This window comes from Lepisosteus oculatus, chromosome 10 (assembly GCF_040954835.1).
Source record: "Lepisosteus oculatus isolate fLepOcu1 chromosome 10, fLepOcu1.hap2, whole genome shotgun sequence".
In the NCBI taxonomy this organism is placed as follows: domain Eukaryota; kingdom Metazoa; phylum Chordata; class Actinopteri; order Semionotiformes; family Lepisosteidae; genus Lepisosteus; species Lepisosteus oculatus.
Genome location: NC_090705.1, coordinates 25,619,577 through 25,763,755, shown reverse-complemented (window position 1 = coordinate 25,763,755; position 144,179 = coordinate 25,619,577). Strand labels below are relative to the sequence as shown.

The following is a 144,179-nucleotide window of genomic DNA, read 5'->3' as shown; positions in this document are numbered from 1 at the left end:
TCTGCATAGGGCCCTAGAACTGCTACGTGACAGTAGTATTAGAATAAGTGTTTTTTCAGCAATGATTATGAAGAAAGGAATTTGTAAAGAACATGTAGAATTGAGACACAATTTAATAGAAACGGTATTGCTTTTCTAAAACTGCCTGAAGAGGGAAATTAAATGTGAAAAATCTACAGCAAGCAGATCTAAAAAGAACAATAGAGTGGTCTCATTATACATTACAAATTGTCTTTTTCTTAACACCTTAATCGTCATAGCCAGGATGACACAGAATTTTAGCTTTCTAATAAAGATCTTCTACTGACATAGCTTAGCATAGTGGGTAATTCTCTAGGCCAGTGGTTCTCAAAGCGTGGTCCACGGACCATCAGTGGTCTGGGAGCGAGTGCTAGGTGATCCGCGGGCTGACCTAATCATCTTTCTTAAAGCAAGTCTAAGCTGTTTAAGTCTGAGGAAAGAATATTGTAGTGTCCTCTATGAAGGGGCTCCCCCTAGGAGCACTGCTAAGAACTGCAAGCTGTAAATAGTGGGAGGAGGGAGTTGTGTGTTGGTTCTAGGTTTGGGGGTTTCACCAGCCATTAAAGGGACTGTGCGTGTCAGTAATTGCACGAGCACCAGCCTAGTCGTAGGCTTGGCTGGCTTGAGGGTCTGCCGAAAGGGCAAAGTTTCCATTCATTCTCCTTGGATGTACCCTTCTGTTGCCTTTGTGTTTTAATGAAGCTTGACTTATGCCAGACCACCTTGCCTCTTCATTCTCCCCATCAGCGCCTATTGTTTCAGTGTTTTAGTTTTATGCATCAAGAATGAAATGATGTCACACATTGAAAATGAGACAGTTTGGCAGCGATGTCCTTGCCGCTGTGCAGCAGTGTATTGTTGTTAGTGATGTGAGGGTCGGCTTTTTTTTATCCGCACCTGCCGACCCGATTTAAAATGATAAAAGAACTGACCTGAAGCTGGTCTGAACCCACTCCATTATAAATCACACCATTCATTTAATCAACATTAATTGAAACAGCATATCCAGATTCCTTGTTTGTACAAACTAAAGTAGCCTTGTTTTGTGACTGTCATTAGTGTAAAGTGCTTCACCATCGATGCAGATAACAATCTGTGCTTTTTTCTTGAGTTGTGCTGACTAGCTTGCCAAACTTCTTGCACCTGGCTCTTTTGTCCCTCTCTCTTCTTTATTGTTATCTCACTGTTCTGGAGTTGTGTCCTGATCTGCTCTAACGAGGTTGCCATTATGTTTTTTTCATTGTAATACACTGTTGTCTGTTTGCTTATGTTTTCTTCCACTTTGCCTTGTAATTACAACCAATTAGGGCTTAAATATGACGTCAATCAAATCAAATCACTTTAATCTAACATACAAATGATCGGTTTTCTGCAATATTTTGCTTTTGGTCATATATCAACCCGCACCTACCAGACCTTATCTAAAATCTTTTTTTTTAACCCAAGTCAACCCACGCATCACTAGTAACCATAATTGCATGGTTACACTGTTTACTTTTTGATATGTGAGTGTTCGACCGTTGCACTTACTATTGTTCATATTGTTTTGTTCTTACTTTTAAATATCTTACATTGAATTTGAATGTTTAAAGTGTAATTTAAAAAGCAGTCAAAGCAGAAGGGTTATTATGGATCACTGGCTCAAATCTGGGACTCTAAAACACAAATATAGCGATGATAGTGACAGCACAAGTGTGAGCAAGATGCAGAATAAAAGTGAAAATGCGAGTGAGGTAATTTGTGAACAATACCAGCAGTGCTGTATCTCTAATTCCAACAGCTTGATAAATGTGATGTGCAAGGAAGCAGAAGGTATGCTACTGTAGATGTGATCTTCATCTGCTTCTGGACAGGAGACTAAAGTTGTCCAGCTTGGATCCGGATATCACTTCTCTGATTGCTCAACAAAAGTAGCTCCATTCTTCACATTAACTTTTTAAGCAATAAAAACATTTGCAAAATATGCAGGTTTGTTTGTAAAAATATTAGTACTTTTCATAAAATTTAGTTCAATATTTGTTATTTTTAGTACATTAATAGGTGATTATTTTTGCAGGGTAAAAGGTGGACATAGGCATACAGTAGGTGGTAGTAGTTCAGGTGGGTAGCTGCGTCAGCATGTGTAGGCTGCAAAGGAACAAGTAATAGGTTTATTCCATCCTTAAAAAAAGAAGAAAGAGAACACCACGTTTCGGCCGTGGAGCCTTCTTCAGGTGTCACAGATACCATGTCACAGATGAGGTGGACCACCTACTTTATGCAGAATAATTTTGGTTTCGGTGGTCTTTCTGATGTATAATCCGTAACCAACCGCATTCCTTTGGTGCTTCCTTACCACCCTAACACACTTCCTATCCCCAGGACCATTAACCACAACTTTTCCATCCTACAGGATGATCCCTCCATTGGGGCCCTCTTTTCTGATCGCCCTATCATCTCATATCGCCGACCACCTAATCTGCGTAACCTCCTTGTTCACAGCTCCCTTGACCGCCCTCAACAACCATCCACACCAGGCACTTTCCCTTGCAACAGAGCTCGCTGTATCACCTGCAAGTACACATCCACCACCACACTCATTCAAGGCCCCTCAGGACAATTCCGGATCACCCAGACAGCATCTTGTACCTCCAGCAACCTTATTTACTGTATCTCTTGCAGTAAATGCCCAGCCATCTACATTGGAGAAACAGGAAGGAGACTCGGAGACCGCTTCAGAGAACACGTCAGGGCTGTGAAGATTAAAGATCTCTCCAAGCCCATTGTTTCTCATTTCACCTCTGACGGCCACGACAACTCTAATCTCTCCGTCTGTGTTCTCAAATATGGTTTTCCGATCTCATACATCAGAAAGACCACTGAAACCAAAATTATTCTGCATAAAGTAGGTGGTCCACCTCATCTGTGACATGGTATAAGTGGACCATAGAACTTTGAGAGCCACTGCTCTAGTCACATACTTCAGCACAGAATCAGAACTTCCTTCCTCAGAGTCAGAGGAGAAGAACTGGGTGCTGTGACCAAATTAGGCATTCATCTCCCAGTGAGAATTTTTAAAAATGTATTAGATTCTGTATCATCCTCACCATGATGATCAAATGTCTTACTTTGGATGAGTTTACAGTCAGTGTTTACTGTATATTACCCAACTTTAATTAAACAATTATTCCAAACTAGTGATTAATAAAAATAAATTTAAAAAAGTAATTGCATTTTTACCTGTCTTTCAAGTGTACGAATGTTGATTGGGACAATTCCATACAATAATAAGCATTATTATTTTATAATAATAATTTATAATAAAAATATAATTTTATTTCAGACTTTTTTAATCTAATTTTGATTAAAATCTTTTGTAATCCCCGAGTGACTGATCAGCCATTTGAGTCACAGCAAATGATTCACATATTTTGCTCTAGTATTGATTTACTAGATTTATTAAAATGTTTTAATAAAATTATTACTAATTAGCAGCTGTATCACCCTGCAACTCACAACTGGTAACCCCCTGAAGCTAAGCAGGTATGAGCTTGGTCAGTACCTGGATAGGAGACCTCCTGGGAAACTTAAGGTTGCATTAAAGGTTGAAAAGGTTTTAGTGGGGCCAGCAGGGGGCACTCATTCTGTGGTCTATGTGGGTCCTAATGTCCCAGTATAGTGACAGGGACACTATACTGTCAAAAGGCGCCATCCTTCAGATGAAACGTGAAACCAAGGTCCTGACTCTCTGTGGTCATTAAAAAACCCAGGTTGTTTCTCAAAAAGAGTAGGGGTGTAACCCCAGCGTCCTGGCCAAATTTCCCATTGGCCCTTACCAATCATGGCCTCCTAATAATCCCCATCTATGAATTGGCTTCATTACTCTGTTCTCCTCCCCACTAATAGCTGATGTGTGGTGAGTGTTCTGGCACACTATGGCTGCCGTTGCATCATCCAGGTGAATGCTGCATATTGGTGGTGGTGGTGGTGGAGGGGAGTCCCCATTTCTTGTAAAGAGCTTTGAGTGGAGTGTCCAGAAAAGCACTACATAAGTCTAAGCTATTATTAATTATTATTATTAATAAAAATGCATGTTGTGTTTCTTGGAACCCATGTGTGAATATCACCATTGACCTGAGTGATACATTCCTAGTAGTTATAAGATACTCACTGGGTTTACTTTACCACTTTCTAATTGTTTCAGTATATGCATACAGATGCAGCCATTCAAAATGGGTGAGGTATTTCGCGGCATACCCCTGTGGGCGTGTCGCGGTGTCACGCGGTATCACGTGGTGTCACGTATCATTTGACGCTCTGCCAGAAACTATCCGGCGTCGCCTTGTAAAACCGCCAGGGGGAGCTTAACCTCTCATGTACAGCATTTGAGTTTTTAATTTTGAACTGTGTATTACAGCATGTTAATCATCAGTCATTAAAATGTTGGTATATTTTATGAAAGCAAGAATGCTCAGTTGGACAAAAGTACACAACCTACCTTTATCAGAAATATTAATGCATCAAAGCCTTTACCGAAGATATTACTAATAGTATTAATAATGGATGACTTTGGACAAGCTGTATACTCAAAGTATAATTTCTTTAGCACATTTGTACAAGCACTTGGAATCTGTCCAAGCCATACTTTGTCAGGCATTTTGTTTTACTTCAACGGGCATAAAAACTTCCTTGCTTTTAACAGGGCGTTTCATAATTTCTAACTACAAAAATGATTTAAAATGCGACACTTATCATTCAACTAGAGCTCAAAATATCACAAGGATCCTCAAGAGCACAGCAAAGACTGTATTAAAAGATACTTGTATGTATCAACGCTTTCTTTTCCGTATACCAGATTTTATGGAACCACTTCAGAAGGGTGTCAGCCAGTCAGATTCCAGGAATCGGTACTTTAAAGGAAAAATACACACCGGTATTCCATTTCTCCATAACGATTTTAAGCATCGAAGTATTGAACTAGCATGTGAAATAGCGTGTGAAAAAGTGGTAGTTTTAAGGTTTTCTGCTAATATAATATGGAATCGCATATCTAAAGAATTTAATAACGATATGATTATATTCTAGGTCATTTTTGATAACAATGAATAGTCACCTTCTTCCCTTCTGACAACGGTCCCTGCTTCTGCTTCCTGCTTCTATTGTGTGTGTGTGTGCAATAGAGTAAATTTTTATAGAGAAATGGAGGCTGGACAGTATGCGTTACAATATAAACATTTATATTGATTTAAATCGTGTTCTGATTTAAATCGCAAACGCGTGTTTAATTATGTGTTTTTTAATCATAATCAGGCTAATGCAACATAAATTGATACAGTATCTTTGTCTTCTAAGTATCTTAATAAACTTTCAGCATAGCTTTCTACCCGTTTAGATTTATATTTCTTGGGATTTTGGGATCAAACGTGGAAGGATTAGATTGTAATCGTTTTTATTTGTCAAATACGTGATTGTATTTCTGAATGTTATGTTACACCTACAGTAGTTCACTTAAATACATCGAATTAAGAAAGTTATGTGTAGCACTTTAGATCTTTTTTTCTGAACCAGGGAAAATCCGATCATGTTTCTCTATAACAATAATAAAAAACTTTATTTTACATATCACCTTTAAAAGTGGCATCTCAAAGCAGTACAGTAGATCGAAAAATAGTTAAAAGTGACCAAAGTAAATACCAGACAAACGCAAACGCGTTTTTAATAAAATGCTTTTATTCATTCAGCATAGAGTGAGAGGGGCATCCAGCAGAGAGAGACACACACACCGGTTTCCATTGACAAAATTGTTTTTTTCAATTCCTCTTGTCTAACAGGAATGTTTTGTTTGTGGACAGACTGTTAGACTAGAGGAAAAGAGCGCCTCCTTCTACGAAGCATTTCGTTGATCCGATCACGAATTATTTTCCAGTCGCATGTTAGTTGTTATTCAGGAAGTTAAAAAAAACACTTGAATTATTTATCCTGTCTCTCGAAATAAAGTTATTTTTCAAGCAATGCAACAAACGTCGGGCAATGTGTTTTTTTTAATCCAACATTGACAGCCACATCTTAAATCTTGTCAGTCAGGTCTTTTTTTCTCTGTTTGAATTGTGGTTTACACAAAGCACGACTTTAAAAGCTAGAAAGACAGGTTTCGATTCACATTAGCTGGCGAGCCTTGTTAACAAAAAAACTAATAATAATGTAACATGCCACTGTTTGTTCATGAACAAAGTTATACTGAGATTTCCTTAGATACGCGATTAAAAAAAAAATTTGGATCCCCGGCGGAACACATTCCATAAGAATCAGCGCTTTTACAGTATATATCGCCTTTAAAGGTGGCTTCTCAAAAACGCTTTACAGGATAAAAACAACAAGAACAGCAACAACAACAATATTGTATTTCATTGGACTTTGAAAACCAAGTAATAACTTAACTATACGCGCAAACGTTTCATATGTTGCTGTTGTGATACATGCCTGTGGAGTGTATCTTATTTGCCTTGAGTCCTGGTTATCTCTCTCCCCCTCCCCCCCTCTCTCCCTCAATTCAATTCAATTCAAGGTGTTTTATTTGCATGACAGATGGGTACAATCAGTGTTGGGTATGTATATTTTGATATTTACACCCGGCGCGGCACCGAGGGAGCGTCTGCATTTATAACTTAGTTTTTAAAATTAGTCAAGCAATATGAAGCATCTCCTTTTACTTTTAAGTCCCTTAAATACATTGAGCACAGCTTTCTCACCACTTAAGATTGCTTTTTGATACCATCCTTACACAAAGCAGAAACTTTCCGATGACTTACAGTACAAGTGGGAAGATTACAGATTTTAATCGTCTTTAATTTTGTTACGTTATACGTTTTAGGAACATTTCATCTAAACAAACACCACAAAACTATTCTCGATTGTATTTCTGAATGTTATGTTACACCTACAGTAGTTCACTGCTTTAAATACATCGAATTAAGAAAGTTATGTGTAGCTTTAGATCTTTTTTTCTGAACCAGGGAAAATCTGATCATGTTTCTCTATAACAATAATAAAAAACTTTATTTTGCATATCACCTTTAAAAGTGGTAGTACCTTTTTTAGTACTATATTTTTGTATTATATTCCCTATTAATCAAACTCTAAGAGTATGTATCGGCTTGTCAGTCAGGTCTTTTTTCTCTATTTGAATTGTGGTTTACACATCGCACGACTTTAAAAGCTAGAAAGACAGGTTTCGATTCACATTAGCTGGCGAGCTAAAAAAAACAGACAATACCCATGGAGGGGGAGGTCAAGCCAGAGAGAGAGTTTTTTACCCTCTGTCTAAAAACCCAAATAACCCGGGGCAGAGACTCCGGGGGGATCATTGCGTAATTTTTGAGAATCGATTCACCATGTCTTTCACATGGTCATAAAAGAGATTGATTTAGGAACATAAACATATTACCATATGAAAACTGTACTGTATACAGTATGTATATGTATATTTAATGTCTTAACTGTGCCCGTTTAAGTATTGAATATTCATATCTAATTTTACCACTGAAGGGAATTCTTAGTAGCTGAGCATAAAAAGAATAGGAGCATACTGCAACGCGTCTGAAGGCCATAAACGATATTAATTTTGGAACATAAACATACAGTATATGGCTGGTCTCGGTACTTTAAAGAAAACATACACGAAACATGGTTCCATTATGACCAGAATCGGTCTTGAGATATTTTTAACTTGATTTACAATATTTGAGAGGTATGTCTTAACACCGATACTACAGTGCGTAAATACTGCTCACGTATATGTTTCTAGGTTTATATTATGCATTTCATACGGTCAAATTACTTTTGAGCAACTAATAAGAAGCGGGAAACGGTATGCGTTTTAGTTTTGTTTTGTGCTGGGACTCTGCTATTAACAATATCGCCGTGGATTGATTAGAGATATCAAGTACATATAAGTCATTTAATTAAATGTAGTTCGTCTTGTAAAAATGTTACGAGTACATCATCTATCAACAATTACACAGGTTCTGTTTCCATATTGCGGATTTTGGTTACGTAATATTATTTTCTAAATTTCACGTTGTGAATATATGATTTGGGCAAACAGAGCCGCAAAGAAGTACATTATGGTTGTTGTTGTTGTTGTTGTTTTTTGCAGTTTTATCTAGAACAAGCGATGCTTAAACCTTTGTCTGATTCTTGTGAAACTATCCACACGACAGTTACAGTACCTAGGAGTTGACTTCAGTGATGTCACTGATGGGATGTTTCTAAAAATCCATCCTCTGTAAAACGTCTTCTCTAGTTGTCCTGCATATGTATTCGCTAATGAAGCTGTGTGTTCTGAGCCTGGATCTCTACATTTCTGTATGAACCAGCTTAGAGAGCTAAAGACAGCTTGTGTTTAAATTGAGTGTAAGGCAATTTATGCTTCTAAAGTCATGGTCAGCATTTATTATTGTACTGTGCTGTAAACTTGTTCTGTGCCTAGTCACATTATTTTATAGCGTTTTTATAGCGTTATTAAATCCGGTGGCGCTGTGTGTTAGTTTCCTGACTCCCATGTCACGTGGTCTGTGATTGAATCCCATGGAACTATGACTTTATTTTTTAACAAACATTTCTTTGAAAAAATGAAACGTTTTCCTTGGTCAGAGATTAAATAAAACCTCACTTGCACCAAACAAATTTATATTTCTAAATATCACAATATGATCAAATTTAAGTCTTTTTAATAACAATGAATAGTCACCTATGCGTTACAAAATAAACATTTATATTGATTTGAATCGCGTTTTGATTTAAATCGTAAACGCGTGTTTAAATATATGTGTTTAAAAGCGATATACTGTATAAAAGCGCTGATTCTTATGGAGTGTGTTCCCCTGGGGATTCAAAAAAAATTCTTTTTTAATCGCGTATCTAAGGAAAATTGCAGTGTAACTTTGTTCATGCACAAACAGTGGCATGTTACATTATAATTTGGGTGTCTCCTCTTGCCAGAAAGTTCTAAATTGCAACGTAAATTGCAAAAATGCACTTGGAATCTGTCCAAGCCCTCCTACGAAAATTATTTAAACTGCGACACTGATCATTCATCTCTAAATAAACTTTATTTTATATAGCGTTTTAAGCGAATAGGGAATTAGATTGTTCATAAACCTAATCGCTTTTTCTACATAAACACAGCGTGATTGCTCTCTGAAAATGCTTTTCCTTTATATTTAGGCTCAGATTTCAACTATAGATCGTATTATTATAAACTTTCTTGGAAAAATGTATTTTATGTAAACCATGTTTGCTATTAATTCATTTAGGGCTAAAATACGTTCATTGTCTTCCAATTGAGTCGAGTTGACATTGGAAGTTTGCCACTCCCGGACTGTTAAACCAATGCATTAGCATGTTAAAGCGATTCTATTGAGGAGCCCAGCTACCAGTTAACACTGTACTTCCTACTTTGAAAATACCTGTGAAACCGATTTAATTCGTCACAGCCAGCCCTCCCACAGAGAGTGGGGTTGTACTCGTTAATGTCTTAGCACAAAGCAGAAACTTCTTGGAAAGATTACAGATTTTAATCGTCTTTTTTCTGAACCAGGGAAAATGTGATCATGTTTCTCTATAACAATAATAAAAAAACTTTATTTTACATATCACCTTTAAAAGTGGCATCTCAAAACAATACAGTAGATGTAAACCACAGATTACAAAGTAAATACCCAGACAAAAGCAAACGCGTTTTTAATAAGATGCTTTTATTCGTTCATAATCCGACGATCTCAGGAAGACTAATGGGCGTCTGGCTTTTTTTCTGGAAAACCATAACTCTGGTCTTGTCCAGATTGACTGTCAGCGCCCAGGTCTGACAGTGCTGCTACAGCCTCTGTTCTGTGGGCGACAGCAGGACCAGTTCGTCTGCAAAGAGGAGGAACTCGATTTCTGTAATTAATGCAGATCAGTAAATCAAGGGACAAAACAGTTATTGCGCCCGGCTCCTCAATGGGCTTCGACGTGCTAATGCGTTGGTTTAACAGTCCGGGTGTGGCAATGTTTTTTATTATTGTTATCAGAAAAAAAGATCTGAAGTACTGTACCGTATACTAGTTTGTCACTCTTCTCATCCCCTCTTTGCTAAATGGCTTTTGAATCGAGTCACATGAAGACAGAGGTGAAACAGCCCTACACAGCCTTGTCGCAGTACACGAATATAATTATATCTTATTAATTTCTTGAGAGACGCGATTCTTTTAATACAGTCTTTGCTGTGCTCTAGAGGATCCTTGTGATATTTCGAGCTCTTGGTGAATGATAAGTGTCGCAGTTTAAATCATTTTCGTAGTTAGAAATTATGGAACGCTCTGTTAAAAGCAAGGGAGTTTTTATGTCCGTTGCAGTTCTTTTGCAACATGAATATAACTATATCGTTATTAATTTCTTGAGATACGCGATTCCATATTATATTCCCTTTTAATCAAATTCTAAAAGTATGCTTGTTGACTCCGTTATCACGTTAGTTAAAGACTTTGATGCTTAAAATGTTTAGGGAGAAATGGAATACTGGTGTGTATGTTTTCTTTAAAGTACCGAGACCAGCCATATACTGTATGTTTAAGTTCCAAAATTAATATCGTTTATGGACTTCACACGCGTTGCAGTATGCTCCTAATCTTTTTATGCTCAGGCACTAAGATTTCCCTTCAGAGGTAAAATTCCATATAAATATTAAATACTACAATGGACACAGTAAAGACGTTTACTGTAAATGTTTCTACGACAGACCAACAGACCACGAGTGCCCCTGTCGGTCAACCAATCACGTACCGCGGTACCCCGCGTCATCTTGCGTCACGATGCGCGACGCTGTAGCCAATTACCTCCGGTATGTGTCTGTACCGCGCACTTTGAATGGCTGCATCTGTACTAGTCATTCAATTATCTGTCGATCATTAGTAAATTAAACACTTTCACTCTCTCCCCCAAGTATATCTTTTGTTTTATATTTTCATATTGTATCATCTGAGATCTGAACATAATTAAAAAGGTTAGTCAGACAAATTTGACAGTCCTGGCCTGTGATGGGGACCTTCTGCCTTATGGATGTTCTGTTCATTCACAGAACCAGTTTCCTGGTTTTTCAGGTCTAGCCTGCTGACTAGAAGTAGAATATCTCTTCAACATGCAACGGCTACCTTCACAACAATAACAATCATCATTCATGGGGCATGGTCATATTTTTCTGTTCTTTCATTTCACTTAAATTACGTCTTTCTGAATGGTTGTTTATACAGATTAATAACCAATTTTAACTCAACTCAAATATCAAATATATAGCAGCTGGTGTTTTTCTGAATTCCCATTACATGAGATGAATATTTTGTTATCCCAAGGATGAATACTACTCAATTAAAAATCCTATTTACATTTCACAAGTACAGTAAATAACATTATTTACATCATGTATCCAATGATGTAAAACAGGCTATCTTGTTCTAAAGTCTGTATTTATTAAAATAGTAAATGCATACTAATAATTCCATAATTACCTGTCAGCGTGGTAGGCCCAAAGAATAAAATATAATATTTACTTCATACTACTACAGGTGTTCATTTCATAAGTTTTTAACTACCTCTTGCCTAGATCTGATATGTATTTTTCACAGATTAAGGTGTAAAATGAAACTCTCACTCACCAAGTGTGTTTATCACCACATCACAATTGTGAGAAAATGTACATTAGTTTTCTCAGACCCTTCTATTTAGTTTTCTTTTTGTGTCTTTGCTTTCATGCAAATACTCCAATTTTAGTTTTAAGAAACCTAATTTTTGTTGTTTTTGTCAACACTGATTAAAGTTCTGATGCATTTGTCCTCTAGCATGTACATGGTATTAAGGTTACATTTTGTATTCAAACAGTAGTATTAGAGATTTGCTTCTAAAATGCATGCATTTAGCAGTTAAAATTATCAGTCTAGAGCACATGTGCGGATTAATCTTTAATAGCACACAGGCCCTTCACAAGTGGCTTTTACACTTTGAATTCTGAGATGTTTTACACACCAGGCAAAATGCTAAACAGATTCAAAGCATGTAGTTTTAAGTACTAAGAATAAAACAAATGATAATCACTAGTACTCAATGAGTGAACATTATGTAAAAAAATCTAGTACTATTGCTGATCAGGTGCTTCTTCTTCTTCTTCTTCATAATAATAATAATAATAAAAGTACTGTATCTAATTTGATATTTCAATTTTGATCATACACAGCAATATGATGCTAATAACAAGACCGAGTAAAAACAATATTGTATTTTCTATAAGTTGCTACATCTAACACATTTGAATCACACATTTACCAGTTGATGAAATGCACACTAAAACAGCTGCACCTACTTGCTTGTTAATAGGCAGAGTGGGATATAAATATGAGCACTTCTGTTAGTGCATAACACCCAGCACCTTTCTTGAGCTACAGTACATTTGGGCTCATGACAAATGCACAAAAAATGTTTTTAGACGGTGGGAAGCAAGTACTAAAATCAGCTTGATGGCTACAAATTAGAGTAGCAATGGAGGTACAGTTAAGAGTGACAAGCGGTAAGCATATTTATTTACTGAATTTCAGAAAGTATTTTTAATGCTTCACATACTGTAGACATCTACCTTGCAATAATGCTGTCCTGCATGTCGCACCCAAACATTACTACTGTATGTACTTTGAATACTAGCTCTAACATGAGGGGACAAAGACAAAAGACAACCATTTACAATACTTTTGAACTTTGTGAGAGCTATTTATTAATTTTACACGTCGAACATACTGTACTTTTATTTTTTTTACTTTAAAGGGTCTATTTAAAACATAGCAGGAAGTGTGGCCATCACCAAGCGCAACGTATTTTTATTTGATGCTTCAACCAACTAAATGGACAAATTTCTCATGTCCCACAAGCGTAATCTTATAATCTATCAGTACAGTACAGAATCAGTCAAATCAAGGAAAGTAATGTTAAAATGAGTAAGAGAAAAGCTCCTGAGTTAAAGTATCCTGTGAAGAAAAATCCACAGACATCCATAGTGTACATCATTATGCAATCAACTATTGTCGCCAGTCTTCCAGACAGTATTCACATCACTGTTTTGCTAAAAAAACAGATTAAATGAAGCTACCATTCTAGTAACATAATGCAACACCTTGTGATCTGTTTTGAGCCATGAAGGGTTGGAAGAGGTGAATTTCATTGATGTGGGTTTTGATGTGCATTTTTGTTGATGTTTGATGTGCATCTGCACAATCTAAGGAGAGACAGAAGTAATCAATTCAAGAGCAACTATTTACAACAATCAATAACATGTAAATCTCCATATCCATTGTATATACTGTTCCAGAAACACCTCTAGCAGACATTGCAGCTACTACAATGATATCCCCAATGAAGAAGTTCATGTTAATTTTTCATATTCATGAGCAGACATGACCAATTCAAATACAAGAGCAGGTATTATCACCTGGTTGGCAATTTCATGGGTTATTTAAATAGTTCTGGCCAACAACAACAGCATTCCTAAATATTGTTTAGGAATAACTTCTCATGACTATAACTTGTTTTTAAGGACATTTTCATAGACTTTCTCATCAATCTTCTTTTTGTCTTTCCACAATTCACATAGGGAAGGCATTTTATTCTACTATTCAAAACAAGTGTACAATTGTGAGAAATTAGGATCCTGCAGAAGTGTACTATGAGAAGCTAGAGTTTGCAAAATGAATGGCTTGGAGGAAAAAAAGAAATTCACCAGAAAATGAAATTGCTTACTAATGCTAAACTAAAAACTACTGTATAAAACCAAAGCATAAAATCAGTTTGTCAAGTACTAAGAGCCTGAGAGACAGTCATTAATGCGTCATTAATGCATATGCGTAAGTATTTTTAATGATGGCCCTGAGTCACATCTTAATCATAGTGTCTAAATGCAACTACTGTAGTCATCTCATATAATTAAACCTTAAATGAGCTTCAGTCATTTTTTATATTGGATTTGAACTGCAAATTGTGAATAAATGCATTAACAGTAGTCTCCACAACTCTTTGAATTAGATTAAGTGCCACCTTCTAATACATTTAATTAACATCCAGCAACTCTTTCAAAATACCATATTTTTAAAGTGATAAGTGATGAATAATATCAATATCTTCCAGTACCTATTGTGGTATTCTAATCCCTAAAAAATTATTGTGGTTGAAAAACAGGCTTTTTCAATGTACAGCACAACATATCTGCAGTTCTCTGTGACTTGCTCTATTACTTTGATAAAGAGGCTCACGTCATACAGAAAGTTTCATACTCCCAAGCAATAAAGTACAGTATATGCTCTTTCCCAAGAACCAAACGTAAGTTTGAGTTACGTAAGTCACATATTATCTTGGTCTTGTACTTAAGTATCCTTTGAGTTTAAAGCTGTAGCAAAAATTACATGAATACATTTAATCCAATGAAATGTTATTGAAAAGGTTTCTGCATTCAATACTTAATGTTTAATATTTCCATGGACCATGATTAACCACAACACCTGCCTTCTTACCTAAAGTAACATTATGTGGTCCACAGTTAGTGTTAATCATGGTTTGTGAAATCCCAGTATTGTTCCATTCAATCAGTACCAGATTCTAAAATCATTTAAAAGATTCAATTGCTTTTCTTAGCCCAGGTTAACATTATAAAAGTTCCTTTCCTCCAATTTTAAGATGCAAATGAGGTTCTTCTTTGCTGGTGTGTATGAACTGACAGAATATCATTCCGTATTAAAAGTAAGTAAACATTCTTTTTATTTTTGTTATTAGTTATAATCCTTTCATGTAATTATTTTCTTTAATTTAAACATCTTTTAACTTTTCTAGTTCAAAATAGAAATTTGTTCTATTTGCAGATGTGAAATGTTGCAATATTGGCTCAAGCAGCTTTTTTAAGAAGCACACATCTAAAGAGGTGAAATATATGTTTCATTAAGCTACCAAAACCTTACTGAGATTAATTATTTTTCTCTAAAGAATATCAGTGTTCACGAAACGCATAAAGCAAAATTACAATTGTATAAAACCAAATATAAGTAATGTTTAGTTCATTAATGTGTCCGTGAAGCAAAGTCTATTTAGCATTCCCCACCTAAAGCCTGGTTAAAGATTTACCTCTAGTGTAATGATCTGACAATCTCCGTTTAGACTAATAACAGAAATACCCATATGTAATAAACTTTAAAAGTGAAAAAAATATCATGGCCTCACTTTGTTTGTGGATGTTGCAAAGGCACACAGTATAAAATAATAGGAACCATACACACGAGAAATGGCCATTAGGCCATTCTAACAAAATTTGTAGTCAGTTGTTAATGAATCCAAGGATTGTATCCAGTGGTATCTTGAAAGAAACTAGGGTATTAAGTGAGTAACTTGTTTCATACTCCTACAACCCTTTGGATAGAAAAGTGCCTCCTGTTCTTTGTTTTTCACATAGTTTTCAAATGTGTCCTCTGGTTCATGTTTAATTGTGAAGAAATCTGCTCATTTGACTCTACCAATGCCTTGGAAGGTTTTCAAACTGCTTTGTATTGCATCTTTTTTAACTAAAGACGTGAAATAGGGCTTTTTATTACATAGACTCAGTGTTATCTGTATAACAAAACATAATATACTCCATTCCTTTATTTGTAAAATGAATTTATTTTGCTAGATTATCAGATCAATATTGTTGCTTGTTAAATAACAACTTACCTGACAAAATATAAGATTATACTATATAAAGGTATTATAGAAGTTAACGTTTCACCATCTACATATAATATATTCAGGACTATATATTTCACTTTATTTGGATTCTTTACCTGTATACTGTATATAATATTCATTTGATAAAATGCAATTGGATACATGTCAATTGTATGCCATTTCATAATATTTTTCTACACAGGATCCAGCAAATGGTGTTAAATATTCTTTATTTTTTTGCATGCAATAAATATTTTCATAAGAAATAAAATGTTAAAGCTCTGAAAATAACTTGCCCACCGTTTAATTCATTTTGTTAAAGAAATCATATTTGCTTCTGATAGAATATTCAGTGATTTTCAAAAGTATTCAGGCCCTACCAATGGTGTCTCATTATGTAAAATTAAAAAATGTATTCAGATGCATGGAGTCAGTGACAGAAACACCTTTGGAACAATTAAAGCATCATTTCTTTTTGGATAAGTCTAACAAATTTGCACAGTGGCTTGGTGAATTTCTGCCTATACGACTTGGCAGATTTGCTCAAACTCTCTCAAGTAGATTGTGTTATGCTGTGGTGGCTAGAGTGGTGATAGACCAAAGCCCAAGTGCTTCTAAAGGTCTTTCTACAGAATCAGTGAAAGGATAGAACAGGGGATTTAGAGAGAGAGAGATATGGTGCAGGCAGGGGAAAGGAAGACAGTCTGTCAGCGGAGATCCCAGGTGAAATAGAAAAAAATGGGTGAGGTTGGAGAGCTGGTGTCATAAAAACACAAGGAAAAAACTAATAAGCTAAATATATCAAAGGTTAAAAAAAATTAAACCAAAGCGGGTGGTTAGGCTGTTGCTTGGAGAAAAAAAAGAGGAACAAATAGACTCAATAGCTGTTAAACTGTCTTAAGAGCCTAATTAGATTGTGATTTAGATTGGGAGCCTGACTGAAATAGTGTTGTTCTGGCATTCTGATCTAGTTTGAGTGACAGGTTGAGAAATTTTGGGAATGTTTCTGTGTCTAGGGGCAACAGCAGGGTGCAAGATGGTCCCAGCCCGGGCATGAGGAGACTGAGGATTGCTTATGGACAGCAGTTTTCATGTCTTTCCACAGATTCGTGTCAGGAATCAAATCATGTCTTTCCACAGATTCGTGTCAGGAATCAAATCATGATTGGGACAATCAATGACATTCACTTTCTTATTGTTAAACTCTTCTAGGGTAGCTCAGGTCTTTTGTTTTGGATCATTGTCCAGCTGAAAGCTGAATTCACTAACTGACCAAAAACATATTGAAAGTATCATGACTGCAAGCTTTAAGAAAATTGAAAACTTTTCAAGCATCTGAATGCTATTGTAAGGCACTGCACCATGCTGTTGCATAGCCAGTAAATTATGTCTAAAGCAGATATTTTCAGGATAATTACACAAGCTGCTTTATTGTGCCCCTGGCATGGATAAGGAGTGTGTATCTTAATTAAATTAGACTACAGAAGGGTGTGTCTAAAACATATTGGAGACATTTCGAGTTTTGGTGGTAAATATAATAAGTAAAATGGGTCAGATAGCATGCATTTGAACATTTTTGTGTCTAGACATCACCTATCCAACAGATGCTGTTTTGTACAGTATATCACCATTGAAAACGAGTCTCAGACTGAACCCTGAATCCGAAATACAAAATGCCAAAAACATCGATCCTGACCAAATTCATAAACATATGGGCGGCACAGTGGCATAATGGTTAGCATTGCTGCATTGCAGCTGCTGCCCAGGGTTCAACACTGGACCTTTGAGGCTAACTGCATAGAGTATTTATTGTAATACTTTCGGGTTCGGCGAGGATGGACTCAGTGACTCAGAAAGTGAAAGAGAATGAGCAAGCCCCTGAGAGAGACAAGAAAGAGAGCAACACACTGGGATCTACAGATGCAGCCATTCAAAGTGCGCAGCACAGACACGTACCGGGGGTAATTGGCTACGGCCTCGCGCGTCACGATGCAAAATACCGCAGTATGTGATTGGTTGACCGACAGGGGCACTCATGGTGCATTGGTAGGTCGTAGAGAGATTTAAATGTCTTTACTGAGCCCGTTTTAGTATTGAATATTTATATGGAATTTTACCACTGAAAGGAAATCTTAGTAGCTGAGCATAAAAAGAATAGGAGCATACTGTAACGCGTGTGAAGGCCATAAACGATATTAATTTTGGAACATAAACATACAGTATATGGCTGGTCTCGGTACTTTCAAGAAAAAATACACACCAGTATTCCATTTCTCCCTAAACATTTTAAGCATCGAAGTCTTTAACTAACGTGATACCGGAGTCAACAAGCATACTTTTAGAATTTGATTAAAAGGGAATATAATATGGAATCGCGTATCTAAAGAAATTAATAACGATATAGTTATATTCATGTACCGCAACACAAGAATAGTACACACTGTACGATGTCTGTTGATAATGTTTGTAGGGCTTTTTCAACACTCCTCACGTGACCTTGCCGGTGGCGATGTGGGTTAGGTTCCTGACTCCCAAGTCACATGTTGCATGTTTGAATCCAGCTGGAGCCATTACTTTTTTTTTTAACAAACATTTCTTTGAAAAAATAAAATGTTTCCCTGGGTCAGAGATTAAATACAACTTCACTCTCACCAAACAAATTTATATTTCTAAATATCACAACATGATCGAATTTAAGTCATTTTATTAACAATGAATAGTCACCTATGCGTTACAATATAAACATTTATATTGATTTAAATCACGTTTAAATTGCCTTTATTTAAAACCCATAAATAAAGCTGATACTGTTTAGACTTTTAATTATTTAAAACTGTATTACAGCAGCACAATGCACAATGCAACTTAAATCGCTATCTTTGTCTTCTGCGTAATAATGTTCACCTCTCTGTCCAGCAAATTAACAATAGTAATAATAAGGAACTTTATTGTATATGGTGCCTTTAAAGGTGGCTCCTCAAAGCGCTTTACAGGTTAAAAACAATAACAACAATACTGTTAGGCTGGGCAAACGATTGGGGAAATACAAAATGAGATATAATGATGTGTTCCGGGTTAGACATTAACGAAGAGCATAACACGTGTACTGTATACACTGCAAGTACAACCCCCCTCTCTGCGGGAGTGCTGGCTGTGACGAATTAAACCGGTTTCACAGGTATTTTCAAAGTAGAAGGGAGCGAGATTTCCAGCAAAAGACACCTCCCCCCCTCAAAAACCCAGTAAGTACAGTACTTAATAGTTAAGAAAGCTAGGCTCCTCAATGAAATAACTTTAACATGCTAATGCGTTGGTGTAACAGTCCGGGCGTGGCAAGCTTCTAATGTCAACTCGACTCAGCGAAGGGAACCCTTCTTTCATTGGAAGACAACGAACATATTCTAGCCCTAAATGAATTAATAGCAAACATGGTTTACATAAAATACATTTTTCCAAGAAGGTTTAGCCTTTGTCACTAATGAAACCACTAAATAAAGACATAAATACAGAAATCTTTTTAAATACATGACTTTGCTAAAATTTATTTAAAAATAAAAACGATTACAAACGCCAGCAGAGAGAGAGAACAGGGGAGGGTTGTTCGTTTTGCATAAGGGGTGGGGCTATGGAAATGAGGTTTATTTGGAAATGTGGAGTTACATGTTCTGGCTGTTTGTGAATTATCGTTGTTGAGTATAGAGTGTTGAGGTATTGATTTTGTGTAATGCTTTATGTTGAAAATTGAGGTGGATTTTGTTTATAATAAAGAGGATAAACTGGGATGGGAGGAGGGTTTGGTTTTGCATAAGGGGCGGGATTATGATATTGGAGGAATTTGAGAGGGTTTAATAGTTTGATATATTTGATTTTGTATTGTGGTTGTTATCTATGTTTTTGGTTGGTATTATGTTTATATGGTTGTTTTTGTTGGTTGGTCATTATTATGGTTATTAATAATACGATCTATAGTTGAAATCTGAGCCTAAATAAAAAGAAAAAGCATTTTCAGAGAGCAATTACGCTGTGTTTATGTAGAATAAGTGATTAGGTTTATGAGCAATCTAATTACTTATTCGTTTAAAATGCTATATAAAATAAAGTGTATTATTAATTTGCTGGACAGAGTGGTAAACATTATTATGCATAAGACAAAGATAACGATTCTGATCAGTTTAGAAATCTGTGTACGCTGTAAGGTTTTTACTTCTTAATTAAACTTTTAAAATACACTTTTTGAATAGAAAGAAATCCTCTTCCTGGTACAGTATGTATAGCAAACCAGCATGTCTTTTTTCTCCAATCAGAGGGGTGTCAGATGGTGTCAGCCAATCACCATTCTGAAGCCCTACCATAATCTCTGGTATGGGGAGACCCCAGACCCCATTCTGTCCGATAGTTTATGTAGATAGATGATAGATACTTTTATTGATCCCGTGAGGGAAATAAAGTAAATCCTTTTCATTTTAGGAAATTATTAAACGCTCGGTTAAAAGCAAAGGAGATTGTCTGTTATAGTGGACATAAAAACAAGAGTTTGCTGGCATTATATTGTAACACCCTCGCCTGGTGGTGAGGAGGAAGCACCCCTTGGCGCTCGTAATAGCGCTGGGCATGCAGGGAGTGGTAGCCAGGGAGAGTCTGAGGGTCAGCACGATGACCAGCGGCTAATCCTACCTGTGTAAATAATGTCCTAGTAGTTTTAGTGCCCTGTGTAGTCCTGTAAAAGTATAGTGTGTTGTTAGGTAATTACCACCCTAAATCTGTGTATGTGTTTCGTCAGTCTCCTCATGTGTGTGTATATCCTGTGTTTAGTTTTGTGTGGTTGTTAACAAATAAAGCTAGTGCTTGGTTGGTTAATCGCGTCTCCACTGTTCTTTAGTTCTGAAAAGAACCTGCAAATGCTACAATATCCTAGAAGACACAGACTGGCGCCAGACCGGGAGAATGCCCACAGCGTAAAAAAAATGCCTGATGACCTAGGGATTGGACAGTTTCCAAGTGCTTGTACAATCGATGGAAATGTTCAAGAAAATGTGCAAAAGAAATAAACAAAATAATCATTTATTTCTTTATCATATTGGCTAGCTAATGTCCTCTCTTTGCTAGTTAGTGGCTGTGTTTCTGCGTTGGGTAGCAACGGGTGACTGTTGAAGATATGAACAGCTTAATTTTCGTGTTAAACAATTTTTTTAAATTAAAATTAATTCTATACAGCAACAGCCGTTTCATAAAACTTTCATGCTTAAAATGTTTAGGGAGAAATGGAAGACTGGTGTGTATTTTTTCTTAAACTACCAAGACCAGCCATACACAGTACAGTTTACATACATACAGTAATGTTTATGTTCCTAAATTAATATCATTTATGACCTTCAGATGCGTTATGCTCAGCTACTAAAATTTCCCTTTAGTGGTAAAATTCCATATAAATATTCAAAACTAAGCAGATTAAAATGTGCACAGTAAAGAGATTAAATGATTAAATCTTTTCACTACCAACCAATGCACCACGAGTGCCCCTGTCGGTCATTTTGGCCAGCCAATCACTTACTGCGGTGCCCTGCGGTGGCTTGTGGGTAGTTTACCGTACCACGGGTTTGTACTGTGTCACGACCACCAGGCAGTCAAGACCAAATCGTAAGCGAGCTAATCAGCCCCAACAGCGGGTGATTATTAACACACGCCACCGCACGAGTTAAACCACCTGCGCACACTCACTGTGCGGTGCGCACTGCTATTTATACCATCTTCACCTGCTTCCCACTGCTCGGTATTGAGTCTACTCCTTGAGAGCTCTACCTGGCGTTTTTCCCTGTACCTCGTTTATTCTGGATTTTGGATTCCCCTTCTGCCTTTTCGACTTTGCACCTCGCCTCTCGCCTCGGACTGTTTGCTACCGGAGAACTTCCTGGATTACGATTCGCCTTTCGCCTTTTGACTACGACCTTGCCTCTCGTTTTGGTTTGTTCGCCTGCCTCATCTATTACCCGTGCCTGCGTCTGCACAGGATCCTTGTATCTTCCCACCAGGGATTCCTAACATACTGTGCATTTTGAATGGCTGCATCTGTACATGTTCCTAAATCAATATCTTCTATGAGCATGTGAAAGGCATGGTGAATGTGGACCAGGCCAGTATTTTGAGTTTACAGCTTGTCCAAGGTCATTCATTGTACTGTAAATACTATTAGTAAAGTAATTAGTAAATATCTTCGGTAAAGACTTTGATGGCGACAGCTCAAACATGAGAGGTTGAGCTTTATTAGCTCCACCTTGCGGAAATTTAGGATACCATTATTAGGCTGGGCAAACGATTTTTAAATTTTTTTAAAAATAAATAAAAAATTAGATATAATGATGTGTTCCTGCTTAACTTAGACATTGCACGACTTTAAAACATATAAAAACAGGTTTCGAGAGTTAAAAAACACTTTTTATGTGAGAAAAATGGGTGATTTTTCTTCCTCGTGATCAGCTCAGAATCTTTGTGTACGCTGTAAGGTTTTTACTTCTTAATTAAACGTTTAAAATACACGAATTTCATAAAGACAACACACGTTTCAAAGAGAAAAAATCCCATTCTTTTCTCTTCCTGTTGTGTGAAAGTGATCAGCAGGTCTTTTTTTCCCAATCAGAGGCTCTGAAAATAGCATACCGCCCACTGCGCTCCGTCAGAGAGGGGCGCGGCACCAAGAGAGGGAGGAGGCGCGGAGCTCAGCAGTACAGAACGAGCGTCCTGCTGCCTGGAGCGCTTATGGCAGCAATCGCGTCAGCATTTATAACTTAGTTTTTAAAATTAATCAAGCAATATGAAGCATCTCTTTTTACTTTTAAGTCACTTAATTATCATTAAGCACAGCTTTCTCACCACATAGACTACTTTTTGATACCATCCTTAGACAAAGCAGAAACTTGTTGTTCTGTCTAATGACATTACAAGTGGAAAGATTAATCGTCTTTAATTTTGTTACGTTATACATTTTAGAAACGTTTCATCCATACAAACACCACAAAACTATTCTCGATTGTATTTCTGAATGGTATGTTACACTTAGTTCACTGTTTTAAATACATCTAATTAAGAAAGTTAGGTGTTAGCATAAACTATTAGCAATCAATATTACATTTAGGACTGTAATAAGTTGTTGCACTTTCCCCCACATCTTGTAAAAATATATTTTCATTGTTCAAATATACCTTAAATCTGACTATCATATAATAAGTTAAATACAAAACTAAAGAAAAAATAGGGTTAAATATAATTCAAAATATTTTGCTAACAATGTTAACTGTTTATAAATAATAAATTGTATTAACTAAAGAGTAGGATGGCACAGTTGTTAGTATGCTTTTTGTTTTGTTTCTTTTTCATAAATACAACAGTAGTACCTGATGTCTCAGTGGCTTTCTGAGATTAAATTAAATTATGCATGCAAACCTGTGAACTAGAAAGATAACTAAGATATCCATCCATTTATGATGGTGGCAAAGTGGTTAGCATTGCTATCTTGGAGCACTGGGGTCCTAGGTTCAATTCCTGCCATCCTGTGTGTGTGGGGTTTGCATGTTCTCTCTGGGTTACATGGTTTTTCTCCATATGTGTGATATGACTCCCTCACGCACTCCAAAACATACTGGTAAGTTAATTGGTTTATGGGAAAACTGGCCCTGGTGTATGTGTGTTTGTGTCTGTCTGCCCTGTGATGGACTGGCGCTATGTCCAAGGTGTATTCTGCCTTGTGTCCGTTGCTTACTGGGATAGGCTCCAAATCCTCTGTACTGGATAAAGAGTTTAGAAATGGATGGAAGTAAAGGCACTGTGTGGATGGAACTATACACAGTGTTAGAAACCCACTATGAAATGGCAGCATCTCACTGAGAATAAAATATTTTATAGTGCTGGCTTAAGGAAACAGGCTTCCCACCTCTCTTGCACATCAGTATCCATTCGTAGTTATTTAAACAAATTGCCTCTAATTATAAACATCTTAATATGCTGGCTCTGTGTTTGCCCATTCCTTCAATGCATGTCCATCCAACACACAGTTCAATGCTAGCAACTACACAAAATCTAAAATACAATCCTCATTTCAGTATCTATGTAAACATACAGTATGTTAACTTCATCATCTTCATCAAAAGTATGCCTAACCCCATTAGAAAGTGTTCTTGTTATCAGTGTATTCCTCAGCTATCCCAAAATTATCTTCTTCTTACCAACATCTCTAGTCTTTTATCATGCAATAACTCAGCCAACACTTAAATCTCCAAAAGCTGCTTGTGTTAATTTCTTTAAATCACAAATATCATGTATAAATACTGGCCTTGTAATACTCTGCATTGTGGAATAATAGTTTATTTTAAAGGGAACTAGAGAAACTAAGAACTAGAGAAATCAAGAAAGGCTTTTTTTTCTAGAATTAATAAATGCACATCCTGTTCACTGGGCAAATGAAATCCACACTGAGTAATCTTCAATATGTTCAGAATATGACAGCGAGAATCCTATCAGGGATGCATTACACCTGTTTTCAAGTCCTTGCATTGGTTACCTATCAGGTTTCGAGTCAACTTCAAAATCCTCATCCTCATTCAGTACCTACAGTATATGGCTTATTATCTGTCTACTCCCCACCTTTGTCCATCTGACTCTGGTCTTCTAGCTGTCCTCAAGAATATCTACATTCTGTGGGTGACAGGGTCTTCTCTAGCTGCACCCCAGAGCTCTCAATTTGTATACCCAGTGATATCAGTCACGTACCCTGAGTGCATTTAAATCTAACCTCAGAACCTTTCTTTTCAGAAGACTTAGCGTCTGTATCTGCTTCATTTTCTAATTTTGGTAGCACCTCTAACTGCTTGTCTTTCTTATATGTATTTACTTTGTAATCTGTGGTCCTTTTATCTGTTTTTATATCTACTGTATTGCTTTGAGATGCCACTTTTAAAGGTGATATATAAAATAAAGTTTTTTATTATTGTTATAGAGAAACATGATCAGATTTTCCCTGGTTCAGATAAAAAGATCTAAAGTTTGTCACTCTTCTCATTCCCTTTGCTAAATAACTTTTCATACTAATCTGATCAATCTAACTGCTTTTCTGTGCTTTCTCTATCCTGCTAGATTTGCAATTATTCTGAAAATTTTCTTCTTGAAATAACTCATTTCTAAATACCTTTTTTCACTGTTAACATCTTGCAGCAACTCTGCGACAAAATATACACTTACCTCAACCTGACAGTTCATCCTGCTACCAACATTGAATAAAAAAATCTTAAGCTTTCTATATTTATGTCTATATTTAGTGGTTTCATTAGTGACAAAGGCTAAACTTTCGTGGAAAAATGTGACTTGGAAAAAAACTGACTTGCTTTAACAAAGTATGTTTACAAATCCTTTCACCTGGCAATCTACCTGAATGCCCAACTATCTGAGAAGCCCTCCGTGAAACCATGGTTGCTATTAATTCATTTAGGGCTCATTGACAGAATTGCTGGTTTTTATGCATGCTACTTTTCTGATTCCTCACTCTGTTTCATGTTTATAGAGAAGACTTTATTGATTGCGAAGGGAAATTGATGTACATGGTCATGTACATGATGAACATGTTTGCATGTTCTTTTGTAACATACACCTTTTTGTGATTTTTTTGTTTATCTAAGCAAGTATCCTGCATCCTTCTTCTGCACTATAGTCATGGCTTTTTTTCTGTTGGCTTATTTCAAAGCAACACCTGCTCCATTTCTAAAACGTTTTACTCGGGCATTTTTGTATTTTTTACACCTCTAGCACTTTAACATCCTGAATTTTCATTTGCCTTAATTTGTAGAATGAACTTGAGTTTTAGACTAAAAAAGCTTAAGTTTTCACTATCTTTTGTTTCTTGTCCTACAACTGTTATTATTGATCACCGAATTATTGTAAATGACATGACTTAATTCAGCCTTTCCTGAACGTCTATGACAGGCAGAGAGAGTGCTGTTTCTGGTGTGATCTTTTGCAGCTGACATTTCACTGTTTTAAATGAACAAGAAATCAGATTGCTCATAAATTACTTATCCTATATAAACACAGCGTAATTGCCCTCCTAAAATCCTCTTTTTCTTGTTCGTTTTGGAGACCTTGATCAAAACTGATTTTAGATGTCAGAAAGGATTTATTTTCTCTGTCTTTCCTACATTGCTTTGTCGAGATTTTAACTTTATATCTAACTTTATATCTAGGCTCAGATTTAAACTATAAATCGTACAGTAATTAATAGCAGTAAATACTGATGCTCTGCGCCCTCTTACCACTAAAATATATATGTTTTGTAGCTGGGATTAACTTTATTTCGTACACGTAGCTACAGCGATTCAGACATGGACAGTTAAATATGGCAGCAAATCAGACACCCAGAGAGGGGGGGGGGGCATCTTCTCGCCTCCATAACTAAAATGCCAAATAGGAGTGGCTTAAGCGACACACAGTCGTGTAACTGACAGTTTGAGGTAGCCTATCATGTAAATTTCACTTTGTTGCTGATAGGTTAAGCTTTCAAAACTCTGCCCCAAAGTCATGTGACTGATTTTTCGCCCTGTTTCGTTGGTTAAACGCAATGATCACAAGCACCACCATGGTAACTGGGATGTGTAGTTTTTAATTCCGTTTGAATTATAACTGTACGTACTGTCTTCATATTTGGCCAGGGCTTTAAAGAGAAGGCGCGCCAAAAAATTTCAGTGTCGTCGTCTCCGCTTTAAAGGTACCCCCATGCTGGAAGAATTTGACCTCGGAAATGTTTGCCCAGCGTACTATTATTTTATTTGCGGTATCATGAGGCGCTATGCGAGAATATACAGTATTAATACCGTAACTTGCGGTATACTACGTCAAGCGCACCGGAAAATAATGCGGTATCGCCCGCTTGTTTTGAATGGCTGCATCTGTATTCCTGTAGCTACACAGGGATAGGGAGGCAATTGGATACAAGTATAACTAGGGGTGCATAACCAGGGAACTATTTACAAGAATGCGGGTGATCTCATCCAGTTGCCAGACAAATGCGCTACACTATGTTCTTCCTGCGTTTGTGTGAATTTTGTCCAGGTAGTCTGGTTTCCTCCCACAGTCCAAATACATACCAGCAGGTTAATTGGTCCTGGTGTATGTGTACCCAGTGATGGACTGGTGTCCTGTGCAGAGTGTATCCTGTCTTGTGTCCGTTGCTTGCTGTAATAGGCTCCAGCTCCCTGTAACCTTGTATTTGATACAAAACAAAATGTAATATTGTCACTGCATATTTTTTTATTCATTTTTATGTCATGAATTAAAACAACAGAACATCAGAAGAACTACAAGGGTGAGAAAATGGTATTGATTCTATTTTTCCTTCATTATGAACTCATTTGGTTCTATTTCTTTATTATTCCATAAGCAGTTCTGGATATACTGGGACCATTCTTCACCAAATGTAAAATCCCCTTGAACTTCCCCAAAGTAGCAGTTATAAAACAGTTATTATACAGGTATTTGACAAGTGAGAGGAAACCAGAACTTTTGATGAAAATCAACCTGAACAACAGCAGAACCTGCACATTCCATAAACAGGGACACCCAGTTGGAATCTAACCTTGGAACCTGAAGTTACCAGTAGTACAAACCACCATCTTTGAAACACTCATTAGACGCTTATTAGAGAAAATACTATAATTGAATCATAGGAATACAATTGAGTTATTTTAATATATACTGATGGAAAAAATGAAACACAACACCTCCTCCTCCACAGTCTGGCCCTCCTGTCTGTGTGAAACAGGGTGAAGAGTGATTCATCCGTGAAGAGGACCTGATGCCACTGCTGATGAGTCCATACCCTGTCTGGCCCAAACCAGTTGGGTGTGATGTCTAGGAGGTGTGAGCAGAGGGCCTCTGACAGGTTGCCTTGCTCTAAGGCCAGCAACATGGATCCTCACTGTCCTGTCACTGATGTTGGCATTGTTTTCTGCCAGCACTTTCAGCAGCAGTACGGGTTGCAGATCTGAAACAATCTCTCAGATGGACCAGTCTGATGTGTCGGTCATGCTCTGGTGTGGACACTCGAAGGCAACCGGATCCTGGATGGCCGTCTGACCAGGCGGTCTGCTGAAATCTTCTCATGCAGTCCATGCCTACAGCATGCCAATGGCCCTCTCCCTTTGCTTCTGGTGACATTCGAGGCATTATGTAATGCATAGAAAAGTTACTTTTTCTTGCAGTGACCTAAGCTTTGAATTAAGGCCTTTTTAAAGGCATTGTTCCACCTGGACCTCGTTGGGTAAAAGTGCACCTAACGAGCTTTCGTGTGATTGGCAAGTTGCAATGCCTCACTGCACAAGCTACTGTATATTGCTGTTCAGAGGGCTTAAAACATATTGACAACTTTTTGTGAAAGTACATACTGTACAGTAAGCTATAACTATAGTATTCACATTCCAGAAATGTCTTTTTTTCCATCAGTGTATATATAGTGTGAAAATGCTATCCTTATTAAATACTGTATGTGTCACAGATGTCAGAAAGCACAAACCGTAGAATGACAGGAGAGTGAAAAACCCTATGCCTAGCGGCAAAATGGGGGTTAGCCCGGACTCAGCTGTTCAGGGAATGCCGTGTAGAAACCTACGCCCTCAGGTAGCGGACGTGGGGCGACCTGGTGCTAGGCGGGTCTCAGGACATCCGAACGTCAATGCTGAGCAAAGGCAGACTGAAAGACCCGGAAATATATAGCCCCAGAGAGAGAGAGAAACACCGGAAGGACAGGAAAGAACCGGAAATGAGAGACAGGACAGAGAAGGAGCACCCTCTGGCTGCACAGGGTGTGACAGTATCCCCCCCCCCCCCCCCCCTTCATGGGCGGCTCCTGACGCCCATACAAATAAATGAGCTGCACAGCACTGGGGGGAGGAAAAACCTCATTTAACTGAAAGGAAAGCTCCAGGAGTCCACGGCTGAGAGCTACCCCCTCCTCCGGGGTATAAACCTTTATTGGGTGGAGGAAGGGGGGGTCGAGTAGAGCTCCGGAGACTTCAAACAAAAAAGTACACAAGCACAAACACAACAGACATAAACCTGGGAAAGACCAGGGAGACAAACCACAAAAAAACAGATAGGAACCAAAGTTCCGAGACACGGGGAGCAGGGGGGGAGCAAATAGGAGGGGAAACCAGGAAGAGAGAAACCAAAACAGGCAAAAAACTAGAATAAAACACAAAAACCCGGGGAATAAATACCTCAGACTGGGCAATAGGCACGTTCACATTCCAATGCTGATATCAGAGTGGACAACCTGAGGAAAGCCAGACCGCAGTCCGCTCACAGACACAGATGCCCCTAGTGATATCCAGTGAAAGGAATGGAGGAACGGAAGAAAGCTCACCAAACTAACGCTGATATCCGAGTAGACAAACCCGAGGAAAGCCAGGCACAGGACCCGCTCCCAGGCACGGAAGATTGGAGTGATATCCAGCGAGAATAGAGGAACTGGAAAAAAAATGCCCGGAGAAAAAGAAAAAACTGCAGAAAAGGCACCGCTCGCGGGGTCGAAAATGGCTCAGCATTCTGTCAATGATGTCGTGAAGGCAGACTGAAAGACTCGGAAATATATAGACCCAGAGAGAGAGAGAAACACTGGAAGGACAGGAAAGAACCGGAAATGAGAGAACCGGAAATGGCTGCAGAGGGCGTGGCAGTATGTATTTCTTTGTAGAATAAAAAGATTAAAAAATGAAGACTTCAATGACAGGGAAATCACTATTAATTGTAGGTATACTAAATAGTTTCTTCACTCTTCTTTTATTTGTGATCTGTGAGCAAGCCCTTACTGAGTAATTTAAATTAATTTTTAGAACTGGTTACCAACACAAGCAAAACATTTGCAGCTCTGTTTCTTTCCTGTTACATGTGAACATTTTCTCTTTTGTCTAAGAAAAAGCACTAAGAAATAAATATAAAATATTACAGTACAGTGCTACTCTGTATGTACAGGTTTATTCATTCTGCTGTATGTAAAATGTCAGATTCCCTCAGGAGAAAAACAGAATAAATATTGATAGCAACCTCACTTACAGTACACTCCCTAATTGCCATGAAAGGGTTGTTAACCTAATTAATTCACATTCATGCTGCTTCTCTAAATCATCACCAAATTATATAAATCATTTTGCAGCTAATGCTGTATTTTAACAGGTGATACATATAATTCATTACAAATATATACACACTGAAACCATTTAAACATACTGTATGTATTAAAAAGTATAAAAGCCTTAATTAGTTTATGGTACACCCATTGGTTCATCTTATTTTATTTACACCACTACTCATTAACCAACCTTGATGACATTTTGGAACTAGTATTAAAGTTGAAATCTTTTAAAAAACATTTTAATTTCTGTCTTGGTGGTATTTGAGAAACACATGTATGAATAAAAGTGATAATGGTTAGTCCTGTGGAAAATAAAATGCATAGGGAATAAATGGAGAATGTTAAGACCCAGATGATAATTGCTTACTTAAGATATCGTTGCTATTTATTAAATTCTTAGCTCTCCTTCTGAAATTTGAATTCCAGACACAGCCAGGCTCCAATGGACACCTTAGTACATTGATTTATTTCTAGACTTTGGTGCTAAAAAAGATCAAGATGGAAAATGTGTATCTTTCTACATGCATGCCATAGAAATGAGACTGTATTCTGTATATTCATAACACATACAGATGCAGCCATTCAAAATGCGCAGTACAAAACCGTACTGCACACCACTACCCACAAGCCACTGCGTTATACCGCAGTACGTGATTGGCTGGCCAAAATGACTGACAGGGGCACTCGTGGTGCATTGGTCGTTAGTGAAAAGATTTAATCATTTAATCTCTTTACCGTGCACGTTTTAATCTGCTAAGTATTTAATATTTATATGGAATTTTACAACTAGAGGGAAATTTTAGTAGCTGAGCATTAAAAGAAGAGGAGCATAATGTGTCTGATTATCATAAACGACATTAATTTAGGAACATAAACATGTTATGTAAACTGTATATGGCTGGTATTGGTAGTTTAAAGAAAAAATACACACCAGTATTCCACTTTCTTCACTAAACATTTTAAACATTTTAAGCAGCAAATTCTTACATGTGGTTGAAGAAAGATGTGAAGATGGGGTTAAATTAAATCCTTTCTTTCTGCCTGAAGATTAGACTTCTAAGCAACAAGCTGGAGTTTATGGCAGGACAGGGGGTTAACTGATAAGGATTCCAGATGCAAGCTGGGAGAGCTAGAAAACCCCCAGGGGACGTAATCTTAACTGACCATTTGGCCAGGGTTTGTTAACTGGCCGAACACCATGACCCCCCCTTTACCATAATAACGAGTGACATCAGAAGCATCAGGAAAACCCTATATAAACTGAAAGTTTGTACTGGCACTTTGAACAATACTTTGGTTTTGATGTTTCTTGCAGGAAACAAGACTTCGGCTTTATTGTTCCTTGCATGCAATAAACTCATCTGTTTAACTTCATCTTGGGATCCAGAACCTTATTCTTTCTGGAAATGTTTTTATGTGCTCCTTCTGACAATATTAAGTTTATGTACTTTGTAAAAAGTCCTAATGTTTTAATGTTTTCTGCAAATACGCTCGTTTTCGGAGTAAACAAAAACATACTTTTAGAATTTGATTAATAGGGAATATAATTTGGAATCGCGTATCTAAATAAATGAATAATGATATAATTATTGTCATGTACTGTAGCTCAAATAGTAGTATCACACACTTTCTATAAATTTAATATGGTCAGAAGGAGCACGTAAAAACATTTCCAAAATAAACACATGTAAGACTTTGATGCTTAAAATGTTTAGGAAGAAAGTGGAATACTGGTGTGTATTTTTTCTTTAAACTACCAATACCAGCCGTATACAGTTTACATAATATGTTTATGTTCCTAAATGAATAACGTTTATGGTGGTGTATTGTAGTGTTACTTTTTGTTAATGAAAAATACCATAATTCATTATTAATACTATTAGTAATATCTTCCGTAAAGACTTTGATGCATCAAATATTTATGGATAATTAAAATATTTATGATAAAGGTGGTTGGTTGTGGTCTTTTGTCCAACTGAGCAATCTTGCTTTTATATAATATACCAACTTTTTAATGTATAATAATGAACATGCTGTATTACACAGTTTAAAATTATTGAAAGTCTAAAGAGTATACAACTTAAATTCTTAATTGGAAAAAGATTCTCCTACAGCAGTTACCGGGATTTGAAACCATGCGTTTTCTGGCGACAGCTCAAATGCTGTACATGAGAAGTTAAGCTTTACTAGCTCCACTAGGCGGTGATTCCTGATACTATTATCATGACTGCAGTATTATGCAGTATGATGCGATATGACGCATTATGAAGCGTTGTGATGCGACACACCCGACGCGTTTTACTGCAGTGTATCCCGCTTGAATGGCTGCATCTGTAAGTGAACAGAAAATTACTTGTTTGACTGGTATATTTTTGCCTCCTTCCATTAATTTATTTTATCCACAGCTCTCTGCCTTTTTTTGACAAATGGTTGTGGCCTTCACCTGTATTCATAACTAGTGTCAACAAATTTCTTTTGAAAGGATTTGTTTTCTTCAACTGATCTAATACTAATTTTTACAAATGATGTTATTCCTTGGGAATAACTTGAACATTTTATTTCACTCAGTAGTGATAGATTATCTATAAAACTGATTTATGTAGTGAGCAGGTTTAGCCTTGGATCCAGTTGTGATTAACTCTTGTCATTCAGTTTTCTGGTAGTCTGGTAGTCTCTCACATTTCAGTTGCAAGGGATTTTAAAGCAATATCTCAAAACTTGAAACTTTGAGAGACAGTTCTTTAGGTTAATAAGGTTGTTATTATAATTTGTAAGGAAATTATTTTAAAGAACAGCAACAGCTTAATTTAATTAATCTGATTAAAACAAACTAGTCTGGTCATATAAGCCTATAAGCAGTGTCATAACACTTTATACAGCTTGATGTTCAAACAAGTCTAAATAAAACAAAATATCTTTATATATTTTTGATATATAATTCCAAGTTGTTTCATAAAAATAATGTCCAGACAGGAGGGGATCCAATGATTAAGGGAGAATGTGAGGCTCCCAATGCAGTACTGACATCATTTTAGCTGTGGGAGATCCAAATTATTGTCCTCCTCTGGCAAGTGTACTTTGTGGTAACAGTTAATATCTCTCATTCCAATAATACACAGACATACACAGGAAAACACCTCATCTATGACATTCAGATAGTACGTATTGCCAAAAAGACAGAGGAAGCCATTCCCTTTGTTTTGCCAAAGATGTCAAATCGACTATGCCTTGAGTGCTTAGACAACCATGTTCCCAGATTATGCCATACTCAAGTACATGATGAACACATATGCAAGTATAGAAAGAAAGAAGAACCAGCAAGCTCATATTGCTGTAATTATTAAAATAACTGAATCAGCATATCATGGCTTCTGATAATGGTTTGTAAATTATTCAGTTGAACGCCAAATGGTAATTAATTGTGTAATTATAGATCAAAACACAAATACAGCATCTAAAAAATACTCCAGTATAAATTGGATCCTAAATTTACGACATTTGATCCTGGCTTGACCAGTTTGACCATCATGTGGAGAATATTTTAAAAACATTTTTCCATCTCAGCAATATCACTAGGCTATTGTCATGCTATTGCATCCTACTGTTGCATCCTACTTGACTTGCATCCCATTGTTACCGGAGCAACCCGAAGATTCATACGGGCTTCAACAGAGCCCGTACAATAAGGCTGGGACACCTTTCTATTAGATCAACAATTTTTCAGTCTGGCAGTCAATAAGAGTCCTAATCCACTTAATTAGCTGTATATTTAAGGCTGTTCATTCCACTGTGTTGATATTCCTACAGTACATTGAGCTACTTTGCGTTCATGCAAGTATATCCTTCAGTCTGTTTTCCTGTACATTCTCTGCTACAACTCTTCAGGGCATAGTGAAAAAAAAATTTCTCACTCATTTTTCCTCTGATGGCCAATCCGTTTTTACAGATGTTCTTTCCGAGGCTTCAGCTTGCCAGTTCACTTCTTTTTATTTTCCACTGGGAATCTCATCTCATCCAGACAGCCCACCCCTGTCTTGCTACCTTAAGACTTTTGCTGTAAGTATTAGACAGCATTTTTCCCACTGCATCATTCAGGTCTTGCTGTAAGTCTGCCTGCACCAGATCTCTCTTATATCACCCTCAAAGCTACTCTCTGCTTCTCTGTAAAAATCCAGAGTACCACCCTGAGATCTGTGCTTGGACTTCAGCTAATCACTGCTCTGTCCTAGGTTGTCTTTGACTGTAGCAGAACAGTAGTCAACACATTTGTCTTTTCTTGAATAGATCACTGCAACACCTTATTCACCAGGGTATCTACTGTAAATCCACACTGAACAAACTCCAGTATGTTCAAAATTTGACAGCCAAAATCCTGACCAGGTTGTATACAAATGATCACATTACACCTGTCTTGGAGTCCTTGCACTGGCTTCCTATCAGGTTTTGAGATGACTTCAGAATCCTCATGGTCACCTATAAGGCTCTACAAGACTAGACACCTCAGTACCTACAGTATCAGAGTTTTATTATGTGCCTAGTCCACACTTCAAAACCTTTGCTCGCCTGGCTCTGGTCTTCTACTCTATACGTCCCCCAAGCTCGTATAAAATCCATGAGTGACAGGGTCTTCTCTTATTGTAAAGTGCTTTGAGATGCTACTTTTAAATGTGCTATATAAAGTTTATTATTATTATTATTATTATTATTATTATTATTATTATTATTATTATTATTATTATTATTATTATTATTATGGTAAAGAAACAAAAACAGCCCGAGGCAGAAGTGCCAAGGTTAAAACAAACAAAACAAAAATAAAGGTATTAAGTTTTTAAAAAAAATCTGAATAGCTTTTATGATTTTATGATGTAGGGTAGAGAATTTAATTCCCACAGTGCAATGTCCTAATAACCTAAGAGAGAGACATTTCATGTAAATAAAACCTGATCCAAATAATCTAGAACCAATCATAAGCATTCCCATTGATGCTGACTAAATGCTTTCTATGCATCTTATAACACAATGGCACAGTGTCTGCAGTGAACAATTTAAGATGACAGACTTAATTTAATTAATCTGATTCAAATAAACTAGTCTGGTCATATAAGCCTATAAGCAGTGTCATAACACTTTATACAGCTTGATGTTCAAACAAGTCTAAATAAAACAAAATATCTTTATATATTTTTTATAACTGGGCAACTAGTTTAAGCAAATATACAGTTGCCTATATAGGAGAAAGACTTAAAGACACATAAGGAGATTTAATAAGTCTCCAGTAGGTACCCTGATAAAATTGAATGTCCTAACTGAGTTAAACATGGGAAATGTGAAGTTTACAGGATCTGACAGAAATTCACCTTGCTCTGCTTGAATATCTACAAAAGTAGAGGAGTCCTGAGGAGTCTCAAAGCTACTTATTGGCTAGGCCAATTGGTGTAAAATAATAATTTTGCCTAGATCCATGTAGAAGAAATTCAAGAATACATTTAGCAGTGAATAAATTCAATTCTAATAAGGTTTAATCTACAATGCAGTGTACTCAGAAACAAAAGAAACGTTGTTTAGCATGCTCATGAATATCCAACTTAGTTTCCTATTCAGCAATTTTCCTAAGATGTGATTTATGCAAATATCAGGTAATTACAGTAGAATTTTCTCTAAAGAAAGGCTTTTGAAGCCCCACCTGTTTTTTTCTCTCCGCTTAATATAATATTTATAATATGTTTATTATAAATATTTTTTTCTAATTTCCTATTAGAATGTTTATTAGAAATTCTACAAACATCTTGCTGTCTCAAATGAAAGTCCAGTATCATGATAACATAATAATCATAATAATAATAAGAATTGCTTACACTTATATAGTGCTTTTCCGGACACTCCACTCAAAGCGCTTTACGGATAATGGGGACTCTCTTCCACCACCACCAATGTGCAGCATCCACCTGGATGATGTGACAGCAGCCATAATGCGCCAGAACACTCACCATACTATCAGTGGTGAGGAGAACAGAGTGATGACACCATTTCATAGATGCCATGATTGGTAAAGGCCAATGGGAAATTTGGTCAGGACACTGGGGTTACACCCCAACTCTTTTCGAGAAATGACCACAGAGAGTCAGGACCTGACCCACATAGACCCACATAGGACCCACATAGACTGCAGAGTGAGTGCCCCCTGCTGGCCCTACTAACACCTCTTCCAGCAGTAACCTTAGTTTTTCCCAGGAGGTCACCCATACAGGTACTGACCAGGCTCACATCTTCTTTTCTATATAAAATAAAATAAAATACTTTTCTATCTATTCTCCAAATAGATAGTATGTTTGTTGGGAGAATATACTGTACATATACACGTTCCATAACAAAATCAAAACATTAGTTGTATATATTAAAAGCCAAACTCAATGTCAACAATTAATTAATATGTTGATTTAATATATTAATATATTGAATAAAGTTTTTAAATTTACCTCCTTCCCCCATCCCAAAATAACAAAGAAAAATAATCCCCATCCAAAGAGATAACCCAAATGGGAGGAGAGGAAGCATGTGTTGGGAGGGTCATAAAAAGAAGCAGAAGCACCAGTGCACTTCTCCTCAGTCAGAAAACTAAAATAAATAATTCACATCTGCCATAGAAACCCCTTCTAAACATTAACAGAGGAATAAGCACAAGGTAGATGCCACTGTAGGTAAAAGAAAAAGAATAAAGTTAATAAAATCCTTGAAAAATACTGAGCAGATATTCCTGAGCAGACACATCTCTGCTGGCTTGTTGCTGAACTGTAATCCAGTGTGATAATGCATGGAACTGACATACACAACACATTCACACCAAACAAGGATACACTCATGAAGAATATTCCCAGCAAAACAGGATGCATAAAGAAAAAAAAAGGACATCATCAGTACACATTCCATTGACTGACACACACAGATTCAAAACACTTGTACAGCACACGCTTCTAAATAATACATTAGAAAATGTGTGTGTATGTAATGATGGGTTCTTATAGGCCAGTACCATGTGCTGCCTGTGGTAGTGTTCTGTTGTCTCTCCCTTTGTCCCTCCATATCATTTGTATTCACCTTGACATCCGTGTTACAGACTCCCCCCTCCCAATACTGGCCTATGCATTTTCTTGCATGGTGTCACTGGTCTCTGATTGAATAATCGAAGCTCTAAATTTAGAAGAGTGTGCAGCTGTGTGAAGATTGTTTCCACTGACATGAGTCCTTCTGCCAAGCAAAGGGGGCTGTACTGCCTACTTTACTTTGAAAAGAGCTCTGTATATGTACTGGAGAAACTTGAAAATAAACATCTGGGCCTTGTTGTAGTTTTCAGAATAGTGATCTCATATACAGCATATTTCCCCTATGTACAGTAACCTCTTAATGATTAATCTACTATCCCGCTTAGAAACTAGAGTGGGATCTACTAGAAACCACTTAGGGTAAGTGACCTCCACTAAGATAAATTCCTATATTTGTTTTTGCCTTGAACAATCTTTTTGTTCAATGACCTTGCACTCCAGAATTTGTTACTTGGGCATTATTAATTGACCCAAATATAGTTTAGACACCAGCTTCTGAGTAGTAATCATCTAAGCATCTACATTATCAGCCATTGCTGCAATTTAGGAATCAGTATTGCCACAGACCTTTCTTTCTTTTTCTTCATAGCTAGGTAAGAGACAGGAGAAGAGTCCAGCTTCTTTCAAATTTCTGCCATCTCAGGTGGTTTCCAAGTAAAAACCAACAAAGCATCTTGCCCAAGTGCCAATTGTCATGGTTTTCCGCCTAGGTTATGTCAGTCAGCTGTGACTGGGTTTCTCTATGAATGGGTTGGCCAAGTGCCTCTGACAATACAGTGAGAATAGTTGAGTTAACCAGGACTACAGGCTACATAGTTGCAGGTAATCCCTGTAACTTGCCGAGTGCTTGCAAGGTCAAGGTTCTGTCAATGAGGAATGCACATTTTCTGTTGTTGATGCCATATCTCCTGCACAGTGCTACTGTACATAGCCTTGGATATACTGTATGAAAAGACAAGGGCGTTGAAGCAGTCTTAATTCATTTCAAGTTTGTAGCCTCAAGCCAAGATGTGAAAAATGCACAATTACTAATTCCACATATCAGATGGGTATGACAAATATATCTGTTGATTCTAAATGAATTTAAAAATATATCTTAAAAGGGGTGATAGTGACAGGAACTCTAAGTCTTGGTTTTAATTTCAGTAGACTGGTCCAGGGATCAGCAATTTAACATTTAGTACTAAATTAAATATACTGATCCACACTCCAGAAGAGACACTATGACTTCAGAGATATAAACAAAAAAAATATCTTACACTTAAGTCTCTATTTTAAACTAGATAAAAGCTTAGTTTAATGATTATGTAATCAAGAGCTCATGTTCATTCACACTTGTTTTTCTCTCCATATAAACATATAAACAAGGTCACAACTATGCATTCCTGCTCTCTAAGCAATATACAGAGACAGCCCAGCCTTATATAATGTTTTTTAGAGTTACATTATAATTTTACAACATAAACAGACAACATTTTTGTTTGACATGTAAATTACTAGATAGTACTAAAAGCCCTTTACTTAGCCCTTTAAGTAGTCATTTCATATACTGTACATACAAACTGAGTTCTTTGAAGACAAGAAGTGTCTGTATGAAATGCCTGTTTTGAACTATATTCTTTATACAAATTCAGCCATTCAAAATGTGCGAAGTATGCTGTGTTAAAATGCAGTAGGCTTGGCGCATTATACTGCATGCAAATTAGGTTATGATAATAGTATCCAGAAGCACCTGGTAAAACCAGCAGGTGGAGCTAATAAAGCTTAATGTCTCATATACAGCATTTGAGCTGTCACCAGAAAACGCCCAGTTTCGAATCCCGGTCACTGCAGAGAGACAATCTTTTTCCAATTAAGAATTTAAGTTATATACTCTTTAGACTTTTAATAATTGTAAACTGTGAATTACAGCATGTTAACCATTAAATATTAAAAAGTCAGTATATTTTATAAAAGCAAGATTGCTCAGTTGGACAAAAGTATACAACCTTACACCTTCATCATAAATAGTTTAATTATGCTGAAATATTTTATGCATCAAAGTCTTACAAAAGATATTACTAATAGTATTAATAATGAATGACCTCCCATAGGCCGTAAGTTCAATTCGTTACATTTTCTTTTTACAGCATTACGCTTTCTTTGTAACCGTCTGCATCAGTTTAACTTTATTTTTTCATTGATAAAAAGTAACACCACACTCTCTTGTTTAAGCGGATTGTTTTGTTGCTGCACAGACTGTTAAACCAGAGGAAAAGAGCACCTCTTTCTTCGAAGCATTTCGTTGATCCCATCATGTATTCATTTCCAATCATGCAAAGTAAGTTTTGAGAATCTACGATTCACCATGCCTATAATGGTTTCCCGGAGATTGCTCATAAACAATATTAATTTAGGAACATAAACATATTATGTAAACTGTATATGGCTGGTATTGGTAATACACACCAGTATTCCACTTTCTTCCTAAACATTTTAACCATCAAAGTCGTTCATTCGGTTCCATACTGTAGTTATTTTGGAAATATTTTTACAGTATGTGCTCCTTCGGACTATATTAAGTTTATATACTTTGTATATAAAGTATTGTTTTAACCTTTTCTGTGAATACTTATGTTCGTTATCGCAGTAAAAAACTACATACTTTTTAGAATTTGATTAATAGGGAATATAATATGGAATTGCTTATCTACTTAAATAATGATATAATTGTATCCTATATACTGTAGCTCAAATTCTGCTAAACTAAGAATTAGACACAAGAAGAGTATTACTGGACGATGTTGTGAGGCTCTGGTAGAATTTATCTGTAAACTGAAGAGTTATAGAGGAGACTTGTTGATTGTTGATACCTTTTTTTATGAAATAAAAAATAAGATACAATGACGTGTTCCTGCTTAACTCAAAACTTGCATGACTTTAAAAGCTGTAAAAAATGGTTTAGATAGTATATTCCATTGCAGCTGCCTTATGTAAAGCAGCTCCGTAAGGCTTGGGCTGTCAACATCCCTGTCTTATTATATTCAGTAGATGTAACGAATCCCAAAGATGAGGTATGAGGATCCTATGCAGACGAAGGAGAGGGAAGATAGTGAAACAAGCGTACAATCCAAATCGTCAGGTGAGTTCGTGGTCAAAAGACAAAAGGAAGTTCAGAAACCAAACAATACTGAGACAGGAGTACAAACCAAATCGCCAGGCAAGTTTGTGGTCAAAAAACAAATGGAGGCTCAGTAGTCGGGAGAAGTATTGCAAGAGGGGTTCAAACAAAGGCAAGGTAAGAGCTCTCCAGGAGAGGAATTACAGATGCAGCCATTCAAAGTGCGTGGTACAGACACGTACCGGAGGTAATTGGCTATGGCGTCGCGCATTTTGACGCAAGATGACGCAGGGTACCGCGGTACGTGATTGGTTGACCGACAGGGGCACTCGTGGTCCGTTGGTCTGTTGTAGAAAGATTTACAGTAAACGTCTTTACTGTGCCTGTTGTAGTATTCATATGGAATATTCATATGGAATTTTACCACTGAAGGGAAATCTTAGTGCCTCAGCATAAAAAGAATAGGAGCATACTGCAACGCGTGTGAAGGCCATAAACAATATTAATTTTGGAACATAAACATACAGTACATGGCTGGTCTTGGTACTTTAAAGAAAACATACACGGTTTCATTATGACCAGAATCGGTCTTGAGATATTTTGAACTTGATTTACAGTATTTGAGAGGTATGTCTTGACACCGATACTACGTAAATACTGCTCACGTATATGTTTCTACTTTTGAGCAACTGATAAGAAGCGCGAAATGGTATGCCCAGGGCGTTTTAGTTTCGTTTTGTGTAGGGACTCTGCTTTAACTATATCGCCATGGATTGATTAGAGATATCAAGTACATACAAGTCATTTTTTAAATGTTGTAGTTTGCCTTGTAAAAATATTACGAGTACATCATCTGTCAACAATTACACAGGTTCTGTTTCCATATTGCGGATTTTGGTTACGTAATATTATTTTCTAATTTCACGTTGTGAATATATGATTTGGGCAAACAGAGCCGCAAAGAAGTACATTATGGGTTGTTGGTTTTTTTTGCAGTTTTATCTAGAACAAGCGATGCTTAAACCTTTGTCTGATTCTTGTGAAACTATCCACACGACAGTTACCTAGGAGTTGACTTCAGTGATGTCACTGCTGGGATGATTCTAAAAATCAATCCACTGTAAAACGTCTTCTCCAGTTGTCCTGCATATGTATTCGCTAATGAAGCTGTGTGTTCTGAGCCTGGTTCTCTACATTTCTGTATGAATCAGCTTAAAGGGCTAAAGACAGCTTGTGTTTAAATTGCGTGTAAGGTAATTTGTGCTTCTAAAGTCATGGTCAGCATTTATTATTGTACTGTGCTGTAAACTTGTTCTGTGCCTAATTACATTATTTTATAGTTTTATCAAATCTGTACATTGTCTGTCGATAATGTTTCTGTAGTGCTTTTTCAGCATTCAGCATGTGACCGTGCCGGTGGCGCTGTGGGTTAGGTTCCTGACTCCTGTGTCACATGGTCTGTGATCGAATCCTATGGAATTATGACTTTATTCTTTAACAAACATTTCTTTGAAAAAATGAAACGTTTCCCTTGGTCAGAGATTAAATAAAACCTCACTCGCAACAAACAAATTTATATTTCTAAATATCACAACATGATCAAATTTAAGTCTTTTTAATAACAATGAATAGTCACCTATGCGATACAAAATAAACATTTATATTGATTTGAATCGCGTTTTGAATCGTAAACGTGTGTTTAAATATATGTGTTTAAAGGCGATATACTGTATAAAAGCGCTGATTCTTATGAAATGTGTTCCGCCGGGGATTCAAAAAATTTATTTTTTTTAATCGCGTATCTAAGGAAAATTGCAGTATAACTTTGTTAATGCACAAACAGTGGCATGTTACATTATTAATTTGGGTGTCTCTTGCCAGAAAGCTCTAAATTGCATTTTGAGTGCGTTTTTTGACTTTTTCTAAATTGCAACCCATAAATAAAGCTGATACAGTTTAGACGTACTGTATTCTAAACTGTATTACAGCAGCACATTGGACAATGCAACGTAAATTGCAAAAATGCACTTGGAATCTGTCCAAGCCCTACTAAGAAAATTGTTTAAACTGCGACACTTATCATTCATCTTTAAATAAACTTTATTTTATATAGCGTTTTAAGCGAATAGGTAATTAGATTGCTCATAAACCTAATCGCTTTTTCTACATAAACACAGCGTGATTGCTCTCTGAAAATGCTTTTTCTTTATATTTAGGCTCAGATTTCAACTATAGATCGTATTATTATAAACTTTCTTGGAAAAATGTCTCAAACCTGTCCCTGCTCCCATTGTTAGGTGTTAATGTGTTGTTAAGTATGAATTTGTACCTGTTTCCCTGAGGTCTGGCTTTTTTTCTGGAAAACCGTAACTCTGGTCTTGTCCAGATTGACTGTCGGCGCCCAGGTCTGACAGTGCTGCTCCAGCAGTGCCAGGTTCTGGTGCAGCCTCTGTTCTGTGGGCGACAACGGGACCAGGTCGTCAGCAAAGAGCAGGAACTCGATTTCCATAATTAATGCAGATCAGTAAATCAAGGGACAAAACAACTATTGCGCCCGGGTCCTCAATGGGCTTTGACGTGCTAATGCGTTGGTTTAACAGTCCGGGTGTGGCAAGCCTCTAATGTCTCCCGACTTCGGCAAAAGGCACCCGCCTTTCATTGGAAGACAATGAACACATTCTAGCCGTACATGTGAATATAGCATAAATACACCAAGGGATTGGGTGAGCTCCCATCACAAAAAAAACTGTGAACCTGCACTACAGCGACCACAGTACAGTATGGAGACCAAGACCTTTTACGGGAAGAGACGGGGTGCTTCTGCCGCCCCAGCTTCCAAAGAGAGAAGAGTAAGCAAATACAGCATACTTCATCTGAAATATGTGATTACAGCGCATATTACAAGGTATTATTGCCGTTTTGAATTTTAAATTCAATTATAATTATTTCTTCGTAGCCTGTTCTTCAAGAAAACACCGCGTGGGCGAAACGATCTTCGAAATCTACCACCAGGACAGTAAAAAAGAAAGCGGTAAGACAGAAAAAAAGAAACGTTTATTTTGACTTCTGTTCCGCGACTGATAAATACTACTGTGTGACTTTATTTCTTACATGAATTGTGTTATTTTGCCACAGGCCGTGGGTCTCTGCTCTCGGCCACTGGCCAGGGTGCCAACCTGTAGAAGCAGCACCTTTATGGAGACATTTCGGCAGCAGCTGGAGCAGTACGACGCATTACTGGGGAGGATTGGGAGGCTAGAGACACTCCTGAAAATGCAGAGGAAGGAGACAGTATGTTCCAGCAGTCAAACAGTTGAGCAGCTGTCTCCTGAAAAGTGCCTCTCCCCGCTGCGCAGGTTGCAATGCCTGGCGGAAGCTCTGCCCCCCGCAGAGCACACACCGCCTCAGGACACTCCATCCCGGCCTCTCCGCTCACCAATGCGCAGGAATTTGTTGATGCTGTCCCCACCGTCTATCTCCCCCCAGGAAGCACCGTTTACAGAGCGGAATTCACAGACGCCAGTGGGACGAATAATTCTCCCAGATATCCAACTGTTAACCATCACTCAGGAGATGGAGGGGGGGTTGTACTTGCAGTGCATCGGAATAGACGGGAAAGCAAGAGCCGACCGCTACGCTGCCCTCGTGTTTCGAAATCTTGTGACTTTACTGGGGGCGGACCACGTCTGTCAATTTCGATGGGTCCAGAGGCAAAAGTGCCTTGCCTTGCAATCTCCGGGAAACCATTAGTAGCATGGTGAATCGGAGATTCTCAACCCTTACTTCGTGGGACTGGAAAATAATTTGTGATCGGATCAACGAAATGCTTCGTAGAAGGAGGCGCTCTTTTCCTCTAGTCTAACAGTCTGTCCACAAACAAAACATTCGTGTGAGACAAGAGGAATTGAAAAAAAACAATTACTTTTGTCAATGGAAACCAGTGTGTCTCTCTTTGCTGGATGTCCCTCTCACTCTCTGCTGAATGAATAAAAGCATTTTATTAAAAACGCGTTTGCGTTTGTCTGGTATTTACTTTGGTCCCTTTTAACTGTTTTTCCATCTACTGTATTGCTTTGAGATGCCACTTTTAAAGGTGATATGAAAAATAAAGTTTTTTATTATTGTTATAGAGAAACATGATCAGATTTTCCCTGGTTCAGAAAAAAAGATCTAAAGTTCTACACCTAACTTTCTTAATTCGATGTATTTAAAGCAGTGAACTACTGTAGGTGTAACATAACATTCAGAAATACAATCGAGAATAGTTTTGTGGTGTTTATTTAGATTAAATGTTCCTAAAACGTATAACGTAACAAATTGAATGACGATTAAAATCTGTAATCTTTCCACTTGTACTGTATGTCATCGGAAAGTTTCTGCTTTGTGTAAGGATGGTATCAAAAAGTAATCTTAAGTGGTGAGAAAGCTGTGCTCAATGTACTTAAGGGATTTAAAAGTAAAAGGAGTTGCTTCATATTGCTTGACTAATTTTAAAAACTAAGTAATAAATCCAGACGTTCCCTCGGTGCCGCACCGGGTGTAAATATCAAAATATACATTCGTCCCTGGCAGAGGCCGAAGAGCGCCCAGCTGGGGTGCGCAGGGTGGGGTCTAGGAAGGCGTACAGTCTGGGCAGGTATAGATTACACTTTTCTTAAACGTATTTGAAAAATAAAAACGATTACAATCTAATCCTTCCACGTTTGATCCCAAAATCCCAAGAAAAATAAATCTAAACGGGTAGAAAGCTATGCTGAAAGTTTATTAAGATACTTAGAAGACAAAGATACTGTATCAATTTATGTTGCATTAGTCTGATTATGATGAAAAAAACACATATAATTAAACACGCGTTTGCGATTTAAATCAAAACACGATTTAAATCAATATAAATGTTTATATTGTAACGCATACTGTCCAGCCTCCATTTCTCTATAAAAATTTACTCTATTACACACACACAATAGAAGCAGGAAGCAGAAGCAGGGACCGTTGTCAGAAGGGAAGAAGGTGACTATTCATTGTTATCAAAAATGACTTAGAATCGATCATGTTGTGATATTTTGAAATATAAAAGTCAATTGATTGTCCATAATATTGCTATTCTATTTTTTCGAAGAAATGTTTGTTAAAAGAAAAGTCCAGCACCAGCTGCATTTGAACACACAACCCGTGAGTTAGTAATCGGGCATGTAGACCAGTGGGCTACAAGGGAAGTTGCATGAAGAAAGAGGCAAAACAGCCCTACATAGCCCTGTCGCAGTACACGAATATAATCATATCGTTATTAATTTCTTGAGATACGCGATTCCATATTATATTCCCTTTTAATCAAATTCTAAAAGTATGTTTGTTGACTCCGGTATCACGTTTGTTAAAGACTTCGATGCTTAAAATGTTTAGGGAGAAATGGAATACTGGTGTGTATGTTTTCTTTAAAGTACCGAGACCAGCCATATACTGTATGTTTAAATTCCAAAATTAATATTGTTTATGGCCTTCACACGCGTTGCAGTATGCTCCTATTCTTTTTATGCTCAGGCACTAAGATTTCCCTTCAGTGGTAAAATTCCATATAAATATTCAATACTTAAACGGGCACAGTTAAGACATTAAATATACATATACATACTGTATACAGTACAGTTTGCATATGGTAATATGTTTAGGTTCCTAAATCAATCTCTTTTATTTATTTCACATGCTTTTATGAGCATGTGAAAGGCATGGTGAATCGATTCTCAAAAATTACGGTACTTTGCATGATTGGAAACAAATGCGTGATTGCGAAATGCTGTGGTGTTACTTTTACAAAGAGGGTCAATGAAAAAAAGAATGTGGACCAGGGCAATACTTTGAGTTTACACTTACAGCTTGTCCAAAGTCATTCATTATTAATACTATTAGTAATATCTTCGTTAAAGACTTTGATGGCGACAGCTCAAACATGAGAGGTATTATAGGAGAATTTACAGTAACTAGCAGTATTTACCGGTAACTTGCGGTATTTACCGGAAACTCGCGGTAGACTGCGTACAACGTACCGGAAAATAATGCGGTATCGCCCGCGCATTTTGAATGGCTGCATCTGTAGTACCGAGCAACGGGAAGCGAGTTTAGATGGTTTAAATAGCGCTGCCTGCCGCATGGTAGAGCGTGTGCTGATGGATTATCACGTGCGGCGGCACTTGTTATTATGAACCCGCTGCTGGCACTGGTTGGCTCTTTTGTGGGTTGATCTCTGCTGGCTGGCGGTCATGACAGTAGAATAGAATAGAACAGAACAATTCAGGGGGATGGGAAGGAATTTTCAGTAGCATGCAATGTTGTCATTGTTAAGGAACAAGTAATAGGTTTATTCCATGCAGAAAAGAGAAGAGAAAACACAATGTTTCATCTGTGAAGCCTTCTTCAGGTGTGAGGGTCTTCAGGTCAAAATGAAATGCTAGGAATTTGTAATGTAGGGTCCTCTGAACAAATTTAACTTTGATGCAGGACAAATTTATTTACCACAAGCAATACTGTAGTGGCAGTACAGTAGCAGATTGAAGATATGGTTAAAACATTATAACTTTTTACAAAGTATATAAACTTAATATAGTCTGAAGGAGCACGTAAAAACTTTTCCAAAAAAACTACAGTATGTAACCAAATGAAAGACTTTGATGTTTAAAATGTTTAGGAAGAAAGTGGAATACTGGTGTGTATTTTTTATTTAAACTACCAATACCAGCTATATACATTTTACATAATATGTTTATGTTCCTAAAGTAATATCGTTTATGACCTTCAGATGTGTTATGCTTGTCTTCTTTTTGTGCTCAGCTACTAAAATTTCCCTTTAGCTGTCAAATTCCATATAAATATTCAATACTAAGTGTATTAAAACATGCACAGAAAAGAGATTAAATGATTACATCCTTTCACTAACAACCAATGCACCAAGAGTGCCCCTGTCAGTCATTTTGGCCAGCCAAATCACGTACCACGGTACACCGCAGTGAACTGTGGGTAATTGTACGTGGTATGGGGTTGTACTGTGCATTTTGAATGGCTGGATCTGTAAATCCTTAAATTCAACAAATATATTTTTCAATAAATAAAACACCACATTTTTAAACAATTCTAAAACTGTTCCTATTATGTTATTATTTACACATTTATAGGAGACACTGGTCGCTAATAAAGAAGAAAATCATTAGAGACATAATTACATTACTAGAAACATTAGGACAGAGTCCCCTCTGTGTGTGTAGGTAAATAACCTCTGATTTATCTGCTTTTAAAAGTTTCCAGCATCTCCAATTTATACAGTACATGATTACAGATTACAAACATAAAAAGAAAATCATGTTTCAGCTATTTTCACTCTCTCAGAATTCTAAGAAAGATTTATGAAGACATGCAATAAAGTAAATCATATTTACCTTGAGGCAGACTTGTATTGTGAAGAAGATTAACTACATTTGAGCGGTACGAGAATGTCTTATCTATCACTGAACAGAGACCATTATCCTAGTGACTCAAGGCCAATATTTTATAATTCTAAAAGAAATCCATTGGTAGGCTTTTATATTGTTTTATCTGCTGAGGTCCAGTATCTTAACTGTTACCCAGTTTGCATTGAAATTGAAGGACATCGGAGCAGAGTGTTGCTGTGTGCTGAGATGAAAGGTATGGCCTTCAATGCTGTTTCTGTTTTTCTGCAGTATTCCCAAGGCAATCTAACCCATTCTGAAAGGCAGTGATATTCCAGAAGAATTCTCCTTTAGAGGATAGACGTCAGCCTGCATGGGTGTCATGATAGCCAGTTGTAGAGCACAATCTGCCATTGATTTAAAACAATTTATCTCTAGATTAGTGAACACAAGTAACAAAATCATTGGGGTGAATCAGACCAAGCTAAATCCTCTCTGCAAAAATAGTATTCTAAAGAAGGCTAACAGCATTGAGCAGTGTGTGGAACACTTCCTCCTCTATGAATCATCACTACTCCCATCTGCCTCTGTGCCCCCAGGTGCAACACCAATACATCTAGGATATTGTTTATCCCCCCTGCAATTTCAATTTAGAATAATGTAAAGCATCCAACCATTTTCTAACCGTTTCTTCCAATTCAGGGTCACAGGAGAGCAGGAGACCCCAGTAAGCAGCATGGGCAAGGCAGGGTATACCCTGGATGGGACACCAGTCCATCATACGGGTACACACAGACACAAACATAGACATGCACAAACTCAAACCAGGGCCAATTTTCCTAGAAGCCAATTAACCTCCCTGTGTGATGTTAGACTGCGGAAGAACATACAAACTCCAAACAGAGAGCAACCCAGGTTTGGAATTGAACACAGGGTCTAAGCGCTGCAACAGCAGCAATTCTAACCACTGTTTCGCCATCATGTCCTAATGGAAAATGTTCTTTCCATTTTCCCATGGCTTTCCTCTAGGTGCTTTGGTTTCATCCCACAGTCCAAAGATATACCTGTACTCTTAGGTTAATTAGCTTACAGGAAACTTGGCCCTGGTGTGAGTGTGTACGTGTCTGTATCTGTGTTTGCCCTATGATGGACTGGCGTCCTATTCTGAGTGTGACACATCTTGCACTTTTTGCTTGCCGAGAAAAGGCTACTGCTCCCTTGCAAAGCTGAAATGGTTGGGGTGTAATAATAATACATTACACTTTCTTGTTCTTGTTCTTGTTCTTGTTGTTGTTCTTCTTCTTCTTCTTATAGGTCTTATTTGGTTCAAATGTTTAACTTTATTGAATCCTTTTACGAAAAGAGTTTTCATTACAATAAAAGACTACAATTACTGTGTAGTGTGTTTTTCACAAATGAGGAAGAACACACTTTACAAGTACATGAAAGACAATATACAGTTTTGTGCTGATATGACCACTGAGTACAAAAATAAAGTTGATAAAAATATGGAATTTCAAACAGCTTCGGAAGTAAGCCGAAGTTAATTATGTTTGGTCATGTTTTCACCATTTGTGATACTCCAGCCTCAAAATGCCATATTCACTGTTTACTTTCCTTCCATGTGCTTTGTTCTTAGCAATTCATCAAAACTGATTTTTTTAAAATGATTTAACTAAAAGATAATGATTGCTCACTATTCTCTGTTTGATTTTGAGTTCATCAGAGCATTCATCAAAAATAATGCTAAAATATTTATGTTGTGTATCCTTATTTGTGTCTTTAACTTATTTTCCATTTAATAAATGTTTTCTCACATTCCTAGATGCACATGATGACAAATATGATAAATGAAGTCTGATGGTGCCCCGCATAATATGCGCAGATTCGAAGTTATCATTTTTCAAAATATTTTACTTAATCGAACTACGATTAAAGAAATACGCGTTGCTGTAGTTATTTTAACGTTTATTTTATGACCTTTTATATGAAATAGGGGTTGATATCACTGTAGGATGAACAAGGATGGCACTGATCCAGCACGACTCCTCCCTCCGAAACCGTCAGTCAGACATACCAGAGACATAAACAAAAGTCTCACGCATTTTAACCAGATCATTCTAATCCAGCTCATCTGAGTGAAAGGATACAGTATACCGTTTACTTGTATACATCAGTGGGAGGTATATGCCAATAGGGACAAAGCTCTGACAAACAGCAGTTTTCTGGTGAAGGGATATGAAAAACTGAACAAGTCTCAAGTCTGCGATCTGAGTTACATTTTTTTTCCTGAGGTTTGTTAATTTGAGTGTTAATCCCCGTTTGCTTTATTTTTTTTTGTACTTTATTTTTTTCCTACCCGTCGGCCTTTGTATGAAGAAAGTTGATTGATATAAAGTTATTGAATCGGAAATATAATCGATTTGACTTCCCAATCCATAACCCTTTACTATTGATAGTTTGACAAAAGACGGGCTACCCTCCTTTTGGTGTACTTTAATGAGATGATGCTTTGATGGTTCTGGGACTCACAGACGGTTCCAGGGGCCAGGACAGCTTTCAGAACCAGTATGTAAAATTTTAATAAAATACAGAGACTCCACGAAGAAGGTGAGGAACGTAACAGGAGCATCTGCCGCTGGTTTTATTTTCAACTATAAAAACCCTATAGATGATTCCACCAGCTAACATGCTAGAGGAAGACAACATAGAAAAAGAAAAGGAAAACGAACAAGAGCATGATCTGCCTCAATCACCAGCGTCTACTGTCAGCCAGCAAGAATCAAAGGTAATAAATGAAGTCTCTTCTTCGGAGGAGTTTTGTTTCTACCAGAACATGTTTCATTTTCGACCTGATCAAGGGGTATTCTTCATTTTATACTCTTAGCGAATCTCTGTAGTTCCAGACTTATAAAATCAAGTAATTATTCTACAACACAGTTTTGTGGAACAGACGACTGTTTAAATTACAGATTAATATTAACTAAATAATAATACACACATAATTCTAGCGGAATCTGGTCTAAATGTTAAGCATCATACTGTATATAGACATTCTGAGTAGCAACTAAATTCGTAAACAACTAATTATGCAACACCCATCAACACGCAATCTGAATTAAAATTCAGATGAAATGAAAATTTCTCAAGATGGCATTCATATCTTTGAATTGTCTGTTAAATGGTTACAGTAAGTGCATTTGAGATAATGACATTGTTTTCCACCTTGGCATGTTATTTTTTATTCATATTGAGTCATTCTTATGTTTCCGTGTGAATAATTAGAAGCCAGACAGGAAGTCAAAGTCTAAACACAAAAGCATTTTAGATGTAAGGCTGGTTATTACACTACTTTTAAATTAGTTATTGGTCACATGTCTTATACACTATGATCCTATAGTTTGAAACAAATTGAAAAAAGTATTTACAGTGTGCTACAGCATATGAAATAGAATTAATTTTATATCTGTCATTATCAAACTGTCAGACTAGCTTTAACAACAACTTTTAAGAAAGAAATGACTGCTAGCTAACATTAGCTACAGTAGATAGGTGTTGTAATAGTTAATGAAGCTAACAGTACTATATATTTTTCTTTACTATATTACATTTCAAGTTCTTATGTAATATTTATCCAAATGGGATATCCTTATGCTTTTAATGAGTCTAGTATGTTATAATTTAATGTTAAAATATTAGGGTTCACCTTTGTATTTCAAATTATTTCAAATCAGCCCACCAAAAAAAACTTTACCAAAGGTCTCCCTGTTGGCAGTTCATGTACAGTAAGTTTCTAGTTCAGTGACAATTTTCTGGGTCACCTATAGCCTTGAGTGTGAACTACAGTATATTGCAAAAAGAGCATTGCACTAGGTAAAGTTATTGAGGATTAGATTACACTAAGAACTATTTAAATAAGTTTTGTGATATTCTTTCACCAGCATTCACTAGAGATGTGATGATCTTTTGATCTAGTGAGTCCATGAGCTAACCAGTATGTAAAACAATCATGAGATGGAAAGTTCCAGGTGTGAACTACTTCACCTAGTATTTAAGCATTTACTGTTTTGTACTACACAGTGCAGCTGACATTAAAGTATAATAGGCTGAACTAATGAACTACTAATTTGTAAAGCTGGACTCTTCTAGTACAATTGTTTAAGTTGCTAGTAAAAGTACTAAGATTAAATAAGTCAGATTCAGTCAAATAATTTAGAAACTCAGGATTTGTGACTAAACAAGGGGTTAATGTTTCTGTCTCAGCTCTTTTGTCCTGCATTTGATTTCTGGTTGTGGAGCCTTATGTGTGGAGTTTGCATATTCTCCTGTGTTCCTTTGTGTTCTCACCTGGTGCATCCTTTTCCTCCCACAGTCCAAAGACATGTTACCTGAGTTAATTGGCATCCCTGAATTGCCCTAAATGTGTGTGCACCCTGCAATGTACTGTTATTCCATCCAGGATATAATTGCATCTTGCATTCTTTGCCTGCTGGATTACACTCCAGCTCAAAGGCACCCTCTATGAATAAATCAGTTGCAGAAAATGGATATATGAGTAAAATCGAAAGGTGCCCACTTGCTCAGATGACACATAATGAGATGACCACATAACTTGCATACTATAATTTAATTTTGTAATTTGATACTGTATACTATTTTTACATTGTGCTTTTCAAAGGGCCATGAGGAATTGGTTGCTTGATATTCTTACTGTTGCCCAGACACAGTCAGGCATTCCTGTACAGTGCGTTCAATGAATAAAAGGCATGTTTTCAAGGTTCTTTTTATTCTTTTTCTCTTGTGATGAAGGATTGGTTTTCAGGATATCAAAATGACTGGTCTCCCTTTTAACAAAGGCGTTTTCACTGGCCTTTGCTAGTACTCATTTATTGCTTGTTTATTTATTGAAGTAACTTTGTCCTGAAGTAGTATTTGAAAAAGTAGGAAATCTTTAGCCAATTACAGTATTGTATAATATTCTTATCTTTCAAATTCCAGCTATATCACTGGTACAGCTTATACAAGGTCAGTTTTGTCCCTCAAACCTGTGAGGAGAATTTCACTTACCCATGCATAGAAAATTGTCTGCAGAGTATGATTCTCTGCTTAGTGTTGTTTTGGAATCACAAAGACCACGCAAATGACTCATTAAATGATGAGTTAGTGTCTCTAAGAATTTCTGAAGGAAAAACAGTCAGGGTCTTCAAAAACATGTAAGCTTGATGTATTTACTTAAAGATACAATAACAAAATTCAAAGTCAAACAAAACCAAGGTCTTTGTAATATTTTCTGTTTTTCTATTTCCTGCGTTTGTAGTGTACTGTATGTGGTTAAGATCATGGACTTGAACCATCTTCACTCCTTCAAGTACCCAAGCTGAACTGTCCAAACAAGAATAAAACCCTCAGTGACCAGTGTTTTCACATACTGGGTCTTGGATGATGTTACATAGGGGTTTAGAGGTGTGTCACTGAACATTAATCTCCTTTTCTTTTTCTTTGCGAACTGATGAATTAAGTTAGCCTACCTTAAGAAACTTTTCTAAAGTCCTGTATCATTTAAAATAAATGTCAAGGTTGTTGGTAATAAAACTTGATTCATTGTATCCCAGAGTGTCTAAATTGGATTTATGTCTGAAGTTGAAGAAAACAGAATGTCTCATTAGCTCCACATGTTCTCCAATTTAGCTTTTGTTCCCACACATATTACTGTGATTATCACGGTGGGAAGAAAGCAAATAACTTTCATATTTCTGAGCCATTTCCTTGAATGCATCAAGGTGTTTCTTGCTTCAAGCTAAAATCATGACCTGATTATGAGAACATAATATAAATATTTGGGTAACATGCTAAAATGTAATTCATTGATCCAGGCTTTAAATATAAGCTGTTATGTGTTGCTGCAGTATGTGTTGCATAGAAAGGAGTATCTGTTTAGGTTGACCTTAAACTCAGAATACTTTGCAATTGAGTCGTGTAGAGTACTGTATATTGCTGTGTATTCAATTTATAGGCTACAAATTAGCTACTGTATTGGAATCATAATATTTGCTCATCATAAATGGCATTTTTAACAGAAATTAAGAGAAAGGTTTGATTCTAAACTTACCCACTTTTACTCTCTCACAGTAGTATATATATCACTTCCTGAACACCCCTTTGCACATCACTCTCGCCACCCCTTGCGAAAATGAGAGAGGATTTTGTCAGCCTCATGCTTGCAGTTAGACTGCCATTAGGCAAATTATGCCAGACAACCTCTAATACATTCCATCTCTGTATCACACTTACTAGAATCAGACTGAACTAGTTAAAAGCTAAATTTGGTAGATTTCCTTGTGGAATATTTTTGTTATGTGCTTAAATTTACAAATCCGGTTATCTTGCAGTAGCAGTATAGAATTGTAAAAACAAATATAACAATAGCTTTTTTCTACAATATGACATTGAGTATGCTCTCAGGACAACTGCTGCATTTCCTCAAAGAAAAGAAGAGTGAATGGAAACCTTAGTATAAAAAAGAAACCTACACAGTATTTGTCATCTATTTTAGCAGCTCTAACTGCATGACCATCTTTATTCTCAGTAGTAAAGGCTCATCGGTTTTAAAAACACTGAATGCAGCCTATAATTATCTATTGATACTTCTCTTCTACTTTCAGTGGTAATACAAGGTCACAGTCTGACAAAAGACAACAGTGAAATAATTTCACTCATCATGAGTCTATCACATGAAAATATAAGAATTCCAATACTAAGGCAAAGCAATAATGTACAGAACATTTAAGAGACACTAATTGACCTAACAAGCATGTGTTTTGAAGATGGAGGGGGGGGGAACTGGATCACCAAGGGAAAACCCCACATGAACCTCAAAAGAGCATGCAAACTCCACACAGATAGCATCCCAGTTAAGATTAGGTCCCAGGACCCAAGAATTGTGAAGCAGCCATCATTGTGCTATTTCTATATATTGTTTCATAAACGTCTCAAATATATATTACATAAAATGCAGGTACTATATTCACAATAAACTTTTGCATACTCATTTACTTTTCCCTTATACTTTTTTCTCTAACCTCAAATATTTCCTAAGTAAAATGTATTATTTAGCTTTAAAAATGTAAAATAAATTATTGAAACATAACAGTGTTCTGCGGGTAATGTTGAATTTAAGGAAGGCTAATTCAGTGATCTTTCACAGAACCAATAGTTCAAATATGGTGTTTCTCGTAAGACCTGCCAGCTAGTTTATTTAAAACCTTTCCTTCACAGTAAATTGACAATGAAGACACCCACACAATGTACTACCCAGGAGGTGTGCATGTAGTGTTGAAAAGGGTCTGTTGTACAATATGGCTTAAGGCATCTTTTCTCAAGACAAGTGTGTAGTAAATCTTTAAAGAGCTCATAAGTACCTGAAATGTACCATTACAAATACCTATATTTTCATATGTTTAGATATGAAAATATGTGAATCTTCTTTTAATAATGGTTATTTCGCATTCCAAAATGTCAGTGAATTTGTGTACAATTAATGCTGTTAAATAAGTACCAATAAATTTCTGCCAAATGGCATCTGTCCGTGCAATGAATTCAGTTTGTAAAATTGGCTCAATAATAAATGGGCAATATCACAAGTGGCAAGTGATTTTATATTTGTGTGAATCAGACTTTTTGTATGAACATCACATCTGGTGAAAACTGTACATGCACAGTTTTAAAAATAGACTTTATTCTGGTGTGTCATTATGTTCTATAGATTATAATAGTACATGTGTTTTGTGTCCAAAACATAGCAAAGCATTCATAATTTGACCAACAGAAATATTACAAAGCACACCCATTTATTTACTTTATATGTTTTAATTTGAAAATAGATAAAAATATATAACTTTGAAAAACTTATTTAAAAACAAATAGTTCTCGCATCTAATTTTTCTTATCCTGGATTAAATTTAGGTAAGAGATGCCTTAGGTCAGGTAACAGTGTAACCTAGAAATGCTGTTTAATTTGCTCAATCACAGCTGAAAAATGTGCATGCAGTGCTTGAGTTCATAGCAATTCTCTTGACATAAAAGTCTGTATATGATGTATATATTTACAACATATGTAGCTAAGATGAAAAAAAATAATAAAAAGAAATGTCACAACTAGGAAAGCCATTCTTGGCAGAGAATTGATCTGAGGATCATCTTGCTGCTTCTTGAAAGAAAGCAGGGTATCAGCTTCCAAAATATGACTGTTTGGTTTGTTCCATACTCCCACAACGCTCCGTTTAAAGAGATACCTCCTGTTACGTCTGTTAAATCTGATCTTATGTTTCATTTAAGTGTTAAAACATGTTCACTCCCTGGCAGAGGTAGAATAACAATGGCATCAATTCCTTGAAGAATGTTACTGTATTATAAAATGATTATTTATATTTTTCAAAGTACCATAACCTTATTTACAGTAAGCAGATTCAAGTTTTTGGCTTTGTTCCACCGCTTTTACAAAACCACTTGGCTATTTCATTCCATTTTTTTTTCTCCTGAAGACTTACACAGCTGGTCTCTTGGCTTGAAGTCATCTGTCCAGTTCATTACAGTCCAATTCTGTAGAATGTTTGTAACCCATGTTTCTCCCAAATGCTGTGTATTATTGTCCTGTTCCTGGATTTAGACCAGCAGTAGCAGAGATGTCTCTGAAGGCCATGTAACAAGCAACACAGATGAAAATCAGACTAAAGTTAAAATAATATGAAGCTATAGATCTTTTTATTTTAGAATGTATTAGTATATTAATCATGATTTCATGCACAATTGATTAATGATTCATTATACCAGTAGTTTTCAATCCTGGTTCTGGAGAAGAGTGCGTCAACACAACTTTGCAACACATTCAAAGATTTCATTAACTCCAAGATCCTGCAAACTTCGCAGGTCAAGGCTTCCGGCTTTTAAAACAACCAGGCGTATTAGCAATTAGCGGATTGGTGCTTAAACAACAATCTGTCTCTGAATGTACAGTAGATAAGACAAAAGAGATGATAATTGACTTCAGGAAGGCCCACGCTGATCACTCCCCACTGCACATCAACAGCTCCCCTGTGGAGACAGCTAGAAGTACTAAGTTTTTTTGGTGTGCATATCACAGATGGCCTCACTTGGACCATCAACACCACCTCCTTAGCTAAAAAAGCACAACAACGTCTCTACTTCCTGTGGCAACTGAGAAGGGCAAACCTTCCCCCATCACCCCCTTCCCCCCAATACTATCCACATCACTGGAGCCTCCCTTCCATCCATTCAGGACATCTACCACACACGCTGCACACACAAAGCCTCCAGTATTGTGGACGTCCCTCCCACCCCTCCTGCCACCTCTTTGCCCTCCTACCACCTGGTAAAAGATATCCCAGAATATGGGCCAGCTCCACCAGACTCCGTAACAGCTTTTTCCCAAGGGCTGTAAGGCTCCTCAACAAGCTCATTGTACCTACTGCACCTACTTCAAATCTAGAAACTTAGTTCTTTTTGCCTAATGTCATCCACACTGTCTGATGTGATGCACAGTCCTGTAAAGTAAATTGCACTATGCACATTGCACTTTATGTACCCCGTACCCTGTCAGAAATGTCTATGTCTACATTGTCTATAGCATTGTCTTATCAGTGCCTTGTCTGTATTCGCACCGTAGACCTGGAGAATGATATCTCGCTCTATATACTTGTATATGGCTGGAATGACAAATAAACTTGAACTTGTATTATTTTGGATTGTTTTGCTCTGTTTGTGTACTTTTGCAGATATTTAACAAATATGCATACTGTCGCATTGGTACCATACTGTTGTTTACACCGTTATTGTTACTGTATTTTCTGTCTATTGTCTGCTGTTCTACAGTATATATACTGCACTTGAGAGACTAATGAAAAACACTTTTCATTATACTATGCATCTGTTTAAGTTATTGTCAAATAAAGTTGAATTGAATTGAAGATCGACAACATCCGGCATCACATTCTCTACACTACGCATATCATTTCCATACAGTTCCTCCTCCCTCCTTATCCAACTTTTCTGGTTCTCTTCTCTCCAACTTCTCTCTTCTTGACTCAGCATCACGCAATAAACTAGTTACACACATGAAAGATCCCATTCCCACCTCTTTATTTCAGTCCTGTTTCTCTTCTCTCTGTCCTATTGTCCTCAATATTATAAATGAATCCTTGAGCACTGGCGTTGTACCAATGGTCCTCAAAACTGCTGCCATTACTTCCATGCCAAAAAAGCCAAAAAAGCCAAAAAAGTGGACAATCTAAACAATTTTCTCCCCATCTCTAGCTTACCCTTTCTTTAAATAATTCTAGAACGTGTTGTCACACGTTCAGTTACATAACCACCTCATGGCAAATAACCTTTTTGAACCCCTCCAATCTGGCTTTTGTCAACTTCACAGCACAGAAGCTGCCCTGGTCAAAGTCACTAACAATCTTCTAATAGCTTCTGATTCTGGTTCTCTTTCTATACTCATCCTTTTTGATCTCAGTGCTGTTTTTGATCGCTGATCGCTGTCACTTTGTCTCTCTTAATGGGTATAGGTCTGAAATTGGTCTTGTTAAGTCTGGTGTTCTAAGGGCTCAATACTGGGCCTCTTGCTCTTCATCATTTACATGTTTCCACTTGGTCAGCTTTTAAGAACACATGGCCTCAGCTATCATTTCTATGCTGATGATATGTGGCTGTCTCTATTCTATCTAATTGCATCTCTGACTCAAAATTTTCCGTCATCTTAACTGTGACAAGACTGAAGTCATGCTAATTGGCACCCCCCATCAACTTTGTAAAGGCATTCCTGCAACCCTGTCTATAGATGGTTCTGTACTTGAGCTTCAGTCTAAATTGAAAAACCTTGGGGTGATATTTGATTCTGGATTAACATTCGACCCACATGTGCAGCATATTGTCAAAACATCTTTTTTTCACCTCTGAAATATCGCTAGACTACACCCCATGTTATCATTAACTGTGGTTGAAAAGCTGATCAACACATTTGTGTTCCCCCGAATTGATTACTGTAATGCTCTACTCGCTGGGGTATCTTAATCTACATTGAACAAACTGCAGAATGTCTGAAATTCAGCAGCCAGAATCCTGTCCAGGTCTAGTGCAAGTAATCACATTACTCCTATCCTGGAGTCCTTGCACTGCCTTCCTGTCAAATTCCATGTGGACTTTAAAATCCTTTTGCTCACCTACTGTATAAGGCTCTGTGTGTCTTGGCACCTCAGTACCCATCTGAACTATTATTGCCCTACTTACAACCTTACAACATTTGCTATTCTAATTCTGGTCTCCTACAGTAACTGTCCCCCAAGCCCGTCTACATTCTGTGGGTGACAGGACCTTCCCATGTTATGCCCCCAGACTCTGGAACTCTCTCCCCTAGGATATCAGAGAGTCACCTTCTCTAAACTCCTTCAAGTGCAGACTCAAAACCTTTTTTTATTTAGAAAAGCCTTTACTTAACTGGTTCCATTCTTCAACCCTCTGCCTTTCTTAGTACCACCATCCACGGTCTCCTCTGTGTATTGCATTTGTATTTTATCTTGTGTATTCTTTTTATTTATTGTTGTTGTCATTCTGTAAAATGCTTTGAGAAGCCACCCTTAAAGGTGCTTTATCAAATAAACGTTTTTTATTATTATTATTATAGCATCCAAGTGCAAAAAGAAAGCAAAACTTCTAAAAAAATTTCAAAATAAAAAAGTAGAATAACTGGATTGGATAAGAGAACACCCACCTGAGTTAATACTTGGTATAAGCAACTTTTGCTTGAATTACAGCCTGGAGTCTGTTTGGATACATACCAACTTTACACAACTAGAGGGAGGAATATTTGCCCATTCTTCCTTACAGAATTGTTCAAGCTCAATCAAATTGCGTGGTGACCGTTGATAGACTGCCCTCTTCAAGTCATTCCAATGATTTTCGATGGGATTTAGGTCAGGGCTCCGACTAGGCCACTCAAAGACCTTCCTGTCCTTCAGCCACTGTACATTTGCTTTGGCAGTGTGCTTTGGGCCATTGTCATGTTGAAAGATGAACCATCTTCCCATTTTCAACTTCCTGGCTGAGGGCTGCAGGGTTTCTTCATGAATTTGCCTGTATTTTGCACCATCCATCTTCCTTTCTATCCTGACAAGTGCCCCAGTCCCAGCTGAAGGGAAACACCCCCATAACAGGATGCTGCCACAACCGTTCTTTACTGTAGGAATGGTGTTTTTTGGATCGTAAGATGTATTGGGTTTTTGCCAGACATACTGTTTTGCATTCCGGCCAGAAAGTTTGATTTTGGTCTCATCTGACCACAGCACCTTTTGCCACTTGGCCACAGAATCTTTAAGGTGCTTTTTGATGTGGCTTTTTTAAAGAAATGTGGCATTTTCTTGCCAGACCTACTGTAGCTAGTTCAAAGTTGCCATCGGCCTCTTGGTAGCCTCTCTGATCAGTCTTCTGGCTCAGTCATACAGTTTGCCTGATGTAGGCAAGGTCTGGGTGGTGCCGTATGCCTTCTACTTCTTAATGATGGTCATGACTGTGCTCCATGGGATACTTGTCACGGATGTCAGAAGGGACGAACCGTGGAGAGGCAGGAGAACAGAAAAAGACCCATATGCGTAGCAGTTCAGGAGTAGTATAGAAACCAATGCCCTCAGGCAGCGGACGTGGAGCATCCTGGATGTTAGGTGGGTCTCAGGACATCCAAAGGTCAATGCTGAGCAAAGGTGAATGAGTGGCCAGAAATATATAGCCCCAGAGAGACACTGGAAGGACAGCAAAGCACAGGAAACTAGGGACAGGACAGAGTAGGAGCGCCCTCTGGCTGCAGAGGGCTGACAATATTTAAAGCCTTGAAATCTTTACCCATCTCCTGACTTGTGCCTTTCCACAACTTTAACTCAAAGTTCTTTTGAAAGCACCTTTTTGCCCATAGTGGATTCTTTGCTTTGAAATGCACTTCCAAGCAGTGGAATCCTCTAGAAACAGGTGATTGGTTATACCTGAGCAAGTTTACAAATGCAGTTGTAAGGGGGATGTTCACTTATCCAAATAAGGTATTTTACTTTTGTAATTTTAATTAATTTCCAGAATGTTTTAGAATGTTATCTTCACTTGGTAAATGTGGGTTACTGTGTGTAAATAAAAGATGAACAAGCCTAGATTAATTTGTTTTTATTTTCAAAGTGTTATACAACAAATGGTAAAAATTGTGAAAGGGGGTGGTGACTTTCTATACCCACTGTATGAGTATACAACTGCAAAATATAATATTTCTTTCTGCTGTTCAAAGGCAAACATATTTTTTAAGCACGGCTTTAAAAAAACTGTTCGTGATTAAACAGCCATGTAATAACTACTGTGCATTGCTAATCCTTCATCAGGCATGACATATTTTCTTTCATACATAGTAGTGCAAACTCCTCAATCAGACATCAGTCTTTTTGGTGGTTGGTTCAGATGGAAAGCAAAGCTAAAATGTGTAATTCTAACAGAAAGTTCCTATTGTCTCTGTGATAACAACAGTATTGCAAAGTTTGATTGTTTTGGCCTTAAAGCATAGTATCTCCTCATATGTGGGAATAATACTGCAATGTTAGTGAATATACTGTACCTGGGAAAGTTCTGTTTCCTTCCATGTGAGGGTTATTTGATTCATAGAGACAGCCTTTTAGTTTTGAGCTTTTATTTCATTTTTATTTTCATGTATTATGCCTTGGATTCTCATTCTAATCTTCATAAAGCTGGTTGAAGTTGTGATTTTTGGATCACAAGCAGTTGTAAACAGTTGCAGCAAGATTTAAATACAGATCCGAGTATATTCAATTTCAATTTATCATATTTGTCACTATAAAACAATGCTTGAAATGCCTAGTTATGAGAAGTTATATATTAAAATACTATTCATTGACATCATGGTTTCCTCATATCATTCTTCAGACTCATTTGCATCCAGCATTAGCTGGATTAATAATATTAAATCAATATTTTGGATTAATTTTTCATAATCCAACATACTGATTTGCAAAATTCACCTTTGCATGGTTTCTTTTCAGAGTGTATGTGGAAAGGCTAAGGATATAAAGTGTTGAAATACATTTTTATAAATAATTGAATCTTAATGGTTTATAAGCCCTAAAATCGGTTCCCAACCCCAGTCCTTTGTCTGTGGTTCTCAATCCAATTGAGCTCTAAATCCCCACTTCTAATTAAGGACTTTTATGATCTGCTTGCTTGTGTAGGTTCTAAACTCTGTCCTTGTTCGCTTTAGCATATACTGTACAACTAAAAGCATCCTCTCATCAACTTAACTTTATTTCGGACTAGATGAACGGGTAAAGAGCCCTTACTACTCATAAACTGATCACTAGGTGATCAGTTTATGATGATCAGGCATGGGAGGGAATGCCTATTTACAAATTTGGCCCATCTGGACCAGAAAAGGTTTATTTCAAGGCATTTTTAAAAGGTAGATTACTGTATGTAAATAACAACATTTCAAAAATACACATTTCTTTAACTCTTATTAACATTGCTATAATGGATCTTGTCATCCAGCATAAACATTAACAATTTTTTTCTGTTCAGAAACTTACTCCTGACAACTGGAATTTGATTATTTCTAGGTTATAGTCAGTCTATCAACCTTAGTCATTTTTAAAAGTGGTGCTGCAGTTTAGTTCTAAAGGCATTTCTAAAGAAATGAGAAATAAAGTGGAAAATTAAGAATGTGCTTCAACAGGAACATTGAAACCTGCTGCCCAGAGGGTAGAGTGAATTAATTCTTGGAAAAGGAAGTTTCCTGGGAACTTGACCAGCACATATAATGACTCATAAAAATTGTAATGAGAGCAGAGAGGACTCACAGTGAGAAAGTGCTCATGTCTTGCCTCAACATCCCTGAAATAAAGACCTACCACAGAAGTACTTAAATTCTGTCTTCTGGAAATTGTATTAGTACTGTAGGTAGGGAATTGTTTTTGTCAAAGAAATGAACCAAAGACCACCTACTGGTTATAGCAATAACTTAAAGGTTATAGTGCACGCAAGCCTGCTTATTCTGATACAAATTTGAATTTAATTACAGACAAACAATGGCACAACCTGTCGGAACTCTGTTAGCCCATTAGTTATTGTGTTATGTGTGACTGAAAAAAAAAATATTTCTGAGATGCATGCATAATAGGTTTTAATGATTGTATAAGAAAACATTTATTAAAGTATCTTTCAGACAATAGTCAAAACATCCAGTAACATATATTTATATCACATTGTCTTTTTTATATCAGTATTAGCAATAAACTAAAAGGGTTGTAATTACTCAAAACATAAAATAATTCTTTGCAAAATAAATAAAATGAGATTTGTGTACCAGACTGGTCACACCCCACTAGGTGAGCTCATCATTGGCCTGTCATATTTTTCTTTTCTAACTCTCATCAAGCCACACAGCCATCCATCCATCCATTTTTTAACCACTGCTTCCAAATCAGGGCCGTGTGGAAGCTGGAGCATATCCTGGCAAGCAATGGGATCCCAGAGGAATCCCACTCAAACACAGGGAGAGTACCCCAGGTCCTGAATTGAACCCAGAGTCTCAGCAATGCTAACCACTGACCAGCCACACAGCCCCCAGACACAATTAACATACTTCAATCCAGTTTCTTTTCTTTCACTACACACTCTTTTAATTATCACACAACAGTCTGATATGTATTCACCCCTGCCAAGGTCCTTCTCTGTCCTTGTAGTCGAGATGCTTTAGACTTCGTTCAGCTACAGGAAGCCAGGAGCCCACTCTTCGTATCCTGGGGGGCAGCCCTTTCGGCTTCATTGATACACGCACAGAAACTTATTATCTAATCCTGTAACTCATCACTCACAATTACTCATACTCCCACACCTTTTACTGAAAAAAATACTTTTTTGACTCGCAAATAAAAAAGCTCACTCGCCTCACAGATACGGTAGATATAAAAAGTCTACACAGCCTTAATGAAATTGTAGGTATTTGTGATGTAAAGCCAGAAATCAAGATAAATCATGTCAGACATTTTTCCATCTTTAATGTGACCTTGCAACCAACAAAATTCAAGAGAAAAACAAATAGATAATTCTTAGAAAAAATAATTGAAATTAATAATAATAATAATAATAATAATAATAATAATAAACTTTATTTTATATAGCGCCTTTAAAGGTGGCTTTACAGGATGACAATAACAATAAATAAGAAGACTACAACAATAAATAGGAAGATTTCACAAGATAAGACACAATTACAATTATAACAATAACAATAGAGGAGACCGTGGAAGGTGGTACTAAGAAGAGCAGAGGGGTGAAGAATGGAACCAGTTAAGTAAAGGCTTTTCTGAAGAAGAAGGTTTTGAGTCTGGATTTGAAGGAGTTTTGAGAAGGTTACTCTCGGATATCCTTGGGCAAAGAGTTCCAGAGCTTGGGGGCATAGCAGGAGAAGGCCGTCGCCCATACAATGTAGACGGGCTTGGGGGACAGTAAGGAGGGCAGAATTTGAAGAGCGGAGGTTGCGAGGTGGGGAGTAGGGCGATAAAAGTTCAGACAGGTATTGAGGTGCCAAGCCATGTAAAGCCTTATAGGTGAGCATGAGGATTTTAAAGTCTACGCGGAATTTGACCGGAAGCCAGTGCAAGGACTCCAGGATAGGAGTAATGTGAACACTTGCACTAGACCTGGTCAGGATTCTGGCTGATGAACTTTGGACATACTGCAGTTTGTTCAGAGTAGATTTAGATACCCCAGGGAGTAGAGCATTGCAGTAGTCAATTCGAGAGAATACAAATTCTCAATCAAACACCTCCATGACCCTTTCCAAGCCACATCTCCGGCAAATAGCCAGCAGCCTCCACTGCCCTCTCACTCTAATTAAAAAACCTACAACACTCTGGTTGCATACAGTACGTGTGCACACACACACACCCCCCCTCCCCAACTAATACTTTGTGGAAGGACCTATTACATTTATTACAGAAGTTTTTCTCTTGAATTTTGTTGGTTGCAAGGTCACATTAAAGCTAGAAAAATGTCTGATTTGCAGTCTCACTTTAGGCCCACTGACCACCAAAGGAGACGTACAGTACCACACAGCTGGCTCCACTGTGGATCTGAAAGGGTTAATAGTCTGTTGCTAGATACCACAACCGTCAGCCTCCACTGCCCGTAAAATTGCTTTTCAACGGACTCTCTCTTTCAGAGCCCCCAGTAAGCATCGCAGACTCCATTCAATTTGCCCTCATGTGTCTTCCCTACTCAGCCGCGCCTCATTCACACAATAAACACAACTCAAACACCTCCATGACCCTTTCCAAGCCACATCTCCGGCAAATAGCCAGCAGCCTCCACTGCCCTCTCACTCTAATTTCTCATTGTGGTTGGACTGCCACCATTGGCCTGTACATGAACATGTCTATGGCAATTACAGTTAAGTGAACCAAAGAAATTCTATAGGGATCTTGCTAGGAAAGGTTTTTATAAACCTTACCACTGCAAACTTATCACTTTGAAACAGGAGCAGCTTTCAGTCAGAAGCCCCAATAATGCATTAGTCCTGGCCTTTCCACATGTTTTATCCATATTCCTATTTATACCTCTTATGCTGTATTTTGAGAAAGTACAGTTAGGCACTACCCTCTTATACAGTCATAGCCACTTTTTAGTTCAGTGGATTTATCTTTCACAATTACTATGGCAGAACCCAAGCTAACCTTGTTTCTGTTACACACTGAGCACATACCCAAAGTTAGCATTTTTCAAATATGACCAATGCTTCAGCCAGGATTCTAAAAGTCACTCTTATTTCTCCACAGCTGCAGAAGCTGAAGAGATCACTGTCCTTCAAAGCCAAGAGTCTCAGGAGTAAGAGTGCTGATAATTTTTTCCAGAGGACTAACAGTGACATGAAGCTGCAGGTGGACTTACTGACTGGTGTGAGCACTAGCACAGGGCAGCTTACCACTTCCGACAGTCACATTTCCTCTCCAACAAAGAGCCTGAAGCAACCTGACACCACTGTCCACAGCTTCCTGGAACATATTTTCAAGAAGCCCACTTTCTGTGATGTCTGTAATCACATGATTGTAGGTAAGCATACAGCATTGAATTACTTTAAGATATGAAAAGAAATAGTGATGTGGTGTAAAGACAACCAATACTGATGCGTTCACAACAACTAATATTGTGGTCACTCTTTGCATTTAGCTAAATCTCAAGGAGCTACAGAACCAATGAATAAGTTTGAGTTTTTTATTAAAATGTGCAGAAAATTGTTTGTTTATACATTATTTAAAAAAAAAATGTGGAATGAATATATGTTAGGAAATGCTAGGATATTTTACCACTATCTTTGTATTTTCAGTAACACTGTTTATTTTAGCATGGTGTGACTCAACCTGTTATTCCTATGCGGAATTAGTAGTAACAGTCATCACAACTTATAGCATGAATTCAAGTAGGACTGTCTGTTTTTTTAAAAATAAAAGTTCACAGTACAGTATATGGCACATATGTTAAGCATGAAAAAGATACAGTATCCACAAAATATAAATTTTCAAGAATAAGAATGAAAATGGTAAGTGTATATTTTATGGTAACAAGTAAAAGAGGAAAGAGTAGAGGTACCTAAGTGATTTTTTTATTGTTTCCTAGTTTTTATTTATTAGCTATTATGTTGGAATTCAAAACAGCAAAAACGATACAAAAATATATATTATTTGCTCTGTATAGTACGTACTGCATACTGTATGCAAAATGAACTGGAGAAAGACCATTTTCATTTTCATATTTTAAACCTCATCTAAGATCTTATACTGTATTATGTTAAGAAAATCCATAGAAGAATAATATTTATTTGTCCTTTAGAAACATTATCTGTACAGTCATGTCAGTGTCTGCTTCAAATTCAGCCAAATTACCCAGAAATATTGTACAATGCTACATGACAGGCAGATTAAACAAATCATTAAAACTAATTTAACTTGCTATTAATTAATTCTGTAGGAGTATTGGCACATTACTCCACCAAATGTCTGACAAAATGCACAGATACAATAACGGGGTCCAAGCTGTGCTTGTTTCTTCAAGTTATCCAGTTCACATCACCTTTTTAATGTTTTTTCCTATTACATGTTATGTAATTTCCTTTTATTGAAATACTTTGATTTTATGCTTAGAAATAATTTATTCTACCATCGGATACAGTGAATGGGTATCCTCCATGTACTGTAAATTGAGGTGCAGAGCCTATAAGTATCTCTGTAACATTCTGGTGGTCTTTGCGAGATGCTGAATGGAAAGATAATTTTTACAGTGCCAATACACGAATTGAAGTTGAGCAGCTGAGACACCATTTAAAAATGGCAAAAATGTGGAACCTTTTTTAAAACAAATGTTAAGGTTTTGCCAGAGACAAAAAGCTGTCCACTTGCTCCTTTTTCACATTCTCTCTCATGGCAAAATTCAACACATTTTTTTCCCAATATGGTTTTTCCACTGGCAACCAGCAAATGAGCAAAAAAAACAGCAAGTTTCACTTCCAGGTTCATATCCTACAGCACAGACACTGATAACCTCCAGCCGTGGACAAGCTGCTTGACCTCTGCTCTGCTGTTGAGACTAGTCATCAGCTGAATGTTTCATTCTCAAGAGATTACACAACAATTTCTAGTATGGTTTGTTGATTTAAAACCACTTATTTTCTTTCTTTGAGTAATTCAAAAGATAAAACTATGGAAAATGTCACATAATACTGTTCAGACACTAGTTTTTCATTACAACAAAACCCCAAATTTGTCAGAAGCATGTAAAAGGTGGTGGTTATTCTTATTACCCCAGTTACTGATACTAATATTTAAACTAATACTAATATGAATTTTATATACTAATACTAATACACTAATTTAATTTGTATAGTGATTTTTATTTTAAAGGCTCCCAGACCATTTTGCTTTGCCATTATGTATTATGGAAGTGACATGATATACTATTACCCTCACTACGCATCAGACCAGGAGGTGATATGAGAAACTTCATCAGTATTTGCATTCTAGAGGAAGTTTAGATATGACAGATTGAACAAACCCAATGTTTAATCATGCGAACAATTACTTGCAATCGTTAGTCTACAAATAGCGACCAAATAAACAGGTTTAACAACTTATACAAAGGGCAGCAGCATCCCCTGTCATCATTTTTAGGGCATTGTTTGGAAATCCTGGTCCAGAGGGATAAAAACACCTGATGGGACTGGTCCACCAACACCATGTACTGCAGCAGCCTGGTTTTGCTTAGAGGTTTTCCATGGCAGTATTGATAAGATATTACTTAGCTCCTGAAAGCTGATTAGATGAAGCTTCAAGGTAGTAGTGCTGCATTGTGTAATACAATTATTCTTATTTGGATTTTGAAGCACTGGCTTTGTTAGGCTCAGTTAAGTTTTCATGGAAACACTGCCTTACTATGTAACCATGAGAACATGGTTACATACTGTAGTAGCCAAGGAATGTATTCTTAAGCAAGTGACATGGTGATCTGTCAACCTAGCATATGTTTCTAACATGCTCCATTAAATGTACTGTAATTTGAAAAACAGAGTACTAACAGCAACAGAAGCAATAGGAAAACTGTCATAAAAGAAGTGCAATTAAGAAAATGCTTAGTTTGTTGTTGTTTTTCCTATATCGGTAACTTAATATTTGTCCTTCTTAACGTTTCACTAAATATCTTTTAGAAACCATTTACTTAAAGATATTTAGTGATCTTTCTTTAGTAACTAGTTTGCTGTTTTCTGATGTACACTCCCTTTTGTCAGGATGAATCTGCAATTTTGCATCTTCAGAATAAAGAAGAAGACTCCTGTAAAGATCTGTCATTGACAAATGTCCTCAAATTAAGTTTTTTAGAACCTTAATTGACTACAGTACTTGTGCACAATAGCACAGTATGGGAGGTAATAAGTTATTCAGTAAGAAAAATAAAAATTATGTTTCAGACGACGGATCACGCATAAAACAAATTACAAAGGAACCCTTCACCTCCTAATTCAGGCATCCATTTAACTCAAAAAGCAAATCTCTAATTGCCATGATTACTTGTGAATGAAAATACAATCGATTTGTGACTAAGTTTAAGATTTTTTTACAGATGCTATATTAAACCCATTTTAGAGTTAAGAATGATGATTATTAATCCCAACCTTTGAAGATACACAGATTAAAATAGGAAGTTAAAATTATGATGAAATTAAGCAAGATTTGTTTGAAGTGTTCATGTTTAATAGGGTCATGTTTATAGACAGATAAAGTACATTTGCCACTGCTGAAAATGGTTTAGCCAGAACAGCTTGAATTGTTATTTTGTCGGCTTGGGTAATTGTAAAATGCAGTATCACAACATGGGCTTTAGATACTGTAAGTATGCTAAACAAGGGGAAATTATACAACTTTTTTTAAAAAAAGAAGGGAAATCATAATTAACTTTTGCTTGGTTTAATGAGGGATTCAGTATCTGCCACATTTTAGCTATAGCATTCCATTTCCAGCTGTGGTGTGCTGAGGTTACAATGATGGACAGAAATGTTATGTCACTGTGTTTTTAAAATAAAAAACTCTGAGGGTGCAACTCAAGGGTAAATACATTTCCTCAAGAGCTAGTTTAAGCTTGCAGTCTAAGTTTACTTTGGAAGTCTATGTAAGGACATTGTTGCGCTTGTTTCTGAATTTTAGTATGGAGAATTCTAAATACAGAGGAAAAATCTCTAATTTGGCAACAGCATAAGTATTTCTGTAATTCTTAACCACTTAATCAATAATTATTTAATCGGTTGTATTATAATTTATTTAGGACATACACTGAAATGTATGTAAGATATTGTCACGAAAATATGCTAGGATACAACTACTTTATTACAGAAATATGTTACAAGACAGAGGATATTGAGAATTTACAGCAGAGAATAGACATTAACATTAACCCTGGATTCTTCCCCAGACTTACCAAAACCAGAAAACTCACCATTATTTATGTGTATCCCAGCAATTGGACAGACCCTATTTGTACAAGCCGATGAGTCCACCAGAGGTCCCTCCATTCTTGTTCTCTCTTCCCCCTTGGGTGCAGCAAGACTGGTGCACCAAATCACTCCTTTGTCTGTGCATGTTTCCTGTACCACAGAAACACAGACATGCACACAAGATCAGGGAAGCATAAAAAGGATCACAGGTTTTTCCAATATCCAGTCATACACATTGTGATCACTACAATATAATCTGCATGTGGTCATTTAGACTACAGTCAAATGGTCAAAAGGTCTTTTTATGGTTCATCAGTAGGCCTTGCAGTAAAATAACGGAAGGCTTTTTTTTGTTTGTCTACAATACAAAACTAAATGTCTACATGATAAATGATTACTGCCAAATAAATTAAATGACATTATTTTACATTAGTCAAATACACTTAATACAAGCTTCTGCGTTGACAGTTCACTACTGGCTCCTGTTCTTTAAATTGCAGTTTATTCTGTGGATGAACTTTTGAGGTTATTTACCTTAGCTGTCAGATAAAAAAAAATAATGACATGACATTACATAAGAATTTTAGACAAATGCAAGCTAAATAAGGCCATTCAGCTCCTCATTTCATAGCTTCATAGCTAAATGAAACAAAAATTTCAACCATTTCTTAAAAATACTGTTTCGATCTCAGCCATCTTATTGCAATACCTGTTCCATTTACACATAGCTCCTAGTGTTTTCTATTCTATATACTAAATATCCCTTTAGTTCCCAGTTGTGAAAGCACACTCTTGTTACACTACAGTGTGTGATATAGTCCCGTTTCATCCGTATGTTTGACCCTGTCTTTACCCTTTAGGATCTTGTATACCTGAGTCAAATCTCCTTAACTTGGCTGTATTTGCAACTGCTTGAGAAGAAGAAACGTTCTTGCACTCTTCTTCAGTTTTCTAATCTAATATATAAATACTGATGGAAAAAAGAAACACAACACCTTCTCCTCCACACACTGGCCTTCCTGTCTGCTTGGAACAGGCTGAAGAGTGACTCATCCGAGAAGAGGACCTGATGCCACTGCTGATGAGTCCATCGTAGCCTCTGTCTGGCCCAAGCCAGTCTGGTGTGACGTCTAGGAGGTGTGAGCAGAGAGCCTCTGACAGATCACCTTGCTCTTAGGCCAGCAGCATGGAGCCTCACTGTCCTGTCACAGATGTGGACATTGTGTCTGCTGGCAGTTTCAGCAGCAGTACGGGTGGCAGATCTGGAACAATCTCTCAGACAGAACAGTCTGATGTGTCGGTCCTGCTCTGGTGTGATCACTCGAGGACGACCGGATCTTGGATGGTCATCAGTTCTGCTTGTCTGTTGAAACCTGCTCTGCAGTCGGGATACAGTGGAGCGGCTTACCCCATAGTGTCTGTCAACACTGGCACATGACATGCCTGCTTGCAGTATGCCAATGGGCCTCTCCCTTGCTTCTGGTGACATTCGAGGCATTATGGAATGCACAAAAAATTGACTAAGTGTGGCAAAAGCTGTATTGCTTGTCAGAGGGCTTAAAACAAATTGACAAGTTTTTACATAAACTATAACTATAGTATTCTCATTCTAGAAAGTGTTGCATTTCTTTTTTCCATCAGTATAATATGTTGACCCAGAAACAACACAGTATTCCAAATAAGTTCCTACTGATGCATTATAAAACTTGTGCATAACTTCCATGAATTTAAATTCAACAATTGTTTCTGTTTATGTCTTTATTTATGAATTCTGGATCCATGTTGGTTGTGTCTTTAAACTGCATTGTTTTCTAAGTATTCATTCAATTTAACTCAAAATATTATTTCCCAAAAGGTAAAGGCAGAGATAAGGTACAGTTACAGATTACCTGTGGCAGATTTATTGGTGGTAGATCTGCAATTTTCCAATCCCAGGTAATGTTCCCATTCTAAGCGAGAGTTGAAGTATCCTGGTAAACGGAATAACATCCCTCTTTTATTTGAGAAAATGCCACAAGGACCCAGTGATTTGTTGGATTTTAGCTGCCCCAGTGTCAGATTGTGGTATAATTACCCAAAAACCAATGGAGCTTGCTCTTTAATATATAATATATTTGCATATCCCATTCTAGAATTGACTTGTGCACCCAGTCCTACAATTAACAGCACTTACTGACTTCATGCAATTAACAATAAATACAGTGAAATCCAAGCTTATGTTTTTAAGATCATGTCCAAGCAAAAATTATGTAAATTATGTCAACAAATGCAAACTGGATTCACATTCCTGCATGCGAAAAAGCATGATAGGTTTTATATGAACATTGTAGCTTCTGATGATAACTTAAATCTTGTTCAGTTTTTATAATAAGCTTTTACTCTGATACCAAAAGCTCATATTAAAAATATGAGCTGCAAGTGCAGATGCTAGACTGCAAATATGATAATTGAAAAATAATTCTGCATGATTTCACCATGCCTGTTCAAAGGTATTTATGATACTGTTCCACAGAGATCTTTGTACATGAAAACACCTCAACTCAAGACATATGTATTATAAAACACATTCAAGATGTATTCATACTTTCACTACAAGAAAACAAAAGCCTATCTCTGTCTGAGCTCTAGCTAAACGTCTTTAGATTCATTTCTATAGATACTACAAGGGAGCTAAGATGTTTACTAGCTCCAAAACAGAAGTATTTCCAAGACAAGAACAAGTCATTTAATGTCCATTGGTTTGTCAAACACTGAACAGAATTTAAGAATTTAATGGTCATATGGAAGCCTCAGCTTTCTTGTTTTAAATGTCACCTGACCAATTGTCTTCCATCAAATATTGTGGTGACTGAAGTCAACTAGTCCTCTTCCCCATTCTTACATGTAATGTAGTTCATACCAAAGTCTCCTTCTTGTGTGAACCTCTAACAATGATGTATCTGACTTTATAATAAGAAAAACATTTATAAGATATAGATTTAATTTATTTCAGTATCTTGAATCAAGGACCATTAAAACTGCCTAAACTAGAGATTGAAAGCAGTATATATAATCCCAGATTATTTTTGGGGGGGAGATGGTTTAATGCCAGTGTGTTCTATGCTAGGGTCTGTTCTGTCTCTAAAAAATCATGCAGCGAAATGAGCCACCTCATTATCAACACTCAGCTGAGCCATCATATCTGCACACTGTGAACATGTCATCAGAAACTGCAGTATACTCAGGACCAAGGTCAGAGTGAGTGCCCTTTTGTAGCAGAACTCTCTGTGGGGACTGATGCTCTTGTCAGAAGACAGATCAAAAAGAGTTACTGATTAAACACATACGCTTTTTATGGAAGTTTCTAAAGTAAAAATGTGAAAGAGGAGATAAAAACAAATATACATCTAGATATAAATTAAAAATAAACTAACAGTTACTTAAGTTACTTTTGGTGGTTTGTGACATCGGACTGTGGTGTAGCCAGTATTGGAAGTTTAGGAGTATTGCTACTGGAAAATGGAAAGTCCTTAAATGAATTGAGTAATCTTCTGTGTTTCTTCAAATGCCATACAGTACATGCAGCCTCAGTTTCATCTTTAGTAAGAAAAGACAGTGCTAGTTATTTGATCTCTCCTGGCCTAAATTTCTATGAGGATCACCTTAAGGTTATTGGTATTTATTTCTTAATTTGCTTAACTCTTTGCGAGGTAGAAATGTATATCCTCAAGCTTCTTAATATTCTTAATTACTCAGGTCTAGTGTGAATTAAGTGTTTCTGTGGTTTCTTTGCTGTGACTAATTCCATTATTGCTCCTACCTTGATACAAGGCGAATGGCATACAGGCTTACCCTAATGAAAGGTTGAATTCCACAATGTATTATTATACACAGTTATCCGAGATGATCTAAAGTTACACATTTGGTTGAAAGAAATATCTTTCTTAAGATCTCAATTTCTTAAAACGTTTATTTATATAGTTTGTCTCAGGGAAATGCAGAACTGACATCTTTAGTTTTTCATGAATTATTAATTGAATTCCAGAGAACATGATTGTCACATTTATTCACACCTGTGTGCGTTCTTTTAAATACAGTCTGCTCATTGAAAGTGCAATCAAAACCTCCAGATCTCTACAGCGTATATATATTGTAAGATAACCAGGGGAATGGTCATTCATAACCAGTATTTTCGGAATGACGTACTTAATATATTCGACATAGACCTGAGTAAAATGGTCGCCAAGAAGAACCATATGGAAAGGGTCTACCCAGAGAAGCAACGAGTAGTAGTTATTACTGGACTCTAGTGGATAAGCATTTAAGCATTGGTTCAAAGAAATTGCCTTTTTTCTTTTTCTACCAATTAAGGAAAAAAGACTAAATAAGTAGTCTAAAGTACCATGTAGAATCAGATACAGTACATCATTCACTCAACATGAATACAGTCATGATTGAGATCATATCACACTTGCATTAAACCCAATACTTTAATTCCAACATATAATTATTAGAATATAAGTACTGTAATAAGAGGCAATTTGGTTAAGGCAGCTTGTTTGGCCACTAGTAACATGATGAACTAAAAATGAATCTGCAAAGGAACAAGTAATAGGTTTATTCCATGCTGAAAATAGGAGAAAGAACACCTGGACCAGGTGTGGCACCTGAAAAAGGCTCCATGGCCGAAATGTTGTGTTTTCTTTTTTTCCTCTGTTAGGCATGGAATAAACCTATTACTTGTTCCTTTGCAGCCTACGCATGCTTAACAAAGCTACCCACCTGAACTAAAAAATAATCTTTCTTAAAGGATTCCTCACAATCAACTTCTGCCACATGAGTGGGAGTAGGTTCCTCTATGTAAAAAATGTCTGATGTTTCACGTCTTGAATGGTCCTAAACTTAAAATATCAATATAATAGTAAATACACTAATATTGTATACTGTGCCCAGAGTCCAGAGTCCATGGGGCGTGGGAATAGTGTATAGTTTAAACATAATCATAGAACATCCACCCAATATACACGAAATATACACACGAAGACGATACATGCACAATGCCAAACCATTATAATGTATATACTCATTAGTAATGCAAGAAATTGTATATGGCTAATAAAGTGATCTTATCTAGTAAGAACACATATTACAATCAAAACAAATTATAACAGCTGTCAACACTATCTGTCACCTGTGTCAAGTGTGTTTATTAGTTTTAAGTTTTGTTATTATTGAATTACAGTATTTACTATTATTGTGTCTGGAATTGAGGAAAGTTTGCTTTCCAAATGAATACTTCTATCAATCCATTAAACAACCTGAAAGCACAATCAGAATTGATTACCACTGGGTTTTGTGGTGGGAGTGTAAAGTTACCATGTATTGCTGCAGGGGGTGCAGGGCCTCTAAAAGGTAAAGTATAGTCCAAAAGGTCAAAATGTGTCACAGGACATAACCTTGGAATGAACTTTAATTCATCATTTGAGCAAACATAAGAGAACAAAAGAATGTTGATGTTACAGTTCAGCATTCTTTTGTCATTTATTTATCTTGCTGACTAAGTGCATATTTTTTCTAAACACACATATAATTAGATTTGTTGCCTTTACATGAGAAGTCATAAGGTCACATAGTATAACGCATTTAACTAATTCAGGAAGAACAAGTGTTATAACCTCTGAGAAGGTAATGCATTTAATATTATATTTAGATGGTTATATGAAACCTTTAATATTATTATTATTGTTGTTGTTGTTGTTGTTGTTATTTATTTATGTTGTTGTGTTGATTTACCTTGCAATAAGGACAGCAAATGCTGGATATACAATGCAAGTGGAACAGGTAACATTTCATTCCATGCTGAAAGGTAAAGAAAAACACAGTGTTTTGGCTGTAGAGCCTTTTTCTGTGAGGTAGAAAAGGAAAGTTGCAAATAAATCAGATGTAGGAGACCAAAGGACAGAGTAGGTAAGAGTCAGCAGGGAGCAGTGGGGAATGGGTGTATAGCCGGTGAGCATGAGTGTCCAGACTAAGGGAGAACTTTAGGAGAGGTATGGAAAGCCAAAATCTGCACAATGATGAGGTTTTAAAAGGAAATTAATCTGTCATTGAAAGAATGGGAAAAGTGTGATCCAAGTATAAGAATAATTTTGGTTTCTTTCTGCAATAGGAGTCCCAAAATCTCTGTGAAATGACAGCTCGCAAACAGACAGATCAGAATGATCATGGCTGGTAAAGACTAAATGGGGAACTATCAGTTTGGAGAGATCTTTGATCCTTGCAGCTTTGACATATTCCCTGAAAAGCTCTGCCAGTCTTCTTCCTATGTCGCCAATGTAAATGGCTGGGCATTTTCTGCTTAAGATGTAGTAAATGAGGTTGTTGGATATACATGATGTTTTTTGGGTGACTCGAAACTGTCCAGAGGGTTACTGTAAGGTGATGCAGCAGATTCTGTTACAGAGCTGTGGACAATAGGGTTGCACAGATTAGGTGGTCAGCAATATGACATGATAGGGCAATTCAGGGACAAGGCCAATATAGGAATCAAAGAAGCATTCTTCTATCCAGCTGAGAAAAATATTCACACGCTCCTAAAAGAGGTTATTGAAAGAAAAGGCATTAAGTGTGAGGACCAGTTCCTTAAGATGTACAAGAGCATGGGTTCACTGGGGTGGACAGAGTCACTTCAATGACACAAAGACAACTAGCTATACAGTCTTAAAATTTTCTTCAAGCCACCCTCTTATTGTCTCATGCTTACCTAATATACCTATAAAATATCTGTACTGTCTTAGTCTTAGTCCTTATATTTAAACTGTATAAAATCTAAAATTAAATAATTAAAATCATTAAATAAGGTAAGCCACTGTGTGAAAATCTTAGAATGAAATAAATTGCAAAGAATTTGTAAATAGTTATTCAGTTGCATTTCAAAAAACAAAATCTTTAACTTTCAATGAATAGAACGGTTATAAAATAGTGAACTTGTCTAAAAATAGTAATTGTCTAAAAACCTCAACAAGGAAAAAAAATCTTGCAATGTTACTTACAAGACTTAAAAATTAATATGAGTGAAGATGACTGTGCAATTCAGATGTGTCGATTAGCATATGAGTCATGCATTTTCCACACTGTTCACCACTCACTGTATGTACTGTATATACATACTGTATATAAAGCTGATAAACATAAGCAAATAGATGAAAATAACGTTTAGTGCAACTACATCGACTATATGTGTAATTATTTTTATTCAGGAGTTCAATCCTCAGATTGGGTGTTGACCCAGAACAGATTCCCCCAATTTACAAGCATTTTTATGGGAAATTAATTTATGGGATTTAGTTTATGGGAATGCATCTGTCATGTAAATCAAGAGCTACCTATTGGAAGCATTAAAACAGTACAAACATAGTGTGGACACAAAGAAGGAGTGAAAACAGCCTTATGTTATGTTTTCCAGGTTCACAGTGAATAATTTCAATAAGCAAATCACTTTAACAGCTTGAGAGGTTAGAAGATTAGAGCAATGCGGTGCATGAGTGACTGAAGAATGTAATTAAGATCTAAGAAATCACAGGTGCTGTCAAAACAGATGGGACTTGATCAGGCACCGGAAAGTGGTAGGGGACTGAATAGTTTTAATTTCTGTGAGCAGATTATTTCACCACTGAGGAACATGATTAGAGAAAGGACCAGTTCTAGATATGGGAGAAAGGATAGGGAGAAAGTCTAATAGAAAAGAAGGAAAAAAGAGGGGTATATGGAGTGATAAGGGACAGAAGAAAGATGGGAGAAGAATGTGGGTGGTGGCTCTGTGGCTAAGGATCTGTGCCTGTGGCCAGACGGTTGCTAGTTATTATCCCACAGCTGGCAGAGGAATCCTACTCCATTGGGCCCCTGAGCAAGGCCCTTAACCCCAACTGCTCCAGGGGCGCCGTATAAATGGCCGACCCTGCACTCTGACCACAAGCTTCTCTCCCTCTCTGTGTGTCTCATGGAGAGCAAGTTGGGGTATGCGAAAAGACAAATTCCTAATACAAGAAATTGTATATGGCCATTAAAGTGATCTTCTCTTCTCATTCTGTGAAGCCTAGGCAAGAACTAGGGTTTTGAAATAGTTTATGGCAACAGGGAGCCAGTGCTGGACAGATGGAATAGAATGCGATAGATAATACAAGTAGCATAATTCTGGATGACTGGTAGTTGATTTTTTTTTCAGGAAAGCTAGCCAAGATGGATGTACAATAGCCTAGGCTATAAAGTAGGAGACCTAGGAGACTATACTTTTTTTTAGAAAAGTGGACTTCAAAAGCACCAACAAGACTGTACCTGAGAAAAAATTACTTTGTATTTTTATATATTTTTATAAATATATCTTTAAGATGGTGGGAGTCTACGCAGCAGACGAAAAGTGGAGACCCAGGATGGGTACAGTATGTGAGGGACAGTAATGGTATAAGAAGCAGAGAGTAAGCCTCATTCAGAGATTTTGTATGTGCCACCAGTGATATAGAAGGAAAACCAGGTAAGGGTAGTGTCCCGTTGACAGGAGAAATGTCAGTAACTGCAGCCTCTAGAATAGAGAGATTTGGTATCAAAGGTGGCAGAGAGATTAAAATAGTGTATGACAAAGAAGAGGGAGCAAATCAAGCAGAGTAAAGAGAATTGGTAAATGTGGAGAACACTTCAGTTAAATGTACCAGGCCAGACTGAAGAAAGGCAAGTAGCAAGTGTTGCAAAATAAAACACTTTATTTAACAGTATATAACAGTAGAACTGTTGATGCAGCACCCACGCATGGGTTTGAGAAAAAAAAAGAAGGGAGAGAAAGCAATAGCTCTGAAGCAGTGATGGATGAAGGGTGGGTTTTTAAAGGGACACTAATAATGCACAAATTAAAAACAGGGATAGTCATCTGAGAATAGAGATATGTTAAGGAGAGCAGAAGTGTAGGCTTAAGGTAAGAGTACCGATAGGAAATTCTGAATCAATCATAAGGAGACTCCCTATAACCCCAGTACAACAACAACAACAACAACAACAACTACTACTAATAATAATAATAGAAGAAAAAATGACAAAACCTGATTTTAGTTTGCGAGACAATAGCCTGCCGCTATTGTAATAAATGGGCCTGGGAGTTGGCTGTAAGGGTGTAGATGGTGAGTGAGAGATACAAAAATGCAAGAAAGATACTCAAAGGAAAGACCTATTTTGGGACTTAGATATACTATATAGGATTTTACCATCCTCCTGAACTTCAGTTTACTCCATTAAATTTGTAACGAATGGAAATTTTAAATTACTGTATAATTAATATAGTATAGTGTACTTCTTCTCCTGACAATCCTTATACAAGTTGGATACATCATTTACTGTACATGTAAACAGTAAATATCCTTGAGGTGTTGGTCCCAGTAAATTTATCTTAAGTTCATTCCGCTGTCTTTTGAGACTTTTTGGGCAAAATTTATTTTACTGCTTTGGTCTACTTAATATTAATGTGACACTAGTTTTCTGTTTAATCCTCCTGAAGTTGTTTATTGGTATAAGTCTCATATTTATGAAAGTATAGGTACAGAGAGTCTCAAATGGTGTAAGCAATTAAATGACTACAGTATACAGTATGTAGTGTAAAAATTTCAGATTCCATATAGTGTATCCAATTAATGTCTGGCACACAAGATTGTGAAGTCATGTGGTAATTAGCATTTAATATCTGTTGTTTTTTTCTCTTACTTGATCCTGTGTTACATAACATCTGCACGCAAATAAGCCTCATTATTCTTCATTTAATAATAAGGTTGTGACTTATGTATCAATGGAAGCAATTAGAATGGAAATATTGTGTAATCCAGAAAACAGACAATGGCAGGTCTGCTATTACTGACTTTGCCATGAATCACATCCAAATCCTACAGGCAACAAATCCCTATTTAGGTCTGTGCATGGATAGAACGCAGATACAGAAATTTCTTTATCTGTTGTATTTTAAAATTTAAATTTAAGACACAACAGTTCTGTATTTTCCAAAGAAACACAAATCCAAAAAGAATATGTGCTGATATTGAACGTTGATAGACAAAAAACAGGAAAGAGGGAGCTAAATAAAAAGGTTTTTAGTTAAGAAGAAGCACCTGACCATGCTGTCTCAGTTTCACTAGCAGAGCTTAGCCTTTTCATATGTCCTTCGACAAGAAAGGTTTCTAGAATTCAGTACAACCAAGTATGATCTAAGGGCACAGTACTGTATCTCTGTCTGCCTCCTGCTTCATAAGGTAGATCTATTCAGCTGTAGTTTTAAGGAGGCAGTACCATGAAGTTGGGAGGTCAGTTCTTGTTTTCATCAGACTTCTTTGTTTTTCAGTGAATCCTGTATTTTGGTATTTATCATATCACCTTACTGTATCTGAGTAATGATTGCATTGTAGTTGTGTAACTCACATTAGCCATTTGTACTGCTTTTTGTGAGTTGTGAGAGTTTTTGAACGTCTAGCTTTGCTGTCCTAAGGAAACATGCTGAGGAAATTCAAAAGTGGGTTAGTCAAAAATGATCAATATGCATTAGTCAATTAATTAATTGGTTGGCACCATAGAAATGCATAACTATTGTAATGTCCAGAACACAATATGGGTATATAAGCCTGTGTGTGATTCCAACTGAGTTACAAGGATAGTATTTGCGTTCTGCGTACTGTATACTGTACACAAAGCTCCTTCTTTGTCAGTTTTCCCACTCTCTCAGCTCACCATGTTATGTTTTTGCAGCAGTCTTTACATTACAGATTGTACTGTGAGTCAAAGTATCAATCATATATTTTAATTACACCTACAAGAGCATATCAAGCCAGCTGAAATCCATGTAAAATGTTCTGCATACCAACCTACTGAGCAAGGGATAAATCAGATGACTGGTTGTAAGTGGGATGCATTTGGGTTGTACTGTATTTGCAACATTAGCAGAAATAACAAAGAAATATAGAGCCATATAGTGGCATATATAGTGCCATAGCAAAACAAAGAACAGTTTAATGAGGCAGTTAAGTTGTAAATACACTGTAGGAGAACTTTAAATGTTTCAGTGAGTGAAATGAATTATCTTATTAGCACCATACAGTATGTTCAAACACGTTAAAGCTTAATACATTCTGCTTTCTGTAAGGATTTGAGTTTGGTAACTTTTGAATATAGGGCTAGATATTTCTTATTTACTTGATAATACTACATCCTAGTATTAATTTCTAGTAATATGCTTTTCTTTGTTCTTTCTATGCTCTATATTTTGTTCACAGTCATGTCAAGTATTAATAATTTTAATTAAATTATATTTTTCTTCAGTTTTTCTAGTCATAGTGTACACAATGTAATCTATAGCATACTTTGCCACAGGTGCTTAAATGGGTTTACAGCAGTACTAACCAAAAACGGTTATTAATCTTTTATTAACAATATTATTATAAATCATAAAGTTATATTTTCTCTGGGTTTTTTGTCAGGCACCAATGCTAAACATGGACTGCGCTGCAAAGCCTGCAAAATGAGCATCCATCACAAGTGTGCAGATGGCGTTGGACAGCAGCGATGCATGGGCAAGTTGGTAAGACATTCTTTTTTTCCTGCATTTTTTAAAGCAATGATAACTAGATGTTTTGTTCTGCTGCCATCCTTTGTAAGGCTTCCTTCCTAGCACAACAGATTTTCAAACCAGCTGTTTCATATCAGCCACATTGCAGAAATCTTTTAAACATGGACTTGAGTGATAGCCCACAAAATAGAAACTTAACAGTACAAAAGTTTCTTACCTTTAACCAAAAATATTTTGTGTCTTTACATGAACAAAACTATTGTTTGATGTGAGAAATGTTTAATTACAGGATGGCTTTTCCTTACTCCCTATCAGATACTGAGCATTTTTCAATGAACGCAAGAGTTGTATTTCTGTTTTTGTTTCCAGTTAAAGAGAATGATTGATGATTATTCTTATAATAGAGATTAAATTGGGTGATGGAATACAAATCAAGAAAGAGCCATAAAGGATATTCTGTGGTGGGGTCACCTTGTTTATTTTGGCATTCTTTGTAGAACCAGCTAATGTAATATTCAGCATCTTAATAAGCACACATTAAGGTGTTTTTTAAAAATAATCTTTTACACCAATCAGCCCTCTAATTGTTAGACATAAAATAATGTGACACTAATACAGTGTATTGTTCTAGTGACTATGAGACCAAGGATAGATGTGAATTGAATTTTATGTTGCTTTACATAAGTACCAAATACCAAAGCACATATTAACCTCAGTATATAATTAATCCTCTTTGTTTTCATCAAATACAATGACTGTTACATTGTTTTTTTCTTTTTTATGTTGAATTCATAATTCTATTCAGTTTGTGTTTCATTTTTTTCTTTATTCCTGTACCAAGTAACAAATTTATCCTCATGCTTCTTCTGTATGCTGAATGTGTTCATGCATTTTTAATGAAGAAGCTAGGAAAATATTCTTCGACATGCCAGATCTCGTCTGTCGTTTAGCTGTCTTCAGTGGTACTCCAGGGGATTGATAGTCACAACCAAGCAAGAACAGACATTTCCAAGCTTCACACTAAGAGAAAAAAGCAAAAAATAAGTCATATATCATATCTCTTGGCATGCCTGCTGCAAATTTCCACATAGAGGTCAGGTGCCACTAGGAAAAAGTGTGGTTTTGAGACCTGTGCAATACACATCCCTAGTCACATTACATTACTGATGAAAAAAATAGAAGCAAACAAGCTGTGTTGTTTCCTTATACAATATGATTTGAAGATTAGCAATTCTGTGATATGGTTGTATTTCAGAAATGGTAAATAAAGTGCAGTGTTGATAATAAACAATAGTATTCCCCATAGACCTCAAATCTATTTGTAGTTATATTTCTTTAAATGCATGCATAAATTTGTTCTTTGACTACTGTTTGATGTGCTTTTTCTATAGAATTTGTGGATTTTTAAAAGAAAAATCCTTTTGTCCTATAATACCTTGTCTACATTCTAGTGGTGCTTTTAAAACTGTGATACTGTATATTTTAAATTAATTTTGAGAACATAAAAAGGTTGTAACATGTAGAGTCCAGGTACAGACGTGGAGAGGCTAGGTGCACATACAGTAGCAATCAATAACTCCTTGGCTATGTAATCTAGGTCTATTGAATCCTAGTCCTGAAGGCACACACACTTAATGGTTTTCATTCCAGCTGATCTTTATTACCTAATTGAAGCTTTAATTGAACTGACAAGTTGCTTGATTGTAATATTTTTCTGTTTAGAATTCTGTTCAGAAATTTAGAAATGTATTTTACTTACATTATGAATTGTAATAGTTAAAAGACAACCTCCAATATTTTTAAGAGCTGAAAATAGCCGAACAGTTTGAATTAATTCTGTTATGAAGTCATTTAAGGGTCCAACTGTGTAACAAAGCTCTGCTAAATCCCAGACGGTCTGTGGGCCTACAGGACCAAGATTGGGAGTCCTGTATTAGTTAAATAGGCTTCCTGTCTTATCTCTAGGCAATGCCTACCCCTCCAGTGTTGTATTAATGTCAGACATAAAGCAGAGAGACTGTACTTCTCTGTGTGGGAGACTGTCCACAGTAGTGTTGACATGCTAAAGCTGAGGATTGGCAAACTGATATGGATGCTCTACCCTTCCAAGCAATGTAATAATAGGCCTGTCATTTGTGACTCAAGTAGAACCTAGAGAAGAAAAGTGCCTTTAAAATTCAGCACAGGAGGCACTTTTTTACATAAATGGCTGTGGGAATCCAGAAAGAAACAAGTTGAGATTCTTGAATCCCTTAATTACTAGCAAGTAACAAAATTAGGTGGGCCAAATTCTTTGTGGTGATCTGGTTTTGATCCATAGTCCAGCCTACCTTTCCTTTCAATGTTACAACATTCTGTATACACAAGGTATAATATAAAAAATAGAAAAAAATATGGAAGGGCGGCAAGTTAAATATTTTTGTCTTCAACTATACCGGTTCAACAAGAAAACGGGCTTCAAATTAAAACTTGTATTCTTCCTTGTTTTGAAGAGTCAGTTATGTAAGGTTGTTTGTAAAAATGATATCTGAGTAAATTCTGAAGAACATTTACAGTTGAATGTAATTGGCACCATCTTCCTTAAAAGGAGGGGGGATTTCAGTTCCAAAATCTATACATTTTCTAACTGCTTTATCCAATTCAGGGTCATGGGGGATGCCGGAGTCTATCCCAGAAAGAAACATGTGGAAGGCAGGATACCCTGGACAGGACACCAGTCCATTGCAGGGTACACATACTGTAGAGAAACACACACTCACCCCAGAGCCAATTTTTCCAGAAGCCAATTAACCTAAAAGTTGGACTGTGGAACTGGAAGAAACCCACATGCCCAAGGGGAAAACATACAAGCTCCACACAGATAGCACTCCAGGAACTGAACCCAGAACCCCAGGCAGAAATGCTAACCATTACACCGCTGTGATGCCTCTGAATTGATCAAATTTGAAACAAAGTAAAAAAGAACAGTTCCTATTAATCAGTCTGGGTGAAAAACTTTTTTTTTGTATTCCTATTGTTAAAACATGTATTAATGAAATGTTTCTATTTTAATTATTGAGACAATATAAAATTAGCAGAGATATTTTAAATGTATCCTATTGTAATTGTAGATGATGTGTAAACATTGTTATTGATTCTCAAATAAGCCCACTCACATGAAAGAAATGACATTTTAAGTTTGACTATCACCCTTCATAAAAGAGGGAAAACAGGATGTTAATAAAAGCCCTGCCCAACTGGTGGTATGTTCTCTCGATGTTCACATGGGTTTTCTCCCACAAACCAAGGACATACTGTACTGGTAGGTTAAATGGTTTCTGGGAAAATTGCCCCTGATTTACGAGTAGGGGTGTTTGTGTCTGTGTGTGCCCTGCGATGGACTAGCCTCCCATCCAGAGTATATTCTGCTTTGTGTCCATTGCTTGCCAGGATAAACTCCACCTTCCCCACAACCCTTTATGGATTAAATGGTAATAAAATGGATGGATGATGTGCAGTTTACATAGAGTATGCTGTTTGACTAAATATAAATATAGTTCAGATGGGTAGCTGCGTCAGCATGCGTACTTGTTCCTAAATATAAATATATACAGTGTACAGTATGGTTAACTAAAAAAAGATTATTAATATATAAACAAAACTATATATGATGTTTATACTGAGTTGAACATTTTCTTTGTCTATCTCTTATGTGAGGAATGTACTTTATACATTTTGAGGGAATATTTTTTTTTGCATTGACAACCCAATGTGACTCTTAATTGCATTTTCAAAACCATAACCATCTTTTGCTTTACTAGTCCCTTTTAAAAAGAAAATTGAATTCCACCTCAAAGTCCAGTCAATCCCTCAGTTTAATCACTTTAAAGATATTGGTTAATATTAGTTAATAATATTGGATATTATGTTCCTCAATAAAAAAGAAAATAAATTAATGTGATAATTATGTGCAAATAAAGGATTACCTTACAGTAGACGTTGCACCTGTTTTAACTTTATGCATTCATTTAACTAATTAAAACCAAATTAAAATAACAGTGTGCCCACTGTTTTTCAAAGTGCATTGTGAACAAAAGCAGTTCCTCAACAAGACAGGTAAATTTCAGTTACTAACATTATAATAAGTGTAGTCATATATTATAGCAAATATAAAAGCTTTTCACAATATTGGAGTTATCAGTTGTATATAAATAACTGTCCTTCTCTAACCTGATTACATGTTAAGGCTATATTATTATAAGACAAACCTGTTGTATGAAGTATAAAAACTATCATAATTACTGAAATTTAGAAATTGCTGCTGTGTACTTTGGTATGACTTTGGTATGATAAAATAACTGATGAGTTCTCAGAAATACCAGATTTTCATTTTCAATGATTTTCAAGATCATTTTGCTTAGATAATATTTACAAATGTATATCAACATGCATTTTTAATCAATGTTTGTAAAGACACAAAGAATGCAGAAATGGAAGTTACTAGGGAAAAGCAAGTATGTAAAGGGAGCAAGAGTAGGAAGAGAATGTGGCCACACATGGAGTGTTTAGACGTATTTAGCTGCCGGGACATTGCCCATGTTGCTGTATTGATCTCATCACTGACGTGGTTCTCTTCTTCCTCTCTCCCTCATTAGCCAAAAGGATTTCGTCGCTACTACAGCTCCCCACTGCTCATCCAGGAGCAATTTGGCTGCATCAAAGAGGTGATGCCTATTGGTGGGTATCGATTTTTCCTGTACTCTCAATGAATGCACAGACCTATATTACAAATACGTGCCTGATTGCTCTAGGCAATTTCTTGCTCACTTGTCAGTTCTAATTTACCTCTTTCTTCATATTCCCTCCTCCCAGCCTGCGGCAGTAAGGTTGACCCAGTATATGAGACCTTACGCTTTGGAACTTCTCTAGCACAGAAGACTAAGAGGTCCAGCACTGGCAGTGGCTCTGAGTCACCACATCGAAACTCTGTAAGTGAAGTGTATAGTTATACTCATCTGTGTCAGCATGAAAAAGAAGAAACATTCAGTAGTATGCTGTGCTCTAAATCATAGTTTTTAAGGTTACAAACTAATTTATATTCATACGGGATCACATTCAAAGCTTGTTCCTTAAGAATAAAATTTGCTCCCCCTTTTCTATATCTAGAAAAAAACTTTCTATAATAGAAAATTGATTTCTTCATGAAAGTTTAATATATATTAATCTTCCTCACAATTACAGTACACTATTTTTTAGAGAGCAAGCTAGTTTCTTAATGGCCATCCTCCCATGTTCAGGCTTTTCCTGAGGCATGAACACAGACAACAGTCATAGCAGAAGAGGCATAGAGATCGTTAAATGTTACTGTGGAGTCCTTTTGAACTTCCTGGAAGATGTTCTGAAGGATTTTTCTTGGGAACATTTTAGCAGGCCAGCTGGTCTTGGGAGTAGTAACTATGGTCTTGAATATTTTTGTTTTATAGAGGAAAGGATTTGTAACTTTTTCAAGATGAATGGGTATTAACTACTCTTTTCCTGAGGTCAGTTGAAATCTCTTCTGATTTCAGAATCTGTATGGCAAAAAAACAAACTCACTAAATTTCAGAATATTATTTAGGAAAGGAATGCGCACACTTAATCCTTGTTTGAGTTTGTCCCAATTATTTACAGAAACCACTTGATTCTAATTACCCCTTAATTGCGCAACATAAACGAGATGTTTAGGCTGATTCCTATTTTTTTTCATTTTCATAATTTATAGAAAAAACCATTAAATAAAATACAAACCATTGTTTCAATTAAACCATATTTCAATTAAACGATGCCATGTTAACAATTTGTAATTTCCACAATTATGTTGGAGGCTCACAAACATTTTTCACAGCACTGTAGTTGTAGATAAAACAACAACATTAATAGCTATAATTTGAGACTCTAGACTTTTACAAACACAAAGAGAACCGGGTTTACTTGGGTTTATGTTTCTGCTTCAATCTGGGCACACTCAGAATTTTGGACATAGGCAAAGGTAAAATATTATATCATAATGTTTTGTACTGTAGATCAAATTTAGGAACCCAAACTTTCAACACTGAAAAAATAAACCTGAGGCTGAGTATGTACCTGCAAGATATCTTAAATAAGTCTGAATTTGACAGCAGAGAAAAAAAATATTTTCACAACTATTAAAAAATTAATATAATTTTATATATTACTCTGTGGATGAATTATTCAGTGCAGAGGTAGCAGTACTTGCCAACCCTCCAAAAATGTGTGGGATAGAAACCTGGGCCCAAATGTGACTGTTTAGTCCAGAGCAGTGAAGGCTGATTTATTACATCAATAGTTATTTATTGATGTAACAGCAGGCTTCCCTGAGTTATTAATCTCTGCTTAATAACTCATTCTGATGTATAATGAGCAAGTCACTAGCTGTAATTTATTATGCAGTGTGTTGGAGGAGGTGACAGAGGTGGAAAATACTTGTGTTAGAATGTGAAACACCTGCTCTAATGAAACACTTTTAAGACATTCATGGAAGCATTCACAACTGTCTTTTGGATCTAAAATTGCCCTTATTTACCTCACAGAATCCATTAGGCACTGTAATATTTCAAGAAATCTCCTACTGATATCTAAATTCATTTCAGCGGGTGCCACAATTAAACACAGCATGGTAATGTTGGTTTAGTAGTTTTTTTAAAGAATAAGGATATAAAGAACACTTATAAAGAGGAGGAGGCCATCCATTCGATCTAGCCTCTTTAGTAAATAGTAATTAATCTCATTCAACCATTTCTTTAAATAAAACAGGGTATTGGCTTCAAATACATGGCTGGGTAGTTTGTTCCAGACTCCTTCAATCTTTTGTGTAAAAAAGTGCCTTCTCTTCTCACTTTTAAATAGAATTCATTTCAGTTTGCACTTATGTCCAATTCATAATTCACTGTTATTTCTGAAGTCCTTTGGTTTTGCCTTTGAGGATTTGGAATACTTGAATCAGGTCCCCTCTTAGTATTTTCTGTTCAATATTAAAACTGTTCAGTTCTTTCAGCCTGTCTGACATTCTAGGAAAGTACCTGTTTTTTGGACAAAGCTCTCAGTCTTCTGGTTAATCTATGTTGCAAACTTCAGCTATGGTCACAAGCTTTGAGTGGTGACTAAAATGCGATCACAGATATAATTGGTGCGAATTAGGTTTCTCCTTCGGGCTGCTGGGCTTTCACTCCATGACAGGGTGAGGAGCTCAACTATCTGGGAGGATCTTGGAGTAGAGTTTATGTTCCTACAGTTTGAGAGAAGCCCATTGAAGTGGCTTGGGCATCTGGTAAGGATGACCCCAGGGCAACTCCAGTGCACTGGGAAGAGACCCTGGGGCAGATCCAGGACATGCTGAAGGAATTATATCTCTCAGCTTACCCGGGAATGCAGGGGAGTCCCTTAATAGGAGACTGTTGCTTTGGAAAAGGGAAATCTGGTCTGCTTTGCTCAACCTGTTTTAACTTTGACCCTCACCAGGAATAATCAGACAGAAAATGAGATGAGATGTAAGTGATGTGTTAGCATAAACACTTTTTTTGTCAGTGGTTTCTTCAAGCACAGTGTTTTCCTATTTATATTTCTAGTTTACGTTCTTGTTATCTGCATGTAATATTCTACTCTTCTCTTCATATAACACTGTCTGGAAGGTGTTTGCCCTATCTTTAATTTCATCTTCATCTTTTTGAAATGTCTTTGCTTATAATATTTCCTTCCATTGATCTGCCAATTACATTATCAACTATACCAGAGTCAAATACAAATTAAAAACAGCAGTGGTCTTAATATAAACCCCTGTGGTACTCACTGTAACATTTTTCTCAAATGAAAGATAAAACAATGACCAAACTAAAAGTTTATGCAAGAGCTCTTTTCTTTGAGTATGGACATAATGCTATACATTACCTGTGCTGTACAAATGTGCTATTGTTTCCCCGAGGTGCTGTACACCTGACAACTACAACAATGTTAACTTGGTTATGATAGCAAAGTGTTTGGATTACTCAACATTAGTAAGAGCAGTTTAATTGTGAACTGAATTATTACAATTATTGAAGTTATAAATTAGAATTTCATTTTAAATACTTTTACCTGGGTGGGTGAAGTGCTCAGCTGAGTGCAGTAGGGGGATTTCACTATACTCTATAACAAAAACTCCATTAATTGAGATAGATATGTGAATTAACTGTATATATTAATAAGAAATTATAAGCCCTAGAACATGGCACTCTTGGAGGTGTTTTATATTGAATGGCTGGTTGTGTTAAAAAAATTGTTTTACTAAAAATATTAGTTCAGTGGATTTGCTGCCTCACACTACCGTAACAGCCTGAACTACTGACAAGGCATTCCATATTTTCACTGGTCTTGAAATATAAATGACATTAATTATTAATAGATAATACAAACAATTTTAACTGTTCACTTCATATGTACTAGTCAGCTGAAATATGACAGTGCATACAGACCCCTACGGGGCCATCCCTGGACACAGGCACACTAGGCAAGTGCAAATGCATTTGGTATTTTATTTGGTTAGATCCATGTAACAGAAGCAAAGGGGAGTTTTTCAGAACTCAACATGATTAAAAAAACATACCTGAGTTCAGGCATGGCACAAGACTGCCTCAGTGGACTGGCCATCATGAGCATCAATCATGCAGTGGGTGGACTACTATTGTATGAAAATGTAATTGATGAACTTGCCTCCCTTAATTTAGGTGAATTGATTTCTGAACATTTTTATAAACCTTTCCCATCTACTCAGCCTTACCAATCTCACATCAGCCTCAATTCCACTTATTAAGTGTAATAATTTCTTACTTAAATATGTATTTATGTATCAATTCCTTTCTACAAAGGTTTCAATGCAGTAATTTGTAAGTTATGATTTGCTATAATTTTGAAGTAACATATTCTGTTTATCATTATTTTTTATTACTAATGTTCCTATTTATGACTTTCAATGTTAAAATACATGTTATCCTTGTATAATTTGTGTTTCTTGTTCATGTTTGTAACTTGTTTTGAATATAGGGCACATAAAGTATTTTTTATACATTGTCATATTACTGATCAATACTTTGTTAGTACAGGATAATATACATGATCATTTACTCAGGTCAGAGAGTATGTGAATTTTAATTTGAGTCAATGCAAAGGAGGAAAAGCTTATTTTTCTTTGAATGAACAGGTTAAAGTACAGTATACGAGCAGAAAACAAGTATCACATCTTTGCAGACTCTTAAATCTGGAAACCTGAGAATTAGTGTTTTCTGTGCTTTCTCAGACTGATATTTTTCTTTTTATCCTGACAGACAACTGACTTGGCTGAAGTGCCTGAAGAATCTGATGGCCACAGCCTGCCAGGGCACACAGGGCACACAAGGAAACTCAGTGACAGTGGTGAGTCATTTATTTTGCATGGCAGTTTTAATTAAGTTATGCAAAGAAAATAATTTAACAATTTAACAAATCACTTAATGTCCAGTAGACACAGAATATTGACTTTCCAGTCAGTTGATATTTCAAGATTTAAACTAAACACATCATCCAAACCTTTTGTTTTTGAGATGTGTTTTTAATCTTTTTATGCACATACTTCTGCATAAATATTTGAACAGAAATCTACAGATCCAGCCATTCAATATGAGCGAGGTACGCTGCGTTAAAACATGGTTGACAAAGCGCAACATACCACAACATACAGCATGTTTTTTTAAATAGGATAATAGTATCCGGAAGTACCTTGTAAAACTGCCAGGTGGAGCTAATAAAGTTCAATGTCTCATTTACAGCATTTGAGCTGTCACCAAAAAACACCCGTTTTCGAGTGCTGGTCCCTGCTGAGAGACAATCTTTTTCCATCTAAGAACTTAAGGTGTATACTGCTTAGACTTTTAATAATTTTGAACTGTGTATTACAGCATGTTAAACATTAAAAAGTTGGTATATTTTATAAAAGCAAGATTGCTCAGTTGGACAAAAGTTCACACTTCCACCTTCTTCATTAATAATTTAATTATGTATAAATATATTATGCATCAAAGTCTTTAACTTGGTAACTTACAGTGGGTTCTGGTTTTAATGTGCTTGTTCTAACATTATTAAGCTTATATTCTGTACTTCATAAAAAGTTATAAAGTTTGATCCTTTTCTAAGAATATGTAGTAAGAACACCACTTGCTGTTATTGTAAAAAGATAAATGTTGTAGTGATTTAACAGCATGTGAACATACATGATTAAATTGATATTTAATCATGTAACCAAGCAGCTAAAGTATCACAAGAAGACGTTTTGGAAACATTTTGACAACTGTTTCTTTAAAAAAACAAATCTTCTATTGTCCTTGTAGTGGTAATGAGCACTGTAATGTAGTGAGCTGCACTTAGGTGGTTCAAAGCGCGATATGAGCATTACTTTCGGTTTGTTTCTCCTATAGCTGAATGCATAAAAATAGTCCACTATTATAGTTTATTGTGAACATGATGTGTCTCTTTCAGGTTTACATCCGAGAAATTTACATTGAGAAAATCTATATTTTGTCTTAATACAAATGTCAGCAGCCAGTAATCAGCCAACAATTTACAGTAACTTTGAATTTCAAAAACAGTTTAAACTGTACTATATAGTAATTGGAATTGAACTCGGTCTGTCAGCATCATTCAACAGAGAACAAGCTGGACGAATTATTATACGTGATGGTTTTGTGTTTAAGGATTTCTTCATGAAAATATTTCAATTAAATGAGGGAGGGGGGAAGGGTTATTTTTTACAATTGCCAGTAATCGGAGAACAGCTTATCAACACGATTGGCAAACAATTCTTTTAATTTTTAAAAACGAAATAAAAAATAAGATTCGATGAAGTGTTCCTGCCTAAAACATTGCATGACTTTAAAAGCCGTAAAAAACTGGTTTAGATAGTTAAAAGAACACTTTTTATGTGCGAAAAATGGGTGATTTTTCTTCCTCATGATCATCTTAGAATCTTTGTGTACACTGTAAGATTTTTACTTTATAATTAACCGTTTGAAATACTTGAATTTCATAAACACAATACACATTTCATACAGAAAAAAATCACATTCTCTTCTCTTCTTGTTTTGTAGGACAAATCAGTAGGTCTTTTTTCCCAATCAGAGGCTGTGAAAATATCACACTGCCCACTGCGTTCCATCAGAGGGGGGGGCGGCACCGAGAGAGGGAGGAGGAGCAGTACAACATGCGCAAGCTTTCTAAAGCACAGAGTGCAAATGGCACCAATTGCGTCTGCATTTATCACTTTTTTTTTTAATTAAACAGCGTAAACAATTATCTTTGTCTTCTTAGTCACTTAATTAACTTTAAGCATAGCTTTCTCACCATTTAGATTTATGTTTCATACAATCCTTAAACAAAGCAGGAGCATATTGTACTTCCTAATGGCATCACACTTGGAAAGATTAGATTGTAAGTGTTTTGATTTATTAAAATACATGTTATCAAAGTGTCATCTATACAAATGCCACAAAACTATTCTCGATTGTATTTCTGAATGTTATGGCACACTTAGTTCAACATTTTCAATACATCTAAATAAGAAAGTCAGGTGTGAACATAAACGATTAATAATCAATAATATTAAAATTAGCACTCATAAATTGTTGCACTTTTTCAGCATCTTGTAAAAATATTAATTTACAAATCATTGTTCAAATGTACATGACTATAGAATAATAAGTAAAATACAAAATTAATAAAGAAAAAATAGGGTTTTAAAATATTGTTTAAAATAGTTTGCTAATAATCAACAATTAATAACAATCGTAACAATCGTAATCGTAAAAAATAAATATATTAACTAAAGAATCGGATGACACAATGGTTAGCATGCCTTTTGTATGTTTGTTTGTTCTTTCATCAATACAACAGTAGCACCACATGTCTCAGAGGCTTTCAAAATTAAATTATGCATGGAAATCTTTGAACTAGAAAGATGACTAAGATATCCATCCATTTTTAATGGTGGTGCAGTGAGGCTGTGCTGAGGCTCTAGGTTCAATTCCTGAGGTATTGTACTGTATGTGTGGAGTTTGCATATTTTCTCTGGGTTCATGTGGATTTTCTCCAGGTAATCAAATTTCCTCTTGCAGTCCAAAACATAATGGTAGGTTAATACTGACCCTGGTTTAAGTGTGGGTTTGTGTCTGTTTGTCTGCCCTGTGATGGACTGACACTATGTCCAGGGTATATCCTGCCGTGCATCAGTTTCTTGCAGGGATAGACTCCAGCTACTCTGTAAAGGATAAGGAGATTAGAAAATGAATGGAACTAAAGGAACTGTGTAACTACTGTATACACAGTGATAGAAACCCACTTTGAGATGGCAGGATCTCATTGAGGATAAATTATTGTATAGTGCTGGTTTATGGAGTCAGCCTTTCCTCTTCTCTGGATCTCTGGATCTGATCAATCTAACTACCTATTTTCTGTGCTTTCTCTGTCCTACTTGATTTATAATTATTCTGAAAATCTTCTTCTTGAAATGGGTCATTTATAAAAACCTATTGTCACTGTTAACATATTGCAACTCTGTGACAAAATATACACTGAGCTCAACCTGACAGCTGCTGAGTCCTTAATTTAAATTTTTGATCCACCCGCCGAACTTGCAAAAAATATATTTCATTGTCAGCTATTACTGTTGCACAATGTATTGTTGTGCATTTGATAAATCCATTTTGATTTGATTTTTAAGCTGTTTAATCAGTGATCACTGAATTATTGCACTTGACATTACTTAATTCAACCCCTTTCCTGAATGTCTATGACAAGCATGTCTATGACTGCGCTCAACAAGCTTAGGGAGAACACAAAAACGGCTCTTCCTCCCAGGAAACATTTTGAAACATTTTTACATGTTCCTTTTAACTACATTGCTGTCGATACTGTTGCAATAGGCAGTGAAACCCTCAGAGTTTGTAATGTAGGGCGATCTGAACGAGTTCAACTTTGATGCAGGACAAATAAATGTATTTCCCAAAAGCTATACTGTAGTGGCTTTAAAGTATACAATATTGCACTATATGCATGTGGCAGGTCTTTGTTGAAGTTTTAAAACTATAGTTTGGAAAAACGAGTGTTTAGAAAAATCAGGACATTTGATTGTTGGTTGTCAAATGTTAAAGAGCAACAGTGACAACACAACATGCTACTGAAAGTTCGTTCCCATCCCTTGGGCAGAACTGTCTATTCTACATAACAAACACAGCGGAGTGTAACACTTTTAGCCTTTGTGAGAAGTATGGGGCTGCATTACATAAAGTGGCTGCAATGGAATATACTGTAGTAGGAAAAAGCTAATTCCAAGCTGAAAATAAAAGACTCAATGTGTCTCATCTATAAATCTTCAGCTTACAGACCATCCAAGGTCATTTATTATTAATAATATCTTCCATATTGCATTACAATTGGAACATTTTTTACCAATGTAAATCCACCTGTCTATTTTCTCACCACTTTATCCAGGACAGGTAACAGTTTCACCAATACTATTCGGTAACATTTTTTTTTTATTTTGACAGGCTTCAGAATGCTTTGACTGATGATTAAAAATGTAACGTAACAAATGTAACAAATGTAACATTGTAGTAAAAGAGCTATTGAGCACAGAACATCTTTTCACCTGTGAAAAGATTTGCATATGTAGTTTATTCTTATCTGTGTGAAAACAGGAAATACAGAGGGAGTTTCAGATACTAAACAGAGGTCTGGAACACCCTGTCTCAAACATAGACGTTTAATAAATTGAAAGTTCTGAAAACGGTGACAAATCAACCTGAACAAAATAAAATTTTAAAATACAAGTGGTTTGAAAATATTAGTTGTTATTAATAAATCACTTTAACTTTGAACATGTTGTGATATTTAGAAATACCAAAGAACTCAATATAGTGTTCATAATATTTACTATTTTAGTTTTTCAAAGAAATGTTTATCTGTTAAAAGAAAACCCATACCGGGAGTTAGGTTTGAACCACTGACCTCCAGCATGCAAGCCATTATACCAACACACCTGTTGATAACTTATGTTATAGCTGAAATGGGTAGGCAAAATGTTTTCAAGTAATCATGGGTGAGTGAGTCAAATTGATACAGATGTTTACATCTGGACTACGGTAATACTTTAAGCTATATGAAAATAAATAAATCCTTAAGTATCATTATTAATTTCTTTAGATACGTGATTCCATATTATATTCTTTATTAATCAAATTCTAAAAATAATGCTTTTTTTATTATGATTTTCATAGAAAAGGTTAAAACATTATAACTTTTTATAAAGTATATAAACTTAATATAGTCAGAAGGAACACATTAAAACATTTCCTAAATAACCACAGTAAGTAACTGAATGAAAGACTGATGCTTAAAATGTTTATGAAGAAAGTGGAATACTGTTGTGTGTTTTTATTTAAACTACCACTACCAGCCATAAACAGTTTTATAATGTATTTATATCCCTAAATTAATATAGTTTATGATGTTTAGAGATGTTATGCTTCTCTTATTTTTATGCTCAGCCACCAAAATTTCCCTGTAGTTGTAAAATTCCATATTAATATTCAATATTAAGCAGATTTAAATATGCACAGTAAAGACATTAAATGAAACAATCATTTTCACTAATAACCAACAACCAGAAGTGCAATCTGTTGGTCATTTTGGCCAGCCAATCACATACTGGGGTATTCCACGCTATTCTGCAGATAATTATGAGCGGTATGGGGTTTTACCCCGCATTTTAAATGGCTGCATCTGTACATCAACAATATATGAAATGCTAGAAAAGAGACATACAGATGCAGCCATTCAAAGTGCGCGGTCTGTCGTAGAAAGATTTACAGTAAACGTCTTTACTGTGTCCATTGTAGTATTTAATATTTATATGGAATTTTACCTCTGAAGGGAAATCTTAGTGCCTGAGCATAAAAAGAATAGGAACATACTGCAACGCGTGTGAAGTCCATAAACTATATTAATTTTGGAACTTAAACATACAGTATATGGCTGGTCTCGGTACTTTAAAGAAAACATACACATCAGTATTCCATTTCTCCCTAAACATTGTAAGCATCGAAGTCTTTAACTAACGTGATACCGGAGTCAACAAGCATACTTTTAGAATTTGATTAAAAGGGAATATAATATGGAATCGCGTATCTCAAGAAATTAATAACGATATAGTTATATTCATGTTGCAAAAGAACTGCAACGGACATAAAAACTCCCTTGCTTTTAACAGAGCGTTCCATAATTTCTAACTACGAAAATGATTTAAACTGCGACACTTATCATTCACCAAGAGCTCGAAATATCACAAGGACCCTCTAGAGCACAGCAAAGACTGTATTAAAAGAATCGCGTATCTCAAGAAATTAATAAGATATAATTATATTCGTGTACTGCGACAAGGCTGTGTAGGGCTGTTTCACCTCTGTCTTCATGTGACTCAAAAGCCATTTAGCAAAGAGGGGATGAGAAGAGTGACAAACTAGTATACGGTACAGTACTTCAGATCTTTTTTTCTGAACCGAGGAAAATCTGATCATGTTTCTCTATAACAATAATAAAAAACATTGCCACACCCGGACTGTTAAACCAACGCATTAGCACGTCGAAGCCCATTGAGGAGCCGGGCGCAATAACTGTTTTGTCCCTTGATTTACTGATCTGCATTAATTACAGAAATCGAGTTCCTCCTCTTTGCAGACGAACTGGTCCTGCTGTCGCCCACAGAACAGAGGCTGGAGCAGCACTGTCAGACCTGGGCGCTGACAGTCAATCTGGACAAGACCAGAGTTATGGTTTTCCAGAAAAAAAGCCAGACCCCCATTAGTCTTCCTGAGATCGTCAGATTATGAACGAATAAAAGCATCTTATTAAAAACGCGTTTGCTTTTGTCTGGGTATTTACTTTGTAATCTGTGGTTTACATCTACTCTATTGTTTTGAGATGCCACTTTTAAAGGTGATATGTAAAATAAAGTTTTTTTATTATTGTTATAGAGAAACATGATCACATTTTCCCTGGTTCAGAAAAAAGATGATTAAAATCTGTAATCTTTCCAAGAAGTTTCTGCTTTGTGCTAAGACATTAACAAGTACAACCCCCCTCTCTGTGGGAGGGCTGGCTGTGACGAATTAAACCGGTTTCACAGGTATTTTCAAAGTAGGAAGTACAGTAGGACAGCACAAAAAAAAACAGACATTGTGTGGTACAGCACGGAGCTCAGTCAATTCAAACAAGTTCAGTTTCAAAAGAACTGCAACGGACATAAAAACTCCCTTGCTTTTAACAGAGCGTTCCATAATTTCTAACTACGAAAATGATTTAAACTGCGACACTTATCATTCACCAAGAGCTTGAAATATCACAAGGACCCTCTAGAGCACAGCAAAGACTGTATTAAAAGAATCGCGTATCTCAAGAAATTAATAAGATATAATTATATTCATGTAATTCGTATAATTATATAATGCCAGCGAACTCTTGTTTTTATGTCCACTATAACTACGCTGGGCAAACGCCCAGTTCATCCGGCATTTTCTTTTACGCTGCGGGCATTCTCCTGGTCTGTGTCTTCTAGGATATAATGCCAGCAAACTCTTGTTTTTATGTCCACTATAACAGACAATCTCCTTTGCTTTTAACCGAGCGTTTAATAATTTCCTAAAATGAAAATGATTTACTTTATTTCCCTCACAGGATCAATAAATGTATCTATCATCTGTCTAAACTATGGGACAGAATTCTGGGGTCTCCCCATAGCGAGATTATGGTAGGGCTTCAGAATGGTGATTGGCTGACACCATCTGACACCCCTCTGATTGGTTTGCTATACATACAGTACTGTACCAGGAAGAGGATTTCTTTCTGTTCGAAACGTGTATTTTAAAAGTTTAAGAAGTAAAAACCTTACAGCGTACACAGATTTTGTTATCTTTGTCTTATGCATAATAATGTTCACCGCTCTGTCTAGCAACTTAATAATAAACTTTATTTTATATAGCGTTTTAAATGAATAAGTCATTAGATTGCTCATTAACCTAATCACTTGCTTTTTCTTTTTATTTAGGCTCAGATTTCAACTATAGATCGTATTATTAATAACCATAATAACAACCAACCAACAAAAACAACCATATAAACATAATACCAACCAAAAACATAGATAACGACCACAATACAAAATCAAATATATCAAACCATTATACTCTCGCAAATTCCTCCAATTATCACAATCCCGCCCCTTATGCAAAACCAATCCCTCCTCCCATCCCAGTTTATCCTCTTTATCATCCTCAAAATCTACCTCGATTTTCAACTTAAAGCATTACTGCTTACTGGGTTTTTGAGGGGGGGGGGAGGTGTCTTTTGCTGGAAATCTCGCCTGCTTCTACTTTACTCAACCCCCTGGCTGGCTGTGACGAATTAAACCGGTTTCACAGGTAATTCCAAAGTAGGAAGTACAGTGTTAAGTGGTAGCTGGGCTCCTCAATAGAATCGCTTTAACATGCTAATGCGTTGGTTAAACAGTCCGGGAGTGGCAAGCTTCCAATGTCAACTCGACTCGATTGGAAGACAATGAACGGATTTTAGTCCTAAATGAATTAATAGCAAACATGGTTTACATAAAATACATTTTTTCAAGAAAGTTTATAATAATACGATCTATAGTTGAAATCTGAGCCTAAATATAAAGGAAAAGCATTTTCAGAGAGCAATAACGCTGTGTTTATGTGGAAAAAGCGATTAGGTTTATGAGCGATCTAATTACCTATTCGCTTAAAACGCTATATAAAATAAAGTTTATTTAGAGATGAATAATCAGTGTCGCAGTTTAAATAATTTTCGTAGGAGGGCTTGGACAGATTCCAAGTGCATTTTTGCAATTTACGATGCAATTTAGAGCTTTCTGGCAAGACGAGACACCCAAATTATAATGTAACATGCCACTGTGCATGAACAGAGTTATACTGCAATTTTCCTTAGATACGCGATTAAAAAAGAAATTTTTTTGAATCCCCGGTGGAACACACTCCAGAAGAATCAGCGCTTTTATACAGTATATCGCTTTTAAACACATATTTTACGATTTTACGTTTACGATTTAATTCAAAACGCGATTTAAATCAATATAAATGTTTATTTTGTAACACATAGGTGACTATTCATTGTTATTAAAAAGTCTTAAATTCGATCATGTTGTGATATTTAGAAATATAAATTTGTTTGGTGTGAGTGAGGTTTTATTTAATCTCTGACCAAGGGAAACGTTTCATTTTTTCAAAGAAATGTTTGTTAAAGTCATAGTTCCATGGGATTCAATCACAGACCATGTGACATGGGAGTCAGGAAACTAACACACAGCGCCACCAGATTTGACAACGCTATAAAAACGCTATAAAATAATGTGACTAGGCACAGAACAAGTTTACAGCACAGTACAATAATAAATGTTGACCATGACTTTAGAAGCATAAATTACCTTATACTCAATTTAAACACAAGCTGTCTCTAGCCCTCTAAGCCGGGTTATACAGAAATGTAGAGATCCAGGCTCAGAACACACAGCTTCATTAGTGAATACATATGCAGGACAACTAGAGAAGACGTTTTACAGAGGATAGATTTTTAGAAACATCCCATCAGTGACATCACTGAAGTCAACTCCTAGGTACTGTAACTGTCGTGTGGATAGTTTCACAAGAATCAAACAAAGGTTTAAGCATCGCTTGTTCTAGATAAAACTGCAAAAAAAACAAAACAACAACCCATAATGTACTTCTTTGCGGCTCTGTTTGCCCAAATCATATATTCACAATGTGAAATCTAGAAAATAATATTAAGTAACCAAAATCCGCAATTTGGAAACAGAACCTGTGTAATTGTTGATAGATTATGTACTCGTAACATTTTTACAAGACGAACTACAACATTTAAAATATGACTTGTATGTACTTGATATCTCTAATCAATCCACGGCCACATTGTTAAAAGCAGAGTCCCAGCACAAAACGAAACTAAAACGCATACAGTTTCGCGCTTCTTATTAGTTGCTCAAAAGTAATTTGACCGTATGAAATGCATAATATAAACCTAGAAACATATACGTGAGCAGTATTTACGCACTGTAGTATCGGTGTTAAGACATACCTCTCAAATACTGTAAATCAAGTTAAAAATATCTCAAGACCGATTCTGGTCATAATGAAACCATGTTTCGTGTGTGTTTTCTTTAAAGTACCGAGACCAGCCATATACTGTATGTTTATGTTCCAAAATTAATATTGTTTATGGCCTTCACACGCGTTGCAGTATGCTCCTATTCTTTTTATGCTCAGCTACTAAGATTTCTCTTCAGTGGTAAAATTAGATATGAATATTCAATACTTAAACGGGCACAGTTAAGACATTAAATATACATATACATACTGTATACAGTACAGTTTGCATACGGTAATATGTTTATGTTCCTAAATCAATCTCTTTTATGAGCATGTGAAAGGCATGGTGAATCGATTCTCAAAAATTACTGTACTTTGCATGATTGGAAACAAATGCGTGATTGCGAAATGCTGTGGTGTTACTTTTACAAAGATGGTCAATGAAAAAAAGAATGTTGACCAGGGCAATACTTTGAGTTTACACTTACAGCTTGTCCAAGGTCATTCATTATTAATACTATTAGTAATATCTTCGTTAAAGACTTTGATGGCCACAGCTCAAACATCAGAGGTTGAGCTTTATTAGCTCCACCTTGCGGAAATTCCGGATACTATTATTTTGCTTGTCGTATTATAGGAGAATTTACGGTAACTCGCGGTATTTACCGGTAGCTTGCGGTAGACTGCGTACAGCGTACTGCAAAATAATGCGGTATCGCCCGCGCATTTTGAATGGCTGCATCTGTAGGCAGTGTAGTTATTCTTGTACACATACAGTTTATTTTTGTATGTGAACAATTTTTTAAAATCACTTTAAAGATTAAAAAATAAATTACATTTATAATTTTAAAGAGCTTTTCAAGTAATACATAATGTGTGCTGTACATTTGCCTGAAACAAATGTGTGCTACACAAAACACTTTTCTATAGATTTGGTATTTATTATTTGTAATCTTGGTTTCTGCCATAGGAATTAATAGCTTGTTTGGAAGATCAAGAGGCCACCTGCAGCATATCTGATAATTCCTTATGGTTGCAGGATTTCCGCTTGATTTGCATTTGATTTATCTGTAGCCTTTAATGGGATTAGGCTTCAGGTTGCCTAATCCCTGAAGCCTAATCCTTTTTATGTAGCAGACAGCTACATAAAAAATACTCTTTTGCCTTGTGTCACCACAACACGCAAACAACAACCACTCTACACCTTCAACTGCCTTTCTCAGATTATTTAGCTTTTATCTGATGATGTAAGAATGTAAAATTACATTTTTCAAGTAAGACTGTACCCAACCAGATAAAAAAGATACCATTGTTCTTTTATCTTGAAAAAACAAACAATTTAGATTAACTGAATAATCTTCCTTTCTTTATAGCAACTATGTCTATCCATCCATTTTCTAACCGCTTTGTCCAATTCAGGGTCACGGAGAGCCAGAGCCTATCCCGGCATGCATCAGGCGCAAAGCAGGATACACCATGGACGGGACACCAGTCCATCGCAGGGCACACACTGATAAAAACACTCACACACTCACAGCAGGGACAGTTTTCTCAGAAGCCAATTGATCTTCTAATATGTCTTTGGACTGTGGGAATAAACCAGAGCATCCAGAGGAAACTCAGGGAAAACATCCAAACTCCATGCAGATGGCACCCAAGGAATTGTACTGTGCTGTGCATTATAACAGTAATTTTCTTAATAAAATTCCTGTTTTCGTATTAGGTAAGAGCACTTAAGATTAAAGCCACAGTATTAGGCTTTAACAGTTTGTGTTACAGCCATTCACTAGGAAAACAATTCATAGGAATCCACAATCCTTGATTTGATTTCTGAGTAAAAACATTTATGTGTCCAACAAACTGAAACATTCTGGTGTGTATTTAGTCCATAGCCAAGGCTGAATTACTCCCTGTGACAGAATGGCAGGTTCAAACAAGATGTCATGTTGTAAAACCTTTTAATCTTTTAAACTGTACCATTATATTCCATACTTTCACTTTATAGACCAGAAGTCCTTAAATGCGCTTAAAATGGGTAAACATAGGCTACTTTAAAAAGGAAAAACTGATTTTTCCACCTTTCTCAAGCTCCATCATGCTGGAATTTGTGTATGTTACTTACTGTATTTTTTTAGATATACAGCAGAAAACATTTTGTAATACTAATAAAAACCAGTGGATACCAAAATGCTATCCAGGGACTTGTCAGTAATAAAGCTGTGTAATACACTTCAGGTGGCTTTAGGGTATTCCTTTTTATGCAATTAGCAAATATAATTTTTGTAGGCAGCTTACATTGAATAAATTAAAATCCTAACATAATTCATTGCATATTAATGTGAGACATATTGCACAAGTAGTGGAAGTCTAAAAGGATTTTTTCTTGTTACTTTTGAAAAAGGTAATGTTTGAAGATGAGGCATTACATTTGCAAAAAAATTGGTCCTGTGTGAACTCAGATGGCATGTTGATCTGTGTATTTGAAAACACTAAATCATTGTATGCACTGATTGAATTAAAATCTGCTGAATTTTATCAACAGCCAAAGCTTTGTTTTTAATTTTGCACCTGAAAAGGTGCTAAAAATGTTTTAGTAAGTTGAGTCCTAAACCTTTTGAGAAACACAAGCATCACACAAACTATTCCTGCTCATTGTGTGGCCAACTAGCTCTAACCTTTATGGGTATTATTCAAGTTCAACTGGATGATGGATGATGTACAGTATGTGAAATTGAGGTTCCTGCATAAATCAAAATTGCCACATAACCTATGTTTCTTTTTCTTCATTATCTACTGTAAATGCAGCCCATAACAACCTCTGCTTTTTAAAATCAATTTACTGTAGCTGGTTAACTCCAAACATCATAAGTATCATTCTACTGGGCATGCCACTAACATCTGTGACAGTGTCATTCTTATACATATGATGAAGACCACATTACTGTCATTTTGTTCTCTCTAATCAACTCTCTGTCTTCAAACCATTTGATGTGCTAACAATAAAATCTGCTCCTGATTGGGGCCCCACAAGTTGTTGTTATAATTTTTAATTCATGTAGGGATCCAAGGAGTAGCGCAGTCTAGTGAAGGTTTGAAATGAGCTTAATTTTGATGAAAAGTGCCACTTCCAGAGAACACTGAAGGAGACATACACAAGGTGTATTTCCCACACTGCCCTGAATTGCAAAAGGTTTAATCATCTGAGTCCAGACATGTTATTACCATGAATGGGGGTTTAAGATTCCACATTCTACACATTCTAATGGTACAGTGGCTATTCCTGATGGGTTATCCCATATTTCAGCTATTTCTGAGGTGTCATGTACAACAGCAGGTGTCTGTTGAAAGCATACTCAGAATGACCCCAGGACAGAGCCAGATTTCTACACTCCTAACAGGTCATCACATCTAGGGCTGCTTTAAAGTTAAAATTTAAATGCTACAGTGATACTACTGTATATACACCCTCAATGGGTCATCACATGCTAAGTAAAATGCACCTAGAAATGCCTGCTGCTTTTCTTCAAAAACATTTCGTCAATGAATTCCAGACTTGATAAGTGTCATTCAGGTTTCCTAAAAAGTGGATAGGAATTTAGTAGGAAACCTTCAGAACTGCTTACAGTTTTGTCGTTTATTTGTTTATTATGAAATTACAAACTGGCCCTGGTCAAACAATGTATTGTAAGTAATGGAATCCACATTTAACTGAAATATGGCATATTTCACCATCAACCAAAAGTGCTTCATTTGTACCTTACAAGCTGTAGCAATTAACATTAGATTAAATGGGGTTCCTGCATAATCTAAGACAGCTGTCTGAGCACCATGTCATTTGATCTCTTGTCTGTATACAACGAAAATGCTATTATTCTCAAACAGGACTAGTAAACTCCAAACTATAGTGCTGTAGGTATCATTTGAGTGGCAATCCAATCAAATGGATTTAATGGAATTATTACATAAATTAGAATGTTTGGTTGTTTTACCTCTATTGCTTCTCAAAATTCATGCTGCTTATATTCAGAAAATTTAAGGTACTGAACTTTGAAGGTATAGTAATAAACTTTAAATTTTGAAAATATAAAATATATTCAGGTGAGTTCCTGGTGACATTGAAATTATAATATTGTTCAGTGGTGCTCCTGCGTTGACAACAAAGGCATCCTTATTACTGGTCACTTTTTTTTGCGGTTCCAGTTTGAGTGTATGCTGTGTGTTTTGGCTGCCACTACTGGTATATTTTGCTGTTTTTTAATTCCTTTCCTTTTTTCAATTTGGTTCATTGGATGCTGATTGTTAAATTTGTTGGATTTAAAGTTTCTAAACGTTTCCAAAGAGCTTTTTTGTTTTTTTGTTCCATTGATTTAATGCACTGTACATTACTATATTGGCACCACTCAGGATTCTGCAGATGCTCTGCCTCTATGGACTTTGCCTAGTAAAGCGCTCAACAAATTGAAATAGCTGCATCAGTATGTGTAGGCTGCAAAGGAGCAGGTAAAAGTTTATTCCGTGCTAAAAAAAGCTCCAGAGATGAAACATTGGGTAACTTTTTCTTTTCCTTTCAACACTGAATAAACTTTTACCTGTTCCTTTGCAAGCTGAAATAATGACTGTATACTTACCACACCTGTCCTGAGGTACTTCTTATCAAAATTAATATTATGTGTAACTGAGACCTGGCAGTAACCTAACAATTTTGTTTTATTGAATTAAACTATTCCTTCAGGTTTCACATATGTTGGAAAACACCGGTCTGCTGGCCGTGGTGATTTTTTGGCTGTAGTCTGTCCAAAAGACTAAATTATTAAGTTAAAAAGTTATCTTTTTATTCTGTCACCTTTTATGAATGTCTTGTTCTTAAACTCTATGGACTCATACCATTGTTGATTTTACTTGTCTGCCTCGACCTTACTTAACTGGTAAGTTTTCCCAAACACTTTTACAGCCACACTCTTGATCTGGTCTGTGTTTCTGGCCAGAATGTTTAACAACCTCAAGAAATTCTACAACACATTTCTAATTAAGAAGGCTGAGCTATTTAAAGCCTATGCCTTTTTCTTTAGAAAGATGTAACCACACAATTTGTTTTAGAAATTTGAAATCTATAAACATCTCTGATTTTTCAAATACTATTCTTAGTTCTCCCCTTGTTCAAAATTGGTCATCTTCAGTGGTTGTGCTACTCAACACTTATGTGCTGACTTTTACTTTGGATGAACTAGCTCCCCTTCAAACTCCTTTAAGATTGAATGGAGTTTGGAATGCCTGAGTAAAAAAAAATCTTTGAGGTTCATATTAAGCCATATTATGAACATCAACAAGTCTAAAAAGTTGCACTATCTTCTGCCATATCTTCTTATATATTTGGAACTATTAACCCTGGGCTAAGAATTAATATTAAACTACTTTTTCTGTTATTAACAAACTGATAATTGATAACTGTTAACTGAAAACTGTTCTTTCTTCCATCCCTGATCTCAGTTTTAAGTTTTTGCAATTCTTTAAATCTATAATTTATAAAAACTCTGAATTTGTCTGAATCAAATTTTAGCCTTGTTCCCGATCTGGATAATTATTTGAGTCCAGGTTTTTCAATAGGCATTCCCTCCGTACCATATTCTATTGAATTTAATTTAATTGACTTAGATAATTTGCTAAACTGTCACGCCCTCTGCAGCCAGAGGGCGCTCCTTCTCTGTCCTGTCCCTAGTTTCCGGTCTGCTGTCCTTCCTGTCCCTCGCTTTCCCTTGGGCTATATATTTCCGGGTCTTGCACTCTGTCCTGGCTCAGCATTGACGTTTGCATGTCCTGAGACCCGCCTAGCATCAGGGCGCCCCACATCCACTCCCTGAGGGCATAGGTTTCTATACGGCATTCCTGAACTCTTTGCACTAATGAGCCCGGGCCTTTTTCCCGTCTCGCCGCTACGCATATGGGTCTTTTTCCGCTCTCCTGCTCCCCACGGTTAGTCCCTTTGGACGTCCGTGACATAAACTTATTAACAGTTAAACAATTTAATGTTGCTTAGACCCCAACCATTTGTCTTTACTGAAAGCTTGCCTGCATAACATCTGAACTATTATAGTCAATATTATTAACAGTTCTCTTTCCATGAGTGTGGTACTGTACTTACTACTTTAAACACTTCATCAATCACTCCAGTATGAAAGAAACAAGATTCGGATTCTGATATAACTGTAAACTATAGACCAATTTCTACGTTGCCAATTTCCACACATTGTAGCAAATGATCTGAACAATTCCAATCTGATTTTCATACTTATTATAGAACAGAGACTGCTCTTGTTAGGTTTATGAGTGAATTGTTTGTTGTGCCAGACTCTGGGGCTTTAAGCACTCTTGCTCCTTGAACTTAGTGTTACTTAGTGTTTAACCATTCACTGTTAATCAAACACTGCAGACATGTTTATGTATCGATGACACCGTTTTTAAGTGGTTTTGCACAAATTTGTCTGGCAGGCAGCATTTTGTTTCTCCTGGTCTTCATAAATTCCCCATGGCCACAGTCAACCATGTTGTTCCTCTGGGTTCTGTATTAGGTCCACTGCTTTTCATTATTTAAATGCTTCCTCTCTGTCAGATCATACACAAATACGATCTTTGATTTCATTGTTAAGTAGATGATAATCAGATCTATGTTAAAACATCTTCCCTTTCTGATCCCCCACCTCCATTACTTGTCACTTGTCTGCCTGACATTAAGCTCTGGTTGATATCTAATTCTTTGAACCTAAATAGTGACTAAACAGAAACATTACTGGTAGGCAGTAAATGTCAGCTGGAAAAGCTGGAGAGTTTCACAGTAATGGTGGATGGCGTCTCCAAATTAAGTCTGGAATTTAGGAGTCTTATTTGATCCTCTCCTGTAATTTGAGCCCCATGTGAAAAATTTAATTCAGAACTCATCTTAGAAATAATGCCTGCATTTGGCAATTTCTATCAATGACTGATACTGAGTGCTTGCTAATGCATTTATAACACCACGGCTTGAATTCTGCAATTCTTTGCTCTATTGGCACCTCAGTAAGTTGCAATATGTCCAAAACTCTGCAGCTAGTCTTTTATCTCACACTAGTCCCTGGCAGCCCATTGCTACTACTCTTAAATGTCTACATCGGCAACCTGTAAAGTCACATATTCAACACAAGACCTAATTACTGACTTATAAGGCTTTGAATAATCTGACTATATGATACATTTCTGAACTCCCTTGTGTATACATTTCTTCCCATAGTTTGACCTTCTTAGTTTGTTTTGTATGTCTTACATTTTGTTTTTTAGTGTATTTTATATCATTACGTACAGCTTCCTTGGTTTGGAAAGGCCAATTATAAAAATATTATTAATTCTTATTTGTGTCTTGAACACTTAAACTGTCAGTGATCAAACCTAGCTGATTAACTGCAAAGTTGATTTTCACTTGTCAAATTAGCAAGGAAGATACCAATCATATAAAAACTTACTTGCTACATTGCTTTGGTACAGTATTACCAGTATTACTGTATAACATTATAGTATTACATTCTAGCAATTTTGGTATGTCATTGATTGTCTTAGTGAAGACACAAATAATTCTATCATATCACAGGATTCACTGATAATCATCATAGAAGCATGGATTCACTGATAACACTTTATGGAGTAAGACATTTTAAGAAATTCTATTTAAAAGAAAACTTGAGAAATATTGCATATTATACTACTGTGAGTAATATATATACTAACATTATAAATTTGCTCTGAGTTAAAAACCAGTTCAGATTTAGCGAATAGATGGTATGCAACAGGTAAAGCAAAAATTTACATTTCTATGTTTTTCTCATACCAGGATATCTCAAGATATTTAAAGAAACAATTAATCCAGAATGCAAAACTATATTACATATTGAAGTATTGAGCAAAAAAACTGTGGTATAATTGTGAATGTTTATAATAAGACTGAAGGACTGCAATGCAATAAGAATATGCAATGCATAAGCATACATTCATGACATACAGTACATGACAAGCATACTGTACATTCAAAGGTACAAATGTGTTTATTATGCCGGCACACAGAGTTGATATTTCAATTCAATTTAAGCTTTATTGTCTCAGTTGGGAAATTTGTTTTAAAGCAAACTCCCAATGTAACAACACATTGAGAGACAAAATCTACTAACCAAAAATTCAGTACAACAGTTGTACTGCAAAATAAGGGAGAAGACAGTAAAAATACATTGTTTGAAAGAGATATTGCAGTGGGGATGAAAGATTTCTTGTGTCGTGTCTATTAGTATTATATCTGGAGACACAGAGGCATCTCCCAGGTGGGAGAAGTGTGAACTTGCTGTGGAGGGGGTGAGAGACACCTAGCAAAAATAGGGATAAACTGGGCTACCAGCAAACATAGACATTAAAATCAATGACAAACTATATAAAAGAGAAGAGAATTTTCTTATAATGCTTCCAAAGTATTGAATGCTAATAACGTGCACACAACTTTGCATTATGTTTTTGTGTGCCTCCTTTTTTTATTTTCAAACATTGAAAATGAAAAATCTTTAAAGAATTAATCTTTCTTGTTTTCTGAATTATTATCTTTTCCAGTATTTACATCTTTAGAAAATGGAACAGAACATTTTCACTCAGAAGAAAAGAAACCTGAAACTTCTCCGGTAAGGAGTGGCATTTTAACAAAAGCTGAACTTCAAGTTTAAAAATCTTGTGTAAAAAATGCAATTAGTTAAAATGGATAGATGGACAGAAAGAAACAGTTTGAAAGTCTACTGTTTAAAAATAATGTTTTATAAAATAAGATCTAGGCTTGTATTGTACAATTCTTGGCAGGTATGATTTTGACAGTAAAGATTTATGACACTGTCTGATCAAATTACAGTTTGCTGAAAAGTATTTATCTTTAAGGAAGTACACTATTCACCTTTCTTTCCCCTGGGGTATTAACATTGAGCTGGCATCCACAGGATGTCAATTGAGTATTTGGGTGTCCCACGACTTATGAATTTTAAAGTGTTCGAAAAAAAATGTAATAAAAAAATTGTTGTGGTTCAAATTCCACCAAGTGCCAAACGTAGTTACTCATTTCCTATTTTCACATGATGATTTCCAGTCTTACCTAGCTTACAACATTGTCTACTCCTATGGTGTAGACACATTATTAATTGTCATTATTCCAAAAGGTGAGCTTACATTTGTTTGATATGTTTTATTACTCAACTACAGTTACTTCCAACTACTGAAAAGTGTTTCTCATTAGTCTCTCTCTATATATACAGAACAGCAGACAAGACAGTAAATACAATAACAATAACAATGTAAACAATGAGTATGGTACCAGTGTGACAGTACCCATATCTGTTAAAAACTGTGCAAAAGTAAACAAACAGAACAAAATAATTAGGCAAACAGTACAAAATAATACAGCGATTATCAAACAGTACAACTATCAAATAGTACAACTACAATCAAGTATTGTTTTAAGTTCAAGTTCGGCTTACATTCAATGATCAGAGGTATGGTGTCTGTAGTGTCAATTAATAAAAAAAAGTATAAATAGTTCTAGTTTTAAACTAACTGTAGTAAAATATAAATGATAGAGTTCATCAGAACTGTCTGAGACACTGAGGTTCTCTTTAAACTGTTTAAACTTTTTGATGGACAGAAGAAAATAGCAGAGACGTGACCATCTGCAAATCTGATATGCATGGCATAAAACAAGCATGAATACAACCACATACGAAAATGGGCTGAAATAAATGGCTGTGACTTCTGAGCTGTCCTTGGCATGCATTACTAGTTTTGTCCCTAGTAAGTGTGACTCTTTTTGGGAAGAAGAACAGAGATATACAGTATAGTACCATGTCAAGACTGAAGTAGAAAATACATCACAGCTACATTTCCAATGCAGATTTGATAAGTCTTATAATTTTATAAGCACCGTAGTCGCATTTGTTTATCTTTCATCTTTCTAGAATGTCCTGAATATACAATGTTGTTGAGAGTTATTGATAGGGAGATTAAGGAATTTATTTTCCATATGTACACGTACATTGTGATTCTTATTCGAAATAGATAAAAGACAACATTAGACAACACCACACACTGTGTACAGTACCTTACAAAACAGTCAACATACTGTTAAGTCATTACAAAATGATAGTCAAGTCTTTTGCAAGGTCATCTTTTAATAATAATTCTTCCTTAGTCTTATGTATTCTCAAATGATAGATGGGGATTATTAGTAGGCCATGATTGGTTACCAGTTGTCAGTTGCAGGGCGATATAGCTGCTGGCATTTACTTGTTGACCTTTTCTGAAAATTTCTGAAAATGCAATAATTAGCAAGATATTCTAAGAGATTAGCAAAATATTCTAAATTTTGACTCCTGTGTACTTCACTGAAAAAAACAATACCTAAAACATTGCTTTTGTAATTAATGCCAGTTACATTCACTATAGCAGGAGTAGAGCTGCAGGCACACCACAGAGGTGGAGTCAGGTGAAAGCACCAAAGTGAAGGCCAAACATGTGAGATGAAGCAAATATTGAATCATACAAATGACAAAGTCCAGGTGTCTGTGTAGTAAACCGACCTTGCGGAATAACTCAGCAACGCACGGGTACTAATACACGAGAATACATTTATTAATACATAAAATGTGCATATAAACATAACAGATCTTAAGGGTGAGGGTTAGCAGAATACAAAAGGTATATATATTCAATCACAAAGAGTTACAAACCAAGAGGGACATACATTCAGTATACCATTCATTTATACCGTTTTGTAAATGAACTATGATTACAATTTCTACAGTAGATGCTCGCAAGCAAGTACGTCACTCATAGGAATTAAATTCATATCAACTCAGGTTGAGGTAACAATATAATTCTCAAGCTGCTGTAGCGGCAATGCTTGTTAATAAGACAGAATTAAGCGTTGGTATGCTCCTAAAAGAGGCCCCATCTCTCCCTCCATCTCTGTGGTGCAGCCACAGAGAAAGAATTCATGCAAGCTGATTTAAGATGTTTTCTTTTGATAAGAAACAAGCTCCCAGACGGGGATGCAATTAGCTAAGCCTGGCTATCATGATCAATGGTCATCCATTGGCGCCTATCAGTCTAGGGAGTGCCGAATGGACATCTGGACTGCATTCCTAAGTGTCAAGAGTAAGTGACTTATATCTCACCTTGACCAACCCATCAGGGACTGGCAGGGCGTGGTAATACCACGTGGGTCTCCAATGCCCGCCAAACTCTCAACCAATCAGTACACATCTGGGTCTTGATCAAAAAGGGAGCGCAAGCTCAGTTCTGGTCTCTCCTTGGCCATTTTCGCGCATCCTCAGAGACAATCACGTGACAACTGCTGTTGTCTGCAAAAGGACTTGGACTTTGTTCTAAGCGCGAGGCCGAGGATCCCGTACGTACTCAGAATTCTACCAACATGAATGCTCCGCTTGATCAACGGCAGCCTACAGTTGGACCCTCGTCGACAACCTGAATAGCTTATTCAGATGCAGCGCTGGACCGGGAACGAACCAGCTTCTTCCCAGGCAAAAGAGTGACTTGTGAGGACTCGCGGTCACACTCTGTGCATAGAGACTTTCTACTAGCCAGCCGGACTGCTGGTAGATCCCCCCGGAGCAACGACTGCCCTGCACGCCGCAGTTAGATTCCTCCGCCCGTCCTACTCCGAGCTGCACCTTGACTGGTTGGCCGGTAGCCAGAGGACGCCGACACAACGCCCATTGAACAACCGCTGGAACAGAGGCTGCAACAGAGCCTGTCAGCTGGTTTGGTGTTCGTGCCGGGAAATTCCAAATCCAAACACAGTGGATAAGTAAACCCCATGTTCTACATTGCGTTTCGAGAATTCAATTGTACCTCAACACAAGTTGTTATCAATTTAATTCATGAGTAATGTATTTACTTCCGAGTAGAGTAACAGTGGGTAATAACACTGATTAGCGATTTGGTAACCAAACGATATATATTGGCATATATTCTCTGTTGTGTATCTCTTTGTGTTTGCATCTCTTCGAGATTATATACCTTGTATATTGATAACCCTCACAGTAAGGTCTTCCGCTCGTATCCAGGCAGACTAGTATATGTTTGGTGCACAGTTTATATTAATAAATGTATCTCGTGTATTGAACCCGTGTGTGTGCGTTGTTGTAACGACCACTAACCGGCCCAGACCAGCTCCGAAGAGGTCTAATCAGTCCCAGCGGCTGGGTGATAATTACAAACGCCGCCGCACGTGTTAATTCTCTTCAGACGTCTTACCGTGCGGCAGGCTGCATTATTTAAGCCGCTCTTACTCGCATATCACTGCTCGGTATTGAGTTCCCTACCTGTGGCTCTACCTAGCGTTTCTTTCACTTTGCCTTACCGGATTTTCTGACCTCATCGTTTTGCCTTCGGACTACGTTTCTCGTCTCGCCCCGTGGATTGTTTGCTACCTGTGACTATTTTTGGTATCGACCCTGTTGCTCTTGTTCCGACCACGTATCTGTCTCTCATTCTGGATTGTTCGCCACCAGTGCCGTTTACTGATCTCGACCTACCTTTCGCCTTCGGATTACGACCCAGCTCCTGGATAGCTCTGTCCGCCTACTCACTGCCCCAGGAATCCTGCATCTGCATCGGATCCTTTTCATCACAACCCAGCCATCATTACAGAATACCGAGCCTACAGTATGGATCCCGCGGATGCGCAAGCTCTTCGTTCCCTCCTCCACCAGCACTCCCAAGCTCTAACTCAGTTACAGCAGTCGGTTCAACTTCTTACCAATCACGTTGCCTGGCTGTCGTCCCCCCCAGTGCCCCCGGCACCTTCAACAGCTCCTCCTGCAGTTTCTTCCGCACAAGCCACGGCCCCGCCCACCCCTCCCTCAACCTTACCGTTTGTTCTTCCTGAAAAATATGACGGTAATCCTTCTGTTTGCAGAGGCTTCATTACTCAATGTTACCTCTCTTTTCATCTGCATCCGGAGCGTTTTCCTACGTCGCAAGAACAGATTGGTTTTGCAATCTCCCTGTTGACAGGCAAGGCTTTAGATTGGGCTTCCGTTTTTTTTACCAGAGCTGACTCACAACCCATGGATTTCAACTGCTTTGCGGATCGTCTTCAGGCACGTTTTTCGCAAAACAGTCTGGACTTGGTTCACCTTCGGCTCTCGGCGATTCAACAGGGTGATAGACCTCTACAGGATTATGTGGAGGAATTTCAGTCTCTTGCCACAGAGTCCGCCTGGAACCCAGAGGCGCTGGTTTGCCTCTTCTGTAAGGGTTTGTCAGAGGAGTTAAAGGATCACTTGGTGTTCATGCCAATCAACTCTCATTCCCTGGAAGCAGCAATCTCCCAGGTCCTGGAATTGGACACCCGCATCAGAATCCGGAAAGCAGACAGACTCACTGGAAGCAGACATGGTCCTCCTGAGGCATCACTTCCTGCTTTGCCAGCTCTGCCACATGCTCCTCTTTCCCTTCAAGAAAAGGAAAGGCGCCGCTGAGAGGGACGATGTTTGTACTATACCTCCCCTAACCATCGGCTCGCTGCTTGTCCTTCAAGATCTTCGTCTGCACCTCGTGCTCTACCGCAGCCTTCAGCTAAGGTCAGCAGTGCTGTTTTTTCCTCTGCCTCTTCGGGCACTCTGTTTCCGGCGGAATTGTCATGGTCTGATATTCATCTTCCCCTGTCGATTTTTGTTGATTCAGGTGCAGAAGGATCATTCATAGACGCTTCCTTCGTCCACCGATGGAATATCCCCGTGGTCTCTGTGTCACCCCCCGTCAGCATTCTAGCCCTGGATGGTTCTCCACTCACCCCTGCTCAGGTTTCTCTGCAAACCATCCCACTCTCTCTCAGGGTGGGGGCCACTCATACGGAAGATATCTCATTTCTTCTCCTGGACTCGCCTGCCTACCCGCTGATCCTGGGCCTTCCCTGGCTCAGGAAGCACGACCCCCACATCTCCTGGGCCAAGAATGAGATCATTGCCTGGAGTCATTTTTGCCATGCTAATTGTTGTCGTCTCCCTGTTAAGGTCTCCGCCGCTATTCTCCCTGTGGATGCTCCACCTTCTATTCCACCTCAATACGTTCACCTGAAACAGGCATTCGACAAACAACGGGCTCTCTTGCTTCCCCCTCATCGAACTTATGACTGTGCCATCGATCTATTGCCAGGATCACTCCCCCCAAAGGGTCGCATTTACCCTTTAACCCAAAAGGAGAATCAGGCCTTACAGGACTACATTAAGGAAGCCCTGGACTCCGATTTTATTCGCCCCTCCTCTTCTCCTGCCTGTGCTGGTTTCTTTTTTATTGAAAAGAAGGATGGCTCATTGCGCCCATGCATTGACTACAGGGGGTTGAACTCAATCACAATTAAACATCGCTACCCTCTGCCTCTAATTCCAGCGGCTTTGGAGTCCTTACGTGGAGCCACCATCTTTTCAAAACTGGATTTACGTGGGGCTTATAATCTTATCAGGATTCGGGAGGGGGACGAATGGAAGACGGCTTTTATGACTACGCATGGGCACTATGAATACCAAGTCATGCCCTTTGGCCTTGTCAATGCTCCGGCTGTCTTCCAGTCTTTTATGAATGATATTTTTAGGGATATTATTGGTAGCTTTGTCCTGGTATATCTCGATGACATTTAGATTTTTTCTACCAACCCTCAGGATCATGTCCCCCATGTACAGGAGGTCTTGTCAAGATTGATTGACAATAGGCTCTATGCTAAGTTGGAAAAGTGTGTGTTCCATGTCTCCAAGATCCATTTCCTCGGTTACAGTATCTCTCCTCTGGGTGTGGCAATGGACTCATCTAAGGTAGCAGCTATTAACGACTGGCCAGTCCCAAGCAATCTAAAGCAGATACAGCGTTTTCTGGGTTTTGCTAATTTTTACTGGCGGTTCATTAGGAATTTTAGTTCAGTTGTTGCACCCATCTCTGCTCTAACTCGCAACCGACCTGGCCGAGGTAAGTGGAACCCAGAGGCGGACAAGGCATTCCTACGCTTAAAGCACCTTTTCAGCACTGCTCCTCTTCTCCGTCACCCGGATCCCTCCCGGCCCTTTGTAGTGGAAGTGGATGCCTCTGCCTACGGGGTTGGGGCAGTCCTCTCCCAGCGTCAGGATGAAGGACAGGTTCTACATCCATGTGCCTTCTTCTCCAAGAAGCTCTCTCCTGCCGAAGTGAATTATGATGTGGGTAATCGCGAGCTCCTTGCAATCAAGCTGGCCCTGGAGGAATGGAGGCACTGGCTGGAGGGTGCTCAGCATCCTTTTGTTATTATCACGGACCGCAAGAACTTGGCCTACATTCAATCGGCTAAACGCCTCAATTCTCGTCAAGCTCGCTGGTCTCTGTTCTTCTTGCGCTTCAACTTCATGATCACCTATACTCCTGGATCTAAGAAGGGTAGGGCGGATGCACTTTCCCGGCTTCACGACCCCCCGGATTTGGATTATGCACCTGAACCGATAATTTCAACTGACCGTGTCGTGGCAGCAGTTCGTTGCTCGATTGAGGATCAAGTCAAGTGGGCCATGGACAAGACTACCATCCCGCTCCGTTGCCCCGTGGACAAATTATTTGTGGTGGATAATTTACGTTCGGCGGTTTTACAGTGGAGTCATGATTCACGGTTTGCAGGCCACCCTGGGGTCAAACGTACGTTGGATCTCCTGAGTAAGGACTTCTGGTGGCCTACCATGAGGGCGGATGTAGCAGAATATATTCGAGCATGTCCTACCTGTACCAGAACCAAGACCCCGTGTGCCAGAAAGATGGGTCTCTTGCACCCCCTCCCGGTCCCCTACCGCCCTTGGTCTCACATAGGGGTGGATTTCATCACAGATCTCCCCAGCAGTCAAGGTAATACGGTTATCATGGTGGTCTCGGATCGATTTTCCAAATCAGCCCACTTTGTTCCGCTTTCAGCCTTACCCACAGCCCAGGAGATGGCAATGTTGTTTGTCCTGCACATATTTCGTCTACATGGTTTGCCCAGGGATGTGGTCTCAGACAGAGGTCCCCAGTTTATCTCAGCCTTTTGGAAAGCTTTTTGTCAAGCCCTGGGCACTCATGTGTCCTTAACGTCGGGATATCACCCTGAAGCCAACGGGCAGGTGGAGAGAAATAATCAAACACTCCTGGCTTTCCTTAGAGCCTTCACTTCATCTTCCCAAGATGATTGGTCATCTTTACTTCCTTGGGCAGAGTACGCTCATAACTCCCTTACATCCTCCTCCACAGGCATCTCCCCCTTCCTTTGCTCCTTAGGCTACCAACCTTCCCTCATCTCTGACGCCCCTCTGGTTACGGCAATTCCTTCTCTGAGACAATACATCTCGAAGTTAAGGAGGATCTGGAAGGTGGCTAGAACATCTCTCCTCAAGTCAACTCAGCGCCAAGCCGCTTTTGCCAACAGACGTCGTAGACCTGCCCCTAGGTTCAGGAAGGATCAGTTCGTCTGGCTGGCCACAAAGAATTTACCCTTGCGCCTATCCTCCAAGAAGCTAGGTTCCAAGTATATAGGTCCTTTCCGGATCCTCTCTCGAATTACACCGGTCACCTACTGACTAGCGCTCCCCCCCACTTTCAGAATCCATTCTGCCTTCCACGTCTCTCTTCTGAAACCATTTCACCGTTCACCCCTGGTGGCCCCTCCTGCTCGTCCATCACCTCCTCGTACTATTCAGGGGCGTCCGGCGTATATAGTTAATAAGATCCTGGATTCAAGATGGCACCGTAATACCATGCAGTATCTTGTGGATTGGGAAGGGTATGGACCGGAGGACAGATCTTGGGTTCCGGAAGGGGATATTCTTGATCCAGCTCTCATCACCGACTTTCATCGCAATTTTCCCCAGCGACCATCTCGGGCGTCCGGCGTATATAGTTAATAAGATCCTGGATTCAAGATGGCACCGTAATACCATGCAGTATCTTGTGGATTGGGAAGGGTATGGACCGGAGGACAGATCTTGGGTTCCGGAAGGGGATATTCTCGATCCAGCTCTCATCACCGACTTTCATCGCAATTTTCCCCAGCGATCATCTCGGGCGTCGGGAGCCGCCCGTGAAGGGGGGGGTACTGTAACGACCACTAACCGGCCCAGACCAGCTCCGAAGAGGTCTAATCAGTCCCAGCGGCTGGGTGATAATTACAAACGCCGCAGCACGTGTTAATTCTCTTCAGACGTCTTACCGTGCGGCAGGCTGCATTATTTAAGCCGCTCTTACTCGCATATCACTGCTCGGTATTGAGTTCCCTACCTGTGGCTCTACCTAGCGTTTCTTTTACTTTGCCTTACCGCATTTTCTGACCTCATCGTTTTGCCTTCGGACTACGTTTCTCGTCTCGCCCCGTGGATTGTTTGCTACCTGTGACTATTTTTGGTATCGACCCTGTTGCTCTTGTTCCGACCACGTATCTGTCTCTCGTTCTGGATTGTTCGCCACCAGTGCCATTTACTGATCTCGACCTACCTTTCGCCTTCGGATTACAACCCAGCTCCTGGATAGCTCTGTCCGCCTACTCACCGCCCCAGGAATCCTGCATCTGCATCGGATCCTTTTCATCACAACCCAGCCATCGTTACAGTTGTTAGTTGTTCTGACGATTGATTTTCTAAAATCCCCAACGATCAACCTCGTGATTACTGCTACAATTAATAATTGTCTCAGTAAACCCATCAAACCACTACACTGCAATGCAGAATGTTGAATACTCATCCAATCTGTGTGGATTCAGATCTCCCGCGGACACAAAGGAACAGCGGCAGGCTGTTACTGCATCCAATCGGCGTCCTCTGGCCAGGCAGTCCTTGGTGGCGTGAGGTGGGGGAGAAGGAGGGAGAGATTCCTGCTGTAACGCGCTAGCAGTGGGCTCTCTGAAGACCGGCTAGTCAGTCCAGGCTGAACTAACAGAGTTTGTGCACATGAAAAGTGACTGCGGGTCCAAGCACGTCACACTCTTTAGACGGGAAGAAGTTCGGTTCGTTCCCGATGTAGCGCTAGTCCTGAATCCTGAGATTCAGCTGTCAACAGTTCTGACCGTAGTTCACTTGTTGATCAGTCGAGCGTTCGTGGTGGGGTACCGGCGGTTCACGAGGCTTGCTGCTGGGCAAACCTCGGGCGGATCCTTTGGTTACGCGTGGGCAACTTCCATTCTGTACTCTTAGAACAAAGTAAAGTCCTGGCACTCGGACCCACTGACCGTAACATGATTGTCCGGGATGAGTCTGAGAACATCCTATAGGAGCCCCTTCCTGGGCCCTGTGCTGCTGTTTTATCTGGAGGAACTACAGTCGTTCATTGGTTGAATGTTTCGTGGGTATTTGAGACCCACATGGGTGGGTGAGACCCACTGCCCTACCAGTTCCTGATTGGCTAATCGAGGTAGAGGATGAGTGACAATGCTCTCTGACATTAGAGTTGTAAACAACCTGGGATGCGACTCCCCCAAGGAATCTTCTAGACAGTAAGGTGCCAGAGATTACCATTTATTAGGGTAGCTAGAGAATCTCAGCCTTGGGAGTTGTTCCTTATCAGGAAACTCTATCAGCTAGAAAAACACCTTAAATGTGAATCAAATGGAATGGCCTTTCTGTATCCAGCACCACTGAGATGAGGGAGAGAGAGACTGGAAAGGGAGCAGCAAACTTAATTCCTGTATTTTTAATAAGCCTTGCTGCTACAGAGGCATTGAGTAGGATGTTCTTAGTTGAGTCTGTTCATCCTGAAAGGTTGAGACATGGCAGCAAAGGTATTCTCCAAGTCCTGGTTAACTCACTCTGTCTGTCCATTACTTTCCGAGTGGTATCCAGAGAAAAGGTTAACCACCACCATCTGGAAACTAACTGGATCCCTCAGCCAGAAGTTATTTCAGATGGAAAACCATAGAGTGTGAACACTTTTTTTCCTGAAGATGTATGGGTTCTGAGAAGCAGATGGCAGATTGGGCAGAGGGACAACATGGGCAACTTTCAAGAAATGATCCTTGATAACCTGATTCCACGATCACCCTCAAAAGCGTGGATAGGCCAAAGACAAAATCCATTCATATGGAGGCCCAAGAGTCAGGAGAGGCTGCATCTAGCCTGCAGGGTGTAATCAGGAAAGCTTGGGCCATTTGCAAGTGTAACATGTCACAACAAAGGAGGCAACATCATCTCGCATCCTCAGCCACTAGAAGTACCAGCATCTGCAGTACACCTGTATGGCCCACCATCCATGAGGTGTGACCCACTGTAAGACTTCAGACCTAACAAACTGAGGGACGTACAGTACAGCTTGCCAGGAGGGGTTTTAGGGGTGTGGGATCATACGCCAGTGCCTTCTTCACTCTATTTTCCATGGATGGGAGACTATTTCTGATGATGTGTGTAGGTAGAAATAATGTTTTCAGAGTCTCTTGAGGAGTCAACGGGGACATGGATTCTAGACAGTGCATTTCTTAACACAGGCCTGTATGTGATGGAAAAATTGAATTGGGAGAAGAATAGAGCCCACCATACTTGTCTACTGCTTTCTCCAAGTAAGCCAAGCACAAGAAACAGATGAGCAGCCCCTTTCTAAAGAGCCTTCCACTCTTCCAGGGCCAATTTCACTGCCAAGAATTCTTAGAAAAATATGCACGCGGGGAAAGAGTGCCAGATTGACCTGCCCATTGGGATATGGCTCCATCAGTCAAATGGATGCACATCAGATACATCCACTTCTGGCTTGAAGGGTAGAGAAGTGCCAGCCTCCTGCAACAGAGGCGCCAAGATGAAGCATCGTTTCAGCTCAGTAAAAGCCCACTATGCCTCCGGATTCTATCTTCTCTGTCTAGGTACCTTCTTGGTGAGGACTGTGATGGGATCCACTATCAAATTGAAATTATTCAAAATATCTCAAATATTGGCAGATATTTGGCAAATGCCAAAACCACAGGACTTGTTTTAGTGAAGTGGGAGTAGGCCCAGGAACAAAGCTTCAGGCATGTGGAACTTGCACTTCTCCCACAGGCGATGAACCAGGATATGACCAGGATATGACCTGCTTAATATGTTGGATTTACTCAGTGATGCAGCTGGAGAAGATTAGAATGTAATCTATATAGACAATCATAAATGTATCCAAGTAACCCAAGGTTTGAAAGATGACAGGGGCATTACAGAGTCCAAAGGGCATCACCAGGTATTTACTATATAATGGCCCATGTTAGTGTTAAAAGTCATTTTAATCTACTTCTCCATACCAGAATATAGAACTATAGAACCTCAAATTGATTTTAGAAAACACTGTTGCCTGGCTGGAACTCTCCAGGAATGAAGAAATTAATGGAAGAGGATTTCGGTTCTTGACAATAATCTGGTTCAAGCCTCAATCATCAATGCAATGTTAGGAAAAAGACATCTTTGTTTTTGAAAAAGAAGAACCCCAATCCAACTAGAGATGTAGACGGACAAATCAATGCACTTTCAAGGTTTTCTTTAATTTATTGTTTCATGGATTAGTGGAGAAAGAAAGTATAACCAGCTTCTAGGAAGAAGGACACTTGGTAAGCAAACTTGTAATATGCAGTTGGAATCTTACTGTGGTCAAAATCCTACAGGGCAAACATTTGCAATTGGTGTGTTTCTTTCAAAGCCAAACTATGTGAAGGTTTTGCAGTTCCAGCCAGGGAATCCCAGGACCACGGGGTAGAGTAGGGATAAGACACACAAGAAAGAGATAGTTGCGCAATGAGGTGCTCCCATTGTGAGATTCAAGGACAGGTCTGCTGGACAATGACTCCAAGAAGATTTCCTTCCAGAGACAGGACATTGGATAAAATTTAGTAGATCTGCAGAGGGATCTTCAGACATTCAGCTATCCTTGATTGAAGTTCCCAGTATCTCACAAGTCAACAGAAGTGTTTACTTGGACTTGTCAAGTCCCCCAGGACAGCAAAAGCAGTAGACTTGAGGTGGTGAAGAGATTGAAGAGATTACCTGCCTCCACTCAGTAAGGTCTGCCCTACTATTCTGGAACATTTCCTGGAATCTCAAGGCACTCGATGTAGAAGTGTCCCTTCCTTCCACCATAGATGCACAGCCCATTCACTCTGTGTTGCCGGCACTTGCTTGGGGAAAGCCTGTCTTTTGCCACCTGTATGGGTTGCTCCTTGAATGGCGGTGAAAGAGCTTGTCTTACAGGGCTGGGTTCAGGCAGTGGTCTTTATGCTCTGGCTGCATCCATCTGAACCTGCAGGTGTTGCTTTTACCATTGCTCTCGAAGGCATACGTCTAATGGGAAGCCACACTGATGAGGGCTTCTAAGTCTTGCAGGAGTACACAGCATACCAATTCATCCTTCAATTGTTCAAATAATCTGGCAAATAGTGCAGCAACATACTCCTCCCCACATCCATTCTTGATGGCCAAGGTCCAGACCTGAATGGCATAGCGATGTACTGTCTTGATTTCTCTGTCTTGGTTACAGTAGTTGGTGCGATGCATCAGCTGCTCTTTCAGGAGTGCAGAACACCAGGTGGATTTTGTATTTGAACACCTGGAAGTTCCTGCACATCGGGTTTTACTTCTCTCACAAAGCTTATGGCCCAGGCCAAACCTTCGATGAGAGAGGAGATGTTATATGATATATGATATATTACCAAGTCAGAAGGGAAAGCAGTTGGTTCAATTGAGAAAATAATTTCATACTTCATGAGGAAGCCTCAATAAGTCTCCTGAGTAGGGGGCTGTGGAGGATGGATCTAGGGCTCTGGGACAAAATGAGTGGGTGGGGGCGGAACTTCGGTATGTTATAAGTCAGGGACAGAAGCCCAAAAAGAATGAGTAAATAAATCAAATTCATTAGCTTGCTGGACACAGCGCTGATTTATGGTTGGCCTCAACACTTGGATTGCTTCTTCTCCCACAGTAACCATGTTCTGGGTCATTTTTAACTGGTTGAATGAAGGATCCTAATGCAGGAGTAGTGAAGCAAGCTGGTGAAGCAAGCCAGTGAGACGTGGCTATGCAGCCAGGCAGCCACACAGCAGGAATACAGCTGCAGGTACACTGAGTGCCAAGGGAAAATCCACACAGGTCATTCAACAAGCAAAGGTTCAAACAAGGGAGATAAAGCTAAGCACAGGCAAAATCCAGAAGTGGTGATGCAGGAAGCAAGAAGGAGGCCAAGCTAAATAGTAAGCACTGAGAAAAAAGCAAAGCCTCGGGGTGGCAAGTACATAGCAGGTAGCTAAGCAAAGCTGGGCAGATTCTAAGAATGAGCACCGTGATGTTCGAGGAGAGGGAATAATGCCCTGCTGTCAATTGGGTTTTTCAGGTGTTTAATTATGGCTTATGGTATTGAAAATCTGCCTTAACATGCTGAAATGGGGACGGGCATTGATTTGCTAACTGAACACTGGTTGTAGCATTACAGTAGCAAGGAACAGTATTCATCTGAGCATGAGCATAAAATACATAAATGATACATAAGTGCTTTCTTATGTATCTATTCTCTTTCTTTAAACAACAATCTATATCTCTGAAGGTACTTTATTAGAGGGGATTTGCCTAGAATCAAAGCTGAAAGTTTTAGAAGTATTTTAGGCAATTATACTGTATTTCTTAGGGAGGTAAAGATTAGAAGAATTGGAAAAAAACAGTTTTCTTCAAGACTTCACTCATGCTAATATAAATTCTTAACATTATAAGAACATAAAAGATTTCAATGAAAATACAAACAAGAGCAGGCTATTTTAGTTTGATAGTTAAGTAAATCAAAATTTTGTAGACCTACTCCTTGTAGAAAACCAGAATTATGGAATTAACAATGCCTATGTATCCTTTTCCAGAATAAGTGATTCTTATTCTCCATCATTATTAATTCTTTTTTAGTTAAGAAAATATTCTAATTGTTCCCCTGTGTCTTGGTCAGCCTTTATAGCTTGGTACTAGAGCGACTAAATAAACATATTTCACTCAAGTGTACAGCAGGAACGTGAAGCTGCAGTCTGTCAGTTGTGAGGTCAAATGCTTAGCCATTACAGCATGCCACGCTCTCATGCTAAAAATACAAGATTCTAAATAGCTACTATAAATCAGAAAAAGCAACAGGCCTAATACTGATTCCTGTGTCACACCATTGTTTTCATAATCTCAATTACAGGTTATGTCCCTTTAGATGACATGCTGCGTCATGTTTTTTAACCAGATTAAATATTTTCCAAAAATCTAAATATCTCACATCATATGCTTTAGTGATATCTCCCATCCTTGTTACTTGTTCAAAACTTTCTAGTATTTTGATCAGTTTTGTTAAACATTTTCTAAATTAATTTTAATTTTAAATTTAATTAATTTAATTAATTAATTTAATTAATTTCAATCTCTTAAAATGCAATTGTTTTGTATTTGGTAAAGTATTCTTCTAGTTTAGCTCCAATGATCATTTACATAACTTTATTAATAGTAGAAGTAAGACTGATTGGTCTATTTTCCTGTCTCAGTTTTGTACTCCTTTTTAATAAATTATTTTTTATGCTTTCTACACTGTTGTTGAACATTATGGTAATTTTTCCACTCAAAAAGCATTTTAAAAGTTTCACTTATCTTTGTCAAATATGAAAACAAAATTATATGAAGCCACCAAAGTTATTATTTCTGCTCAAGTTTTAAGACTTGTTTTCTTGTCTTGCAGGTGAAAATACAACAACGAAAGGATATACTGCAGCTTAACACCTATGTGGCCTTGTACAAATTTGTACCACAAGAGAATGAAGACTTAGAAATGAGGTCAGTTTAAATGTCTGATAAATGTTACTGAAGGCTGTTCTCTAGTTGTAAAAAAGGCAACAGATAACCAACACCAGTCATTTGCAGTGAACAAAAGAAGAAGGTTAAAAATCTATAGATATACAGTAAATGAAGACCTGACAATTTTACCCATTTTACCCATTGTACAACACATTCAGTAGAGTAAGGACAACTTTTTGATCAAACACTTAACTTTACTTTCAACCTCCCACTGAAAGACTTTTTTTTCTGGGGTATGCATTTGTGTCAAACAGTGAATGTTTGATTTAAGGGGCAGTATCAAATAACAAGGCTGTACAGGTCATTGAATTCTTAAAACACCCACAGCTGATAGTACTGTTCATATTCCACAGAACACAAAGAAGTAGTGCAGAAGCTTTTTGTTTACTGTTATAGATATGCTGACAAGCTTCAGTGGCTTTAAAATTTAAAATTAATTATTGACAGGTAAAGATCATTCTTTATGTGAATCAGTATAGACAGCAATTAGTTTCGCCAGGCACGTTTCATTCTTTTAAAATGTTTTTCATGGGATTCCAATTCATTCTCCATTTACCGTACCACATCAAATTAGTTTTCATTATTCAAATGCATTTCTCATTTACGATACAATATTTGCCAAAAGCTTAATCTTTAAAATGAAGTTTCAAACTTCATAAACAAATACCTTAATAATGGGATTTAAGATTTCTGGAATTAAACAGTCCAAAACAGTTAATTCTTATGAATGTATTCTTTGATTTTAATGTTGTTGTCTGTTGGCCTTTTTTGACTATCCTTCATAAATTAAATTGTCAGGAAAATAAGTTAAGTACAGTACTCTCATTGGATTAATACAAAAATAATATACAGTAGCTATAAAAGACTGAGCAAAACCTGAGATCATTTTGTCCTTTAGCATTCTGTACCTTCTTAAAAGGTAAATAGCAAATAAAGAAATCCATTTGAGGCATACAGCACTATTTCCAGCTACACATGAATGTACTCTCAATCAGAAAAATGGCCCTGACTCTACCCTGATAGGCAGGTACCAAATTTGTGGGGAGCAACACAGAAAAATGTTTTTTCTAAAATATCAGTAGTATAAAATGTATACTCTTAGTAGGAATAAGTCTTCATGACAAGTCATCGTAAAATATAATCTGTTCAATGTTTAACATTATAGTGCATTTTTTTTGGCAGTTTTGCATCAACACTACCATACATTTGGAAAGCTGTGTCATTTCTACTTTTCACAGAAACGGCGAACAAGACTTGAGTTTAATCTGGGAATGCTCACTGAAATGGTGTTTTATATCATGTATTTAAAAGACAGTATACATGCTCCTTTAGATTATTTTTTTCCAAAAAAATGTGTGTGACGATATTCTTCAGTTGTTAAAGTCAGTGCTACTGTAGTGTTTTCTCAAAATGATTCTTTTCATGGTATTAGAATCCAGCCTTGTGGGATAACTCAAACAACGCACACACACGGGTACTAATACACGAGATACATTTATTAATACATAAAAGGTGCATATAAACATAAGAGATCTTATCATGAGGGTTAGCAGAATACAACAGGTATATATTCAATCACGAAAAGTTACAAATATCAAGAGGGACATACGTTCAGTATATCATTCATTTAGACCATTTTGTAAATGAACTTGGTTACAACTTCTACACTAAATACTCAAAAGCAAGTACATCACTCATAGGAATTAAATTGATATCAACTGGTTGGGATAACAATTGAATTCTCGAGCGGTAATGCAGAATGTTGAATACTCATCCAATCTGTGTGGAGTCAGATCTCCTGCAGACACAAAGAGGTGCTGCTTGCGATGTGGTGAGAGAGATTTCTACTGCAATGCTCTAGCAGTGGACTCTCTGAAGACCGGCTAGTTAGTTCTGGCTTACTAGCAGAGTTTATGCACAAGAGAAAAGTGACTGCAGGTCCCAGCAGGTCAGGAAGAAGACCGGTTCGTTCCTGATGAAGCGCTAGTTCTGAATAGTGATTCAGCTGTCCACAGTTCCAACCTGTTCACGAGGCTTGCTGCTGATGCTAACCTTGGGTGGATCCTTTTGGTTTATGTGCTGCAAACCTCCATCCTCGACTCTTAGAAGAAAGGAAAGTCCTGCACTCGGACACACTGGCTGTTACGTGGTTGTCCGGGCTGAGTCTGAGGATGCTCAGGTGGAGCCCTGAGGCTGAAAGTCCAGCAGGCGCGCTGCGAGAATGTCCTGCGCTTGGGAACTGTGTTCCCTTGGGAACTGTTCTGCGCTTGGGAACTTTGCTTTTTCCTTCCAAACTGTGTTACAGTATGTTGCCTGTTTTTACCTGGAGGACATGCAGGTCGTTCATTGGTTCAAAGTTTCATGGGCATCAGAGACGCACGTGGGGTTAACCTGCGCTACCAGTTCCTGATTGGCTGATGATGAGTAACCATGCCCTCTGACCTTAGGGTCGTAAACCAACTTTGAATAAGACTCTCCCTTGGAATCTCAGACTTTAAGGCGCCAGATAACCATTTGTTAAGGTTGCTGGAGAATCTCAGTGCTGGGGAGCTGTTCCTTATCAGGACACTCTATCAGCTAGAAAAACACCTTAATTGAACCAAATGGAATGGCCTCAAGCACCTCTGAGATGAAGGAGAGAGGGACTGGCAAGCGAACAGAAAACATAATTCCTGTATTTTAATAAGCCTCACCGCTACACTACTTTGCATGTGACAATATTATTGCATGTATAATGCAAGATATTAATGTAGGCAATATTATTCACAGATTAACTATCATGTTTTAACTCAATGTTATCTTGTATAAGCGCAAAAATATTTTTTTCTCCATAATAATAATTATTATAATTGCTTACACTTATATAGCGCTTTTCTGGACACTCCACTCAAAGCGCTTTACAGATAATGGGGACTCCCCTCCACCACTTCCAATGTGCAGCATCCACCAGTGCATCAGAACGCTCACCACACATCAGCTATCAGTGGGGAGGAGAGCAGAGTAATGAAGCCAATTGATAGATGGGGATTATTAGGAGGCCATGATTGATAAAGGGGATGGTAAATTTGGCCAGGACGCCGGGGTACACCCCTACTCTTTTCGAGAAACGCCCTGGGATTTTTAATGACCACAGAGAGTCCTCAGTTTTACGTCTCATCCGAAGGATGGTGCCTGTTTACAGTATAGTGTCCCCGTCACTACACTGGGGCATTAGGACCCACATGAGCCGCAGGGTGAGCGCCCCACTAACACCTCTTCCAGCAGCAACCTTAGTTTTTCCCAAGAGGTCTCCCATCCAGGTACTGACAAGGCTCACACCTGCTTAGCTTCAGTGGGCTGCCAGTTGTGAGTTGCAGGGTGATATGGCTGCTGGCATATGGTAGTGGTACCATGGTGGTAATAAGCATCTGGAGTTACTGTGTGAACGTCTGCTGGAGTCTGTGCGCGTGGGAATGTGTTGACGTTTGCATGTGGACGTGACAAGGAAGTGTCTCAAAAAGTTTTTTTTTTGCTAGCTTCAAAGCAGAGAGAATGTTCACTGAGGTGTAGGGGGTCCCCCAAGGTTTACGTTGGTTTCCCTATTTAATTATGTGGGTAATTTATTGTCAATGAACAGTCCAGAAACACCATATAAGATCACATTAAGATCACAGAAGGAGAGGCAAAAGAGAAAAGGGGAGAACAGAGAAGAGAGGAGAAAGGGAATGTCAGATCACATTAGAGAAGTCAGAAGGAGTTGAAACTTAAAGCTTGCACCAGGCGCGAGCCCCTGCTTCATGATCATCCAAACAAAATTTGATTGGAGATAAGTTTTTGAATCTTGCTAGAGAGCGACTACTATTCTGTGTTTTTAGGGAACTTGAGTTTCTGGATGAAAGATACCTCATTAAAAGATGACATTTCCTGATTGTGGGTGCATTTTTAGAATAGGACGATTCTAAAAATATCTTCAATTTTCTTAAAAAAGGCTCCCATTTACTTTGTGGCATCTGGGTTTGCAGAGAAAGAGATTTAACTGCAGACTGTATAACATTTATTTAGAAGGCAGCTTAACTCTTATTTTGGCCTCTGTAGGCATTATTTAAAACTTTAATACTTAGTAGCAGTCTGGGGTTTTCTGGATGATCAGGATGTTAGGCCTCTGAAATGTGTTGTATTTATACTGTATATAGTAGCTTGTGTTTTGCATGTTAGGTTGTGTGTAGTCTAGTGTTTTTATTGTTATTGATAATACATATTTGTTCACTATTTGTACAAGTGTGCCTGGATTATTACTCTTTTCACCAAGGCCGTGCCTCTAGTTAGTCTTTAATTCTAGCCATTGCTTGGGTATATTCTGGAGATAAATAATTTACAGATTATGAGTTATGGATATTTATTTTACTTATTGACTAAATTTCACAGTCAATGATATTCACCATTTTCACAAACACCCTCCCCCCATTTGTAACAATAAAGCATCTCTACTTTCTTTTTAAACATTAATTTAATATTTAACATATTGTAATGTACAGTATAAAATTAATAAAAGTCAAAACAGAATGCAAATTAAATTAAATCACTGCGCCATCTGTCGGTTTGCAGTGCAAGTCAAAATAAATGTGTTGTAAGGTGGTACAGTATGTATGCCGCATTCTGGCTCATTATTTAACCTGTATTCTGAATGGCTGGATCTGTACTGTATGTAGACTCCATTAGTAAATATAAAAAACACAATGCATTTCCTTAGAAACTTTCCTAGACAACATAAATGACAGTTTATGCAGTTCAGAAATGTCCTCCATTTCTGGTGGCAATAGGATTCTTAGATTTCTCAGCCCAAGTAAGTTAAGAAACTCTAATACCTCATAAAACACCAGGGTGATTACAAAACAAATCAAACACAAAAACATTGTGTATCGCAAAGTACCAGTGCACTTTGAAAAACTGAGATACAGTACATAGTTTTGTTTTACAATCTGAATCCTGTGTTAATTAGAGGTAGTGAGTTAAAACACGACAGAAGAGTTCTGAATGAATATTTAGGAGTGAAAACAGGAGTTATTGATTATTTACTGTACTGTACATATAAGAGCTCTTTGCTGGATCCTTTATAAAACAGCTTGAAGTGACGAAAAGAATAAGGGTTGTTGCTTTGCCAACATTGAAATCTCTTACTTACAGTAACAGGGCAGTACACTATTCATAGAATACACGATGCATGACAGTCTAATCTTATTTTTTGCATAAAACCAGCAATGCACTGAAGTGTTGAAACAGAAAACAATGGCAAAGGCGGGTACAAATTTTAGAAATGCACATTATCAGGCTCCATAAAGTATTTTCATTACAGTATATTTGTTTCAGGACTGTATCTGAAAATGAGGCACAAGCTTACTGTGAAAATGAATATATTGAATATATTCTTAATTTTAAGAGTGGCACATACTGTACATCCTACTATATTCTTGAGATATTCTTTATTCTTGATATATTCTATATTCTTGAGATTTTTTTATTTTTAAACAGTTAAAAAATTTTGTCTTAACATTCACATACTGTACAAATATAAGAACATCACAAAATATACAAAAATGTAACAACTCTAATCTATACAGGAACATTCAAATTTCAAAGAATTTCAATTTCAGAAATTTAAATTTCGGTTTCAGATAAGCTCCCCTTGTTCTTTGAAATTGTGTGGTTCTACATCTTTCTGCTGCCCTTCTTTTTTCAATTCTTAATTAATACTTAAATTCTTAAACAATAAGCATAGTAAAGGGGTTAAAATAATATTACATTTGAGATTGTAATATTACATTATTTGCACTCTTAAATTTATTTTTTGAGAATAACCCCCAAAAAATTCTAAGGATAAAACTTGTACATTTTCAATATTAACCAACCACAATCTCCGTTCCACTCTACAGCCCCCTTGCCTTTACTACTTTAGCTCTGCTCATTCACATCACTGCGCCCAGTATTGCTTTCGCGAACGGAGCTCATCCTTGTAAATCTTAGTTCTCTACGCACCCTGATTAAGTTAACTCTCTGGGTCTCGAATATCGTGGTCGTCTCTGACTATAGTTTTGGATTACTATTTGGACTTGTTACTCAGCTACCTTCGGAAACATCTAAAGGATTTGCATAGGGTTCAACAAACTACTTTTAGTCTACAATTTCTTTGGCTAAGCCTAACATTCCTACTGTGGTCACCTATACTGTAGCTGTAACATCATCACTTAATAAAAAGGTCAATACAGTACACATGATTTTAATATATATATTAAATATATATATATAGTCTTTACTTATCCCCAAGGGATGAGAAGGTGAGAAAATTGTAGTATTCTTGTTATTTATTATATTTATTTTTTATTAACATTACACTTAAATTAAGTTAAGTTAGTTATGTTAATTCAAGTTAAATTGTTGACAATTTGACTATTGACAACTTAAGACAATACACATGCATTTCTGAAATTACATTCCTGAATGTCTCCCATTGCATTCTACTATCTTTGGGAGAACACAAAAAAGTCTGTTAGTCAACTTCTTCTCTCAGAAATTATGAATTGCTAACATGAGTTCTTGTTTCACCTCCGTTTTGCTATATTTCAAATCTACTATTGGAGGAAGTGCCAGACTCTTTCTCTTAAAATAAAATCTAATTATTATAACATAAATATTGATGTTTTGTTAATTTTATATATCACAGTGTATTAAATGTTCACTTTACATTCAAATGAACTGAAGTTCAGTTCAACTGACCACAAAGTGATAAAGAGGGCAGGAGATGGTAACTTCTCCCAGGGAATGTCTCACCGTAATAATAATAACAACATTACTTTATTAACTCTTTACAATTTCTTGCATTAGGAATGATCTTTTCACATACCCCAGCTTGCTCTCCATAAGACACATAGACAGGGAGAGATCCTGGGGTCAGAGTGCAGGGTCTGCCATTGTAAAGCGCCCCTGGAGCAGCTGGGGTTAAGGGCCTTGCTCAGGAGCCAAACGGTGTAGGATTCCTCTGCCGGCTGCGGGATTTGAACCGGCAACCTTCCAGCCACAGGCACAGAGCCATCATTCCGCCCCAAATGTATAATAATGTATAATAATACAGTGTGTGATCTCCTGTCATGGCCTAAGGAACAGACAGTGCGCCTGTCTCTCAATAGTGTTGAACATTTTATTTTACGTTAAGTGTCCAATAACAAGTGTAGGTATATACTGTACAGTTAAGGAACAATAATAGGTTTATTCCATGCTGAAAAAAAGAAGAAAGAGAACACAACGTTTCGGCCGTGGAGCCTTCTTCAGGTGTGAGAGAGACAGGGCAGTAGGCAAAGGTAAAGTAGCGGGAGAACAAAGGTTGGGAGGGAGGAGGAGTGAGAGGCGGGAGCAGGGGACACTGTACAGTAATACTGTATATAAAATATAATGTACTATATACAGTATAAGCAGTACAATACATATATTGTAGGTATGTAATTGAAATGTAAAAAAAAATAACAATGACAGCAAAAGGTAATTTAAAATAACCACAAGTGAACCAGTTACAGAAATAGATACAGTTGTTCACATGAAAGTGGAATGTGCTACTACTACCAACTTAATAAATTATATTTAATTACATACTGTGAATTAATAATATTAATAATGATTAAACTATTTTTTTCAACTACCAAAATTCCTTTAGTTACATGATTCCGTATTAATATTCCCTATTAAGTGGATTTTAAAAAGTTCAACAACTTTTATTTACAACAATATTGACAGCAAGTATTCACAGAAAGGTTAAAACATTATAGGTTTTTATAGTGTATAAACTTTATATTGATCAAGCACCTCAAAATATTTCCAAAATAACCACAATAAGTGACCGAGTTAAAGAATTTGATGAAAAAGACTTTGACAGAAAATTTTTATTAATAATAATAATAACATCACTTTATTAACCCTTTACAATTTCTTGCATTAGGAATTGTCTTTTTCGCATACCCCAGCTTGCTCTCCATGAAGAGGAGCTATGAAGAATGTTGAGTACAACTTGTACTTTATTTTTACTAGTGTACTTTATTTTTAACTACCACTACCACCCAAACCCAGTGGAGTCTTCTTAGGTGAGTTTGGTGATTTTCTCTCATTCTTATCCCTTAAATTTAAAAGGATCCTTATTCTAGGGGACTTTAATATACACATTGATTCAACCTCTTCCAGTCTGGCTAAAGACTTCCTTTCTCTTTTGGGATGCTTTGACCTTACTCAGTTTGTTTGTACCCCTACACATAACAAAGGACACACCTTAGACCTAATTATTGCAAATGACTCCTTTGTCTCCCACTGCTCCCCCCTTGATCTAGGCCTCTCTGACCACTTAGCCATTCTCTTCAATCTGGAATTACCCGTTTCTAACACTTCCCCCTCACGCTCTGTAAATTTCCGCAACTGGCGATCAATTGATCACCCAAGGTTTGCAAATTCTGTTCTGTCCTCCTTATCCTGTTTCTCTTCCTCTGACCCTCTAGAGGACAAAATACAGTTACTTGACAATGCTCTTTTATCTACCCTCGACACCTTTGCTCCTTTAAAAACTCGAACCATCTCCTTCTCTCGCCCTGCCCCCTGGTACAATGACCATCTGCGTTTCATGAAGGCAGCCTCTCGCGAACTTGAGTGTAGGTGGCATCTTTCCGGCCTAAATGTACATTATCAGGCCTGGAGAGATTACTTATCTGATTATAAGGTTACTATAAAGTCTGCTAGATCTACCTACTTCTCTCACATCATTGAAAATCACCAAAACAATCCCAGACATCTTTACTCCACCATCAACAGACTGCTCAAGCCAAACTGCCCTACCACATTACCTGCCTCATCACAACTTTGCAACACATTCTTAGATTTCTTTAGTTCTAAGATTGACAACATCCGGCATCACATTCTCTCCACTACGGATATAATTTCCACACCTCTTCCCTCCTCATCCAACTTCTCTGGTTCCCGTCTCTCCAGCTTCTCTCTTCTTGACTCAGCATCCCTAAACAAACTAGTTACGCGCATGAAACCCACCACATCTATTTTAGATCCCATTCCCACCACTTTATTCCAGTCCTGTTTCTCTTCTCTCTGTCCCATTGTCCTCAATATAATACATGAATCCTTGAGCACCGGCATTGTACCAACGGTCCTCAAAACTGCTGCTATTACCCCAGTGCCAAAGAAGCCTTACATGGCTCTCGACAATCTTAACAACTTTCGCCCCATCTCCAACTTACCCTTTCTCTCCAAAATTCTAGAACGTGCTGTCACACTTCAGTTACATAACCACCTCATGACAAACAACCTTTTCGAACCCCTCCAATCTGTCTTCCGTCAACTTCATAGCACAGAAACCGCCCTAGTCAAAGTCACCAACGATCTCCTAATAGCTTCTGATTCTGGTTCTCTTTCCATACTCATCCTTCTTGATCTCAGTGCTGCCTTTGACACTGTTGACCATACCATCTTACTTTCTTGTCTTGAGACTATGTTTGGAGTCTCTGACACTGCCCTCAAATGGTTTAAGTCTTACCTCACTGATCGCTGTCACTTTGTCTCTCTCAATGGGTACAGGTCTGAAATTGGTCTTGTCAAGTCTGGTGTCCCCCAGGGCTCAATACTGAGACCTTGCTCTTCAGCATTTACATGTTCCCACTTGGTCAACTTTTAAGATCACATGGCCTCAGCTTTCATTTTTACACTGACGATACTCAAATATACATCCATACCCAAACTGACACTGATGTGGCTGTCTCTATTCTATCTAATTGCATCTCTGAAATAGAAATTTGGATGACTCAAAACTTCCTTCATCTTAACTGCGACAAGACTGAAGTCATGCTTATTGGTACTCCCCATCAACTTCGTAAAGCCAGTCCTGTAACCCTATCTGTAGATGGCTCTGTACTTGAGCTTCAATCAAAATTGAAAAACCTTGGGGTTATAGTCGATTCTGGCTTAACATTCGACCCACATGTACAACATACTGTCAAAACATATTTTTTTCACCTTAGAAATATCGCAAGACTACGCCCTATGCTATCATTAACTGTGGCTGAAAAGCTGATCAACATATTTGTATTCTCTCGAATTGACTACTGCAATGCTCTACTCGCTGGGGTATCTAAATCTACTCTGAACAAACTGCAGTATGTCCAAAATTCAGCAGCCAGAATCCTGACCAGGTCTAGTGCAAGTGTTCACATTACTCCTATCCTGGATTCCTTGCACTGGCTTCCTGTCAAATTCCACGTAGACGTTAAAATCGTCATGCTCACCTATAAGGCTCTACATGGCTTGGCACCTCAATACCTGTCATACAAGTGCTGCAAACTAAGGACTTTCACCGTACTGTACTAATTCGTTTAACATGAGAACTAGTCAGGAATGCAAGTACACTATACTGTATGATCCATAATGCTCACTTGGTTTTGTTTTTATATAGTGCCATAGTCATCATGCAAACAGCTCCATCAACCCTGGATTCATTAAAACCCAATCATTAATCATTTAATTAATCATTTAAACCCAATGAAAACCTCTCCAATATGGAACAATGTAGGAAAGAAACCTAAACTGCATGTCCTTGGAAGACTGGAGGAAACCATAGCATTAGCAAAAAAATATGCATGAACACAGGGAGAACATTCAAAGTCACATAGACAAATACCCCTTCTTAAAGTAGGAATCAAGATCATTAGTAAAGCTATAGAGCTCACCGCCATAGCATTGTTATAAGACTTATAAAACCACAGGTCCTTTATTCTATTTTTTTTTATTTTAAAATATAAGTTCATTATGGATTTTATGTAAATCTCTTGATATACAAGATCCATTACATGTAGCTTGAAACAGGGCAACAGGTTGTCTGCTTACATTACCTAAAAATGTATTATGTGACATTTTTGCCCAGTTCACTGGAGCAGACAACACAGACAAGTGTGCACATCTCACATGTTGATAATTTGTCTTGAAATGCAGGGGAAAAATCTCTCTTTCATGGAAAACATCTCATTAGCATTTAAATACATAACTTAATATATCAACCAAATGAAGGCCATTCCCCATTGACAGCACAAAATAGAAATCCAAGAGAGACTGTCAATGTAGACTGTTAATGTTGAAATGTAAAATGAGGTTTCTCTATTACTCATTAGCCTTAATGAGTCGTATTCGTGATGTTTTAGAAATCACTGACCCTTGTGCAGCAACTATGACAGGACTCTGTTGCTTGGTCTTTTTAATATTGCTACTGGAACTGTAGAATTGAGTAATTCTACTTACACAAAATCATCAGTTGATTAAGATTGTGTCTTTACCATTTCAGACCTGGAGACCGAATCATATTAGCGGATGACTCAAATGACGACTGGTGGAAGGTAAGAGGAGAAGCCTTCTACTTCCCGTGAACCTGATTAATCCTTTTAGTAGCCCATTCCAGCAAATCCGTTGTCAGATTGAGCTGAGCAAGGTGGAGACAGGTGTGAATGTTAGAATTTTTTTTTTAAAACCAATCAGCTTACATGTGACGAAAATCCTCCTTTTTGCTTGTACAGTGGCAATAGTATTCAGTACAGGAGCATTTTGATAAGATGTTAATATTCCTGTTTGGCTGCAAAAGGTATGACAGCAAGTAGGTGTGGATCATGATGAAATCTGCCAAGCATAAATTCAATCAGTAGTTTTTAAGAATAAAATATTGAATTTTATTTTATGGCCTCCAGTGCCAAGCTGTTTGTAAATTCAGTTATTCTTTTGCTGGCCTGCTTCAAATTTGTGCATACAGTATCCATCCATTTTCTAACTGCTGTCTCCAAGTCAGGGTTTATAGATACTGTTAAAATTCAACTACATTTATTATATTCTAACTGCAGCTTTATTTAGTAGCTAGCTACTATACTTGTATTAATTATACAGATTTGCAAAACAATTGTAGGATCAAGGCAAAGGCCAGCTAGAGGTTTGAATACTAATCACATAACAAAAACGTTTGTTTGTTGAGTAAGGCAGCTAAATTGTGACTAACAGCGGTTAGTTATTATTGTTACGCAGTCAATGGGAGTGGTTAAATAAAAATGTACTTGAATAGCACGTAAAATTTAGGCACATGAGAAATAGCATGTGCGTTCTTTATTTTCTGGCACAGCTCTGGCAAATGTAAAATCAGAATTTCCTAAAATAAATAGGATGTTTTCTACTGTTAACGGTTATTCTTATATTTTTGTCCTCTTTAATTACTGTAATATACAGTAGCACCACTGTTTTGATACTACAGTTAATTACGGTCATGGAGATCATGGATAGAACATGGAGATCATGGATAGAAAAGTTTTAGTTTTGTTAGATGTCATAACTCCAGTGTAATATACCCTTATAGTGAGATTGTATTGTTGTATTGTATATTATTGTATTGTATTACCTGCATTATGTGTGGAAGTTTGTTTTTCAGTATTTTAGTAAACACTGTCTTTTTTCACTTTGCATATTGCAACTGTACATCTTTCTATTATGCTGCCTTAGATTGAATTTAGTGAATGATGTTCAGTGTCCTTTGGGAATTTTTTAGGGTGTTATTGAAGACAGAGTCGGATTTTTTCCTGCCAGTTTTGCTCAGCAGGTGAGGGCTGGTGAGAGAGTTTACAGATGCACCAGAACCTATATTGGCTGCAAGGAACAAGGACAGATAACCCTAAAGGAGGGCCAGGTGTGTCCTTTTTACCTGATTCACGTTTCTGGTAGCTGTACTGTACATTCTTGTGTAGAATATACTTAAAATATGGTTTGTGGCTTTTTGTCTGGGATTAGGATTAATAAGTGATCAATTCTGACATTTGCTTGTACTGTTCCAAGGTGTACAGTACAATTACTGTGGCATGCATGTACTGTATAGCAACGTACTGTATGGTAAACCATGTGCATATTCACAGAAGTATATGAGTATACTGTAACAGAAGTATGTATGACAAGGTCATTTTTTTCTAAAATGAATGTGCCTGGGCTTAAATATGGCATAATTCATTTCTGAATTGTTTTCGTTCACATTCAGGTTCAAAATATCCCTGAAAAACCACCACAATCTGAGAACTATGTGCATTTCTATTCATGCTGAGTATTATTTGCAGGTTAACTACACCACTGAACCTGGAAAGCCCCAGTCCACCAGCTTTTACAGCAGCTGATCAGATTCTTAAGAACAATTGAACTAAACACGAGATGTGTTAAATAAGTAATTTTAGGGAATTCAAAACTGCAAACTTAATTTCCCCTAGCAGGCAAATTCTATAGTTGACTGATTTACATGCTTAATTTATCATTAACTTACAAACATTTCTGTTATTTAGAAATAGGAGTTTATGGTACTTAGAAAAATTGATTTTTTCCATGATCAGAGATTAAGTCAGATGAACTCCATGACTTGTTAGAGCTTTTTCAATCTTAACCCTAACTCTTTAACCTTAATTTCTAAACAGATCCAACCAGAAAAATAATCTTCAATCAATCTTTGACTCAGTTCACTGTGAATCCATAAAGACCTATTATAAAAACTTGATTTCAACTTCTTTGTTTACTATTACCATACAGTAGATAAAAAATAATTTTGAAAAGTAACTATCACATAGAGCTGGAAGCAGGGAAGTTGTGTATCAGCAGTGATCCAGTGGTGGAATTGAATTACAGAATGCAGGTAAAATTCAATAACCTGTAAGGTCAGTATTGCCAGAAGATGGCTGAATGAGCTAAATACTTTTTTTAATTCACTTTAATTCTTATTTATTTGCCCTAGTGATCATCTACAGTATAAACCCTTAGCAATCACATGGTAAAAACAACTCATAATTTTTGTTGAATTTATAGTTTGTACTGTAGCTATAAACTGAGAGCTTTCTGCCAGGAATACAACCACATTATTATAGATTGTTAGTTTCTACTTTTTCTCCCTTTTATTTCATTCCAGATTTGTGTAACCAACGAAGACGAAAACAATGGCTTCATTAAAGTGTCTAGTGGGAAAAAGAAAGGATTTGTACCATTTGATGTTTTGGAAAATATCTGAAGAAATGAAAGAAAGGCAGTACCAGTGTTGTTCATCCTCATTTTGCACTGTGCCAGCAAATGTTTTGCAGCTCATGACATATGCTGAGAACCAGACAGAATTATCCAAGATAATTTTAGAATATGCATATAAAAAATCTGAGAAAAATGAAGATATCCGGAGGAGGATACAAAGGGATTAAAGCCTAGAACTGCTAATTGCAGTGCTGACAGATGTATTGTACTATCATCACTGCAGCCTTGGAATTGCTTCATTGATTTTATACTGCAAAGGACAGAAGCTCAGAAGGATGTAGAAAGTTCATGCATTTGGAAAGCAGACCATTAGTTTTCTATGAGCTATATCTACAACTAGGCTGGGTCCTGGTTGTTTCAGGTTATTAAGATTATATGTAACTTAATTGTCTTATAGACTGTCTCTGTAAATGTGCTAGAAGAACAACAAAATGTCTCTTTGCTGTCTATATGCATACAGATGCTTTACAGTTCTGAGGCAGACTTTAGTGCCTGTATATTTTTAGCCATAGCTTTTAAATTTTTAAATGATCTACTGTATGTCTGCACTGTATGTTGCATGTATGCAAGAGATTGCTGAATAGCTGCTGCAGAAAAAAAAAAACAGGGAACAAGATGTTTGTACACATATTTTGTATCTTTCTACATTAGATCAAATACCTTTAATTTGGTGGGTGGCACAGTGGCAAAGCAGCACAGTGGGTAGTATTGCTGCCTTGCATTGCTGGGGCCCTGGGTTCAATTCAAAACCTGGGCTGCTATCTGTGAGGAATTTATACTGTATGTTCCTGCCATGTGTGTGAGGGTTTCCATTTGGTGCTCTGGTTTCTTCCAACAGTACCACAAAATACTGGTTGGTTAATTGGCTTCTGGTATAATTCACCGTGGTATGAGTGCGAGTGTGTCTGTGTTTGTGTGTCTGCCCTCTGAAGGACTAAAGTCCCATCCACAGTATACCCCATCTTGCACTCACTGTTTGCTGTTTCCCCCGTGACCTTTAATTGAAAGAAATGGATAGATGGATTTTAATTTTGATGTGGGTTGATTAATATCCCTATTAAGGATATACGTACCAAAAGAGGGCAGTTCAACTCTAGTCCCTGAAGTGTGCCTGCAGGTTTGTGTCTTTAAAGTTTTTTTTTTCCTGAAGTGTTCAAAGAAGTTGGGAAATTCATCAAATTATAGCCAGTGATGAGCTGATTTATGTGATTTAGAGCTGGGCTGGAAAAAAAATCAAAAGACACACAAGGACCAGTTTAGGACCACCCTGTCTAACATAATAAATCTATCTGTACCATTACTTGTGAATATGAAATTGTGTTAACCTCTTGCTTTTATTTTTTAATGCTATAGAAATATGTCATGTATATTAACACATATAAATGTGAAAATGCATATATATGTAATATTTAAGCACAGAATTAAGATTAGTCAAAATAGTTTTCTAGAATTTGCATGGTGAATATCCCTATTTAATTCCCAGTGAATCACAAAAAGTACCTGTGTGGTTTAAGAACAGAAGACATCTGTTTTCTTTAGTGTTATAGCACCAAAGAAGAATACCTAGCAGAATCCAAGATAACACCAATGCCTATAATGTTATGCACTTGGAATTAACAGGATCATTTAAGAAGTCTAAAATTTATCATTGCTGTTTACAAGGTTACTACAGTATGTAAACAGAATAACAATTACAATGCATTTTTTATCTACAGTATGTGATTGAGCTGCACATTGGTGCAAACAAGAACTAAACCAAGTCATCTCTTTCATGCTAAATCATTCAGAGCAGGAAGAAGAGTACTGCCCGGCCTCTTAAATAACATTGTAGGTCTTACTAACTTACTAACAGACTCATCAAGGACAAAGGTCTGTACAGAATTTTGCATATAAATTAATATCAGTATATATTCTTGCTGCACATAAATGGGCAAAATACGTTTTACTTATTTTTTCTCTTATATTTTCTGTGTTATTTTCAAACGTCTGCTTGGCTGTCAGTAGCATGGGTAACCTTGCCTTCTTTTTCAGGCATGTGACATTACCTTCCGAATGCTATGGACAGAGAAGTGATTTGCAGTTTTTGTATCTTGGATTCTTTAAAAATACAAAATAAACAGTAAAATTAACCAAGAACTATGTTTCATATGACATTTCTGTGTTATATTAAAAATATAAAAACCTCAGGTGAAACCTTTAGAATTGTTTTCTTAATTTTTAGGCTGGTTTGTGTGTATTTTTCTGTTTTAAGGTTCTATTCAGACTTTATAAAATACTTCTTTGTCCTTATTAAACTATGTTGAAATATGTTGTTTCAACATATGTTGAAATCTTCTGTACAGTTATCTTCCTTATATTTATCTTGATCTTTTCTACTATAGAAAAAAATGCTAATGCTAATAACACCTAAAAAGACACCTATAAAAGCTTACTGCTGTTTTAAAAACCTTTTTAAATCTAATGGACATGTCCATAATAGATATATATCTGTACAGTGATAAGTATTTGATAATGTAACAAGTAATAGGTTTATTCCATGCTGAAAAGAGAAGAAAGAAAACACAATGTTTCGGCTATGGAGACACCTGAAGAAGGCTCCACAGCCGAAATACTGTGTTTTCTTTCTTCTCTTTTCAGCATGGAATAAACCTATTACTTGTTCCTTTGCAGCCTACGCATACTGACACAGCTACCCACCTGAACTATTTGATAATGTACACAACAATTGGTTACCCTTTCTGCACAGCTGCACCACTGGGCATCAGGGTCATTTGCACATATAAATGATTTGGTTTCTTCCCTGGTTTCCTAGATTTTCAGCAGTCTGAAAGGTTACCAGGTTAAAACTACTTTTGGTCAATTTTAGTCAACTCTATGACTCTGAGACTGTATCAAGGTAAGTCATGAATGCTCCATGAATCAATAACCAAAAATAATAATAAAGAAACATTCCATTAAGGCCCTCCCAGCTCCCATTACAAAAATGCTGAGACTAGACTTCAAATCTAATTTTGCATATTGACCCTTTTGTCCTCTGCTCCATTACACATAATGGCTTCTGAATGCTGAGGAGAAAGAGAGGTCTAAGGAAGAGTCCCTGATACACAATGCCAGACTGTGTGAAATGCTTTCACATGCTAATGTTACTCTTGCTACAGTACATGTATGGGAACTCCAACAGGCAGTGCAAACCATTGTGGCAAGGCAGGTAGATGACACGCACTCTACACTCTACAAACTACAAATAAAGCACAGAAGGAAAGAGCAAATCCTATAGACAACAACAACCTTAGTCCCTTCCATGTTTTAGCTGAGCCTTTCAGGATCTGCTGTGTGGCATTTCAAAGTCTGTACTCGGGGAGAAAAAGCAGTCCCTCCTTTCCTCATGCTCTGTAGAACGGTCCATAGTGCTTTAATTCCTACCGAGTGACCGTAGCCTGTTTCACCAGAGCGAGCAGTCATGTGCGTCTGCTGCCTTGCAAGTACCGGCTGGCGTGAGAGGGACCTGTGAATGGCTCAGAACATTGGCAGGGGCCACTGGATTGACAATGCAGTTGCACTGCAGCACTGTCCTCAAGTGCTAGAGGTATTGGATGGAGATGAGATGAGCCATCTTTGCCTGTGCTCTGGGAAGTCTTATAAACCAGCCTTGGACACTGCCGATGACGACAGAAAGGCAGGGAATGGCCACATGAACAGTAGAAGGACAGCTACAGAGTTGCATTCCACATTCTCTGTTCTTCTGGGGTCCAAAAAGAATACAAATTGTCAACAGGTAACTCAACTTTTCCCATGGAAATCTAGAAATCTCAACTGTAAAGTACATTCAGGACTTCAGCTTTCTTGTCCTCACCACATCTTTGCTTGAGCCCCCAGCATACTTCTGGTTTCTTCCTGATACACCTCTGCTTGTCCACATAACACTTAACAATGTTAACATCTTTCAGTGGATCGATTTCTCTTTTCCTACTGTAATAAATTTCCATAAGTTTCTATAGTATGTGTGTATTTTATGATAAAAAGGTTTCATAATCAGTTACACTGCTTTATCAGCTATCTTTCAAATGTGAAGCTTCTCCGAGGTAGTTATCCACATCTGGAAGCTCAAAGTAATCTTATAGTGCCAAATCTTTTTCTTTGACAAGACCATTGTAGTCGTTTGTACATTTTAACATTAATCATGACCAAGAGAGCAAATCTTGTGGATCTGGTGGATTTCTCTACGCTTGGTTACAAATCTTGAGAAAAGACTCACTAAAATGACTTTGTATATATCCTTAGTTATATCCCTTTCCAGATAAAAAGGTTTGATTGTCAGTTTTACTGTTTTAACTGCCCTCTCTTGAAAGAAAAGCTGTTTCATGTATTGCTCTTTCTGGGTCAGGCCTGGTGTCCTGAGTTCATTTTATTGTGGAAGGTATTACAGCCGTGCATTCAGAACAGCAGCCGTAAGATCCACAGCGGGAGGCAAAGACTGGCCAGCTGCACATCTTGTAGCTATATGGTCTCTTTGCTCTAATTCCTGGGGTGCAGGTCACTGACACATGGGGAAAGCAGAGAAACTAATGAATAGGTAATGAGAGTCATTTGGGAAGAGTCCAATTTTGAAATATTCAACATCGTTATCTTCTTACTAAATGATAATAAATAATCTAATTTTTTTAAATATATTAAATATAACACTGCCCTAGGCTAGGACTGTTAGCCCTTCATTTGCTCGTCTATGGACAGCATGTTTGCTCCATTGTACTTTTTGGACAATCAGTCTGTATAAACCTATGCACATTTTGCACATATTTTATTGTTTTTACAGTGACTATGATCATCACATTTTGCACACACCTATGTATTTATTTATTTTTTATTTATTTATTTGTATTTATTTTGCTGTCTTTTGTTTTATAACTATTCTGATGTCTGTTTTGCTTGTCTTGGGTTGGACTGCTGTAACACATCAATTTCCCTACGGGATTAATGAAGTATTATCTATCTAAATAATCTGTGCTGTTAATACTGTTAACACCTGTCCCCCATGTAAGAACACTTAAAAATATTTAATGAAACCCACCCTGAATTTAGTATGGGAGATGTGTGGAAACCAGAAAACCAACCCACATGATCACAAAGTTCTTTTATGCATCATCTATACTGCATATTTCTGTGTATTTAATCATCACTGTAAAATGCAAGAGAAGCATAGATTCATAGAGAAGCGAGTCCCAGGGCTCCCGTCTTACTCACATTTAACAATCTTTTCAACTGATATTGATTTAGCAAGTCCCTGAAGACAATCTATATTCATTATATCGTGAAGGTAATTAAGGAAACTGTTGAGAGAGACACATTGTATAATTCAGCAGCATAGAAAAAATAATTATTGTTCACATTATTTTTCTAGCTGATTTTATTCCTAATAAACTTTAAATCCAATAATGACTCCAGTATCCTTCCTACTGTAGGTAGACTATTGAGCCATTTAACACATTTTGTAAGGTGCAAACATTTGGCTTAGTTTTGTGGTTTATAAGAAAGATAAGAAATCATCTATCCAGCCATTTTGAAACTGTTTCATCCAATTCAGGATTAAAGGGGAGCCAGAGCCTATCCCAGTAAGAAAAAGTAAAACAAGGTACAACTTGGATTTATTGCCAGTCCATTGCAGCGAAAACACAGAGATATGCATAGAGACATGCACATTCTCACATATAGGGATAATTTTCCCATAAGCAAATGAACTTCACAGTATGTTTTGGACTGTGGGAGGAAACCAGAACACATAAAGGAAACCCACACAAACAAAGAGAGAA

At 37.3% G+C, this 144,179-nt stretch overlaps 1 protein-coding gene across 3 annotated transcripts; it reads left to right on the top strand.

Moving 5' to 3' along the window:
- Window positions 1-49,620: 49,620 nt before the first annotated feature.
- On the top strand, window positions 49,621-140,508 carry stac (SH3 and cysteine rich domain). Of its 3 annotated transcripts, none has more exons than XR_011190717.1 (11): window positions 49,621-50,335; window positions 65,439-65,712; window positions 81,118-81,218; window positions 85,841-85,922; window positions 86,058-86,173; window positions 90,542-90,629; window positions 109,052-109,119; window positions 124,166-124,260; window positions 135,632-135,683; window positions 136,909-137,008; window positions 138,260-138,346. XR_011190717.1 is itself a non-coding variant. In XM_015357177.2 (11 exons), exons 1-11 carry the CDS (start codon window positions 50,219-50,221, stop codon window positions 138,356-138,358), a joined length of 1,230 nt encoding a protein of 409 aa, XP_015212663.1. In that variant the 5' UTR covers window positions 49,621-50,218; the 3' UTR covers window positions 138,359-140,508. The 3 variants fall into 3 exon arrangements, 2 of the variants coding, with proteins under 2 accessions (XP_015212663.1, XP_015212664.1); XM_015357177.2 differs by having other exon boundaries at window positions 136,871-137,008; window positions 138,260-140,508; XM_015357178.2 differs by lacking the exons at window positions 136,909-137,008; window positions 138,260-138,346 and adding an exon at window positions 136,850-136,885.
- The last annotated feature ends 3,671 nt before the right edge of the window (window positions 140,509-144,179 follow it).

Excerpts from the sequence above, each read along its gene's own strand:
- stac (XM_015357177.2), top strand. The coding sequence starts at position 50,219 with ATGATTCCACCAGCTAACATGCTAGAGGAAGACAACATAGAAAAAGAA. Across the intron at positions 50,336-65,438 it reads TCAGCCAGCAAGAATCAAAG|CTGCAGAAGCTGAAGAGATC; the intron begins GTAATAAATGAA and ends ATTTCTCCACAG. Across the intron at positions 85,923-86,057 it reads CAAAGAGGTGATGCCTATTG|CCTGCGGCAGTAAGGTTGAC; the intron begins GTGGGTATCGAT and ends CCCTCCTCCCAG.